Raw genomic sequence first — 144,179 nt, 5'->3', positions numbered from 1 at the left:
TGCCCATCCATGTACCTGTCCAAATATATCTTAAAAGACGCTAACATGTCTGCGTCTACCACCTCCGCTGGCAACACATTCCAGGCACCCACAACCCTCTGTATAAAGAACTTTCCACGCATATCTCCCTTAAACTTTCCTCCTCTCACTTTGAACTCATGACCCCTAGTAATTGAGTCTCCCACTCTGGGAAAAAGCTTTTTGCTATCCACCCTGTCTATACCCCTCATGATTTTGTAGACCTCAATCAGGTCCCCCCTCAAATTCCGTCTTTCTAATGTAAATAATCCTAATCTAGCCAACCTCTCTTCATAGCTAGCACCCTCCATACCAGGCAACATCCTGGTGAACCTCCTCTGCACCATCTCCAAAGCATCCACATCCTTTTGATAATGTGGCGACCAGAGCTGTACACAGTACTCCAAATGTGGCCGAACCAAAGTCCTATACAACTGCAACATGACCTGCCAACTCCTGTACTCAATACCCCGTCCAATGAAGGAAAGCATGCCATATGCCTTCTTGACCACCCTATTGACCTGCGTTGTCACCTTCAAGGAACAATGGACCTGAACACCCAGATCTCTCTGTTCATCAATTTTCCCTAGGACTTTTCCATTTACTGTATAGTTCGCCATTGATTTTGATCATCCAAAATGCATCACCTTGCATTTGTCTCGTACTGGGGTCATGAGTTATGCCATTGCGGGATATTCTTTGGCATCCACTATCCAGCCTTGGAATTGATGCAAGAGAAAGAACATTTGAGAGTCTGGGAAGTGAGCAAAATGTAACTCTTAACATAACTAGGTATGGAAGGCTTGAGTTAATTTTTAAACAAGGCTGGATAGACCAGGACTTTTTACACTGGAGCCTAGGAGATTGAGCGGAGACCTTATAGAAGTTAATAAAATATTGAAGGTATATATAGTGAGGGTATATAATAGTGTAGGTTAGATGGGCTTCAGATCAGTATGACAGGTCGGCACAACATCGAGGGCCGAAGGGCCTGTACTGTGCTGTAATGTTCTATGTTCTATGTTCTATAACTCTGGGTGCATCTACAGGTTGCAGCAATTCAAGACAGCAGCTCACTGCCGCCTTCTCAAGGGAAACTAGGGATGGGCAATAATTGATAGCCTAGCCTGCATAAACAGATTCAAAGAAAAGATAAATGGACAACATATAAATTGCATGAATGATGTCGAAACAAATCAGGAAGAGATTCAGGACAAAGCAGTGAAGTGGCTGTATACACACCTCATTTTGTCATTTCAGGCAGAATAGTGGGGAAATTCCAGACATTAGCTCTTTTAGTTTTGAAAAGGCATAATTGAAAGGTAGGTTTATAAATTTCAGTAGAATATATACAAAGAGATTTTTACTTCAAACCAAATTACAAACATGAGACAAGGATGTACATGTTTAAGATAATAAAAGCACAGAAACACAAGAGTTGGTCCAATGCCAGAGAAGGCCATTTGACCTGTGATGTCTGCACTTGTTTTCTGTCGGATTATTTACCTACTGCTATTTCCCCGCCTTCTATTTTCGGCCCTGCACATTTTTGCTTTTCAGATTTTTTTCACATATTTGATGAACTACGGATCATTCGGGAGGCAGAGGGGGTAATTGAGAGGAGTTATCGGGAGTTGGTCACTCCTAAGGCTCAGGACGAGGATAGATGGGTTACAGTTAGGGGGAGGAAAGGGGACAGACAGACAGTGCAGAGATCCCCTGTGGGCATTCCCCTCAGCAATAAGTATACCGTTTTGGATACTGCTGGGGGGGTTGACCTACCAGAGGAAAGCCATAGTAGTCAGTTCTCTGGCACTGAGCCTGACACTGTGGCAAAGAAGGGAAGGGGGCAGAATAGAAAAGTACTCGTGGTAGGGGACTCGATAGTTAGGGGAATCGACAGGAGATTTTGTGGGCAAGATCGGGATTCCCGGAAGGTATGTTGCCTCCCTGGTGCCAGGGTCCGGGACGTCTCCGATCGGGTGTATAAAGTTCTGAAAGGGGAGGGTGAACAGCCAGAAATCGTGTTACATATTGGCACAAATGATATAGCCAGAAATAGGTTTGAGGATATAAAAAGTGATTTCAGGGAGTTAGGATGGAAGCTGCAGAGCAGGACGAACAGAGTAGTGTTCTCTGGTTTACTACCGGTGCCACGAGATAGCGAGGTGAGGAACAGGGAGCGGGCGCAGCTGAACACGTGGCTACGCAGCTGGTGTAGGAGGGAGGGTTTCAGATATGTTGATAATTGGGATGCCTTCTGGGGAAGGTGGGACCTGTACAAGAAGGATGGGTTGCATCTGAACTGGAAGGGGACCAATGTCCTGGGTGGAAGGTTTGCTCGAGTAGTTCGAGAGGGTTTAAACTAGTATGGCAGGGGGGTGGGAACCTGAGCTGTATACCAGAGGTGAGCGTTGATGCAGGTGAGGCAGTAGCAAGAGGTAGACCAGCTAGTGAGAAGGATTTTCCTGGGAAGGAACCAAGGGATCGGTTAAAGTGTGTTTGCTTTAATGCAAGGAGTATCAGGAATAAAAGTGATGAACTTAGAGCATGGATCAGTACCTGGTGCTATGATGTTGTGGCCATAACAGAGACATGGGTTTCTCATGGGCTGGAATGGTTGCTGGATATTCCAGGGTTTAGACCATTTAAAAAGAATAGGGAGGGGGGAAAAAGAGGAGGGGGTGTAGCACTACTAATCAGAGAGGGTATCACAGCTACAGAAGCTTCCATTGTCGAGGAAGATCTGCCTACTGAGTCAGTATGGGTGGAAATTAGGAACAGCAAGGGAGTAGTCACCTCGTTAGGGGTTTACTACAGGCCCCCCAATAGCAGCAGGGAGATTGTAGAAAGCATAGGTCGACAGATTTTGGAAAAGTGTGGACGCAGTAGGGTTGTTGTAATGGGTGACTTTAACTTTCCTAATATTGATTGGAACCTCCTTCGAGCAGAAGATTTGAATGGAGCTGTTTTTGTAAGGTGTGTTCAGGAGGGTTTCCTAACGCAGTACGTTGACAGGCCGACGAGGGGAGAGGCCATTCTAGACTTGGTGCTCGGAAACGAGCCGGGGCAGGTATCAGATCTTGTGGTGGGAGAGCATTTTGGTGATAGTGACCATAACACTCTCTCATTCTACATAGCTATGGAGAAGGAGAGGATTAGGCAGAATGGGAGGATATTTAATTGGGGAAGAGGAAACTATGATGCGATTAGACACGAGTTAGGAAGCATGGACTGGGAGCAGTTGTTCCATGGTAAGGGAACTATAGACATGTGGAGATGGTTTAAGGAACAGTTGTTGGGAGTGATGAGTAAATATGTCCCTCTGAGACAGGCAAGACGGGGTAAGATAAAGGAACCTTGGATGACGAGAGCGGTGGAGCTTCTAGTGAAAAGGAAGAAGGTAGCTTACATAAGGTGGAGGAAGCTAGGGTCAAGTTCAGCTAGAGAGGATTACATGCAGGCAAGGAAGGAGCTCAAAAATGGTCTGAGGAGAGCCAGGAGGGGGCACGAGAAAGGCTTGGCAGAAGGAATCCGGGAAAACACAAAGGCATTTTACACTTACGTGAGGAATAAGAGAATGGTCAAAGAAAGAGTAGGGCCGATCAGGGATAGCATAGGGAACTTGTGTGTGGAGCCTGAGGAGGTAGGGGAAGCCCTAAATGAGTTTTTTGCTTCTGTCTTTACGAAAGAAACGACCTGTGTAGTGAATGAAACCTTTGAAGAGCAGGTGTGCATGCTGGAATGGATAGAGATAGAGGAAGCTGATGTACTGAAAATTTTGTCAAACATTAAGATTGACAAGTCGCCAGGCCCGGATCAGATTTGTCCTCGGCTGCTTTGGGAAGCGAGAAATGCAATTGCTTCGCCACTTGCGAAGATCTTTGCATCCTCGCTCTCCACTGGAGTCGTACCTGAGGACTGGAGAGAGGCAAATGTAATTCCTCTCTTCAAGAAAGGAAATAGGGAAATCCCCGGCAATTATAGACCGGTAAGTCTCACGTCTGTCGTCTGCAAGGTGTTAGAAAGGATTCTGAGGGATAAGATTTATGACCATCTGGAAGAGCATGGCTTGATCAAATACAGTCAACACGGCTTTGTGAGGGGTAGGTCATGCCTTACAAACCTTATCGAGTTTTTTGAGGATGTGACTAGTAAGGTTGATGAGGGTCAAGCTGTGGATGTGGTGTATATGGACTTCAGTAAGGCATTTGATAAGGTTCCCCATGGAAGGCTCATTCAGAAGGTCAGGAGGAATGGGATACAGGGGAACTTAGCTGCTTGGATACAGAATTGGCTGGCCAACAGAAGACAGCGAGTGGTAGTAGAAGGAAAATATTCTGCCTGGAAGTCAGTGGTGAGTGGGGTTCCACAGGGCTCTGTCCTTGGGCCTCTACTGTTTGTAATTTTTATTAATGACTTGGACGAGGGAATTGAAGGATGGGTCAGCAAGTTTGCAGACGACACAAAGGTCGGAGGTGTCGTTGACAGTGTAGAGGGCTGTTGTAGGCTGCAGCGGGACATTGACAGGATGCAGAGATGGGCTGAGAGGTGGCAGATGGAGTTCAACCTGGATAAATGCGAGGTGATGCATTTTGGAAGGTCGAATTTGAAAGCTGAGTACAGGATTAAGGATAGGATTCTTGGCAGCGTGGAGGAACAGAGGGATCTTGGTGTGCAGATACATAGATCCCTTAAAATGGCCACCCAAGTGGACAGGGTTGTTAAGAAAGCATATGGTGTTTTGGCTTTCATTAACAGGGGGATTGAGTTTAAGAGTCGTGAGATCTTGTTGCAGCTCTATAAAACTTTGGTTAGACCGCACTTGGAATACTGCGTCCAGTTCTGGGCGCCCTATTATAGGAAAGATGTGGATGCTTTGGAGAGGGTTCAGAGGAGGTTTACCAGGATGCTGCCTGGACTGGAGGGCTTATCTTATGAAGAGAGGTTGACTGAGCTCGGTCTGTTTTCATTGGAGAAAAGGAGGAGGAGAGGGGACCTAATTGAGGTATACAAGATAATGAGAGGCATAGATAGAGTCGATAGCCAGAGACTATTTCCCAGGGCAGAAATGGCTAGCACGAGGGGTCATAGTTTTAAGCTGGTTGGTGGAAAGTATAGAGGGGATGTCAGAGGCAGGTTCTTTACGCAGAGAGTTGTGAGAACATGGAATGCGTTGCCAGCAGCAGTTGTGGAAGCAAGGTCATTGGGGTCATTTAAGAGACTGCTGGACATGCATATGGTCACAGAAATTTGAGGGTGCATCCATGAGGATCAATGGTCGGCACAACATTGTGGGCTGAAGGGCCTGTTCTGTGCTGTACTGTTCTATGTTCTATGTTCTATGTTCTATGTTCTATGTTCTATATTGAAGAATAAATGTATGGAAGAAAGCTGGTCTGCATTTCTTCAAGATGGCTACTGAAGGGGTCACAATTTGCTGTAAAAGATACTTTGTGAGCAGGAAGAAACCACAGCAATGGAGCACTAAGCCAGGGAGAGGGCTCCTAAGGTCTTAGACACAGCACTGAAAGGCAAAGTTCAGGAGAGAGGAGGAGGGAAAGAGCTTGTCTTTCCACATTGATCCTGAGTATCCTCCAGAAGGCAGTCAAATAGTTAGCCACGAAAGTTGATGCCGGGTATTTGATAATATTCAATTCAAAACATTAGCCCTGCTTCTCTCTCTGCAGTTGCTGCCTGACATCCTGAGCAATTCTGTACTCTGTTTTTATTCCATCTTACCTTGACAAACTTAGCCACTGCAACAACCTGCCAACTACATTTCATAACTTTCACATACATCCAGGTATTCAGCTATGAAAGACATGTCACCCAAACATGCTGCTACACTTTCACTGACACTCTTCCCTCCCTCTGGCAGTACATAATTTATCACATAATGTGTTTTGGTGAATGGAAGAAACCTCTGTGGACAGGGAGTTTGTACTGCTAGCTTTCTCCCGGGCAGTGAAGTCATTGCTTCATGATAATCTGTTCCATGATAATTTAAAGTTGCAGTGTGGCTGTCACTGTTGGACTACTGTCTATCCATAGACCATGAGACCATAAGAAAGTGGTTCAGAATTAAGCCATTCAGCCCATTATGTCTGCGCTTTCGTTTTATCATGGCTGATATATTTCTCAACCCCATTCTCCTACCTTCACCCCACAACCCTTGATCCACTTATGAACCAACATACATAGGTCAGAGTCTTCTTTGCTAGGTAGTTGCCTCAAGCAAGCAATGAAAGCTCTAAATACCTGTGTTCACTCTTAAGGGCCTGCTACATCTTTAGCCCATCCAGGCACCTATGTGGTCACCTTGAACTTTGCTCTCAAATGAGAACAGTGGGTCATGACATTTTGCCCACATGCAGCTGCCAGCCAATAAAAGGCACTCAGTAGTACCACAGAAGAGACAGTGACTGCTGTCCGTATTTCCACACAGGTATACCAACTGGGTAGGACTCTGTTAGTTGTTCTGCATGAACTGGGAAAGATGCAGCCAGGCAGGAATAGTCTCCAAGTAGCCTTAAGTGTTGTTTATTGCCCACTTAAGAGATATGGTGGAAGTAGAGTAGGATAGGTGTTCTTAATTGATCTGGATCTTAATTGAGAGGAGGCTAGAGATTGTCAGGTATTGGTCTTGATGGCAGCCCACCAATTTTTCCAAACTTCCCACCTCCTTTCTCACTTCCACTGGGTCCTGAAGAGTCCTCCCATCATTGGGTGGTTGAGGGAAATCATCAGAAATGTTTACCATAGCCAATCCTTGACATTGAAAAGAAAATGATGAGACTTGGAAGCTCAAAGGTCGTTGGAAAGGCTGGCTAGCACAAAGTGAATGCATTGTAAAAGTTACATTTGCTGAAATCATGAGGGGCATAGATAAGCTAAATAGCCAAGATCTTCTCCCCGGCATAGGGTATAGAATGAGCTGCTAGAGGAAGTGGTAGAGGCAGGTACAGTTACAACATTTAAACCACATTTGGACAGGTATGTGAATAAGAAAGGCATAGGAAGATATGAGCCAAATACAAGCAAATGGGACTAGTTCAGTTTAGGACACCTGATCTGCCTGGATCAGTTGGGCCACAGGATTCTGTGGTGTACACTCTTTGACTCTAATAAGTGTAGATTGTGCAAAGTATATTTAATGAATTATAGAAAATAAATGAACAAATAAGGATTTTTGAGCTATTCATCCAATAATCCTTGTGGCTTAAATTTAATTTTCAGTAAACAACAGATCCTGTTGTCCATCCTCCATTAAAACCTTATAGAAGAAATTATTTACTTGTGGGAGAAGAGTATTATTTATTGTCAGGAAATTAACTTGGAGTCATTGAGCTGTACAGCATAGAAGCAGCCCCTTCAGTCCAACTCTTCCATGCTAACCAGATCTCCTAAATTAATCTAGTCCCATTTGCCTGCATTTGGCCCATTTCCTTCTAAACACTTCCTAATCATATACCCATCCAGATGCCTTTTAAATGTTGTAATTGTACCAGCCTCCACCAGCTCATTCCATATACGCACCACCCACTGTGAAAAAGTTGCCCCTCAGGTTCCTTTTAAAGATCTCCTCTCTTACTTTAAACCTAGCTGTCTAGTTTTGGACTCCCCCATTCCCAGGAAAAAGACCTTGGCAATTCAACCTATCTACGCCCCTCAAGATTTTATAAACTTCTATACGGACAACACCTCAGCCTCTTAATGCTTGAGAGAAAATTACCCCAGCCTACATGGCTTCTCCCTATAACTCAAACCCTCCAACCCAGGTAACATTCTTGTAAATCTTTTTTGAACTCTTTCAAGTTTAACAACATCCTTCCTATAACAGGGAGTGCAAAATTGAATGTAGAATTCCAAAAGTGACCTATCCAATGTCCAGTACAATCGCAACATGACCTCCCAACTCTGACTCAGTGCAATGACAAATAAAGGCAAGCATACCAAATACCTTCTTCACTATCCCATCTACCTGTGGCTCCACTTACAAGGAACTATGAACCTGCCCTCCAAGGTTTCTTTGTTCAGCAGTAGTTTCCAGGACTTTACCATTAAGTGCATAAATCCTGCGCTGATTTGCCTTTCCAAAATGCAGCACCTCACACTTATCTAAATAAAACTCCATCTGCCTGTCCTCAGCCCATTGGCCCATCTGATCAAAGTCCCATTGTATTTTGAGATGACCTTCTTCGTTGTCCACTACACCTCCAATTTTGGTATCATCTGCAAACCTACTGATCTTACCGCTTACTTTCACACCAAAATCATTTACATAAATGATAAAAGGCGGTGGATCCAGCACCAATCCTTCTGGTACACTGCTGTTACAGGCTCCATTCTGAAAAGCAACTCTCTACCACCAGTCTCTGTCTCCTACCTTCGATTCAGTTCTGTATCCAAATGTCTAGTTCTCCTTGTATTCCATGTGATCTAATGTTGCTAACCAGATTACTATTTGGAACCTTAGCTTTACTGAAGTCTATATAGACCATGCCCACCACTCTGCATTCACTAATCCTCTTTGTTACTTCTTCAAAAAGCTCAGTTAAGTTAGTGAAACATGATTCCCATGCACAAAGCTATGTTGACTATCCCTAATCAGTCCTTGCCTTTCCAAATACTTGTAAATCCTGTTCCTCTAGATTCCCTCCAACAATTTGCCCACCACTGATGTCAGACTCCCCAGCTTACAGTTCCCAGGCTTTTCCTTACTACCTTTCTTAAATAATCAGCCAGCCTCCAGTCTTCCGGCTCCTCACCTATGGCTATTGATGATACAAATATCTATGTAAGGGGCCCAGCAATCACTTCTCTAGCTTTCCATAGAGTTCTATGGCACATCTGATCAGATCCTGTGGATTTATCTACCTTTATCCATTTTAAGACATTCAGCACCTCCTCCTCTGTAATTTGGGCATTTTTCAAGATGTCATTATTTATTTTTCCAAGTTCTCCAGCTTCCATATCCTTCTCCATTCCAATCACTGATGCATAATACCCATTTGGTATCTCCCCAGTCTCCTGTAGTTCCACACATTGGTGGCCTTGCTGATCTTTAAGGGGCCCTATTCCTCTCCCTAGTTACCCTTTTGTCTTTAAAGTATTTGTAGAATTCCCTTTTTGTCCTCCTGACATCCTTCTTATGTATATGCCTATTGCATTTATGGTCTTCTAGGGATTCACTCAACTCCTGCTGTCTATACCTGACATATGCTTCTTTCTTTGACCAAAACCTCAATTTCTCTAGTCATCTAGCATTCTCTACACCTACCAGCCTTGCCTTTCACCCTAACAGAAACATACTGTGTCCGGACTCTCGTTATCTAATTTTTGAAGGCTTCCCTTCCAGCCATCCCTTTATCTTCCATTACCCACCCCCTATCAACTTTTGAAAGTTTGTATCTAATTCCTTCAAAACTGGTCTTCTTCCAATTTAGAACTTTAACTTTTAGGTCCAGTCTATCCTTTTCCATCACTATTTTAAAAACTAATAGAATTATGATCACTGGCCCTGAAGTACTCCCCCACTGACATTTCAGTCACCTGCCCAGCCTTATTTCCCAAGAATAGATCAAGCCTTGTTCTATATAATCTATTGGGTATGGAATTTCCCTGTAATTACCTGCAAATTATTCATCTCTAACCTTGTCATAATGGGGCCCCAAGACCCGGGCCATCCTTCATGGGCCAACTTAGGATCCTGCAGGTTTACAGCACATTAACACATCATTCAACATCAATCCCAGTCTTTCCTGTTCACTCACTAACCCTGTGTTTTCCTCTGTTTGTTTCTGTTGTACTGTTGGTTGTCATGCTACTATAGCCACAAAGACTATAAAAGGTTCTGACAGACTAAGAACAGCACAAAAATAATTATTTTCTACTAGGGTGACATTTGATTTAATAAAGTTAGGTGGCAATAGGTCTTAGGTCAGAACAGTTAGATAACTGTTCTGCTTTGCCGAGGGAGCTTTGCTAATTAGGGGACAGCACTTCATCTATAGGAAAGGGGGACAACAGGCAAATAAGCCGTATGTTGCACAAACTGCATAAGCACCAGGCTTTGGAACTTGAGCATCGACTGCAGGCACAGCAGTGCATCCGTGAGATCTAGATTTCTGTGGATAATATGTTTTTAGGCACCCTACTGCCTAAGGCAGTACAGTAGGGAAGTAATGGGTGACCATCAATCAGATTAAAGGTGGCAGGTATGATGTCAGGAAAGCCCCAGAATACATCTCACTCAAGAACAGATTTTGTGTGTTGGAAAATGTTGAGAGTGGCGGTTTCTTTAAGGGTGGTGGGAAGCGAAAAAGAGAGAGAACAATAGTCATCAGAGATTCTACAGTGAAATATGCAAACAGATACTTCTGTGGCTGCTTGGAATCAATGTTTTCAACTGAGAAAAGGCTGATTTTAATAAAATTAGATATCATAGAATCCCTACAGGATGGAAACAGGTCCTTCAGCCCAACAAGCCCACACTGAACCTCAGCACCCACCCAGACCCATTCCCCTATTATCCACCTAATCTACACCTCCCTGAACACGACAGGCAATTTAGCAAGGCTAATCCACCTAACCTGTACATGTTTGGACTGTGGTAGGAAACCAGAGCAAACCCACACAGACATGGGAAGAATGTGCAAACTTCACACAGACAGTCACCCAAGGCTGGAATCGAACCCAGGTCCCTGGTGCTGCGAGGCAGCAGTGCTAACCACGCTGCCACCGTGCCGCCCCCAATGATTTGGTTATAGTGAACTGGTAGCAAATATTTTCAGTTAAGTCTGTCTAAGAACAGTGGGAAGTATTCAAGAAGGAAATAATGGAGAGTACAAGTCTAACATGTTCCATTAAGTGTAAAGGTGAGACAACAAATGATGTGTTCCCTGGATATCAAGGGATATACAGCATTAGATTAAGAGAAAGCGGAGGGTTATGGCAGATCCCAAGGGCTAAAAGCAGCAGAAGCCTTGGAGGAGTATAGAATGTACAGTTAAAAGGGTAACAAGGGAAAGGTAGAGCCCATTGAGGACCACAATGCTGGAGGACAGCCAATATAGTACTGTTATTCAAGAAAGGAGCAAGGGATAAACCAGGAGACTATAGAATAGTCCATCTAACTTCAGAGGTGGGGAAACTATTGGAAGTTATTCTGAAGACATGATTAATCTGTATTTGAAGAGGCAGGGATTAGTCAAGGACAGTCAATGTGGTTTTGTCATGTCTGGCTAACTTGGCTGAATTTTTCGAAGAGGTGATCATAGTCTACTTAAACTTCAGCAAGGTTTTTGATAAGATCCCGTATGGGGAGATTGATAGCAAAGGTAAGAGCTTGTGGTACTCAAATAAATTTGGCAAATTGGATTCACAATTGACTGAATGGCAGGAAGCAGAGAGCATCGGGTGAGGGGCATTTTACTGAATGGATGTTTGTATCCAGTGAGTTCCCACCGGGGTCAATGTTGGGGTTTTAGCTGTTTGTGGTTTACATGAATGATTTACAGTTGAATGTAGGAGCAGAAATTTCACAGATGATACAAAAATTGGTTGGGTGGTGAATATTGAAAAGGATAACATAAGAGGATATAGATGGGCTGGTCAGACAAGCTGATCAGTGGCAAATTGAATTCAATCTAGGTAGAATGGATGGACAGGAAGGATGAGTAAATTGATCATGGCACCATGGTTCAGGAGGTCATTCAAGAGGGAGGAGCTAAAAAACAGATTGTAGTTGTAGACGATTCCATCATCAAGGGCATAGACAGTATCCTTCACAAGCAGGATAGAGAATCCTGCATGGTTTGTTGCCTGCCTGGTGCCAGGGTGCGAGATATCTCTGACCAGTTTGAGGGGATACTAGAGAGGGAGGGGGAGGATCCAGTTGTTGTGGTCCACGTAGGTACCAACAACATAGGCAGGACTAGGAAAAAAGACCTGTTTCAGTATTATGAAAAGCTAGGAACAAAATCAAAAAAACAGGTCTTCAAGGGTCATAATCTCTGATTGCTGCATGAGCCATGTGTAAATTAGCATAGGGAGGCGAGGATCAGAGAAGTAAACACGTGGCTAAAAGAGTAGAGTGGGAAAGAGGGTTTCCTTTTATGGAGCACTGGCACTAGTTCTGGGACAGGAGGGATCGATACCGCTGGGATGGACTCCACCTGAACAGGCTCTCTGATGAAGGGTGTAGGCCCGAAACATCAGCTTTTGTGCTCCTGAGATGCTGTTTGGCCTGCAGTGTTCATCCAGCTCCACACTTTGTTATCTTGGATTCTCCAGCATCTGCAGTTCCCATTATCACTCCACCTGAGTCGGGCCCAGTGTTCTCGTTAAAAAGGTAAATAGGGTGGTCAATAGAACTTTAAACTAGGAAGCGGGGGGGAGGAAGGAGTGAGCATACAGGGAGTACAACAATTAACAGAAGGCAAAGCAGCAGGTTAGCAGGTGACGAGGAAGCTTCAACTTCATTGAAAATTAGGAGAAGGAGAATCGAGAACTGTTAGTAATGGAGGTGATAGGACCCAAAAAGAAGGTGCAAAAATTGGCATAAGGGCATTTTATCTGAATGCTCTGAGCATTCAAGACAAGGTGGATGAGTTGACAGCACAAATCATGGCAAATGGGTATGATTTAGTGGCCATTACAGAGATATGGTTGCAGAATGGTCATGACTGGGAGTTAAATATCCAGGGTATCAAACTGTTTGGAAGGACAGACAAGAAGGTTAGGGAGGTGGCGTCGCTCTGATTTTTAAGGATAATATCAGCACGATAGTGAGAGATGGTATAAATTCTACTGAACAAAAGGTTGAATCCATTTAGGTAGAAATTAGCAATAGCAGGGAGAAGAAGTCACTGACAGGTGTGGTCTATAGGCAACCAAATAATGACATCTTCGTGGGGTGGACAATAAACGTGGAAATAGCTAATGCATGCAAAAATGATACAGGATAATCATATGGAATTTTAATCTACATATCGATTGGTCAAACCAAGTCGGTCATGGCAGCCTTGAGGAACAGCTCATAGAATGCATCCGTGATAATTTTCTTGAACAATACGTAATGGAACCTACGAGGGAGCAGGCTATCCTCGATCTAGTCCTGTGTAAAGAGACAGGAATAATAAATGATCTCACAGTTAGGGATCCTCTCGGAAGGAGCGATCACAGTATGGTCAAATTTAAAATATACAGATTGAGTGTGAGAAGGTTAAATCCAGTACCAATGTCCTGTGCTTAAGCAAAGGAGACTACGATGGGATGAGGGAAGAGTTAGCTAAGGTAAAATGGGAGGAAAAACTTTATGGTGGGTCAATTGAGGAACAGTGGGGGAATTTCAAAACGATTTTTCACAGTGCTCAGCAGAAGTATATTCCAATGATGAGGAAGAACTGTAGGAAAAGAAATAATCAGCCATGGATGTCTAAGGAAATAAAGGAAAGTATCAAATTAATAAAAACACATCCAAAAGCAAAGATTAGTGGGAAACTAGTTGACTGGGAAATCTGTAAAGGCCAACAGAAAGCCACAAAAAAAGTTAAAAAGAAAAGTAAGCTAGATTATGAGAGTAAGCTAGCTCAAAATATAAAAACAGGCAGCAACAGTTTCTATAAATATGCAAATTGTAAAAGTGTGGCGAAGGTAAGCATTGGTCCTTTAGAGGATAAGGAGGCCAATTTAATAACTGGGAATGAGGAAATAGCTGAGACATTAAACAGTTATGTTGTGTCAGTCTTCACAGTGGAGAACACAAATAATATTCTGCAGACTGATGGCAAGAAGGTTTTCTGAAGAAGAATCGAGGCCTGAAATGTCGGCCTTCCTGCTCCTGTGATGCTGCTTGGCCTGCTGAGTTCATCCAGCTCTACACCCTATTATCTCTGGCAAGAAGGTTATAGCAGGTGAGGACCTAGAAGCTATCATTATCACTAAGGAGGCAGTGCTGGGCAAGCTAATGGGGGCTAAAGGTAGACAATTCTCCTGATCCTGATGAAATGCATCCCAGGGTACAAAACAAGATGATGGAGGAAATAGCAAACACATTAGTAATTACCTATCAAAATTCACTGGACTCTGGGGTGGTTCCCGCAGATTGGAAAAAAGCCAATGTGATGCCACTGTTTAAAAAAGGAAGTAGACAAAAAGCAGGTAACTACAGGCCAGTTAGCTTAACTTTGGTAGTGGGGAAACTGCTTGAATCTATTATTAAGGAAGAATTAGCAAGACATCTGGATTTAAATTCTCCTATTGGGAATACCCAGCATGGGTTCATGAAGGGTTGGTCATGTTTAACTAATTTGGTGGAATTCTTTGAGGACATTACTTGCATGGTGGACAATGGGGAACCTGTGGACGTAGTGTATCTGCATTTCCAAAAGGCATTTGACAAGGTGCCACACCAAAAGCTGCGACATAAGATAAAGCTGCACGGCATTACAAATGATGTAATGGCATGGATAGAGGATTGGTTGACTAGTAGAAAGCAAAGGATAGGGTAAATGGGTATTTTTCTGGTTGGTGGTCAGTGGCTAGTGGTGTGCCTCAGGGATCAGTGTTGGGACCTCAATTGTTTACAATTTACATAGGTGATTCGAAGTTGGGAACTAGGTGTGGTGTGTCAAAATTTGCAGATGACCCTAAGTTGAGTGGTAAAGCAAAGTGTGCAGAAGACACTGAAAGTCTGCAGAGGGATATAGATGGCCTAAGTGAGTAGGAGAATGTCTGGCAGGTGGAGTACAATGTTGATAAGTATGAGGTCATCCATTTTGGTTGGAATAACAGCAAAATGGACTATATTTTAAATTATAAAAAATTGCAGCATGCAATTGCAGAGGGATTTGGGTGTCCTTGGGCATGAATCGCCAAAAGTAGGATTGCAGGTGCAGCAGGTAATTAAAAAGGCAAACAGAATTTTGTCTGTCATTGCTGGAGGGATGGAGTTTAAAAAGAGGGACGCTATGCTGCAGCAGTACAGGATCCTGATGAGGCCACATCTGGAGTACTGTGTGCAGTTTTGTTCTCCTTACTTGAGAAGGGATATACTAGCACTGGAGGGGGTGCAGAGGAGATTCACTCAGTTGATTCCAGAGTTGAGAGTGTTGGAGTATGAGGAGAGACTGAGTAGGCTGGGATTATACTCATTGGAATTCAAAAGAATGAGGGAAGATCTTATAGAAACATACAAGATTATGAAGGAATAGATAAGGTGGAGGCAGGGAGGTTGTTTCCCCTAGCAGGTAGAGCTCGGACTCGGGGGCATAGCCTAAAAATAAAGAGAAGCAGATGTAGGACTGAGGTCAGGAGGAACTTCTTCACCCAAAGGTTTGTGAATCTGTGGAATTCCCTGCCCAGTGAAGCAGTTGAAGCTACCTTGCTGAATGTGTTTAAGGCAAGGCTGGATAAATTTTTGAACAGGAAAGGGATTAAGGGTTATGGTGTGCGTACAGGTAAGTGGAGCTGAATCTCAAAAAGATCAGCCATGATCTTAGCGAATGGCAGGGCAGGCTCGAGGGGCTAGATGGCCTACTCCTGCTTCTAGTTCTTATGTTCTTAATTGTGAGGTGACGTACTTGGGCAGGACAAACAAGACAAATGTACACACACTAAATAGTAGGACTCCAGAAAGCATCCAAGGAAAAGAGGGACCTTGGTGTGCACATATATCAGTCCCTTAATCTATCAGGACAGGTGGATAAAATGATTCAAAGGCATATGGTAAACTTCCCTTTATTATCAAGGCATAGAGTTTAAGAGCAGTGCAGGTTATGCTGGAACTGTATAAAACATTGGTTAGGGCACAGCTAGAGTTTTGTGTTGTTCAGGAATCTGATTATGGGAGGAAAATGATAGCAGAGGCATGAATGCAGAGAAGATTTACCAGGCTGTTGTCTGGGCTGGAGAGTTTTACTGAAGAGAGATTGTACAGATGGGGGTAGTTTTCCTTAGAGTAGAGAAGATTGACAGGGGTCATAGTTGAGATAGATATAATTATAGATAGGGTTGACAGGTCAATTACAAGGGGGCATAGATTTAAGGTAAGAAGCAGAAGGTTTAGAGGAGATGTGAAGAAAAGCTTTTTCACCCAGAGGGTGCTGAGAATTTGGAACTCTCTGCTTGTAGAGAGAAAAACTCTCAAAATTTCTAACAAGTATTTAGAAGTGCTTTTGCAATGCCAAGGCATACAAGGCTATGGACCAACTGCTGGTAAATTGGATTAGAATAATGAAGTGGTTGTTTTTGACTGGCACAGATATGATGGGCCAGAGGGTCTTTTGCTATGTTGTGGATCTCTAAAGCTCACAAAGGCAAAATGTGAACAGCTTAGAGGGTGTGGAATTCTTAAAATGTATCTAGGAGAACTTTTTACACCATCATGTGGAAAGTCTTACAAGGTATGGGACTGTACTGGGCTAATTTTGGGGAACAAAGCCAGGCTAGTGGTAGAAGTGTTAGTGCCAGAGTATTTTGGTGGTGGTGATCATAGCTCAATAAGATTGAAGGTTGTCATGGAAAAGGACTAAGATGGACCAGAACTAAATGGTTTGAATTGGCAGGGACTAATGCTAACGTAATAAGACAGGAGCTGATCAAAATAGATTGGGAGCAGCTACTTCAAGAAAAATTTGTATCAGACAATTGGGAGACATTCAAATGTCTAAATGTAAAAGTGCAGGGTCAACATTTCCTGAGAAGGTGAAGGCTGGGCTCAGGAAATAAAAATCTCTGATAGATACCATGAACTCAGATTACTGGAAGCTCTGGAGGTGTAAAGTAAGTACAGGATGTTACTTAGAAAATAGTTTAGGAAAGCAAAGATGGAGCATGAATAAACACTGACAGGTAAACTAAAGGAAAATTCAAAGGCATGTTTGAAGTATATTAGGGACAAGATACTAACCAGGAAAAGAGTGGGGTCCATGAGAGACCTAAGTCACAAACTATACCTAGGTAACATTGGAATTATTATTGGAGTTATTGGAAAAAATTCTGAGGGACAGAATGAATTGCTGCTTGGAGATTCAAGGATTAATCAAGATTCTCCAGCATGGCTTTGCAAGGGAGATATCATGTCCAATAGGTATGATTGAGTCTTTCAAAAAGGATGAATCTGTAGATGAAGAAAGTGCAGTGGATGTGGTCAACATGGACTTCAGCAAGGCTTTTCACAAGGTCTCACTTGGGAGACTAGTCAAGAAGTTAGGATCAAAGTCAGAAGTCACATGACACCAGGTTATAGTCCAACAGGTTTATTTGAAATTACAAGCTTTTGGAGTGTTGCTCCTTTGTCTGGTGAAGTGCCTGATGAAGGAGCAGTGATATGAAAGCTTGTGAGTTCAAGTAAACTGTTGGACTTAAACCTGGTGTTGTGAGAGCTCTGACTTAATTTACACCAGCCCAACACCAGCACTGTCACATCAAGAAGTTAGGAGCACTTCAGATCCAGAGCAATTTGCCAAGTGGGATCAAAAATCAGCTGACTGGTAGGAAGCAGAGGGTAATGAGAAAAGGGTATTTTTGTGACTGGAAGTCTGTGTCCAGTGGTGTACCACAGGGTTCAGTGCCAGGTTGCATTCGGTTTTTAGTGTACATTAATGATCAAGCCACGAATGAAGGAGGTTCGATTAGTAAGTTTGCACAGATATGAAAATTGTTGATGTAGTAAATAGTGAGGAAGAAAGCCTTAGACTTAGTATAGATGGGTTGGACAGATTGGTTCAACAGTGGAAATTTAATCCTGAAACATGTGAAGTAATGAATTTTGGGGAGATTCATAAGACAAGGGAGCAGATGGTGAATGATCAGACCCTAGTATGTGGAATCAGAAAGAAACAAGAGAATCAGACAGGGATCCAGGTGTGCATGCCCATTGATCATTGAAGGTTACAGGACAAGTGGATAAGTTGGTTAAGGCAGCTTATAAAATACTTGCCTTTATTAGTCAAAGCATCGCATACAAGAGCTGGGAGGTTATGTGGAAACTGTATATAACATTAGGCCACAGCTGGTTGTGAAACTACAGCAAGGATGTGATTACAGCAGTGAAGTTGCAATGGAGAGTCATAAGGAGGGTGCCTGGGCAGTAGTAATTCAGCTATAAAGACTGACTAGATAAGCTGAGAGCAAATTATTGCAGATGCTAGAATCCATACTGAAAACAGAAAACACTGGAGATCACAGTGGGTCAGGCAGCACCCATGGAGAGAAAACAAGGCCACATTTCAAGTGCGCCCACCCCCTTCCCAAAAATTACTTTAATGTTGCCCCCTCCACACTTCACTTCAGGTCTGAAAAAGAGGCATCTAGACTATAATGTTAGCTTGCTTTCTCTCCATAGATGGTGCCTGTCTCCTAGATAAGTTGGGGTTGTTTTCCTTTGAGCAGAGAAGGCTGAAGGGGGGGACCTAAGGGACATCTATAAAAATAACAGTAATAGATAGGATAGATAGGAAGGACGTTTTCCTGTTATGGAAGTAATTAATAACCAGGGGGAGTAGATTTAAGGTAAAGGGCAGTAGGTTTAGAGGGGATTTAAGGAAGAATTTTTTTTCATCTAGACGGTAGTGGCAATCTGGAAATAACTGACTGAAAGGGTGGTGGAGGCAGGAATCATCATTTAACATTTAAGAAGTATTTAGAATAATCACCATTGTGTACAAGGCCCAGGCCAAATGCCCAAAAAATGAGATTGGAATAGCTGGCTGCTTGTTGATTGGTGCAGTTACAATGAGCTGAAGGTCCTCTTTCTGTGCTGAAAACCCTTTTACTCTATGATTCTAAGTCACTCCAGTTGTATTTATCCCTGCCTTTATAGCTGGAGTCTGAGCAACAATGTAGAAGCCTGGAGTTCATTGCTTGCCTGTTAAAATACAATATTAATTAAATGGAGCCAATAAATAGTAATCCCATTAATTAAAACTGGCGCTAGTACAATAGCACTAATCGGATTAAGATGAGATTAATTTTGCTCTGAAAACCAAAGTGCAAATTTGGTTTGATTAGAGCTAAGGAATAGAAAATGTAAGGAGTCACCTGTGGGAATAAATTATAGGCCTCCTAACAGTAGTCACACTGTGGGAAAGAATACACAGGAAGAAATGTTTCAGGCATGTAAGAAAGATGCTAAAGATGCATAGGTGATTTAAACTTCGGATAGATTGGGAGAATCACATTGGCAAAAATAAATTGGAAGACGAGTTCATAGGGTATTTTCAGTACAGTTTTGTTTCTGGAGAAATGTGTTCTAGTGCCAATGAGGGAGTTGGCTATTTCAGACTTCGCAATGTCATGAGGCTGGATTAATTAATTATCAAATAGTACTTCATAGCAATAGTATCTCAGTCAAGAATGATCGTAATGTGATGGAATTTCACGTGCCATTTGGGTGAGAAGTATGGATCTAATATTAAACTTAACAAAAGGCAATTATAAGATTATGAGGATGGAGTTGGCTAAACTTAAAAATAGATTAAAAGGTGGGGCGGTAGAAAAACAGTGATAGACATTTGAGGAGAAATTTCATAACTCACAGCCAGGATGTATTCCACTGAAGAAGATTCTGAAAAGGATTCATAACCTGTGGCTAATAATGAAGTTAAAAATAATATCAAATCGAAAGAGAAAGTAAATAGTACTGTGATGATTAATGCTTGGAATTTTAGGAAGATTTTATAAATTAGCAAAGATTGACTGAAAACTAATGAGGAAAAATTAGAGAATGAAGGAAAGCCAACTAGAAATATAATAACAAACAATAATGGATTCAACTCCTTTTAAAAGGAAAAAAAGTAACTAAGGATTTGTCCCTTAGAGGGTGAGACTCGCAATTTAATAATATGAAGTAAGGAAATGGTGGTAGCATGAATTCAATACTTTGTGTATACCTTCACGTAGAATGCACGAAAAGCATTGCAAGAGTTGGAGAACAAGGAGTGTAAGAAATCAAGAACTTAAAACAATCCAAAAAACTGTGGGAAAACTTCTGGAAAAACTATTATAGCAAAATGATGACAAGTTCATCTGGCCAGATGATTTGCATCCTGAGGTTTTCCAGATTGTAACTGCAGAAATAGGAGATATATTGCTTGTGGTCTTACAAAAGACCCTAAACTCTGAAAAAGTCCTAGACTGGAAAATTGCTAATGTTATATCTTTATTCAAGACAGGCATCAGTTACCTCAATTGGCTAGATGTTTTGCAGTTCAGACTGGATTCAGTTCCTGCACCAGCTGAAGTTGCTATGAAGGAGCCCTTCTTAACATGTACCCTCATTTTGCCGAAAGGACAGATTTAAAATGTGGCTGCTGGAATCATTTCCTGATCTCATCTGTTTAACCTGTAGGTAGGTGTGAATACTTCCGAGTAGATGTTTAGCAGGGTATCGTCTGCTATAGTATAGTTTGGACTATCAAAGGCAAGCACATTTGAGTCAGAGCTGTCTCATCTGCACATCACATATATGTTAGTCTGAAAATGAGGAAAGTGATCTCCTGAGGAGAAGAGGTGGAGTAGGATAATGAGAAGAAGAGAAATGTAGTGCAGCAACCACCAACAAAGATAAATTTCAGTCCAAATACACAGGGTGAAGGAGCAGAAGCAAGTTGGTAGCCCCTCAGAGTTGTGCTAGTTGGCATTACGCAGTTCACCAAATTTACAGGTCAAAGTTACCTACTTATAAATATCTAAGGCGCTGTACCATTGGAGATTGAGGCTACCCACATCCACAGTAACATATCTTTGTAATATGCTGCCTGGGAAAGTAAAATAAAACCAAGAACTGTGAATGCTAGAAATGCGGGAGAAAAAGCAGAGTTAACATTTCAACTCTAAATAATGATTCTGCTTTCTCTCCATAGATGCCACCAGGCCTACTGAGTTTCTCCAGCAATTTCTGTTTGTTTGTAGCTAGAAAACTAGCCTCCAACTAAATAAAGGGACAGCCAGTGACAAATACCCAATGCCAACTCTAAAGGTGATTTTGACCTTAAATTTCCATATAAGTGTATCTTATCAGCAAAACTCTTAATGGCTTAGTGATAGCCTCTGTTGTGTCATGGGTGTCATTGTACTGTTGCTCATTTGTCTTCTAAGATACTCTAACAAGTGTTAAGGTCTTCCCTGGAGCAATGTTCCAGTGGTCTGTGCAATTTATCGCGTCACAACAGACTGCAACAGCAAGTCCATAAGAACCAAAAGTCTCACTTTAGTGACTTTACAAGGTTTCAGGGTGTCATTGACTGTACTGAATGTCATCAAGGCACCAGCAGTCCAGCCCTGCATTGTAATCAACACGAAGGATTTTCACTCTATAAATCTCCAATCATATACAATCACCAATTAATATTATTAGTATATCCAGGCAGCATCCATAGCTCATAGATATTGAGGAATTCTCAGGTACCAGACTTATTCAATTGACTTGAAAGCGTGGAAGAATGGCTGCTGGGGGACAAGGCCTATAAGTCAAAAAGTGGCTCTTGATACACGTTGGGTATTTTAGATGTCAAATGAGTAAAGAAAAAATGATAGCCTTGACAAATCAAATGCTATAACTGAGAAATCTATAAGTCGGCTGAAGATGAGATTTAGATGCCTGGACAGATCAGGAGGAACTCTGCAGTGCACTCCAGCCAAAGTGTCCCTGATGATAGTTGTGCAGTGTGCTCCATAATCCGGCGTGGCAGAATTCTTACCTTGGAGGAACAGCAGACATCAGAGATGAAGATCTCCCTGAGGATGTGGACAGACTACCATGTGAATAAATGCAGGACCCTACCACCTTGATGGCCATGAGGTAGTAAGCTGGCAAAGATTTCAGTAATATATACAATGCACCACTTCAATCAACCTAGCAGGGAATCTGTATTCCCACCAGGCCACCATCCCATGACAATATTTCCTATTACTATGCAGCACAGTGCCCAAATCAATGTCCATTAACCATCTGTCGTCAACGTTGACATCATAATTGAACTGTGCCCAATAAACCTCATGGACTTAATAAGTTTGCTCTTTTTCCAAATGTAAATAAAGCACTGAACATAAACATGATGGGAATGCAACATTTACTTTATGTTGCTCCCTTAACATGTTGGGAACGCCAAAGAAAACAGTAAACACACCAAAGTGAATACATCTGCTCATCATTGGATTAATCCCGAAGAAAATCATAACATTATCTGACGGAGTAAGCATGGTTTGTTCAAGGGAAATAATGTTTGACTAATTTATTAGACATATTTGAGGAAGTAATAGGCAAGATGGATAAAAGGGAACCTACAAAATGTGGTGTACTTGGATTTCTAAAAGGCATTACAAATGAGACACATCAAAGGTTATTCCTTAAAAGCTCCTGTTGTAGAGGGTGACATTTTAGTATGGATAGAGTATGTTAAGATTAGCTAATGGAAGCAGATAACAGGATTAAATGGACACTTTTAAGGTATTAAAGTGTTAACAGTGGTGTACCACAAGGATCAATGCTGGAGTTTCAACTAATTAATGACAATATTAATCAATATCAATGACAAAAACAAAGTTGCTGGAAAAGCTCAGCAGATCTGGCAGCATCTGTGAAAGAAACAACAGAGTTAATGTTTCAGGTCTGGTGACCCTTCCTCAGAACATTGACTCTGTTGTTTCCTTCACAGATGCTGCCAGACCTACTGAGCTTTTCCAGAAATTTCGTTTTTGTTCCTGATTTACAGCGTTCGCAATTCTTTCAGTTTTTAATCAATATCAATGACTTAGATTAAGACACTGAATGCATGGTTGCTCAATCTGTTGATGATACAAAGCTAGGTAGGAGAGTACGTTTGTCAAGAGAACACACAGAGCCTACAAAGGGATTTAGAAAGTTGAAGTGAGTGAACTAAAATTTCACTAAATTCAAGAGTTGAAACAGTATTTCCAAAAGTGGTCTAACCAAAGTCCTGTACAGCTGCAATATGATCTCCCAACTCCTACACTCAATATACTGACCAGTAAAGACAAGCACACCAAATGCCTTCTTCACTTCCCTGTCTACCTGTGATTTCATTTGCAAGGAACTATGAAACTGCTCTCCAAGGTCTCTTTTAAAGCAACACATCCCAGGATCTTACCATTACTTCCTTCACTGGCTTGCCCTACCAAAACGTAGTACCTCACATTTATCTAAATTAAACTCCATCTGCCACTTCTTGGCTCGTTGGCCAAGGTAACCTTTCTCGCTGTTCACTACACCACCAACTTTGGTGTCCTCTGCAAACTTACTAACCATACCATGACAGGATGCAGAGATGGGCTGAGAGGTGGCAGATGGAGTTCAACCTGGATAAATGCGAGGTGATGCATTTTGGAAGGTCAAATTTGAAAGCTGAGTACAGGATTAAGGATAGGATTCTTGGCAGCGTGGAGGAACAGAGGGATCTTGGTGTGCAGATACATAGATCCCTTAAAATGGCCACCCAAGTGGACAGGGTTGTTAAGAAAGCATATGGTGTTTTGGCTTTCATTAACAGGGGGATTGAGTTTAAGAGTCGTGAGATCTTGTTGCAGCTCTATAAAACTTTGGTTAGACCGCACTTGGAATACTGCGTCCAGTTCTGGGTGCCCTATTATAGGAAAGATGTGGATGCTTTGGAGAGGGTTCAGAGGAGGTTTACCAGGATGCTGCCTGGACTGGAGGGCTTATCTTATGAAGAGAGGTTGACTGAGCTCGGTCTCTTTTCATTGGAGAAAAGGAGGAGGAGAGGGGACCTAATTGAGGTATACAAGATAATGAGAGGCATAGATAGAGTTGATAGCCAGAGACTATTTCCCAGGACAGAAATGGCTAGCACGAGGGGTCATAGTTTTAAGCTGGTTGGTGGAAAGTATAGAGGGGATGTCAGAGGCAGGTTCTTTACGCAGAGAGTTGTGAGAGCATGGAATGCGTTGCCAGCAGCAGTTGTGGAAGCAAGGTCATTGGGGTCATTAGACTGCTGGACATGTATATGGTCACAGAAATTTGAGGGTGCATACATGAGGATCAATGGTCGGCACAACGTAGTGGGCTGAAGGGCCTGTTCTGTGCTGTGCTGTTCTATGTTCTATGTTCTATACCTCCTATATTCACATCCAAATCATTTATATAAATGACAAAAAGCAGCGAACACAGCACCAATCCTTATGGCACACGACTGGTCACAGTGCTCCAGTCTGAAAAGCCACCGTCCACCACCAACCTTAATCTCCTACCTTCGAGCCAATTTTGTATCCAGGAGACAATAAGGATTGCAGATTCTGAAACTCAGAATCTATAGGTGTGAGGTTGGAAAAGCACAGCAGGTCAGACAGCATCAAAGGAGCAGGAAAGTCAACATTTCAGGCCAAAATCCTTCACCACATCTGGGGAATGGTAGGGGAGCCCAGAAATAAATAGACAGAGCGGGGTAGGCCTGGCGAAGGGTAGGAGAAATGGTGATAGGTGGATGCAAGTAGGAGATTATTATGATTGGTCCATGGGAAGGTGGAGTAGATAGGTGAGTAGGAAGATGGACACGCCAGGAGGGTGAAGAGCTGCGTACCACCAATCTCCAGATCCAACGCATCATCTTCCAATATTTCGACCACTGACAATCAAACCCCACCACCAAAAAGATATTTCCCTCCCCATCCCTGTCTGCTTTCCACAGGGACTATTCATTTCATGACTCCCTTGTCAGCTCTACTTTCCCCACCAATTCCTCCACCATACTGGGTACCTTTCCCTGAAACCGCAAGAGGTGTAACACATGCCTCCACATTTCCCTTCTCACGTCCATCCAAGGACTCATCCAATCCATCCAGATTCAGCAGAGATTCACCTGCACTTCATCCAACTTTATCTGTTGCATCCATTGCTCCCGATGTGGTCTCCTGTATATCAGAGAGACCAAACGCAGACTTGGGGTCTGGTTTGTGAAGCATCTGCGCTCTGCACACATCAACCAAACCAGTCTTCCAGTTGCAATCCATTTTAATTCACCCTCCCACTCCCCTGACGACATGTCCATCCATAGCCTCCTCCACTGTCAGAGTGAGGCCAAACATAAATTGGAGGAATAGCAGTTGATATTTCGCCTTGGAAGCTTACTGCCCAATGACTTTAACATTGACTCCACCAGCTACAAAATGCCTCCAATCCCAGCCTTATTACATGTCCAGACCTCCCCCTCCTGATCTGACCTAACCCGTCCATCTTCCTACTTATCTATCTGCTCTACCATTCCCCATGGACAAATCACAATAACCTGCATCCATCTATCACCATTTCTCCTACCCTTTCCCCAGGCCCCCACCCTCCCTCTATTTATTTATGGGCTCCCCTGCTCCTCCCCAGTCCTGACAAAGGGTTTAGGCTCAAAAATTAACTTTCCTGCTCCTGTGATACGTCTGACCTGCTGTGCTTTCCAGCCTCACACCTATAGACTCTCAATTGTATATGCAGGTGGCTAGTTCTCCCTGTATTCCATGTGATCTAACCTTGTTAACCAGTCTACCATGCAGAACCTTACCAAACGCCTGACTGAAGTCCCTATAGGCAACATCCACCACTCTACCTTCATCAATCCTGTTTGTCACTTCTTCAAAGAAGTTAATGAAGTCAGTGCCTTTATTCTATTGGCCTTCCCTAATTCCCCTGGAGAAGGTTGCGTTAAGTTGCTCTATTGATCTGCTACAATCCTTGGGCTATAGGGATATCCACTGTGCTGTTTCCTGACAATAGTGTCTAATTCTATTTCTAATTCAGTTAGGAACAAAGTTCAAGGATATTGACCCAGTGACAGTGAAGGAAAACTGAGAAAGTTGCAAGTCAGGATGGTGTGTAACTGAGAGGAGAATTAGCAGGTGGCAGTGTTCCCATGTATTTGTTGTCCTTTTCCTTCTAGTTGGTAGTTCCCATGTATTTGTTGTCCTTGTCCTTCTAGATGGTAGTGGTCATTGGTTTGGAGAGTGTTGTTGAAGGAGCACTGCATGTTATTGCAATGCATCTTATAGTTGGCACACATGGTTACCACTGTGTGCCAGTGATGGAGGAGTTGGATGCTGGAATTGTTTGATGATGTGCCAATGAAGCAAGATGTTCTGTGCAGGATGATGTCAGGCTTATTGGAGTTGCACCTATCCAGGCAAATAGAGAGTATATGGTCACATTCCTGACTTTTGATGGTGGGCTTGCAATGGGGAGACAGGAGGTAAGATAATTGCTACAGAATTCCTAGCCTCTGTAGTCACAGTTCTGTTCTTGAAGTCACAGTATGTATATTGTGTCCAATACAGTTTCTGGTCAAGGGTAACCACCAGGATATTGATCATGGGGGATTCAGCAATGATAATGCCTTTGAGTATCAAGGGACAGGGGTTCAATTTTATCATGCTGAAAATACTCACTGCTGAGTGCTCATGTAACATGTATGATTTTGCTAGTTACTCATTCATGCCTGGATACAGACCAGGTCTTGCTGCTTATGATTGCAAAAAGCTTAAGTATCTGCGAAGTCATGAATGGGGTTAAACTTCATGCAATCACCAGTGAACATTCTATTTTTGATTAAAAATGGCACAAACAACAATGAATGCTGAAGATCTGAAACAGACAAAAACAGAAAAATCTGGATAAACTGAGGTGACCTGGCAGTAGCACAGTGGCCCCTCTTCAGAACAGATAGCAGCTAGGAAAAGACAATATTTATGCTGGTCTCTAAGCCAAAGGAAAGATGTTGTTAAATTTGAAAGGGCTCAGAAAAGATTTACAAGGATGTTGCTGGGTTAGAGGGTTTGGACTATGGGAGAGTCTGAATAGGCTGGGGCTATTTTCCCTGGAGCATCAGATGTTGCAGGGAGACTTCATAGCGATTTATAAAATCATGAAGGATAGCCAATCTTCTTCCCATGAGAGGGGAAAGATATAAAAGGGACCTAAAGGGCAGCTTTTCTATGCAGAGGAAGGTGCATGTATGGAATGAGCTGCCAGATGCTGGTACATTATAACATTTAAAAGACATTTGGATAGATATGTGCGTAAGAATGTTTCAGAGGATATGGGCTGAATACTGGCACATAGGACTAGATTAATTTAGGATATCTGGTTAGCATGGACAAGTTAGACTGAAGGGTCTGTTTCCATAATGGAAACACGACTCTATCACTCTATGCCAATGACAGAGGGTTTGAGGGTGGGCGTTAAAGGAAGTGAGCGGATAGATGGAGTGGAAGCCCAGAGAGAGAGAAAGAGAGCCAGAAAGGAATGGGCAGACAAAGGGATTGTTGCTAGTAAGCCAGAGAAGAAGAAAAGCTAGATATGTGATAATGGGGTCTGTGAGTAGTTGAAAATGGATTAGTTGTTCTGAAAGCAACTTGTTTCATGAAAGGACCTGAGGCTGTGAGAGTTTGGTCACGGTCAAAAATTGTTAAATTATATATTGTGACCTGTAAATAAGACTCTGACATGGAAAATGAGGTGTTGTTCTTCCAGCTTGAATTGAATTTCACTGGAGCACTGCTGTAGGCCTGAGACAGAAATTTTGGCATAGGATCAAGGAGGTCTTGAAGTGGCAGGCAACTGGATGTTTGAGAGAACTTTTATTATAGGTATTCTGCAAAACTGTCATCCAGTCTGAGTTTTGTTTCTCTAATGCAGTCTCCTCTATATTCTTCAGCAAACATAACTGGAAAAAGATTATCACAGAAGTCTTACAGCACAGACAGAGGCATTTGTGCCTGCATTGGCTCTTCCAACAAGCATCATTACCTGCTGCTGATCTCCTGCTTTTTCTCTATACATTTGTACGTTATTTTTATTTAAATAATTGTCTAATGCCCCCTTGAATTGCCTCAGTTGTACCTGGCTCCACCACATTTTCAGACATACTAGACCATACCCGAACTATTCATATCTTCCTTTGCTTCTTTTGCAGGTTACTTAAAATTTATGCCCTGTTACTCTTGTTCTTTCATAAACAGGAACAGTTTCAGCTTACTTACTCTTATCCAGCTGTCATGACTTTGTAAACCACTACCAGATCTCAGCTTAGCCTTCTTCTGTACAAGAACATTCCTCATAAATTGTTGATTGAGTGGGCAAATGCATGGCTGATGCAGTATAATTTAGATAAATGTGATGAATCCACAATGATAGCAATAACAGGAAGTCATAATATTATCTGAATAACTGCAAATTGAGAGACTGGAAAAGTAAAATGTGTAATGTGACCTCATCCTGTTCAGACCAACTGGCGAAGGTATTCACTGACATCTTCAACTTGACCTTCCTACAAGCCGAAGTGCCCACTTGCTTCAAAAAGACCGCCATCATCTCCGTACCTAAGAAAGTGCATGCAATGTGCTTTAATGACTACTGCCTGGTGGCTTTGACATCAATGATCATGAAGTGCTTCGAAAGGCTGGTCATGGCCCACATTAACTCCAGTCTCCCAGCCTGCCTTGATCCACCACAATTTGCCTACTGACATAACTGGTCCACAGATGATGCCATATCCCTAGCCCTGCACTCATCCCCAGAACATTTGGACATCAAAGACACCCAACTCAGACTGCTACTCATTGACTACAGCTCCACCTTCAATGCCACTATCCCCTCCAGACTGATCACAAAGCTCCATGACATTGATATCAGCTCTGCCCTCTGCAACTGGATCCTCAGCTTTCTGACTCACAGCCCACAATCAGTGAAGATAGGAAACTGCACCACCTCCGCAATAACACTCAACACTGGAGCCCTCCAAGGATGCATCGTCAGACCCCTACTGTACTCCCTTTTTACCTATGACTGTGTTGCTAAATTCCAAATGAATGCCATCTATAAGTTCGCTGACAACATCACCGTAGTGGGATGGGTATCGAAAACACGAAAACAATGAGACAAACTACAGAAAGGAGATAGAAAGCTTGATGACGCGATGCAATGAAAAAAAATCAGTCTCTCAATGTTGGCTAAACTAAAGAACTGATCATTGATTTCAGGAAGAATGGAGAACACACCCCATATACATCAATGAAACTAAAGATGAGAGGGTGAAGAGCATTAAGTTCCTTGGAGTTACGATAGCCAACGCCCTGTCCTGTACTTGCTACATAGATGCAACAGTCAAGAAGGCACAACAATGCCTTGTCTGCCTCAGGCAGTTCAGGAAATTTGGCATGTCCATATGCTCCCTCACCAACTTCTACAGATGCAACATTGAAAGCTTACTGTCCGGGTGCATGAAGGGCTGGTATGGCAACTGTTCTACCCAGGGCCGTAAGAAACTACAGAAGGTGCTGTGCACAGCCCAGACCATCACAAAAGCCAACCTTCCATCCATGGACTCTATTTACATGGCTCGCAGCAGCGGAAAGGCTGCTAACATCATCAAAGACCCATTGCACCTCAGTAATGATTTCCATGAACTCTTCAGTCAGGCAGAAGATACTGAAGCCTAAATTCACGCACGAGCAGGTTCAGGAACAGCCTCTTCCCCACCATTTTCAGACTGGTGAATGGACTGTCTAGCCACAAATAATGTTGATCTTGCTAATGTTGATCTCACCTAGTGCACGCTCTGTGCAATGTAACCTGCATGCCTCTGTCTAAGTCTTTTTGATCTGTGCATCCTTTGTTTACTATGATCTGCCTGTACCACTTGAAAACAAAGCTTTCTATTGTATTTTCGTACCAATGACAATCAATCAATCAATCAATCGTACAATAGTTGCTGAGTTAAGGATGTGGACACGGCAGCCAGTAAAGACAGCAAATGGTATGCTGTGCTTCATAGTGAAAGGAGTTCATGTGTAGGACCAAGGTTGTCTTGCTGCAATTATACAGGGCCTTAGCGAGACCACACTGGAATATTATGTGCAGTTTTTGTTCCCCTATCTGATGAAAGATGTTTTTACTAGTGAGTGCAGCCAAGTTTTACTTGACTGGTTCTTGAGATGCTGGGACTGATGCATGAAGAAAGGTTGAATAGGTTAGGATTATACTCGCTAGTGTTCAGAAAAATGAGGGGTGATCCACAGAAACTTTAAAAATTCTAACAAGACTAGACAAGGTGGTTGCAGCAAAGATGATTTTGATGGCTGGGGAGTCCAGAACCAGTGTCACATTCTAAGGATACAGGATAAACCATTTAGGACTGAGATGAGGATAAATTTCTTCACAGAAAGAGTGGTGAGACTATGGAATTTGCTAGCACAGAAAGCAGTCGAGGGAAAACATTGTATGATTTCAAGAAAATATAGTACTTGGGGCTAAAAGATGTGGGGTTAAAGCAGGAACAGTTTATTGAGTTGGACGATCAGCCATGATCAGAATGAATGGCAAAGCTGGCTCGCAGGGCCAATTGGCCTACTCCTGCTCCTATTTTCTATATTTCTTTGTAGGCCACTTCTACACTCTCTCCAATGAGTTCACATTCTTGTTATAGCATGTCTCTCAGAACTGTACACAATATTCCAACTGAGATCTAAGAAGAGTCTTATACAAGTCCAACCTCACCTCCTGGCTCTTCTACTTTATGCCTCTGTTAATAAAGCTGAGAATACTTCATGCTTTATTAACTGCTTTCTTGCCACCTTCAATAATCTGCACGCATGTACACCCAGGATCTTCTGCTCCTACACACCATGTAGACATGATCCCCCCTCTTTTAGATCTTCTTCCTGCTAAAATACATCATACTTCTTAACATTGAAACTCATCTGTCACCTCCCTCCCTCTCAACCCTGCCTCCTTGACCTGACACAACCTGTCCAATCGTCTCTCCCACCTCACTGACCTATCCCCACCACTGCCTACCTGCACTCACCAATCACCATTCCGCCTACCTCTCCCAGCCTCACCCCTCCTCCCTCTGTTTATTTCAGCTCCCTTCCTCTTTCTCCATTTGAGAAGAAGGGTGCTGACCGGAAACGTCAGCTTTCCTCTTCCTGTGATAGTGCCTGGCTTGCTGTGCTCCTCCAGCTCCACGCTGTGTTATCTCTGACTCCAGCACTGGCAGTTCTTACTATTTCTAAAGTAAATGGTAGTTATCTTTTCCCTAGGATGGGGTATTTCAAGCCTGGGGACATATTTTTACGGTGAGAGGAGAGAGTTTTGGAAAAAGACGAGGCAAAGTTTTTACACAGAGGGTGGTTCGTGTGCAGAATGAATGTCCCGAGGAAGTAGTGGATGCGAGTACAATTAAAGCACTTAAAAGACATGAGGATAGATACATGAATAGAAAGGGTTTGGAGGGAAATGGGCCAGGAACAGGCAGGCGGGACCAGTTTAGTGTTTGGGTTGGACTGAAGGGTCTGTTTCCTCGCTGTATAACTACGATCATCAATGGTATTACCACTATAGAACCTTTCTGCTACTTCTTCAAAAAAACTCCAGAATGAAGATTATTTCCCCTTTCAAAATCCATGCTGACCCTTGTTAATCAATCCACCTTTTTTGTTAATATTAATTCTATCCCGAATAAGTATTCATCTGATTGTAATTGTTCACCATGGAATTTTACTATGTGCGACTGTATTTAGCTGCTTAAGGTGCAGATCAAAAGCAATCCATTGTATAGCACGTTTGTTCTGAGGCTGTAAACCAATGCCACAGATATGTAAATTCTTTCTTTTCCATGCTTCTCTTTTAATCTTTACCAAACATTCTTTTGTTATTTACAATCCTGATTTTTTTTGGCTTTTATTCCTAAGAACTGCATGAGGATTTCAACGGTGAGACGCAACATATTTCTTCAGCTTTAAAAATGCAAATAAGTTAAATGAAATTGTAGATAAATTACTGACGAAACAACAATTGCATTACAAATCAAATTTGTTTCGAGGTTTTTTAATGCAAGATAACTCGGGGAATCATTTTCATTGGAGTCTGTAGAAATGCTTACATCACTGGTTCAAACTGGGACTGATTTGCTTTAATAATGCTTTTCATACTTATAAGTTACAGGATCTTAACGTGAATTAGAACAGATCTGCTTTTAAAGTTCAGAATGGAAGGGACTCTAGTAATGATTAAAAAAAACTCGAAAGAACTGCGGATGCTGGAAATCAAAAACAAGCACAAATTGCTGTCAAGAGAAAGCCGAGTTAACGTTTCGGGTCCAGCGACCTTCAGTACGAGTCTTCTGATAATATTTGTATATACAATGAAGATTCAATTCTTCGAGAAATGAAGAGAAAATTAAATGAAAATAGATCAAATGAAATCGCGATACTCAAAAAAGTAAAATAAGGAGCCGGTATAAATGATTACTTAATAAACTTAAAACAAACATGAATAAGACTAGAGGAAGAAAACAATGCGTTGTTTGAATGAAAGCTGCCTAGTGCGTTTAAGAGTTGAACAGCTTCGCTCTTGTTGGAAGTAGTTGGGAAAGTAGTGCGGCTGGTCGGCGAGTTAATCCATAGCGCGGTGAGCAGTCGCAGTCTGCCTGACGCCGGAGCTTTGACTGTGTTGCGGTTGCTGGAAGTGCTGCCGATGGAGCGTGAAGGAGAGGGAGGCTATTTGGTTGGCGTTCAGGTAAGACAGTACCACAAGTTATTCTTAATTGTTTAATTCCTCTTCGTTGTTCGTACACTTTGCAGCAGTATGGAGCAGATGCACTTTTAAAGGAGGGGAAGTTATTGCCTTTATTCCCACACCTCCCCTTAGAAGTACTTTTAGCACAACATGGCGTCACCGGGAAAACGGGGAGAAAGTGGAGCCGGTCCGTTCGGACCCCGACAGTAACGTACATTAACGACCGGGAAAGTTTGCTCAAGTTTTTGTTGTGGGAGCCTCCATTCTGAGCTGTAAACTCGACTCGGCGAGTCTTTCTTCTGAGGGACGGGGTTGACTTAAACTGCAGCGCCGTGTGATCCGCTGCGAAAGATTTCTCTTTTTATAAATGGAATTTAATCGAGAGGATGCGACTGATCTTTCTTTCCTTCGCAGCCTCGTCCGGTGATGGAATAACGTTCCTCACTCCAGTTTCCACCGAGGGGAAGATGTTTTAATAACCTTTCTGAGCGTACACCCCAGACGCTGTTGGGTTCACGAATCTTTAAGAATCTTGGACCAATGCTTACGTTTTATTTTTCTGTGTTGTCATAGTTGATTAAGAGTTTGTGGAAGTGATTTATTTTTATCTGAGTCTTGTGTAAATCTTTTGAAACTAGCTCCTCCATCTTCCCGGCTCCTCGATTTCCATTTCATGGATCATCACTGGGTGAACTGAGGAAGGTCTCAAATGTGCCACGTTTTTTCCCGTATTAAAATAAGAATTTTGACCGTAGCCTCTTTGCAAAAAAAGAGAAACGCTGAAATTAAAGTTGTACGAATACTTGCATTGAAAAAGGAAGTTTCAGTATAAATTATTATGCCATATAGGAAGTGTTTGATATTTAAGTACTTTGGTTTGTCAAAATACTAGTTCAGAAAATATCTGAAGTAACTGCTTTTTGCCGTTCTATAGAAGAATCGTTAATATTTGCTTTGGTATAAAGAAGATATCTTCTGAAGTTAGCTTGCCAAGAGCTTTTGCCCTGAATCAGTTTCATCTGTCCTGTTTATTAATCTGTTGTAGATGGATGCCACAGGTACTTTTATACATGACTGAAATGCCCTGTGTGGATCAGCATATTTTGATTGTGTGATCTTTGTGCAGTATATTTCTTTTATCTGTGCTTGAGATTTTCTTTCTTCTCTGTGCTGATGCATTATCTGCCATGCATCCTTCTTGGCATTTTGACAAGAATCAGTTCAAGGCAGGGATTGAGTTACTGAAAGGATAAAAAATTTGTCCTTGTGTGGATTTTTAAAAAACTTCAGTCACTTTTCATCACCTTCGCAAACTTTTCAGCAAACTTCTTAGTTTTCATGCTGCGACCAAGCTTTTGGGAATGCCCTGAACCTTTGATTTTAATGTTAATTTTAAAAAAAATTAGAACTTTTTTTTCAGTTATGTCAGGCCTTTGATCTGTATCTGAAACTAGATTTAATGTGGCAGTTGGTTATTATTTGTTCAAAAAAACCAAGATCCAAATTCAGAACAGAAATCAGAGTTTTCACTTTGCAGAATATATTAATATGTTCTGCATTTACTTTTTAATTTCAAAATCAGCATTTGTTTTTCAAGAATATTTGAGATTTAAATGTGAACTGAAATTGCCTTTTCAATAGCTAATACAGGGAAAACAAGAAAAACTCAGCATTGCAAGCATTATTCACCTTATGCATATCATACAACTTTGTAAATTATTTCTAAAGGTGTTTTCCAAGCCTGAGGCCTCAGTTACAAGGAAGAATTAAGTTCTGTTCCCTTTATGCTAAATGCAAATATCATTACACATTCTGACTGCCCTTGTGTCTCCATTTTTGTGTTGTATATCACACAGCTGGAAATAGTACAAGTTAGTCTGTAGCTTTTGTAGAACAAAGGAACCAGATAGTCTAGGTGGGAAATTGAAAGAAATTACTCAAATAAGGCAATTACTATTATATCTTTTTCCTTATCTATATGATGCTACTTAAATGTTGGAAAAGCTCTCTCAGGGAGCCCAGGTTCAAGTCCCACTTCCCCTGAAGTGTGTATAATATCGCTGAACAGGTTGATCTAAAAAAAAGTTGGGAAACTTTCACCAAGACAAACTGAGCCAAATGTTCACCAGTTACATTACCTGCATGATTAAATGAACAGAATAGAATAGCCTTTTTTTGTCACGTATAAACTTTTCACCATACTCATTGACTATACGTTACCTATGACAGTGCCAGCTTAGGTACAAAAGAACCTTGGCACGATTCCTTTAGTTACAAGATTTACACATACAGAAATAAAAGTTCAGTACAGCAAACCATGCTGGCACCTAGCTTCCAGTCCACATTGAACACCGGCTCCGCATTATGCCAGCAAAATACCATGCTGACAGGTTGCTGCGCCAGGGTGGGAGGCCAGGGTTCATTGCTGGAGGATAAGAGTTGAAGAGGGGAATAAAGAGCAGAAAAGCTTGGAGTAAGAAAAGAAGAACAGGCAGAGTGGACAAGCTCCTGCTGGAGCATCCTACTCCGTCACCATCTTGCACAAGGAAGTTGATTTAAATTTTAACAAACTTATTTTACTTCTCATCATCATTACTTGAAATGAAAGCATCCTCCAGTTCTGTACCATGTATGCTCCAACCTGTCATGTACAATGCTGTTGTATTTTTAAATTTCTGAATTACAGTTTCTGGAGGAAACACTGCTGTCCTTTTAAGCATAATTGTCAGCAAGATTTTAGTATGATTTGGAAGTTGAGTAAGATTGAAAATGTTGAATCAAGAATCCAGTCTTAATTCATCAGTGGTTAATAGGCAGTTTCCCTTGCTGAACAGTATGGTCAGCTTAGTCTTTATAACTGTGATACTGATGACCTATCAGTGTAGAAGTGGCAGTAACAACAATGAAATTTAGAATCAGGAGTGACAATTGAAATCTTATTTCTATCAGATCTTAGTTATTAGATAATGCAATGCTGGCTGTAGTACACCGCTATACACATTGACTATAATAGCTTATTGACAACATTTGTTCTAGCTATGCCTAGACTAGAAAGAATAAGTTCCATTTTCAAACAAAATGGAATCAACTCAGCTTTGGTGATCTCAAGTGCTGGTCTGCTGGTGTCTTTGTACAAAAACAAAGTTGCTGGAAAAGCTCAGCAGGTCTGGCAGCATCTGTGAAGAGAAAATTGGAATTGATGTTTCGGGTTTGCTGTCCCCTCCCTCAGAACTGTTCATGAAGAATAGCCCTTAAAGAGTGGGTGGTAAATTGGTTTCTAATACATGGAGTATTAGATACTACTTAGTGTCGAAGACTTTAAATTTTATATGTGTATCCTTGTTGCACCTCATTGCTGTTATGAGGAAAAGTGCATTTGATAAAACTGAAATAACTGGGGATGCTGTAAATTGGGAATGAAAACAGAAGTTGCTGGAAAGGTCTGACTACGTGTGAAGAAAAAATCAGAGTTAATGTTTCTGATCCAATGACCTTGCTCCATCACTTGTAGTCTGTTTATTGCACTGTGCATGGGTACTCTTCTTTCTCACTTGCCGCCGCGCCCCCCCCTTACAGTTCTATGGTCAGTTAATAAGCCTAGTGGTAACTTATCTTCCTCCTCTTTGCGCTCTTTTCCTGCATGGCCTAGCAGCAAAGGTAAAAACTTTCATCGTTGTGCTGATTTTGGAAGAGAGTGAAATTGTTGGGAGCTATTGCTGCATAAAACGATTTCTTTTCCTCTATAATCCCTTTCACGATCTCAACATTTTGCAACCAATAAGGTTCTTTAAGTGTAGTTACTGAAAAGTCTAGGCAGTTTCTGCATCGCACGCACCCACATATATCAATGTGATAAAGACCAGATAATTGTTTTGTGTTTTGATACTTAAATGTTTGAAATATGGTAGTACCATTGGATGTGTTTCTACATTTTGCTTGAGAGTTCTTGGTTTAACACCTCATCCAAAAGTTGCAGACTCCTTCAAAACTGTACTAGCGTCAACCTAAATTTTGACCTCCTAGTTCTTAGGGTGGAACTTGAACCCTCAACCTTCTGAGTTGTGCAAGACTTCTCTACTGAACCATACCTGAAATGTATTGGGTATCTTGGTCTGTTTGGAATATAGGAATAGACTATTCGTCCCTGGTCTAGCATTCTCAATCATAGCTGATCATTTACTTAAACATAATTTTCCTGCAGTATGTCCCTTGATATCATTAGTGTCTGGAAACCTTTCAATCTGCCTTGAACATACTTAATTACTGAGCTTCCATTACCCTCTGGGGCAGAGAATTCAAAAGTTTTACTAACTTCTGGATGAAGAAATAAGGGACAAACCTTGAGACTGAAATGAACAAATTCTTCTTCATCCCCAGTGAGGTGGAAGACTGAAGGTTGGCTAAATGAGCCTGACAAATGTGTTACAGGTATTTAAGAACAGTGACAAGGAAAAGCCAGGGTACTGCAGATTGGTGGAGGGCAAGTTGGAGGGAATTCTGAGGGTCAGGATTTGCATGTATTTGGAAAGGCAAGGACTGATCAGGAATAGTCAGTATGGCTTTGTGCATGGGAAATTGTCTTGCAAACTTGATGGAGAATATTGAAGAAGTAACAAAGAGGATTGATGAGGGCAGAGCAGTGGATGTGATCTGTGTGGACATCACTAAGGTGTTCAACAGGTTTCCTCATGATAGACTGGTTAGCCAGATCAGAACTCATGGAATAGAGGAAGAAGTAGATATTTGGAAACGGAATTGGCTTGAAGGTAGAAGACAGAGTGGTGGTGGAGGATTGCTGCTCACACTGAAGGTTTGTGACCAGGGGTGTGTCACAAGGTTTGGCGCTGGGTCCACTGCTTTTCATGATTTATATAAAATGTTTAGGGTGTGAACATAGGAGATATGGTTTGTAAGTTTGCAGGTGACACCAAAATTGGAGGTGTAGTGGACAGTAAAGAAGGTTACCTTAGAATATGATGGGATCTTGATCAGATGGGCCAATGGACTGAGGACTGGCAGATTGTTTAATTTAGACACGTGAGGTGCTGCATGTTGGAAAGGCAAATCAGGGCAGGACTTATACACTTAATGGTAAGGTCCTGGGAAATGTTGCTGAACAAAGAAACCTTGGAGTGCCGCTTCATAGTTCCTTGAAAGTGTGGTTGCAGGTAGGTAGAATAATGAAGAAGCTGTTTGGTATGCTTGTGTTTATTGGTTAGTACATTGAGTATAAGAGTTGGGAGGTCATATTGCAGCTGTACGGGTTGTTGGTTAGGGCACTATTGGAATACTATGTGCAATTCTGGCCTCCCTGCCATAGGATGGAGGTTGTGAAACTTGAAAGGGCTCAGAAAAGATTTTGAGAATATTGCCAGGGTTGGCGGGATGGAGCTACAAGGAGCAACTGAATACACTGGGGCTGTTTTCCCTGGAGGTGGAGGGGTGACCTTATAGAGACTTTTAAAATCATGAGGGGCATGGATAGGGTAAATGGGCAAGGTCTTTTTCTTGGGCTAGAGATGTCCAAAACTAGAGGCCATAGGTTTAAGGTGTGAGGGGAAAGAGTTAAAAGGGACTTAAGGGGCAACATTTTTATGCGGAGGGTGGAATGTGAATGGAATGAGCTGCCGGAAGAAGAGGAGGCTGTTATAACTTATAACATTTAAAAGGCATTGGGATGGAGATATGAATAGGAAGGGTTTAGAGAGATATGGCCCAAATGCAGGCAAATGTGACCAGACTTATTATAGGATATCTGGTTGGCGTGGATAAATTGGACCAAAGGATCTGTTTCTTTGCTGTACATCTCTATGACTCTTCCAGTCCCAAGGTTTGTCCCTCATTCTGAGACCATGGAACGTATCTCTAGCAGTGTAGTAGGAGGTTCGGTAACACATGGTGTGAAACTAAGCCATGCAAATGAGGAAGGTTTCAACTTCCATCTTTCAGGTGATCACCACTATTTATGAGACATTAATGATAGGTTAAAATTGTATCAGAGATAATAGGAACTGCAGATGCTGGAGAACCCGAGACAACAAAGTGTAGAGCTGGATGAATACATTGATAGGTTGTAGTGTTTGTGTTAAGGGAAGAATCAGCCATGTGCAACTTATGATTGCTGTTCTTTGAGCTTTGCATGCAACTGGGTGTGGTTATTTACACTATGATTCTCCAGTTTAAAGATTGCTTACATTCTCTGGCAACTTGTGTAAGGGAGAAATATTAAAAGATTGTGAGCATCTGAGAAGCTATACCTCTTACGATTCAAATTTATTTTGTATTCCCATCTGTTTTGTTTTGTAATGTGTTGTCTGTTTTTATTTTACCCTGTTTTACTATGTCTAATGAAATAGCTCCTGTTTTATACGTAGCAAGGCTGGAACGTCATTCTGGCTTAGTCTTATAAATGATTACATTTGAGCCACAAGTCTGGGAATAACCATCTCCCCATAGAGAATCTAACTATCAACCTTTGAAGTTCAGTGGTGTTGATATTGATGAATTTTCCACTGTTATTACCTTTTTGGGGGTTTTCATTTACCAGAAACTGAACTGTAACAAGCCATGTAAATACAGTGACTACAAGAGCGGGTCAGAGTCTGGGAATTTTGTGGCGACTGACTTCCTGCTGTCTCCCCATTCGTGACCACCATCTTCAATGCTCAGGTCAGGAGTATTCACAATTGTCTGGCTGAATAAAGCTCCAAAAACGCTTGAAGCACTGTACAGGACAAAACAGTCTGCTTGGTTGGAATCCAATCCATCTCTTTTAACATTTGCTCACTTCACTGTGATGCACAATAGTACACTGTGATGCACAATAGTACCACTTAACACCATCTACAAGATTCACTGCAGTAACTCAACAGAGCTGCTTAGATTGTACCTCCAAACTCCTAACCTCTACAATCTGGAAGGACAAGGGCAGTAGATTCAGAGGAACACCATCTGCAAATTTTCTTCCACATCACTCACCAATCTGGCTGGGCCTTTTTATTACCACTCCTTTGTGATTGCCAGTTTAAATCCTGGAACTTCCTTCCTATTAACAATTAGAAGTCTACACTACAGTGCTTCAAGGTGGCAGCTCATCACCATCTTCGGAGTAACTACGATAGACAGTAAATGCTAATCTGGCCAGCAGAGTCCTCAATCTTGGTATTTTTAGAAAGGGAAAAATACCTGCATCTAGAATCATCTGTAGCAGAACACAATGTTTTAGCCACCAGGGCTGCTACTTTTTATTTGTGTGGTCAAATTCTGATTTGAATATTGTTGCAATTTGTGCGCTAGCTAGCAATATGAATCTGTTTAAAACGAAGAGGATGTTGTGTTGGCAGATTCAAAAGTCACATCTCTTTTGACTATTTTCAATCTAACAGATTTAAGATCGATTAACTGTTGCTTGTAGACTTGCTTCATTTGAGTAGCGTAATTTTCAAAAATGCTGGTATAATTCAAAATCATACATTAGAAACAATTAATTTTCAGCAGTTGCTACAGTTTGTCCTCATTTTGATTCAGCGTTCTGTGCTAAATACTCAAGCTTCATGTTCACCTAGACAATAAAGGATGTTTTGTAAGCTCCTGAAGTAACAGTTTTAATCTGTAAGTGGGGAACATGCCCTCGAATACTGTGTATCTGCTCCCTGTCAGGAAGGTTTTGACTTCTGAAAATTATAAATTGTTTTTGGAATAAAAGTTTAAGATAGATGCTGGTAATCAAGCTGAGCTTGGACTGTTTATCATGAATGTGGACTAAGTGTCTGTCTTTGTGAAATATTGATAACATCTTTAGTTTTTATTCTGTGACAAATCCATTTGATTGTACAAATCACTTTCTAAATGACCTTTCTTGTAGCTCTGCTACTTTGTGGATTCTTGGCACGATTGTATTTTTCTTGATATTTTGGTTGGCCCCTTTGTCGGAAGATGGCGTGTATGAGCCCTGTTAATGGATTTAAAAATAGCCATAATCCATTATAATGCAGGAATGGTGGTATGCTGTGTTGTTAGGGGACCCTTTCTTTGCATGAAACAGCACTATGTCTGCCTGTTTAAATACATTATTTTAATATTCAGAGTGAAAGTTTCTAGCTGCCATTAGGAGTATAAGGTAAATGGTACTTATTGTTGGTGCTGTTTTGAAAGAAAATTAGAGTTCAGCACAGACCACTTGAATTCTATTGTAGAAGCTCTTGTTTATTGAGCTAAAGAGCTTTCATGGATACACCAGCTAGCCTTTATAATTAATGTACATTCTTTGTAAAACAGAATCCCAAGAGACTACACAGAAAGCATCATTATCAGACTCTTCAACCTTCCTTGAAATCCTCAATTGATTTACAACTGAGAAATTGTGCAAAATGATACTTCAGTCTACATGAGGTCAGTTCGTGAAATTCAGGATGTGAGCCCATTATCCCAGATGTAGCAACTACCCCATTCGATTGAACATAAAATCAAACTGCTCTGTGTAGTCTTCGTCTTCTGAGTGTTGAGTAGATGGTAGATTTTATTATGTATATATTTTATTAAGTATCCAGGATTATACCATCTTAATGATCTGACAAATAAAAGATTCCTTGACCTGTAAAAATTGACTTGGATTCCTTGACTAAAGTGATGATAATTGAGTTCTTAGTGTTTCCCAGGGTTACACCATTGACTTTCCTTTGCAGGAGATATCACTTAGTGACCTGTTCCAGTTCAGTTAAACTTGGGGGCATATGGTACATTAATACCATTGTGCAGCGTATCTATGTTCTTTGTAGCGTAACAAATGTCTGGTGGTCAGTTACAAAGCTATAATTCAGTTGAACTATTCTGATGATGCAAGTTGAGTGAACATCACATCTGTAAGATTGAATTACTTAAACTCACTGCAAGTTTTATTGGGCGGCTGGAATGCAGTAGTGTCATTGCAAAAAATGAGGAAGCCTACCTGCTTTGCTCTGGAATCATATGGGTTCCTGATTCTAGACTTAGACAGTATAGAATTGGTACGAAGTAAAATTATTTTGGGCTGATCTTCACTTGCTCGCCAGCCTTAGAATATAGGTTATACCAATATTGGAACTTCTCGGTTTTTCACAACAAAGAATTGGAACACGTTAATTCAGATTGGAATGCCTTAATTTGCTGAATAAGGAAGACCAAATGATATGATTTGCCAAGCAGTTTAAGGTAATTGTCAGGTTGCTGCTGATAAAAGTTCAGTTGTCACACATTGGATTGAATAACTCCTTTCTTTTGTGTATCCACTGCTTCCCTGCATCATAAGCTCTTTAAAATGAGAAGATCGAACAAAAAAAATGTCAGTCTTTGGACAATGCTGGTTTTTGTGTAGTCTTATTTGAATGACTGTACCTGTAGTGGTCTATAGTTATGTTGACTGTTATGCCATATTTACATTAGCTTTCCTTGATATGATTATGAAAAAAGTTGACTGTGATTTCTAGTTATTCTGCTTATATAAATTCCCAGTGTTACTCTTGTGTGAGATTTAAAAGTTTTGCTTAGTATTTTGGTTTGAACGAGGTTTTCTCTGACTTTATGATAACTTCAGTTTATCCATCCAAGAGAACATTGCCATCCCTCCTATTGTATCATTCACTAACCTCTAAGTTTTCTTTGTGTTCTGTTGTTCTATATGTTGACCAGTCTTCTGAAGAGGTTCTTTTCTTCACGCTGTCTTAAATTTGCCATTTCATAATTTGAACCTATGTCCTTGAGTCCTACTCTTGCAGTTCGCTTTGGCCTATTCTTGCTCCAGATTTGTATGTAAAAAAAAATTGGATATTTTGGGCATTCTGTCAGTTGCTCCAAGTATACCAATTGTGTGATCATCGCAATAATGGGAATGTGTATGATTTACAAGGCTAAGGCAGATGCTATATTTTCAGGCGTTATCCTTTTGATATTCCTGTTGGTTTGACCTCTTCATCACTATCTCCAGTGTCTGAACTCTCTTGTGGATGGGTGATAGGAATTTAGAGTAATTTGTAGTTCTCATGCACGGTATAACTAAGTTATTTAAAGAATGTGAGTATGTTTTATCTACAGCATCCCACCAAGTTGAGGCTGTCATGGGAACTGCCTTGACCTATCAGCAACAGAAACGGTCGTTATATTGGCATGGGATTATGAGATGGTGAAGATAACTTGAAGGTTAAAAATAATGTAAATTAGTTTCCTAACTAATATACTCACATTGCCAAGACAGTCAGAATCATAAGGTATGCCATTAGAAAATTTTCAAATAGTTAAATAACTTTGCCTCTGTACACAAACTCTTTTGATACTCGGTGCCTTCCTGTAAAGCCTAGATCATGATCAGTAAAATATATGACAGTGGAGCAATAAGGTAAATCCTTATCTGCAGCATTACCATGCTTCACTTATCAGTTCAGTGTTAGTGAATTTTAGTCAGTGTCAGACCACATGGAAGCAGGCCCTTCAGCCTTGCAACCTGTTAATTTAGAAATGATGTGTAGTTTGACGAACAGATTTTTAGAGTTATCTTGTTGCAAATGTATAGACCTCTGTACTGTCCTTCTGAATAGGTAAAATTGGGATTCTTCAGATATCAGAGATAATGGGAACTGCAGATGCTGGAGAATCCAAGACAACAAAATGTGAGACTGGATGAACACAGCAGGCCAAGCAGCATCTCAGGAGCACAAAAGCTGACGTTTCGGGCCTAGACCCTTCATCAGAGAGGGGGATGGGGTGAGGGTTCTGGAATATATAGGGAGAGAGGTGGAGGCGGACCGAACCTGCAGTGCCACAATGATGCCACCCGAAGGTTGCAGGAACAGCAACTCATATTCCGCCTGGGAACCCTGCAGCCTAATGGTATCAATGTGGACTTCACCAGTTTCAAAATCTCCCCTTCCCCAACTGCATCCTTAAACCAGCCCAGTTCGTCCCCTCCCCCCACCGCACCACACAACCAGCCCAGCTCCTCCACTCCACCCACTGCATCCCAAAACCAGTCCAACCTGTCTCCGCCTCCCTAACCTGTTCTTCCTCTCACCCATCCCTTCCTCCCACCCCAAGCCGCACCCCCATCTACCTACTAACCACCTCCCACCTCCTTGACCTGTCCGTCTTCCCTGGACTGACCTATCCCCTCCCTACCTCCCCACCTATACTCTCTCCACCTATCTTCTTTACTCTCCATCTTCGGTCGCCTCCCCCTCTCTCCCTATATATTCCAGAACCCTCACCCCATCCCCCTCTCTGATGAAGGGTCTAGGCCCGAAACGTCAGCTTTTGTGCTCCTGAGATGCTGCTTGGCCTGCTGTGTTCATCCAGCCTCACATTTTGTTGTCTTCTTCAGATATACATCACTCTCTAAATGTACCTACCCTGTTTCTTTTGCATACAATTAAGTGGCCTGAATCTTCCTGGGCATTCTTTGTTATGGAAAACATCTGGATAGCATATGGCCAGATATAGCCAAAGTGCTTTTGTATTTATCTGTTTCAGCAACTTAAAATTTCATTTGACCAATTTAGTAAGTTTATTTATGTTAATGCATTATTTTGAAATAGTGATTGGAAAATAAAACTAAGGAATAAGAATTAAAAAGAGTGAATGTTTTTTAATTGGATTTTTTGATCTTTTACTTGATCTGTATACCCTTGTTTCTTTTAAGTGTTTAGGTTCTTTCTGTTAGAAACTTATGTTCGATTAACTGGGGGACAAAAATGCTATTATAGCAAGAATGGGGACTTGGAAGTACTGCATATAGTTGCAATGCTACATTTATATATAATCATCACTGAATTGATTTTTTTTCTATCTCCCCTTTTTCCATTGTTGATTAAATATGGCAACCTTTACTTCTATGAAGTTCTTGCAGGAACATATGGGTCATTGGAGATGATCAGTGATTTTGTTTTAGGTTTGTAAAGGATGCAGGGTGCTTACTCCAATTGGCAAAAAGGATCCTACTCTTGCAGGATATTGCCGTCAGTGTAATTTGTGGGATTTGGCTCTGCAGTTCACCTTCAGCTGCATTGCTGCTAATCAAAAGACTAATATTAATTTTGCAAGTTTGAAAGCTGGTAGTTGAGTGGTTGGATGATGTTTGAACATTGTGGCAGGTTTACTCTCACCCCTTGAAATTGGGTATTGTTGGTTTACAAACAGAATGTTTGCACTTCAGGACTGCAAATTATATCTTTATGCAGAGCAGATTAGTGAGTATTTTAGTTTTTGATAACACGTAAAAACCAAAAGAACTGTGGATGCTGTAAATCAGGAACGAAAAAACAGAAGTTGCTGGAAAAGTTCAGTTCTGGCAGCATCTGTGAAGAAAAATATCAGAGATAACACTTCAGGTCCGGTGACCCTTTCTCAGAACTGATGGTAGATGGAAAATGTTAGTTTATGTGGAATTCATTGCCACGGAGTGCAGTGGAGGCCAGGACGTTGGCTGCCTTCAAGGCAGAGATCGACAAATTCTTGATCGCAGAAGGAATCAAGGGCTACGGGGAGAGTGCAGGGAAGAGGAGTTGAAATGCCCATCAGCCAAGATTTAAATGGCGGAGTGGACTTGATGGGCCGAATGGCCTTACTTCCACTCCTATGTCTTATGGTCTATGTGCAGAAGACAGGGCAGGGGTGAGAGTAGGGAGTGGATGATAAGACGAAGGATAGAGCTCAAAGAGAAAGAAGAGCAGTGAGATAGACTAAGGAGTTGGAAACGATCTAGTTAGGAGGGTGAACATCTGTTAATGTGGGTAGTTAGTGACTAACAACAGGGGTTGTGTGCTGGCAGGCTATGTGATAACAAAGCCTGGTGTGTGGGATAGGGGGCTAGGACATGGGAGAACTTACGCCCTAAAATTATTGAACTCAGTATTGAGTCCAGAGGGCTGTGGGCCCCTCAAGCGGAAAATCAGGTGGTGTTTTTCCACGTTCCACTGAGTTTTGCATGACATCAGGTCATGCATCAACTATGGTAACTGACCTGATTTCATCAGGTGATCTCTTTCCCAACTGCCTCCAAGCTGATAGTACCCCAGCCCCACACAGCTCATTTCTACCTTCTTCCAAAAATCCACAAACAGGACTGTTTGGGCAGACCTATTGTTTTACCCTGCTCCTGCCCCACAGAACTCATCTGTTCTTCCCATGACTTAGTCTTCTCTCCCTGGTCCAGTCCCTGCTCACATACATCCATGATTCCTCTGACTCTTTATGCCACTTTCCACATTTCCAGTTTGCAGGCTCCAGCCATTTCCTGTTTAGCATGGACTTGCAATCTCTTTACACATCCATCCCCTGCCAGGATGGTTGTAGGGCTGTCTGCTTCTATGTGGAGCCTGTACTGTCCCTACCCAGCCTCCTCTCCTTGGCAGAGCTGGAGCTCATCCTTACCCTCAACTCTTTTTCTTTTGAAGATAACAAGAACTGCAGATCCTGGGGTCAGAGTTGATGCACTGTGGAGCTGGAGGAACACAGTTCAGGCAGCATCAGAGAAGTAAGAGAGTCGATGTTTTAGGCCTAGACCTTTCATCAGGATTGGGGAGGGGAAGGGAGTTGGGAAATAAATAGAAGGAAGAGAGGTGGGGCTGGAAGAAGGTAGGTGGGTGTGGCTAGGGGTAGTTGGGATTGGTCAGTGGAAAGGGTGAGGCACGTAGGTGGGGAAGGAGATGGAGAGGTAGTATCAGGTCATTGAGGCAGGATTAGAGGGAGGGTTGGATGTGCGATTAGGCAGGTGGGTGAGGAGGTTTTGAAACTGGTGAATCCCATGTTTAGGCCATTGGGTTGTAGGCTCCAAAGGTGGAATATGAGGTGGTGTTCCTCCAATTTGTGTATTGGCATCGTTGTGGCACTGGAGGAAGGCCAGGATGCATATTAACCCAGGTTTGCAATTGGAAGATGGTGTTGATTATAGTGTATGGAGCGCATTTGCTCCACACATCTGTCACCAAGTCTACGTTTGGTCTCCCCACTGTTGAGTGGGCCTCATCCGGAGAAACGGATACAGAAGATCAGGTTGGAGGATGTATAGGTGAATACTTGGCTGATATGGAAAGTTTGTCATGGGCCTCAGATGGAGGGGAGAGTGCAGGGAAAGGTGCTGAGTGTGGTGAGTTTGGTATGAAGCGGATGGAGCTGTGGAGTGAGCAGGCCCTCCAAAAGGCAGGTGGAGTAGGAAGGAAAATGTCTCTGGTGGTGCGGTTGGATTGTAGATGGTAGAAATGGCAGAGGATGATGTACTGGAAATGGAGGTTGGTGGGGTGGTATGTGACGACCAGGAAGACTCTGTTGGGGGGGAGGGAGTTTGAGGGCAGAAATGCAAGAGATGCAGTTGAGGGCATTTTCAATCAGCAGAAGGGAGACGTTGAGGTCCTAGAAATAGGAAGACATCTGGGATGTCTGGAGCAGAATGCTCCATCTTGGGAGCAGATGCGGTGGAGCTAGAGGAATTGGGAGTAAGAGATTGCATTCTTGGGGGTGGGTGGGTAAGACGAGGTGTAGTCAAGTAGTTGTGGAAATTGGTGGGTATGAAGTAGTTGTTGGTGCTGAGATGGTTACCGGATATGGAGGTGGTGAGGGCCATATCTGAGATGGTCCAGGTGAATTTGAGGTCGGGGTGAAAGATGTTAGTAAAGTTGATAAACTATTCAAGTTCCTCATGGGAGCACGAGTCAGCGCCAGTACAGTCATCGATGTAGCGGAGGAAGATGTGAAAGATGGTGCTGGTGTAACAGTGGAAGAGGGACTGTTCCACATACCCTACAAGGAGACAGGCATAGCTTGGCCCCATATGGATACCCATTGCTGCCCCTTTGGTTTGTAGGAATTGGGAGGAGTTAAAGGAAAAGTTTAAGGACAAGTTCCAATAAGTGAATGAGGGTGTTAGTGGAGGGGTTTGGTTGGGCCTGTGGGAGAAGAGGAGGAGGAGGGCTTTTAGGCTGTCAGTGTAGGGTATACAGGTGTACAGAGGCTGGATGTCCATGGTGAAGGTAAGGTTTTGGGGGCTGGGGAATTAAATGTCTTGGAGGTGGAGGGTATGGGTAGTGTCCCAAATGTAGGTGGGGAGTTCTTGGACCGGGGGGGGCAAAAAGAATCAAAGTATGTGCGTATGAGTTCAGTGGCGCAGGTGCACCCAGAGACAATTGAGTCAACCAGGGCATTTAGGTTTGTGGAGTTTGGGAAAGAGAGAGAACAGGGTGCTGTGGGATTGGGGAAGGAGGAGCTTGGAGGCTGTGGGTGAGATGATAAGGTTATGGATGCGGGGCCATAAGGAAGGAAAAGGTGTCGGAGAGTTGCTGACTTGCCTCTACGATGTCAAGGTCAGTGTGCCATACCACTCCAGCGCCTGCAAACCACCACCACAACACCCCCCCCACCCCAATTCAAGGGTTTCATTTCTGGGAATAGACTAGCCACTATAAACCCAATGACTCCCAAAGCTACCTGGACTATACCTCCATTCTCTGTCGCAAATGTTCAGAAGAGGCTGACTTAACAAGGGAGCCTCTGAAATGCCCACCTTCTTTCTCAGCCAAGGATTCCCAAGCGCCATTATCGACAAGGCCCTCAACAGGCTCTGACCCATCTCCTACACTTTTGCCCTCCTCCTTCTCTTCCCTCCCACAACAGTGATAGGATTCCCCTCGTCCTTACCTACCGTCCTACCAGCATCAACATCCAGATGCCATTTACGCCACCACCAGACACACATTTCCCGCCCCTCCCTTGTGTGCCTTGTGTCTTCCTTCAATTCCAACACCGTGCACAGCTACTAGCGAAGGTGTAACATCTGCCTGTTGACCACCTCCCTTCCAGTTATCCAAGGCCTCAAACATAACCTTCCATGTGAAGCAACACGTCACCTGCACTTTGCAGAATCCAATCTACTGCATTCACCGCTCACAATGTGGTCTCCTCTACATGGGGAAGCAAAGCATAGACAGGGTTACCGTTCTGCTTGCAAGAAAGACCCTAAGCTTCTAGCTGTTTGCACTTTAACACACCACCCTCTTCCCTGACTGACATCTGTCTTTGGTTTGCTGAGTTCCAGTAAAGCTTAGCACAAGCTGGAAGAACAGTATCTCATTTTACAGTTGGGGACCCCGTAGCCCTCCAGACTCAAGATCAAGTTCAATACTTCTAGGGCCTAAATTCTCCTATGTCCTGGATCCCTATCTGACAAACCAGGCTGTGGTATCACATAGCCTGCCGTTACACAGCATCTATTGTTAGTCACAAACAGTTCCCATTAACAACTATTCACCCTCCTAGTCAGGTTGTTATTGACCCTTTGCCTATCCAACTGCAGTTCTCTCTCTTTAGGTTCAATCCTATCGTTTACCTCCGACCCCATCCCTCTCCCTATCTTCTGCATATAAGCCAACGTTTTCCTAGCTATCATCAGTCCTGAGGATGGGTCACCGTACCGGAAATGTTAACTGATTTTATTTTTCTTCATCACAGATGCTGCCAGACCAGCTGCCCTTCTGATAGCATGTATTTTGGTGCTGAGTCACTTTAATCTTCTGAGGAAAGGGTCATCAGACCTGAAATATTAACTCTGATTTCTCTCCACAGGTGCTTCCAGACATGCTGAGCTTTTCCATCAACAGCTTCTCCTGTTTTTGTTTCTGATTTATAGCATCCACGGTTCTTTTGGTTTTTAATCATTTATATATTTACTTTTTCTTTCTTCCTTTTAAAGGTTCCAGTGAACTTTCAGAACTAATCTGTTAGACAACACTGTTTGAATTTCTGAAATTTGTCTGAAAGCATGGCATTGCTTGTAATTTGTATTAATAATTTTACATATATTGACTGTTGGCCCTGTCCACAAAGGTACTCATGTTCCCAATGGAACGAAGAAACTTAGTAAGTTTTCAGTGATTTTTTTTGCCTGTTTGTGACCATAGAACCCTTCTAAATTATTTTTTTTTCTGTTAAAAGTGCGCGTAAACACATTTAAAAAGTGTTTAAATATTACTGTGCACTTTTGAAGCTAATAGTGTGTGTGTGCAATGTATTTTTTTGTATTTACAAACTTTGTTTTAACTGGTGCTTTTGATAAACCACTAAAATCATAGATCTCAAATACTGCAAAGTTTGCTGTAATGTTCTGTCCAATTATAATAGCTTTTTAATTCATTTACCTCAGTGTAAATATATTCATTCAATGGAATGGTCACACAAAATATCAACAGTTGATTTAGTTTCTCCTCAAATACTGCAGTCTGCTATGATGCCCAAGTTGTCAGTTGAGAGTGACAGTGAGAAGGCTGTCTGCCGCTATGTCTTATATAAGGCAAAGTTGCATTAGTATTTAAATAATTTGTGGTTTAATTATCCCAAATCCCCTAGCCAAGCTGGTCCAGTACAGTTACGACACTGGTATCTGCCCAAGTATGTCCTGTACGGAAAAAGCAGGACAAATCAAACCTGGTTAGTTACCGCCCCATTAGCTTACTCTCAATCCATCAATAAAGCAATGGAAGGTGTCATCAACAGTGCTAGCAAGCAGCAGCTGCTCAGCAGCGCCCAGTTTGGGTTCCACCAGTGCCACTCAGCTTCTGACTGCAGTATAGCCTTGGTTCAAATATGGACAAAAGAGCTGAATTCCAGAAGTGAGGTAGAGTGACAGCCCTTGGATACCAAGGCTGCATGCACCCAAGTGTGGCATGAAAGAGCCCTAGCAAAACTGGAATCAATGGGTTTTGAGGGCAAACTCTCCGGTGGTTGGAGTCATACCTGACACATAAGATGGTCGTGGTTGTCGGAGGTCAGTCATCTCAGCTCCAGGACATCTCTGCAGAAGTTCCTCAGGGTAGTGCCCCTGGCTCAACCATCTTCAGCTGCTTCATTAATGACCTTCCCTCTATCATAAGGTCAGAAATGGCGATGTTTGCTGATGATTGCATGCATAATGTTCAGCACCATTTGTGACTCCTTAGATACTGAAGCAGTCCACGTTCAAATGCAACAGGATCTGGGCAATATCCAGGCTTGGGCTGACAATTGACATTTGCGCCCCACAAATGGCAGGCTACGACCATCACCAATTAGACACAATCTGATCATCACCCCTTGACATTCAACAGTGTTACCATCACTGAATCCCCCCTACCAGCATCCTTGGGGTTACCATTGACCAGAAACTCAACCAGGCTCCCACATAAACACAGTAGCTACCAGAACAGGCCAGAAGCTAGGAATACAGCAGTTTGTAACTCACCTGCTAACTCCTCAAAGCCTGTCCATGTCTACAAGGCACAAGTCATGAGTGTGATGTAACATCCAGGACAAAGCAGCCCACTTGATTGGCACTGCACCCACAAGTATCCACTCCCTCCACCACTAATGCTTAGTAGCAACATTGTGTACACAATCTGCAAGATGCACTGCAGAAATTCACCAAAGATCCTCAGACAGCACCTTCCAAACCCACGATCACTTCCTTCTATAAGGTCAAGGGCATCAGACATATGGGAACACCATCACCTCCAAGGTCCCCTCCAAGCCACTCACCGTTGTGACTTGGAAATATGCCGCAGTCTCTTCACTGTCACTGGGTCAAAACCCTGGAATTCCCTCCCTAATGGCATTGTGGGTCAACCCACAGCAGGTGAACTGTAGCAGTTCAAGAAGGCAGCTCAACAGCAGCTTCTCAAGGGCAAGAAATGCTGGCCAGCCAGCGATGCCCACATCCTACAAATTAATAGCGAAAAAAGCATGTTTGATCAACTGTGTTACAACCAATGAGATTAATGATTATCAGCTGCTTTCAAAGCAATATTTGAGAAAGGTAGAAATATGATAGTCCTTCAGTATCTTTTTAACCCATTTTAAAAATGAAACATCTCTGCATATTTAAGTGCAAACTAGTAGTTTTAGCTCAGTTGTTGCATGGATCAGTTACAAACCATTTCCCCCCCACCCCCCCAATTGGCAAAGAAACTTTATTCACAAAAAGCGGGCAAGAGTTTTATTACATTTGTTTCTTTTCCTGCTTGGTAGCACTTTTTTTCGCATCAGTTTTGAAATCCTTGTTCTCCTTCAGCATCTCTAGCCAACAGCAGCAGGATGAACAGAGTAGTGTTCTCTAGTTTACTACCGGTGCCACGAGATAGCGAGGCAAGGAACAGGGAGCGGGTGCAGCTTAACATGTGGCTGCGCAGCTGGTGTAAGAGGGAGGGCTTCAGGTATGTAGATAATTGGGATGCCTTCTGGGGAAGGTGGGACCTGTACGAGAAGGACGGGTTGCATCTGAACTGAAAGGGGACCAATGTCCTGGGTGGAAGGTTTGTTCAAGTAGTTCGAGAGGGTTTAAACTAGTATGGCAGGGAGGTGGGAACCTGAGCTGTATGCCGGAGGTGAGAGTTGATGCAGGTGAGGCAATAGCAAGAGGTAGACCAGCTAGTGGGAAGGATTCTCCTGGGAAGGAACCAAGAGATCAGTTAAAGTGTGTTTGCTTTAATGCAAGGAGTATCAGGAATAAAAGTGACGAACTTAGAGCATGGATCAGTACCTGGTGCTATGATGTTGTGGCCATAACAGAGACATGGGTTTCTCAGGGGCAGGAATGGTTACTGGATGTTCCAGGGTTCAGAGCATTTAAAAAGAATAGGGAGGGGGGAAAAAGAGGAGGGGGTGTAGCACTACTAATCAGAGAGGGTATCACAGCTACAGAAGCTTTCATTGTCGAGGAAGATCTGCCTACTGAGTCAGTTTGGGTGGAAATTAGGAACAGCAAGGGAGTAGTCACCTTGTTAGGGGTTTACTACAGGCCCTCCAATAGCAGCAGGGAGATTGAAGAAAGCACAGGTCGGCAGATTTTGGTAAAGTGTGGACGTAATAGGGTTGTTGTAATGGGTGACTTTAACTTTCCCAATATTGATTGGAACGTCCTTCGAGCAGAATATTTGAATGGAGCTGTTTTTGTAAGGTGTGTTCAGGAGGGTTTCCTAACTCAGTACGTGGAGAGGCCATTCTAGACTTGGTGCTCGGAAACGAGCCGGGACAGGTATCAGATCTTGTGGTGGGAGAGCATTTTGGTGATAGTGACCATAACTGCATAGCTATGGAGAAGGAGAGGATTAGGCAAAATGGGAGGATATTTAATTGGGGAAGAGGAAACTATGATGCGATTAGACATGAGTTAGGAAGCATGGACTGGGAGCAATTGTTCCATGGTAAAGGCACTATAGACATGTGGAGACTGTTTAAAGAACAGTTGTTGCGAGTGATGAATAAATATATCCCTCTGAGACAGGCAAGAAGGGGTAAGATAAAGGAACCTTGGATGACGAGAGCGGTGGAGCTTCTCGTCAAAAGGAAGAAGGTAGCTTACATAAGGTGGAGGAAGCTAGGGTCAAGCTCAGCTCTAGAGGATTACAGGCAGGTGAGGAAGGAGCTCAAAAATGGTCTGAGGAGAGCCAGGAGGGGGCACGAGAAAGGCTTGGCAGAACGGATTAGGGAGAACACGAAGGCATTTTACACTTACGTGAGGAATAAGAGAATGGTCAAAGAAAGAGTAGGGCCAATCAGGGATAGCATAGGGAACTTGTGTGTGGAGTCTGAGGAGGTAGGGGAAGCCCTAAATGAGTTTTTTGCTTCTGTCTTTACGAAAGAAATGAACTTTGTAGTGAATGAAACCTTTGAAGAGCCGGTGTGCATGCTGGAATGGATAGAGATAGAGGAAGCTGATGTGCTGAAAATTTTGTCAAAGATTAAGATTGACAAATCGCGAGGCCCGGACCAGATTTGTCCTCGGCTGCTTTGGGAAACGAGAAATGCAATTGCTTTGCCACTCGCGAAGATCTTTGCATCCTCGCTCTCCACTGGAGTCGTACCTGAGGACTGGAGAGAGGCAAATGTAATTCCTCTCTTCAAGAAAGGAAATAGGGAAATCCCTGGCAATTACAGACCAGTAAGTCTCACGTCTGTCGTCTGCAAGGTGTTAGAAAGGATTCTGAGGGATAGGATTTATGACCATCTGGAAGAGCATGGCTTGATTAAATGCAGTCATCACGGCTTTGTGAGGGGCACGTCATGCCTCACAAACCTTATCGAGTTCTTTGAGGATGTGACTAGAAAAGTTGATGAGGGTCGAGCTGTGGATGTGGTGTATATGGATTTCAGTAAGGCATTTGATAAGGTTCCCCATTCAGAAGGTCAGGAGGAATGGGATACAGGGGAACTTAGCTGTTGGGATACAGAATTGGCTAGCCAACAGAAGACAGTGAGTGGTAGTAGAAGGAAAATATTCTGCCTGGAAGTCAGTGGTGAGTGGTGTTCCACAGGGCTCTGTCCTTGGGCCTCTACTGTTTGTAATTTTTTTTAATGACTTGGATGAGGGGATTGAAGGATGAGTCAGCAAGTTTGCAGACGACACAAAGGTTGGAGGTGTCGTTGACAGTATAGAGGGCTGTTGTAGGATGCAAAGATGGGCTGAGAGGTGGCAGATGGAGTTCAACCTGGATAAATGCGAGGTGATGCATTTTGGAAGGTCGAATTTGAAAGCTGAGTACAGGATTAAGGATAGGATTCTTGGCAGTGTGGAGGAAACAGAGGGATCTTGTTGTGCAGATACATAGATCCCTTAAAATGGCCACCCAAGTGGACAGGGTTGTTAAGAAAGCATATGGCGTTTTGGCTTTCATTAGCAGGGGGATTGAGTTTGAGTCGTGAGATCTTGTTGCAGCTCTATAAAACTTTGGTTAGACTGCACTTGGAATACTGCGTCCAGTTCTGGTCGCCCTGTTATAGGAAAGATGTGGATGCTTTGGAGAGGGTTCAGAGGAGGTTTACCAGGATGCTGCCTGGACTGGAAGGCTTATCTTATGAAGAGAGGTTGACTGAGCTCGGACTCTTTTCATTGGAGAAAAGGAGGAGGAGAGGGGACCTAATTGAGGTATACAGGATAATGAGAGGCACAGATAGAGTTGATAGCCAGAGACTATTTCCCAGGGCAGAAAAGGCTAACATGAGGGGTCACAGTTTTAAGCTGGTTGGAGGAAAGTACAGAGGGGATGTCAGAGGCGGGTTCTTTACACAGAGAGTTGTGAGAGCATGGAATGCATTGCCAGCAGCAGTTGTGGAAGCAAGGTCATTGGGGACATTTAAGAGACTGCTGGGCATGCATATGGTCACAGAAATTTGAGGGTGCATACATGAGGATCAATGGTCGGCACAACATCGTGGGCTGAAGGGCCTGCACTGTTCTATGTTCTATGTTCTATTTGTTATATATGTGAAAGTATCCTGTCGGGTAAGGCCTCATTAGCGAGGTTCGGAAAGCTTTCGTTTACAAAGTGAAAACTTCAACTTCCTAAATATATGATTAGGCAAGGCTGGAGTTTGAACATTGAATTTATAAAGCTGTGCAGATATTGCACTTATAGTTTAACAAGGAGAGGTCATTGAGCTTTGTGTATGAAGAAGGTGCTTAAAGATAATCTGGAAATGGGAGAGAAGTTGCTGTCTCTCACTCTTTCTTGCGCTTAGGTGCACCCCGGCGCCCTGATTGATTTTATTGTCAGATGTACCAAAATACTGTTAAAAGCTTTGTTTATGAGCAGTACAGGCAGATTATGGTAAACAAAGGACATACAGATCAAAAAGATTGGAAGCATACAGGTTACATTGCACAGGGTGTGCGCTAGGCGAGATCAGTATGAGCAAGATCAGCATTGCATGTGGTTAGACAGTCCATTCATCAGTCTGCTTGCTTGTGCATGTGTTCAGGCTTCATTATCTTCTGCCTGATAGACGAGGTTGTAGGAGATCATTACTGGGGTGTGATGGGTCTTTGGCAGTCTTTCTGAGGCTGCAAGCTGTGTAAATGGTGTCCATGGATGGAAGGTTGGTTTCCATGATTGTCAAGGCTGTGCATAGCACCTTTTCTAATTTCTTATGGTCTTGGGCCGAGCAGTTGCCATATCAGACTGTTAGATACCTGGACAGTGTGCTTTCATTGGCAAATCTATAGACGTTGGTAAGGGACCTTATGGACATGCCAGATTTCCTGAGCTGCTTGAAGAAGTCCAGCCATTGTACCTTTTTGACTGTCGTATGTTTGTGGGAAGTCCAGGACAGGTCATTGGTTATTATCAATCCGAGGAACTTGATGCTGTTCACCCTCTTAACTTCAGTTCGATTGATGTAGATAGGGCATTTTCTCCTCCTTTCAGAAGTCAATGATCAGTTCTTTAGTTTTGCCAATGTTGAGAGACTGATTGCATTGCACCACGTCACCAAGCCCTGTAACTTCTTTCTGTAGTTTGACTTGTTAGCTATCGATCCCACTACGATGATGTTGTCAGTGAACTTGTAGATGGCATTCGCTTGGAATTTGGCGATAAAGGGAGTACAGCAGGCGGCTGAGGGTGCATCCTTGGTGGTTGATGTCCAGATGTTCCAGAGACGAGTGCAGGACAAGGGACATTGTATCCTCTGTGGATCTGTTATGTTGGTAGACAAATTGTGGTGGATCAGGGTGGGCTGGGAGACGAGTTGATGTGGGCCATGACCAGCCATTTGAAGCACTTCATGATTATTGATGTCAGAGCCACTTGTCAGTAGTCATTAAAACAAATTGTATGTGCTTTGGTAGGTATGAGAATGATGGTAGTCTTGAAGCAGGTGGGTATTCTCCTTCTGGCCTGCATTCCCGCTCAAACCACTGCTCCCTCTGGCCACCACTTCTGCGCCCCCATGTGCTCGAGCTCTGTGGTGCTTCCTTCCTCTGCCAGCACCACCAAAAAAAAATGAGCTTGCAATAGTGAGACTTATCAGCTGTTCAATTAATGACATCACCTGTGAGGCTAGAGTTGTGTGTGGTTTGTATTCACAAAAGGTTTCTGTTGAGTTATGTCTTCATTGAAAATGAGGACTGATGGATCATGTTTTGGTATGGCCAGAATTAGCTAAGCTGCTTGTCAGTTAAGTATGCTCAGGAGTGCTCTTAAGATTTGACAAAGTTTAGAGTGGGGTGGGGGGTATTGAAGATAGAGGGACCAAGTAGAATGGGAGCTTTTGTTGGAGATGGGAGTACTTGAAGTGGAAGTGAGGGAGTAATTGGATTTTCACTGATAACCTAAAAGCTGTGAACCAAATACCTTTTTTTTTAGTGACAACCCATGGAGGTTAGACCTCTTCTACTCTGCCAAAGTTTTTTCTCTTTGCCTTAAGTCCATTTTGGAACTTGGTGCTAGATCTTGTATGTAAACGTTCAGAAGTGAAGGAGAACTGCTTGTAGAATCTCTACTGAAATTTTGCCCTAAAAGCATGAGGAATGGTAAATTTTTCTTTAACCTTCTACAGTTGGGACGGTATCAATTAGGACTTCATTTGATAAGGAGGAAAAACATCGCTTGTATCTTGTATTGATGTATTTTTGTATTCAAAATACATTATGCTGTAGTACTTGGGAGTACATGCCAAAATCTCCTTGGCCGTCTATTCATGGTGAAGTCCACTTAAATCTTGGCTGCGTCATCCAATAACACATTATCAATAGACCAGTTCTGTTACAGAAATGCCTGAAGCAAACACTGCAGTATCAAACAGGAAGCTTATGCCCCATTCATCTTTCAAGAGGAGTTAGAGTTTCTTTTATCCGTCTTTGAAAAGATTTGACAGAATATCCATCTTTAAATTTCTAGCTTGAAAGCCTTCCAGAAAAGTTTCTCTTGAACCTGTTTAATGTTTTTCGAAACTGCAGCATTATATTTTACAGTTTGTCTCAAGTACTATTTGAACTCAATTGCTAGATGATTCTCATCTTTGCTAGGGTTTTGCAGAAGACGAGGTGTGATCACCTAAAATTAAATTTTCATCACCTCCAAGACAAGGTCGTGGTTCTTCCTCCAGTAACATGACCGTTTGCTGATGTTTCTCTTCCCCGCATTCAAAATCTCGGCTGAAGCAGGTTTTAGGATTTTGAAATGAACACTTCACGCTTGCTGCCTTATGACTGAAGTTGTTTTGGAACAGATAACCTTTTTAACTAGTCAGTATCAACTGATGGTACACTTGATTGGTACATTGGGGAAATTTTGTACAAAATACCTCCCCTTGGTTACCAGATAACAAAGTGTGAAGCTGGATGAACCCAGCAGGCTAAGCAGCATCTCAGTAGCACAAAAGCTGATGTTTTGGGCGTAGACCCTTCATCAAAGAGGGGGTTGGGGGAGAGGGTTCTGGAATAAATAGGGAGAGAGGGGGAAGCGGACCGAAGATGGAGATAGAAGATAGGTGGGGAGGTAGGGAGGGGATAGGTCAGTCCAGGGAAGACGGACAGGTCAAGGAGGCGGGATGAGATTAGTAGGTAGGGAATGGAGGCGCGGCTTGAGGTGGGAGGAGGGGATAGGTGAGAGGAAGAACAGGTTAGGCAGGCAGGGACAAGCTGGGCTGGTTTTGGGATGCAGTGGGGGGGAGGGGACGAACTGGGCTGGTTTTGGGATGCAGTGGCGGAGGGGGAGATTTTGAAGCTTGTGAAGTCCACATTGATACCATTGGGCTGCAGGGTTCCCAAGCGGAATATGAGTTGCTGTTCCTGCAACTTTCAGGTGGCATCATTGTGGCACTGCAGGAGGCCCATGATGGACATATCGTCTGAGGAATGGGAGGGGGAATTAAAATGGTTCGTTTCTGGGAGGTGCAGTTGTTTATTGCGAACCGAATGGAGGTGTTGTGCTAAGCGGTCCCCAAGCCTCCGCTTGGTTTCCCCAATGTAGAGGAAACCACACCGGGTACAGTGGATACAGTATACCACATTGGCAGAATGTGCAGGTGAACATCTCTTAATGTGGAAAGTCCTCTTGGGGCCTGGGATGGGGGTGAGGGAGGAGGTGTGGGAGCAAGTGTGGCACTTCCTGCGGTTGCAGGGGAAGTTGCCGGGTGTGGTGGGGTTGGAGGGGAGTGTGGAGCGGACAAGGGAGTCAAGGAGAGAGTGGTCTCTGCGGAAGGCAGACAAGGGTGAGGATGGAAAAATGTCTTGGGTGGTGGGGTCGCATTGTAGATGGCAGAAGTGTCGGAGGATGGTGAGGTGATATGTGAGAATGAGGGGGATCCTGTTGTGGCGGGGGGCGGGGTTTGAGGGATGTGTTGCGGGAAATGCAGGAAACGTGGTCAAGGGTGTTCTTGACTACTGTGGGGGGACAGTTGCGGTCTTTGAAGAACGTGGACATCTGGGATGTGTGGGAGTGGAATGGCTCATCCTAGGGGCAGAGGCGGAGGAATTGGGAATAGGGGATGGAATTTTTGCAGGAGGGTGGGTGGGAGGAGGTGTATTCTAGGTAGCTGTGGGAGTCGTTGGCCTTGAAATGGACATCAGTTTCTAGCTGGTTACCTGAGATGGAGACTGAGAAGTCCAGGAAGGTGAGGGATGTGTTGGAGATGGCCCAGGTGAACTGAAGGTTGGGATGGAAGGTGTTGGTGAAGTGGATGAACTGTTCGAGCTCCTCTGGGGAGCAAGAGGCGGCATCAATACAGTCATCAGTGTAACGGAGGAAGAGGTGGGGTTTTGGGCCTGTGTAGGTGTGGAAGAGGGACTGTTCCACGTAACCTTCAAAGAGGCAGGCATAGCTTGGGCCCATGTGGGTACCCATGGCCACGCACTTTGTCCGTAGGAAGTGGGAGGAATTGAAAGTGAAGTTGTTGAGGGTGAGGGCGAGTTTGGCTAGGCGGATGAGGGTGTCGGTGGAGGGGGACTGGTCGGGCCTGCGGGACAGGAAGAAGCGGAGGGCCTTGAGGCCATGTTAGCCTGATACTTTCAAATTCGAACTTAAAGCACAGTGCTATTTTTTTGAGCACTTAATCTAGCCTGGAAGCATGCTGAGTTGTTCAGTGGTACGTGAGACATTAAACTATTTGGGTCATCTTTTAAAGAAAACAACATTACAGTTTTGAAGAGTGTATAGAGCAGACCATTCAGCCCCTCAAGCCTCTTTTGTCATTCTGAGAGACCTTGGCTGATCTGTGGCCGAACTCCATATGATGCATTTGACCCATACTTCTCAAGACCTTCCACTTGACGACAACTTATTTCAGATTTTAAAAATTACCAACTGTCATCCAAAAGTAGTCTGTCTTGCTATAAAAACAAAGAACTATGGATGCTGGAAATAGAGATAATGGGAACTGCAGATGCTCGAGAATCCGAGATAACAAAGTGTGGAGCTGGATGAACACAGCAGGCCAGGCAGCATCTTAGGAGCACAAAAGCTGATGTTTCGGGCCTAGACCCTTCATCAGAAAAAGCTTTTTCTGATGAAGGGTCTAGGTCTGAAACGTCAAAATTAATGCTCATGTCCAGTGACCCTTTGTCAGAACTGTTAAGAAGATGTTTAAGGATGGATTTTAAGTTGAATGTGGGCAGGGGAGAATGGGTATAATAGGAAAGAGTGAATACTGTACAAGGAGACTGCTCAGAGAGAACGGAAGGCATATGCAATTGAGAAGATTGGTGCTGATAAGCTGGGAGAGCGAGAAATGCTGGCAAGAGTGCTAATAAGAAGGACAAATGTTGTCCTCTGTATTGATTCTGTCAGACCTGCTGAATTTCTCCAGTACTTTTGTGATGTTGTTTTCTCCTGTGTTTTCTTTCTTCGCTGTTCAAATCAAACCATCACTTCTTCACCAATGCCCGCCCCACCAGCACCCATTTGTGCCCCCTTTCTCCCATTTCCCAACACTTCTTAGCTTTTGGGGTTTGTGTTCGTTCTGTAAAATGACATTTGAAATCTCAGCCATGCATCAAGAGCAGAACTGTGATGTATTCCTTTTTAAGTATCATTTGCAAACTATAGGTTTTCTTTCGTGGTTTGAGGTTCCCTGGCCTGAAATGTAGAATTGAGATCTTCATGAGAAATGAGATTTGTGGTACATTGTAACCTGTCCAGTGCAGTGTGTTTGGGACCAAGCCTTTTCTGGATTTAGAATAACATTAGAATGTAAAACCACAAGTGTGTGGATAGGATTAAAATATGGAATTACCTGACGTGCACACTCCAGATTTTTATTGAATTCAGATTCCTCTATTTGCCCTGGCGGGATTTGAATCCGGCTTCCCAGAACATTACCCGGGTCTCTGTCACGGGATTATTAATCCAACGTGTAGGATTTTGAGAAGTGGTGGATTCTTGAATGTTGAGCTGAAGTCTGCAGTAGCTGCTTAACATATGAAACTAGCTTAAAATGCATAAGTCATTAGGGAATGATTCTTGATACTAAAAATGGGTGACTGGATTTTAAAAGAACTAGTTGGCTAAATTCCATTGCATCTGGATGTTTGCCTGAAGGCTATATGTAGAGTTAGAAGGTTTCTCATAATTTTTAAAATAAGCTTGCCAAAAGTAATTACGAAACTTTGATATTGTAGTGCATCTGCACGATCACCAAGGTCTCACCTGCAGGCAGTTAATACATCATCCAAAATGTGTTATGACTTGTAAAGAATTTACCAAAACCTTATTAGAACATTTGATTTGATGAAGCCTCTGATCCAATTAGAGGAGTGATTTGTATCTGTATAAAGTTGGTATTTTGAAGAGTTTTACGTTTGATTCCAGGCTTCTAAAACTAAGTGAGGATATAAAATTGAAGTGAATTTTTCTTTTTGGAGGACACCAAAGTTGTAGGTTTTGCACTTAACAGAGTTTTAAGTGACAGAACTGTTGTCGCTATTATCTGTTATTTGAAAAGATGATGTGTTGGGGGAGCCCTTTAAATAAGTTCGTAGTTCTGGTGGAGACTCCAGAACAATCTCTGCTTTTTGTACTTTATAGAATTTCCAAATTCTTCATTTTTTTAACCACAGATCAACATCCAGCATTTATTTTTACATAACTACTTGATCATGAAACCAACAAAGCATTTTCTTTCTGGTTGTCGTCATGAGATGAGCTTGGTTTGTCTATATAATTGAATGGAGAACATTTGTACTACCTGAGCAATGTGCAAGTTAGACCAGAAAGATAGATGAATGTTTGAAAGATTGGTGTAGGAGAAATGAGTTCCAAATGATGGAGCATTGACACCATTCCTGGGGAAAGAGAGACAGGACTTCTATTAGAATGGGCTTTATTTGAATCATGCTGGAACCAGTGTCATGGCAAGTTGTTCAAGTAGAGTCGTAGATAGGGCTTGAAACTAATTTGTTGGCTTGAGGCTCAAATAAAAGCAAGTTTCAAAAAAAAACAATTCCTGTCCAGTCACTTTTTGCACTTGTTAAGGATATTCCCTTTCACTTTAGTCAATTGTTATCTTGTAGCTAATTCAAAATAACAATATAACTTTATGGTTTAATTTGTATAACAAAAACCTTTTAAGTAGTTCAAAGTAACAATGCATTTTGTAGAAGTGTTATCTAACAGAATGTGTTATGGAGCCATTGGCTCCATATTACAGGTAATCAAAGCTTTGCCAAAGATAGGATTTAAAGGACATACTTAAAGGAGAAGGGAAAAGTACAGTTTATGGATATAAGTCCAGATCTGAGCACAAGCATTTGAAGGTGCAGTGTTAATGGTGGAGTGATTCAAATTGTTAAAGTGTACAGAAATGGTTTGATGACAAGTTACGGAGGAATATGAGTACAAAAATGACCATTTTAAAATCAGTGCTTTTGCTGGACTGGGAGTCATGCAAGTCAGCAAAGTACTGGCGTAGATTGAACCGGACTTTGTCCCAGTTAGATTATGGGCTGCAGTGTTTTGAAAGGTGAAGTGAGAATAAGTCCAGTCTGGAAGTAACCTAGGCTGAAGGAACTTGTGCAACTCTGGAGCTGAAATTAAGTGATGTAGATGGTGGAGAGGATACGGGGTTAGATGTCATCTCCAGGTCACATTGGGCACCAAGATTGCAAGCAGTCTGCTTTACTTTGGCTTCTGTAGAAATCCATGAAGTTGGTGGGTAGGGAATAGTCAGGCAATACATAGGTGGGATTTTGCTCTTTTGAATTTTTAACTGCAGGAAGTTTCTGTTTCCCTTGTATGAACAATTTGAATATTTTGGAATTGCAAATGGTGGTGGTGAGCAAGGATGAGATGTTACTAACATAAATGTGGAATGAAACGTAATTTTGGACATCCCAGATGGGGCAATAAGGTGCCTAAGGATAGATCCTTGCAGGTGGGAGTTCATAGTGTCAAATCACAAAATAAAGCTATTGTATAATATTTGATTATGATACGTGTTCTTTCCAAGTTTTCCTTCTATAACTAACTAACTGACAATTTTTAGAGAATTTTTTTTGTCCGGAAAGAACAGACTCTGTGTGAGGTTCATGGTTTAGTCAGTGCCACCCCTCCCCCTTAAACAAAACTGGGAATCGACCTTGGAGACAGGAGGAGTTAGCAAGGATCAGGATTGTCTGCTGGTCTGTTACTCCCACTGTGCAAGAAGCCAACCAAAGCTTAGGCAGCATTTATTACCTATCCATAAGGTATTTAAGAAGGTGGTAATTGAGCCATCATCTTGAACTCCTGCAATTCCTGCGTGGTTGTACCCACAATCTGTTAGGGAGACATTTTCAAGAATTTGACTTGGTGACAAGTAATGGACTGATATAATTTTGAGTCTGGCTGCTGCTGTGGGAGTGGCCCCTTTCTGGGGGATCAGCGGTGACCAGTTCCTTTGCTGAAATGGCAGTCCCAAGTGACACCAGCAACAGAAACATAAGCTAGAACAAGGCACTGGTTGTTTTGGTGTGGTTGGCCCAGTGTTAAGTTTGGGACCTGGCAGCTTCAGTGGCAGCTGCATTGCCGAGTTTGGACCATGGCGGCGACAGTGTTGGAGGAGGCAAGATGGTGCCGAAGAATCGTGACATAGTTCCAGCGGCAGTGGGTGGCCCGAGTGTCTGATGGCAGAAGCGATGGCTTTCTGGCTGCAGCAGTGTGTAGAGACCTGGGCACCCAAGTGTTTGCAGATTGAGGGGATGGACTTTGAGTTTGATTTTCTGACAGCGAGGAATCATGGCATCAGCAGGGGAGTGACTGAATTTTTTTCTTCTGTTGTGGCTGCTATCTTTTATTTCTGCTTCTGTTTTTAGTCCTGTCTTATACTACTATGGTGCCAGAGAATGGTGACTTTGTAGCTTCCTACTATACTTGAATAATGTGACAATAAAGTCTTAATCTAAAGCTAAGAGGGAGTTCAATCCAATGACCTTACAACAGGTATGAAAGCGACCAGTTTACAAAAAAAGTTAGAATTTTGATGGCGAAATGAGGGGCCAGAGTTGTAAAGCCAATCCTGAAGCTCTGTGTGAGGAATTGATAGCTAGACCTTGAGCCATGAGGTTGGAGAAAGAATGGCTGTTTGGGAGGGGCAACACAGTGACTGCCCACTTGGTAGGGAACCACAGGAAGACTGCTTAAAGCCAAGATCAGATATTTGTGACTAGAGCAGTAAAAGTCAACTGGAGGACCATTTTCAGTGAGGAGCTGCATCGTGAGTGTTCGAATGGTAGGATGCCATGCGAGACTGCCCAGAAGAAGGAACCAACCCAACTCTGTCATAGTTTGGTGACGAAATAGCTGAAGCCTGTTGTCTGGCTGCTCAGAGGGGTTTTGCACATTTGCAGTCAGAACTGCTAGCCTGAGATTCAAATACTGAGTCCACATACATGGCTAATCACCATGATTTTTAATCGAGCATCTAACCTCCACTACTAACCACTTAGTGTCTGCCAGGTTTAAGTGTTGACTTGGGGGTGGGTGGGGGGGGAAGGAGGTGGGGCTAATAGTCCAGATAGTTAGTGGTTTTAAAAGTTTGTATCATTGTCATTGCTAGAATTTTGTGAAGTACTTTTTGTTAGTAATAAATAGTTATTTGTGCTTTGCATAAAACAAACGGTCTGCGTCTTTTTGATAAGTATAGCTTTGAGGCAGAAATTCGAGGGATGGGTCAGTTGGGAGGAGTTATTGCAAGAACTTTTTACAATTTCCATCAGTTGCCCACTTGATCTTGCTACAGAGCCTTTGGGGGAGAGTGATGTCAGAAATACCACATAGGTGGTGGAGGATAGTGACCATTGCCACAGTTCCATAGGGAATGGCTTGATTTTAATTAGGGCCTTGTAATCATTGGAGCTTGAAACCTTATGCGAGGCATGCAGACTGGAATTATGGATGAGATCGCAGTGATAATATTTCAAGGACTTTAGAGGAAAGGGAGTAGATGTTCAGTAGTTTGTAAGAGCAGGAGTTGATGTTGTTTTGCGGAGAGGGGTGACACTAGAAGAGAAAAATCCTGTTTCTGTCAGTTTCGGTTCCTTTGTCTGTCATTACCTCTGCTGTCAACTGTGTCTGTTTGCCCCTTCTGCAAATGCTGCAGCTTTCCACCTATGCTTTGATTGAAATTTAATCATTAGATTTTGAACTGTATAATGAGATTTAAATTGGTAATCTTGAAATTCTACTGTTGATGGGGAAGGGGTAAGAATGATAAACTTAAAAAAAGTGGATTTTTTTGTTTGAGGCTTATCCAGTAATTGAAAAATGGAACACAGCAATACATAATTTCAATGTTATTTTCTATTAATCCAATTACTTTGTTAACAATGAAAGTAGAAATTGATGTACATTTTAGAAAGTTCTTCTTGGATGATTAGCTCGTAGGCTTTGAAACATTGTATTTCCTTCACGGATCATAGTTTCCAACTTTACTGTGAAAAGGAGCCCTCTTGTGGCACAGTTGAAGTGTCCCTTCTCCCGGACCAACAGGCTCCCGGGTTCATGTCCCACTTGTGCAATCGGGTAGTAATTACATCTGAACAGGGTGATTTTGAAAAATAGGTAAAAAAGTGATTACCTTTTTAATGTAGATAAGGTTGTTATCATTTGTGTTTTAATTATCTATTGTAATTCTGTGGGATGAGGCTTGTTTTGATAATCAGAGTTAATGCTTAAGTTTGCAATAATTTCAAACATTCATTGTAAAGCTAATAAACCATTGAAGAAAAGAAAAACTGTTTACCTTGATGTGATGCTGCATTGATTTTTCAATGGGGAAGAAAAACAAGTAATTAGAAAAAACTCTTTACATTTTCAATTTAAGAAATACTATACTCGGGGCCATGTTGTGACTTCACAAAGTTATCTTCTGGTTAACTGACATCCATGTACTAGGAAAGTCCCTGGGTTGATAGCAGGTAACAGCTTCATTTGACCTTTTATGTTGTAGATGTCCCAGATCTTACAAATTTTTATACTTGCCCTCTTTAAGTCTTATTGAGAAACATTTATTTCTGTGATTACTGCTGGTTTCCTTTTCCTCTGATCAGTCTTCTTCCTGCCTTCCTAGCATTATCTAATTTAGAAGCACCATGTAAAGCATCTCAAAGCTGCCTAGTACTGATATCAGGAAAAATATGTTCTACATATGGAATATCAGAAAAGTGAACAAAATGAAGAGGTAAATTTTAACTGCCACAGACTTAAATTGTTGTACCACTAATTGAGACCTTTAGTTCGTTTAGATTCATCAGATGCAATTATGCTTCTTTCAACCCGTTCACAAAGAAGTGTAGTATTAACCAAAGTCATAAGTTAAATATTAAGCTTCATTACATTGAGCATATGGACATGGAATAGTGTAGGTTAGATGGGCTTGAGATCGGTATGACAGGTCGGCACAACATCGAGGGCCGAAGGGCCTGTACTGTGCTGTTGTGTTCTATGTTATATATCACATCTGAAACCTCTTTATGGCTGAGAGTTACCAACATTTCCTTTTTGTATTTAAGATAAATGAGGTTGAAAAAAACAAGCTGCTGAAATGTACTCTGGCAGTTCTTGTTATTTATTTCAATATAATAGATCATAATTGAGGAATTTTCAGCTGGAATGTTTGATTTGTGGGTTACAGTAATGGAGGCCACTCATACATGCAGGAACTGTCCCAAGCCCTGCTGAGTACTCACTCCCCCCCCTCCCCCCACGACCTCCCCTCACTGCGGACAAATGGTCAGTCCTCAGTGAAGGACTGTAAAGGACACCTTCGTTCTCCTGTGCACACATCACTCAATTCCATTAACATTTGGACGTTGAACACTTTTTGTGCCACCTCTATCTCTGTCTGTATTTCTTTACACTGACCTACTCTCCAAAGACCCCTTACCCCTCCTCCAACCCACCGCATCCTCCTGGACACCACCCCAAGGCCTGCTACCCTCCCTCAACCTCTTCATTTCCAACTTCTGTCACAACATCGATTGCCTCAACCTCTCCACCCTCTCACTCTCTCCAACCTGACCCCCACAGAAGGTGCAGCCCTCTGCTCCAATTCTAACCTCGCCGTCAAACCCGCAGATAAGGGAGATACAGTGGTGGTATGGCCCACTGACGTTTTATGTAACCAAGGCCAGGCACCAACTCCCTGACGCCTTCTCCTACCACCCCCTCAGTCATGACCTCACCCCGTCAACCGAAACATCATCTCTCGAACCATTCACGACCACATCATCTCAGATGACCTTCCAATCACTGCTTCCGACCTCATCGTTCTCAATCCCGCTTTGCCTATTTCTATCTCCTTGCCAAAATCCACAAACTGCAGCACCCGGAGGAAACCCACGCAGACACGTGGAGAATGTGCATCTCTGGGATCTTCTGTTCTGTTCTTTGTACTTTAGTACTGCTTATCATGTCGGTGCAAAAATAAATGTGTCTGACAGATGTAGCCTGTCATACGTGTGTGAAAAACGTAACTCAGTAAATAAAAGATTTTTACTGTTTCTAGCTCCCAGCACTGCCTATGTAATTTGGATGCTGTTATACACTCTTTCTATTAATTCTGAAGTAATTCCTTCCTGTGAGATTTTCCCATCTTTCTGGCTGCTGATTGAGCTTCAGTGTATGTCTGCCATTTCTTGTTTGGATTTCTATTCCTTGAATTTGACTCCAAGCAGCTTCCATCTCTTCCACCTTAACATCAGCAAGTGGCGCTTTCTATGTCTGCCCGCCAGTAAATTTTAGCTTGAAGGGTCTGGGTTTTGAATTTCTGATAGTGAGATATATTTCCAACAATTATGCCTGAAACTTCTAATATTGTGTGCTGTTAGGGGAAACCATAATGAAGTGGATTAAAGAAGTCTGGATAATCCTTTAGTCCGTAACAAAACACATTGTCATTTCTTTCAGATTAGCCATGCAACTCCTTAATTGGTTCCTAAAGAGAAGCATAATATAAATTGCCAATGCAATGGAGCATCCTGATTTTCTCATTCAGGATAGTGGTTCATCTTCACAAGTGGTCCATGCAGTGGAGAGTAGTTTGGATTTGATCCAAATACAATTGAATTTGACCATAAGCGAAATCATTGATTCGCACGATTAGCATTTTGAGTTTGGAAATTTATCAAGAGGAACATCAATCACAGTGCAGTCATATTCATTTTGGGAGAATCAAAGTAAAAAACCAACTATCGTCTGTTTTTACAAAAATTTTTCTTTTGCATTTCTTTACCAATTTTGATTGCAGCCATTTTAACGTTAGAAGCCCTGATGAACACAGTGCTCCTGACGGCACTTCACTGTCCCTGAGTTCATTTGTTGATGCAGACATGCAGTATGCTCCATAAACAACTTCTGTAATAAATATGCGCAATCTGTGCTCAACACTAGTTGCTGTATGGACTGAACTTCAATTGTGTGTGTTGCAGTAGACAAGGGTGGTGTCCAAGAGCTATGGGGTTGCTTGAGGTTCTTTATGCTGCTGAAGTGGTGCTCGAAGGTTAAGTCAGCCTATGATGCCCCCTCTTAAAAATCTTTAGCTGTCTCAAATTATTGATGAGAGGATCTTCCTCCTGGAGAGAATTTTTTTTTAGAAATCAACTTGTCCTGGGCCACTGGACTCCACTTAATAGACTTTTACTATATTGATTTAAGTCTAGCATAATAGCATTTGGTGATCTACTTTTTAAAGTCTGCAGCCTCATGTTGCCTTGGATTTATTTCACTCTAAGACCTTGAAATCACTGCAGGTAGAAGTCTAAAGTGCTGTGTTTTAGAATCTTAAGGGGAAGAAAGCATCGTGTTTTTCCAAGGACACTCCAGTTGCTTACAGTTAAATGGCTGCACTGAAGAGTACATAATTGTTATATAGGAAGTCTTGGAGTCAGTAATAATACATAATTATTGCTACCTAAAGTACTTGACATTTTACTCTCGACCACTGCAGTAATGTTAGGAAAGGACTGGTTAGTACAACAAATGACATTTTTTTAAGTCCCCTGGTTCTTTGTTTTGAGAGAGGTGGAACTGCAGATACTGGAGAATCTGAGATAAGGTGTAAAGTTGGATGAACACCACAGGCTAAGCAGCACCATAGGAGCAGGAAAGCTTGACATTTTGGGCCTAGACCCTCCTTCAGAAATTTGATGGAAATAATAATTTTAGCAAACTCTTACTGACTGAGGCTATTCTAGTTTGAACTTTTGTAATTGGTAATTTTCTTGTCTTGGAATATAATTAGTTAACTGAGGGAGATGAGTTATTTGTCAAAATTAATTTGCAGACCATTGCATTTTTTTTAAGAGGGCAAGTTGATTTTTTTGATAGTGTTAATTTAGCAGTAAATGACTTTAGTTGCATACCCTCTTGCTTGATGGATGGTATTAAGTGGAAATTGGAGGAAAGTAAGAAAGTAAGCATTGATTCACACTGGACAAATGTCATCACTGCTTTTCAGCCAAGGTCAAAATATTCTACTCTTTTTGTGAAAAACTTCTGGGAATAGATCTGATTCCTCATGCCACTGTCACATTGGACTGTAAAAGTAATCTTTCCTGAAATCTGTATACTTTCTCATCTTGAACATTTTTCATATTTTGGTAAAAATATTGCAAACTTAAGATGCTATTTGTATTTCATTCAGAAGCAAACATAAGAGGTTGACAAACTACTGTTTATGAAATTGGTTTGAATCTGCATGGAACCATTAGATATGATTAGTTTGACCAGCCATTTTGACTTTGAAACGCTTACACGTTTTATATAAAACTATGATTAAATAAAACTATGAATCAACCTACAGAATTCATTTGTGAAATCAAAATGGAATTTGAAACTGGTTAACTTATGCAAGTTGAATCTTGCAGTTCTTATCTCTAAACTGTTAACTGCAGTTGTAGCTTGTTAGCAAAAATATTTTGAGTCGTTGAGTACCAGACCCCCTCCCCTTCTTTTTTGCAAACTACCTTCAGAATGTGTTGAGGTTTGGAGTGTTAGATAGTTAAAATTATTGTTTTAACTAAAAATCAAATAATTAACATTGAACAAGATTTTCTTAGACTAACTTTACAATCTCTTGTTTTCTCTTTAGATAAAGAAGAAAGATATCTGAACACATTCCACCACACAACTAAGATTCTCTGCCTTTTGGATTTTTTTTCAAAGCAGTACTTTGGGACATTCCAGATAAAAGTGCACAGAGTTTCATAATCTCCAGTGGATTTGATGCTTAAAACAGTACTCTTCGAAACCACCCGATTAGAATTTCTGTTCATTTCTTATACGCAGTAGCATCCTTGCTATTGGGTTCAAAAACTGGTCAAGATGACAATGGCAAGCTTGTTCTCATTTACCAGCCCAGCTGTGAAACGCCTACTGGGCTGGAAACAAGGAGATGAGGAAGAAAAGTGGGCAGAAAAAGCAGTTGATGCACTAGTGAAAAAACTTAAGAAGAAAAAGGGAGCTATGGAAGAGTTGGAGAAGGCACTGAGCAGTCCAGGTCAGCCTAGTAATTGTGTCACTATTCCCCGCTCTCTAGATGGTCGACTTCAGGTATCGCATCGTAAAGGTCTGCCACATGTAATTTACTGTCGTGTTTGGCGATGGCCGGATCTTCAAAGTCATCATGAGCTGAAACCACTGGAGTGTTGTGAATTTCCATTTGGCTCGAAACAAAAAGAGGTCTGCATTAATCCATACCACTACAAGCGAGTAGAAAGCCCTGGTAGGTCACTCAGTCAATTTATATGTATGATGGAATATTAATTACGGAAAGTACATGACAAAGACAAAATGTCCAGTGGCGAACTGAATTTTCTTAGTGATGACGAGTAGCTGAGCTGAAATCTGCACCCGTGTCTTTGTTGCTTTTTGTCAGACTTCTGTATTTTAATATTTAATAGAGCTAATTCTTGGATATTTCATTGCAGTCTAATAGAGTCGATTTATGGTTTGCAACTCTTAATGTGAACTTGGCTTCAAATATCACTTCACCTCACTTTGATAGTATTAAGTTTGTAGAGAGTGTAGAGTTTCCACAGGGAACTTGCATTTGTTTAACTTTATAGGAAACCCTCTGCCAGATGTAAAATAAAGACTTGCCGGATATTTATGCACGGTTTCCATGGCACAGCTGCCTGAGTGTACTACGTCCAGTTTTAATCTCCTTATTTAAGTAGGCATATTCATGTATTTGAGGCAGATTAGAGAGGGTTCATTTGTTGGTGATCTTATTGAAACAAATAAAGATTTTGAGAGGGTTTCTTGTGTGGCATTCATAATAAGTGGTCACCCATTTAGGATGGGGATGAGGAAAAGAAAATTCTCTTTATTTGTTTAATCTTGGGAATTTCTATATCTCAGAGCACAGTCTAGGCTATGCTATTGAATATTGGTTAGACAGATTTTTAATTGACGTAAATCTATGGGGGACGGGGAGAAAAGTGAACTTAAGGTAATTATTGATCCAGTTGTGACTTTATTGGATGGTGGAACAGGCCTAAGGAACCACATAGCCTACAGGTCTTATGGCACAACAGTAGTGTTCTGCGTTTCAATCAGAAAACCTGGTGTTGATTGCTCTCTTTCCCAGTCAGATAACATACCTGAACAGGTTGGTTGAAAACATCTAGTCTTCCTAAACATGAGTTGTTGGAAGCTCAGCAGGCCTAGCAGCATCTGTGAAGAAAAAAATCTGTGTTAACGTTTTCAGATACGGTGATGTTTACTCTGATTTTTATCTTCACAAATGTTGCCAGATCCGCTGAGCCTGCGGCACCTTCTGTTTTTTGTTTCTGATTTACAGCAACCACAGTTCTTTCTGTTTTTGTCTACGCTTGATACTTTGATTTCTTAAAAGTTTAGGTCTTTGGAAGAATGCTGGCTATTATGATGCAAAATAAAGTAAACAAACCACCATGGTTTTGCAAATTTCAAATTATAATTTCTATTTAAAATTAACATTGCATTATTTATTAGCTAGGATTTATTACAGTTTGGATCCCCCCTGCTTGTGCTCACCATAAAAGATAGGTTTCATTGACACGTTGATTTCTCAGATTCTTAGATTTCCTACAGTGTGGAAACAGGCCCTTCGGACCAACAAGTCCACACCACCCCTTGAAGCATCCCACCCGGACCCATCCCCCTGTAACCCACACACCCCTGAAAACTACGGGCAATTTAGCATGGCCAATCCACCTAACCTGCACATCTTTGGACTGTGGGAGGAAACCGGAGCACCCAGAGGAAACCCTCACAGACAGGGGGAGAATTTGCAAACTCCACACAGGCAGTCGCCCGAGGTGAGAATTGAACCTGGGTCCCTGGCACTGTGAGGCTACAGTGCTAACCACTGAGCCACCGTGCTGCCCAATGAGCTTCCTATAAACTAAGATTTTAATTTTGTGTGAATGCTTTGCAACATATCTGAGGACCAACAGTTTATCCACTGTTTGTGCTGGAAATTTTATGGGAGAAATTTTAAAGTAATTAATGTGATATGGAGCTAGTTAGTATTCAAGGAACAAGAACTAACATAAGTGGTGCAGGCAAAGATGCACAAAGGGTGACAAAAAAGATGTTAAGAATTACAGAGAAGTAAGAAAAGAAATAGCAAGGAATATCAAACTGACATAATTTACAAACATTATTAGTAATAAGGATCAGCCAGGAGTGATGTCAGTTCCTTAGAAACTGACTACAGTAGTTTAAAATGAAAATAATGCACGATTACTTTGCTTCACTGTTACAGTATTCTGAGGAATGATCACCAGACCTGAAATGTTAACTCTGATTTCTCTTCACAGATGCAGCCAGACCTGCTGAGCTTTTCGAACAACTTATGTTTTTGTTTCATTTGGTTTTAATACTTGGGGAAAGGTTGTTTCCACCCCAGGGTTTTAAAGCAAGTAAGCAGAAACTTGGCATTTAATGTTTTAAAGTGTGCTCTCGACTTGGATGGGTTTTTAAACTTAGAAAATTGAATATGTCACACAGTATTCAAAAAGGAAGAGTGGAAATCAGGACAAGTTATTCTCCAGAAAAGACTGGCTTCCTCCATTCTGCTACATCAAGGGACCTCTCCTTTATTCATTTGTAGAATTGATGGTGGACCTACTATGGTTCTCGATCTCCCTTACGTGAGCCATTTTGTTATGCAACAAGAGTGGTGTCTGCCCTGGTTGAGACACCAAGAAACAGTAAATGTGGGAAAGAGATGCGAACTGCCGAGAATAGAGATTCTCAGTTGAACTAAAGTAGAATGTGCGAATGGAAGTAGGAGCTTCATGAATGTATGTTGGCCACGCTTAGAGAAAAGAGGGGGTGGGAAGGCTTATGCTGGGGGTGTCCTGCTGGTGTAGAGCTGTGTAGTATATTTAAACATTAGAAGTCTTATTGTAGCATCTCTGACCAAATTACTGAAGTTCTTTCCACAGGTTTGCTGCAATGTTTGTGGTATGAGAATCTAAACAATCAAATACCCAGCTACTTGTCCACTTTCTAGGTTCTTTAAGGAAGAAATCGTCTTCCTCCTGGCCACCACTTCCACTGGAAATGCAGGTATCAATTAAAACATGTAGTTCAGTAATTCATTCATCAAAGACCCCAACCTCTTTTTAAGAGATGTAGGTCACCTTTAAATTGTGAGTACTGCTAGCATCTTATCCACCTGTGAGCACGGTAACTGATATAAACGCAAGTTGTGCCGACAGCTCACTTGAGCCATGGAAATAAGACATCTATTTCAAAGTGGTACTTGCTACATCACGTTCTGGCAGGCATAGATGACACCTCATAATTTTATGCAGAAGTTGGTAATTTATAGATCAAAGATATATTAGCTCAGCATATATTTGATGCTAAGAAAGTAAATATAAGCAGAAGGCCTTCAAAGGGAAGATGATTTGCGTGAGAAATTTGGCAGTAGAGCAGACTTAAAAGGCTTTGAATCTTAATGCACAAAGCATTTGGAATAAGGTAGATGAACTAATGGCACAAATTAAGGTAAATGAATATGATCTGAACCATGTTTCTATAATGACTACAAGGAGATCAAAATTGGGAACTTAATATTTAGGGATATTTGACCATTTTAGCGAGGAGCGCGCTTAATAAGAAATGAAATGAGAACAGTTGAGAGAAGGTCTAAACTGAGATGTAGAGTCCATTTGGGTGGAGTTTTTAAAATAGCAGAAGAAAGAAGGCATTTATAGGAGTTGTGTACAGTCGTCCAAACAGTAACCATTATATGGGAAAGGCCATTAATCAACATGTAAAAGGAGTATGGAAAAAGAATAGAACAACAACTATGGCTGACTTGATTTGATTGGGTTAATCAAATTGGTAAAGGGTGCCAAGACAACAAATACGCTGAGTGCATTAGGGAAAGTTTCTTGGAGCACTATATCATGGAGCCAACCAGAAAGCAGGCTATTCTGGATCTGGTTGTAGGAAATGAGTCTGGTTTAATGACCTTGAAGTAAAAGATCCCCTTGAAGTAGTGATCATAACGTAATAAAATTTAATGTGCAGTTCGAGAGTGAAAACCTGGATGGAAATAAATGTGTTTAACTTATAGTGAATTGCAATGAAATTTGAGGATAGAGTTAGCTAAAATGAACTGGTTGGATAGATGAGCAACAATGACAACAAGCAAACAGTGGCAGACATTTTAGGCTAATTCATGACTCCCAGTACAAACACATGCCAATGGCGGGGAAAGATGTTAAGAGAAGGACAGACTAACCAAGGAAGTTAAGGAGAGTATTAAGTTGAAAGAAAAAGTATATAAGGAAGCCAAAGTTAATGATAACCACAAAGACTGGGATAAATTCAGAATCCAGCAAAGGAGAACTTTCAAGATAATAAGGGAAGACAGAGGTCAAAATAGCCAAAGGCCCCCTAGAAAATGAATCTTGGAGATAGTTTTAGGAAGTAAGAAAACGGCATTGGTGTTGAAAAGATATTTTGCATCAGTCTTTACGGTGGAACGTACTTTGAACATCCCATTAGTACTAAAGAATACTGGGGAGGGACTAAATACCATCACCATCACCTAAATAAGTAGTGTTAAACGAACTAATGGAGTGAATGGCAGATTGGTCTCCCTGCCCTGATGGCTTGCATTCTAAGGAGGTAGCAAAAAGCACAGTGGGTATATTGGTTATTTTCCAAAAATTGTTAGATTCTAGAGAAGTACTAGAAGACTGGAAAACTGCTGATGTGACACCTGTATTTAGAAAAGGAAGTACGCCAAAAGTAGGTAATTGTAGGTCAGTTAGCCTAGTACCTGTTGTAGGAAAAGTATGGGACTCGATTATTAAGGAAGTAATAGCAGAACATTTGGCAGGTCATTTTCTAATCAGCATGAGTTCACAAAATGAGATTAGTGGCTGACTGATTTAGTAGATTTTTTTTGAGAAAGTTATAACCAGAACAGTTAGGGAAGAAACAGTAGACCTGTTGTATTTGGACCTCGAGAAGGTGTTCAGCAAGGTACCTCACAAATGGTTAAGTTATAAGACAACCCACAGTATTAGTGATAATGGGAACTGCAGATGCTGGAGAATCCAAGATAATAAAGTGTGAAGCTGGATGAACATAGCAGGCCCAGCAGCATCTCAGGAGCACAAAAGCTGACGTTTTGGGCCTAGACCCTTCATCAGAGCTCTGATGAAGGGTCTAGGCCTGAAACGTAAGCTTTTGTGCTCCTGAGATGCTGCTGGGCCTGCTGTGTTCATCCAGCTTCACACTTTATTATCTTGAACGAACCCACAGTATTAGAGACTGTTTCCTAATATACATAAGTAGTTATTAAGTGGTTCTTCCTCAGTTTGGTGATTCGTGACCAATGTGATTCCACAGGGCACAGTGCTGGTACTGCAACTGTTTATAATATGGATTAATAATTTGGAGAAAGGAAGTGTTGTAGTCCCATTTTCAGACATCACTGAAATAGACAGCAAGGCAGGTTGTGACAGGAGTGTAAAAAGTTGGCATAGTGGTATTGATAGGTTAAGTGGGCAAAACGCTGGCAACTAGAGTACAATGTGAAGTTCAATTCGGAAAACAGAATAAAAGAACAGTACTGTCTTAATGAAGAGACACTACAGAAAACTGGAACACAAAGGAACTTGGGGTTACTTGTGCAAGCAACATAAAGCAAGCACACAGGTGCAGCAGGTAATTGTGAAGGCAAATGGAATGTTGGCCCTTATTTCAAGGTTGGAATATAAGAGCAGGGAAGCCTTACTATAACTGTACAAGGTGCTGGTGAGACCAAATCTTGAGTATTGAGTGCTGTTCTGGTCCCTTATACCTGTGATTTGATATGATATAATTGGCAAGAATTCAGAGAACGTTCACAAGGATGATTGATCCATGATATGGAGGAACTGTATTAGGAGTAAACATTAAACAGTTTGGACAGCTGCTCACTGGAGTTTAGAAGAATGAGAGATGACCTCAGTGAAAAACGTACAGAATTCCTTAAGCAACTTGACAGGGTAAAGACTGAGAGGATGTTTCTCCTCCTAGAGTCAGTTTAGGAACAGAGGGCATAGCTTTAGAATATGTGGTGCCAATTTAAGACTGAGATGAGTAGTAATCTCTTTTCTGAGGCTTGTGATTCTTTGGAATTCCTTGCTGCAAAGTCTTTGTGCCTATTTAAGGCTGACATAGATCCTTGATCTGAATAGAGGGCTACAGGAACTGGCGGGAAAGTGGATGCGAGAAATGTTGGATTAGCCATGATCCAGTCGAATGGTAGAGCAGGCTTGAGGGTCCGAATAGCCTTTCCTGTTCCTGTTTCTTATATGGTGTGCTCAGTGGCCTCAGCTGGAGTTTCCTGGATGACTACAGAAATTAAAATAAGAGCTGAAAATCTAGTGGAATAGAGTACAAAAAAGACCTGAAAGAATAATCGAAGTGCAAAGTGAGAAGAGACAAGTGAGAAGGTATCTTCATGTCCTTTGTGAACATAAATAGAAAACGAGAAATGTAGCGCTGATTGGGTCCAAAAAGATATTTCATGGGATATGAGTATTGCTAGCAACACCAGTATTTGCATATCCCTAACTGTCTTTGAGATGGTGATGTTTGCACCTCGAGTGTTGGGAAGAGGCTTCAAGAAGGTTGACTTAACAGCAGTGAGTCAGTGATGATATCAGTGCAAGTTGAGATGGTGTTCGGCTTGGAGGGGATCAGCAAGGGTTGGTGTTCACATTTATGTGTTAGCTGTCCATTTCCTGAGTAATAGAGATAATGAGTTAAGAAGTTTTTTTTAAAGAAAGTCCATCTTATATATGATACAGTATGCTGCCACTGCGTCTGATTCCTGCAATTTCCATTTAACAATTTTCTTGCAAGAAATGTTAGGCTAACTGACATGTAATTTCCTGCTTTCTATCTCACACTTTTCTTGAACGGTCTCTTTTCTAGAATAATGCTGATGCATGAGCAATTTTGCAAAACATTGGAACCCTTCCAAAGAATCCTAAAGAATTTTGGACGATTATAACTGATGGCTCTGCTATGTCTGCAACCATTTTAAGATACTAGGATGGATGTCATTTGGCCCTGAAACTTGTCAAATTTTGCATTTAAACATTTCCCCAACAACTGTTCCTTAGTGATGGTGATTTGTTTAAAGTTACCACCTCCTGTTTCCTCTTAAATTTCAAGTGTCTGAGGGAAACTTTGAGTTCTGAGGTGAGGGCAGACATACAATATCTTTTTAGAGTCCCCACCATTTCTTGATTTTTTTTTCATGATTTATTTCCTCCAACTCTTTCTAATTCCATACTGGTTTTGGTTGTCCCTTCACATTTCAGTACTTATGAAAAAATCTATAAGCGCAAAGCTAGGCTCTTCAACCTATTGTGTCTGCTCTGCTGTTCAGTGAGATCATGGCTTATTTGATAGTTCTCAATTTCACTTTGCTGTCTTTTCTTCATAATCCTACATTCCCTTACTGATTTAAAAATCTCAGCTACTCTCTTTCCATCTTGTATGCCCATTTCACCTTTTTCCCCCTTCTATTTGCTAATACCTTGGCCATTTCCTCGAATAGCCTCTTACACTGATTCCTTTAACTCCATAGGATACACACTTGATCGTATGAGGCCTACGGCTAGTTTAACTAGGTATCATCAAATTTGACTGGGACATCAGACCCTGTCAGTCTCCACATCCTCTGCCATAACATTATTGTCGAAAAATCTCTTTCCCTCCAATGTCTGAAGTGTTAAATCCCTTTTCCTTGTCTACTTACTCACCCCCTAACATGTGCTACTCATTTTTGAGATCACCCAGTTAGTTGCCTCCCTTGGCAAGCCGATTGTTTTGCAAGGTTTCACCTACCGCAGCATCTTTTTATAGTCCAGAGCTTTCCAAGTTACGGATTGCGAACCTGTTTGGCACGATTGCACCCTCCTGTGAAGCCCTGATGGTTCCCAGCCTAGGCTGTCTTTGTTACTCCTTAAGGCGTGACATTAAGGAAAATTAACAAACGTGGCAGGTGAGCAGGAAGATTTTATAAATGAGTACATTGCAAATCCTTCAAAGCTGCTGGTCACGTAATTGCAGCATGTTTTCTCCTGATTGGCCTGGATTACCACCTGCTGTCTTTACCGGAGGGGGCCACTATATTATGGCATATGCATAATAATCCTGGGCCAAGAATCGGATGGAATGGACCTTTAACAAGCCTTCACTCATTGGAGAACATGGAGTGCTTGATTGAAACATCTGTAAATACATGAAATAACTGCTTTACAAAGATTCAAATACAGATTTCATTTGCATGTGATGTATTATGTGATAATCTATCGTGCAGATCAAGTCACTGAATATTACTGTGCAACTTTATTGCAATTTTGATTTTGACGACATCTCAGGTCACGCACAACTTAAAATAGTGTAGGAAACGTTGTTCAGGTTCCTGACCCATATTTACACGTGCCCTTTGTGAGCTCATGTTACCTGCGATCTCTTGCCTTGATTTCATGCACGTTAAATTGTCACTCATTCATTTTTCTGAGCTGATTCTCATGTTAAAGAGCTTTCCCTTTTTGCGCACTTGCCCCTCAAAACTGCCATGATGAGCCATTTTAAACCCAAGCTTGATTCCTCTGTCCTTGAAAATGCTCACCAAATCCAGTCTGTCTCCTCGCCTTTCAGAACATGGTTCGTCCTGAATCATTGCTTATCTATCTTGTTCCTTAGATTAGGAATCAGAGTATCTGCTGTGTAAATTGTTTAGCAACTGACTTCATATCTGCCTGAGTCATAGCAAGTATCATTGTTCATCACTGCCATCTAACAAAATTCCTGGCTACTCTAACCATCCTGGAAAATAAAGATTAGATAACAAGGTGTAGAGCTGGATGAACACAGCAGGCCAACCAGCGTCAGAGGAGCAGGAACGCTGACGTTTCAGGCCTAGACCCTTCCTGAAGAACTGTCTAGGCCCAAAATGTCAGCTTTCCTGCTCCTCTGATGCAGCTTGCCCTGTTGTGTTCATCCAGCTCTATACCTTGTTACCTCAGATTCTCCAGATTCGGCAGTTCCTACTGTCTCTGAAATGAAGATTAGTACTGGATTTCAAATCTGTTTGGCTCATTCCTCTGCAATGGTACAGAATCAGCCCCAGTCAAAGATGTATCATTCTGTATGCCCAGTACACCCAATTCTGTCTGTCTTTGAACTTTCTTTCATGTTTTTCTCACCTCATCATACTTCATTCAAAGTGTCATCCTAGACAATTTCTCATCTGTTCCCTGGATCATTCAAAATTCTGCTGGCCCCATCCTATCTTGGTTCAAGTCTTACACGCCTATTGCTCCTGCACTTGCTGTACTGTATTGTCTCTTGTACCTCATGTTTGAATTCCTTTATTATTGATTTCCCCTTCCAAATATATCCATTCCAGCCTTAACATCCCTCTAAGAATACTGTATTTGACTTTTGCTTTTTATTCATCTGTCCTCCCTTTGTCTTTTAATTGGTGACCATACCTTTCAGGCCTTTTGATCTCTAATTATATCCTTAAACTTTCTCCATCTTCCCCCTTTTCCTTTTCTAGACCCTTCTTTAAAATTACTTCTTTGACTAACTTTTCAATTACTTATATCACCTGGCTTGACATCCTTTTATATCTGATTACGTTTCCGTCAAACACCTTGGAATGTGTTTTTACATTAAAAGTGTTAAATCCGCTCAGTTTTTATGGCTTATTAAATTGCTCCTTTTGGGCAAGAAAGCCAATTTTGGAATGATCGTATTAGCAGTGTATTAGTGTTCTTTGTTTCCTAAAGGGTTGTCAGATTGGGTGGATGACATAACAAGTTAGTGAGTTTTTCAACTAAACTGTTAGGTTTTGGTTTTGTTTTTGCAAATGGGAGTCCCTTTTGCTATTAACTGATTTGTGTAATTTGCATGACCAGTAATATTTTGTTTGGATCCTGTGGTCCTGCATATTTTTAAAAAATTCTGAAATGGGTCTTGTAATCATCCTTGGTGTATGCTCTCTTCCACTTTTATACTTCTGTCCATGTAACATTATTCTCAGCTGTGTTCCAGAGTAACTTCTGTATTTTGGTATCTCTATTACTAATGCAAAAATCCAAAACACTGATAAATCAGCTTATACTAGCCCATTCCTTCCTAAAATATTTTCTACTGTGACCCCTATTTTAACACTTGCAAATTGATGTGATCATCAAAAACCGACACAAAAGAAGCAGTATAGTAACACTATTTAATTTATCCGTCTGCATGTCCTAAATCAACATGCATCATATAAAGAGCTGTATTTTTATTATATTTTGTAAAAGTTTTATTATTTCTTATTTAGGCTTATTTACTGTTTAGACTTCAGACAAGCTCTCCATTGACAGACAACTAAGTAATGGTCCTTATTCGCCAGATTTTTGGCTCAAGACTGCTGCGTATGAGCTTGTACAATAGGAACAGAAGTACATCATTTGAATATTCAAGTCTACCATTTAATAAGATCTTGGCTGATTTCCTTGTGTTTTCAGTTCTACATTCGCTGATTCTACATTCTACAAAACCCTGATCATTCTAGCTTTCCCTTGCCCATCAAGAATCTATTTACCTCTATCTTAAAAGTATTCAAGACCCTGCCTCCATTGCCTTCCTAGACAAAAGTATGTTTACAAAATTTTGCAACCGCCAGACAAGAAATTTCTCCGTCTCTTCTGCCTAGAAAGGGTGACCCCACCTTAGGACAAGCCCACAATAGAATATATCCTCTCCACTTACAGTTTATCAAAACCTTTTGAGGATTTTAAACTTCTATCTGGTCACCCTCGCTCCAGTGAAAACAAGCCCAGTCTGTTTAACCTATTCTCGTAAGATAACCTGCTCATTCTAGGTATTCATCTGGTAAACTTCCTATGAACTGCCTTCAATATGTCTTCATCCATGCTCAAGTAAGGACACCAAAAGTGCACACACTATTCACGATTGATCTCACCAGTGTTCGTTGAAGAGAAGGGTGACATGCTTACTTTTATATTTGCTTCGTCTTATCATAAAGAAAAGCATTTCATTAGCTGCCATTTGTGAATCCTGCACCAGATTACGTAAATCTCTGTGCACCTCTAAATTATGTTTGTTCCCTGGTAAAGTAACACCCTGCTTTTTATTGTTCCAGCTAAAGTGAACAATTTCACATTTCCCACATTGTACTCCACCTGCTACATTTTTGCCAACTCACTCAAAATAGGTATATTAGTCTTCAAGATAATAAAATGTGAGGCTGGATGAACACAGCAGGCCAAGCAGCATCTCAGGAGCACAAAAGCTGACGTTTCGGGCCTAGACCCTTCATCAGAGAGGGTGATGGGGAGAGGGAACTGGAATAAATAGGGAGAGAGGGGGAGGCGGACCGAAGATGGAGAGTAAAGAAGATAGGTGGAGAGAGTATAGGTGGGGAGGCAGGGAGGGGATAGGCCAGTCCAGGGAAGATGGACAGGTCAAGGAGGTGGGATGAGGTTACCAGGTAGATGGGGGTGCAGCTTGGGGTGGGAGGAAGGGATGGGTGAGAGGAAGAACAGGTTAGGGAGGCAGAGACAGGTTGGACTGGTTTTGGGATGCAGTGGGTGGGGGGGAAGAGCTGGGCTGGTTGTGTGGTGCAGTGGGGGGAGGGGACGAACTGGGCTGGTTTAGGGATGCAGTTGGGGAAGGGGAGATTTTGAAACTGGTGAAGTCCACATTGATACCATTAGGCTGCAGGGTTCCCAGGCGGAATATGAGTTGCTGTTCCTGCAACCTTCGGGTGGCATCATTGTGGCACTGCAGGAGGCCCATGATGGACATGCCATCTAAAGAATGGGAGGGGGAGTGGAAATGGTTTGCGACTGGGAGGTGCAGTTGTTTGTTGCGAACCGAGCGGAGGTGTTCTGCAAAGCGGTCCCCAAGCCTCCGCTTGGTTTCCCCAATGTAGAGGAAGCCACACCGGGTACAGTGGATGCAGTAGACCACATTGGCAGATGTGCAGGTGAACCTCTGCTTAATGTGGAATGTCATCTTGGGGCCTGGGATAGGGGTGAGGGAGGAGGTGTGGGGGCAAGTGTAGCATTTCCTGCGGTTGCAGGGGAAGGTGCCGGGTGTGGTGGGGTTGGAGGGCAGTGTGGAGCGAACAAGGGAGTCACGGAGAGAGTGGTCTCTCCGGAAAGCAGACAGGGGTGGGGATGGAAAAATGTCTTGGGTGGTGGGGTCGGATTGTAAATGGCGGAAGTGTCGGAGGATGATGTGTTGTATCCGGAGGTTGGTAGGGTGGTGTGTGAGAACGAGGGGGATCCTCTTTGGGCGGTTGTGGCGGGGGCGGGGTGTGAGGGATGTGTTGCGGGAAATACGGGAGATGCGGTCAAGGGCGTTCTCGATCACTGTGGGGGGAAAGTTGCGGTCCTTGAAGAACTTGGACATCTGGGATGTGCGGGAGTGGAATGTCTTGTGGGAGCAGATGCGGCGGAGGCGGAGGAATTGGGAATAGGGGATGGAATTTTTGCAGGAGGGTGGGTGGGAGGAGGTGTATTCTAGGTAGCTGTGGGAGTTGGTGGGCTTGAAATGGACATCGGTTACAAGCTGGTTTCCTGAGATGGAGACTGAGAGGTCCAGGAAGGTGAGGGATGTGCTGGAGATGGCCCAGGTGAACTGAAGGTTGGGGTGGAAGGTGTGGTGAAGTGGATGAACTGTTCGAGCTCCTCTGGGGAGCAAGAGGCGGCGCCGATACAGTCATCAATGTACCGGAGGAAGAGGTGGGGTTTTGGGCCTCTGTAGGTGCAGAAGAGGGACTATTCCACGTAACCTACAAAGAGGCAGGCATAGCTGGGGCCCATGTGGGTGCCCATGGCCACCCCCTTAGTCTGTAGGAAGTGGGAGGAGTCAAAAGAGAAGTTGTTGAGGGTGAGGACGAGTTCAGCTAGGCGGATGAGGGTGTCGGTGGAGGGGGACTGGTCGGGCCTGCGGGACAGGAAGAAGCGGAGGGCCTTGAGGCCATCTGCATGCGGAATGCAGGTGTATAGGGACTGGACGTCCATGATGATGATGAGGTGTTGGGGGCCAGGGAATTGGAAGTCCTGGTGGAGGGCGTGGGTGGTGTCACGGACGTAGGTGGGGAGTTTCTGGACCAAAGGGGAGAAAATGGAGTCCAGATAGGTGGAGATGAGTTCGATGGGGCAGGAGCAGGCTGAGACGATGGGTCGACCAGGGCAGGCAGGCTTGTGGATTTTGGGAAGGAGATAGAAATGGGCTGTGCGGGGTTGGGGAACAGTGAGGTTGGAGGCTGTGGGTGGGAGGTCCCCTGAGGTGATGAGGTCATGAATGGTGTTGGAGATGATGGTTTGGTGCTCGGGTGTGGGGTCATGATCGAGGGGGTGGTAGGAGGTGGTGTCGGAGAGTTGGCGTGTGGCCTCGGCGATGTAGAGGTCAGTGCGCCATACTACCACTGCGCCACCCTTGTCTGCCGGTTTGATGGTGAGGTTGGGGTTGGAGCGGAGGGCTGCCCGTTCTGCGGGGGAGAGGTTGGAGTGGGTGAGAGGGGTGGAGAGGTTGAGGCGGTTAATGTCTCGACGGCAGTTGGAGATGAAGAGGTCGAGGGAGGGTAGGAGGCCTGGGGGTGGTGTCCAGGAGGAGGACTTGTGTTGGAAGCGGGTGAAGGGGTCAGTGGAGAGAGGGTTAGGCTCCCGGTTGAAGAAGTAGGCATGGAGGTGAAGACGGCGGAAAAACTGTTCTATGTCCAATCGTGACTGGTATTCGTTGATGTGTGGTTGTAGGGGGACAAAGGTGAGCCCCTTACTGAGGACTGACCGTTCGTCCTCAGTCAGTGGGAGGTCTGGGGGGGATGGTGAAGATGCGGCAGGGTTCAGTGTGGCTGTCTTCTCTGGGGTTGCTGGCTGTGGGCGGAACGTTGTGGGTGGAACGTTGTGGGTGTCGGCTGTGGGCGGGGTTCCGTCGGTGTCGGCTGTGGGCGGGGTTCCGTCGGTGTCGGCTGTGGGCGGGGTTCCGTCGGCGGTTGGAGTATCGGGGTGGGCGGCAGCGGCTGCGGTGAGGGTGGTATGTGAGGTGTTGTACCTGGAAGTGGAGGTGGTGACTGCAGCAGCAGTTGCGGAAGTTCTGTGGCCGGTGGAGGCGGATGTGACGTCATTGGTGGGGTCTCCAGCCGTGTCCTCATGGTCAATGGCGGCGGGTGCATGGTGGGGGAGGGGCAGGGACAGACTCGGGATTTGGGAGGCGCAGTAATCCTCTTGTGGGTGGCAGAGGCCAGTGAGTTGGTTGTACTTACAATTTTTGGTGTCCAGCAAAGCTGAGTGAAACTGGGTGTTCAATCTGTGGATCCTGCGGAGGATAAAAAACAGCAGGGGTCCTTTGCAGGTCTGGGAGAGGGAGGCTCTGAGCTGGGGCAGGCTGGATTGCAGTGTGTGGAGGTGCCGGCGCATGGCTGTGAGTGTCTGTTTCAGGACTCGCAGGGAGAAACGCTTCTGAAGGGTCTGAATATTCTGGGTGTAGAGGTGGTCACGCTTGGGGCCAAATTGGGAAGGCTGAAATGTAGACTGTAGTCCCTTGGGGATGATCTGGTTCCATAGGCAGGTGCTGAGGAAGGTGATGTGGCTGTGGTACCTGGTTTGCTTCAGGACATGGTCGAGCAGTTTCAAGGCCGAAGAGATTACAAGAGAGTTGTAATGGGAGAGAGATTCCCTGAGGTTGGTCCGGAGGGAGGAGGGTAACTTCTTCAGGTTAGGCATCCCTGGAAGAGGCTTCGCAGTGAGGTTAAAATAGTATCAGAGATAATGGGAATTGCAGATGCTGGAGAATTCCAAGATAATGAAATGTGAGGCTGGATGAACACAGCAGGCCAAGCAGCATCTCAGGAGCACAAAAGCTGACGTTTCGGGCCTAGACCCTTCATCAGAGAGGGGGATGGGGAGATTAGTCTTCACCTCCTTTATGTTGTCTTCAAGATACTTAACTATCTATCTTGTGCAAATTTAACCACCATGCCTTTGATCCCTTTGTTAAAGACATTGATTTAAATTGTAAGCCATTCAGGTCCCGGCACAGATACCTGAAGGACTCCACTAGTCGTCCTGCCAGTCAGACAAGGATCCGTTTATGCATGCTGTCTTTTTTCTGTAATCCTGCCAATCATACTCCTTCCTGGGAATACCTTAACTCTGAGGTCATTAGTTAATCATGTCCTTTTTTAAAAAATTTTGTTACTAATTCTAATGTAAACTGCTGTCTGGTCAGTTGCAATATGTGCTGCAATGAGAAACTATCTTTAAAAGCATTCTTTAAGCTAGGGAACTTGTTGACAAGCTAAGTAACTCCAGGTTACTTCTCCACAAACTGCAAAAATCAGATTGGTAGATTAAACTTGTCAACAAATATTGCCGTTCCTTTATCACAAGAACCCAGTATTTGTTGGTGTTACTTTGTCGAGCATTGTGTCCACCTCAACTGATTTTAACCTTTGCAACTCCTGAACCAAGGTCATGTTTCGTTATTGAACCAAGGCCATCCTAGATTAACAGTGCTACCTCTCAGCCTTTTTTATTCATTCTCCTATTTTTTTTCTTGAATGTCTCATACCCTTCCGTATTCAGAACCCAGTCCTTGAAGCCCTGTTCCTGTAATGGCTTTCAGCTGGTAGTTATTTACCCCATGGTATGCTATCAGTTCATTTACTTTATGAATGCTCTGAGCATTCAGATTTAGAGCCTTTTAGTTTTGTCGTCTTGTTGTCTTTCTCGCATCTTGTCTTGATTATTAGTGTGCTCCCCTAGGTTTTGCTGTGGCCTTTCTTGCCATTCTCTATTTGTTATTTTCTTTTATTACTACTATTTCTGTGTCTTATCTGCTCTTTGATCTGCAAGACCTTTCCACTTCTGATCTTTTGGCCCCCCAGGCTGCACACTGCCTCCTATAAAGATGGTGGCTAGTTCCTTGAGCCTATCACCAGGGGAAAACTTGCAATAACCGTTCCATTGAATACAATTATGGGATCTGTAATTTCTTATTCAGGTCTTTTGGTAAGATGTTTACTAAATCGCCCTGTTTATCCAACAGGTCACATACTGTCTTTTGCTATGCTTTTGGGAGAGACTGAGTAGAGGGTAAGGTTAGCTGGATGCTGCCTGAGACTCGGTACAGTGTCGAGCTTGTGATTCCACCTGTTTTGATGAACCTATGGAGGTTGTGTAGTGTGTGGAGTGCTATCCTAGGGTATTAAAAAGCTGTAGCTCATGAAATAAAGGTGGATTGGTTTTTATCTTTCAGAATTGCTTCAAATTCAGAGGTGAGGAATTTAGCAGCAAGTAACTTGCCTCCTGTCTCCTCAGTATTTGCTCACTACGTAAAGGGAAGTCAGAGCCGCGATCTAATACACTCGTTATGCCTGGATGCTGCTGGATCCAATATGACATGAGATATTCAGATATCCAAGACTGCTGGACTTGCACCCCCTCCACTATCTTGCATGGTCGCTCCCTTCAGTTCAGTGCACAGTGGCAGTATTGTGTACTACCTACAAGATGCACGGCAGCAATTCTCAAAGGGCCCCTTTAACAGCACCTTCCAAACCCCTGACCTCTATGATCTAGAAGAATCAAAGCATCTGATCTGAGAACATGACCTGCAAATTCTCTTCCAAATCACACGCCGTCAAATTGGAATCATACTGTCCAGTCTTTACTGTGTTCCTCCATCCCAAGGACTGCATTGGTTCAAAGAAAAGTTCACCTCAGTCTGTTCAAGGGTAATTAGGGGTGAGCAATGAGCCCACGTCTTTAAATTTTAAACAAAAGCCACTGAAGTCTACAATTTAAAATGGAGGGGAATGTGGAACTGTTGACCATTTGGCAGGGATGTGCCAGAATTCGTTTTTAGGGAGGTAGTAACAGGGCAATCTGCTTCAACATACTTTGATTTTCCAAGTCAATACTGATTTATTAATATTAAAATTAAAATGTGTTCAACATGATAGCTTACTAAGCTTGTAGCTAAAGGGGAATGTTGTACATTTTGTGTGTTGGGTTCTGAGAGAATTTGGTGGGATGTCCCAAGAAATTTGAGGCTGATGGTACTGAACATGAATTGATTATCTGTTGATTTAAGTGAGCATAGAACATTGAACAGCACAGCACATGGACAAGCCTTTTGCCCTACCATGTCTGTGCCAGCCATGATGTTGTTTTTAAACTAATACAGTCTGCCTGTACATGGTCCGTATCCTCTTTCCTATCTGTTCACATGTCGGTCAAAATGCCTCTTAAACACTGCTATCATATCTGCTACTATTGCATTCCCTGGCACTGTGTTCTAGGCTTCTGCCAACCTGTTTTTTTTGAAAACACCTTGCCTCAAACATCTCCTTTAAATTATCCCACTTTCACCTTTAAACCAACGCCCCCTCATATTTAACATTTCAGCCCAGAGGAGAAAATTCCAGCAATCCACCCTATGCGTGCCTCTTAAATTTTATATGCTTCCATCATGTCAGTTCCCTCAGCCTCTGAAACTTTAGTGAAAACAATCCAACTATTTTTCACTAGCGCATAGGCGTTTGTGAGGTGACCCTTTATTGAGGTTTATAAATTCAAAAGTGGCATAGATCGGGTTAATGGTAGGTGTATTTTCCCTTTGGATGGGGAATTTCAAGATTGTGGGTATATCAAGATGAGAGGAGAGGGTGGGTCACTTATGGTATGAACTTCCTGAAGAAGTGGTGGATGCAGGCACAAGTATAATGTTTAAAAGACATGTGGACAAGTACATGAATTGGAAAGGTTAGGAGGGATATGGGCCAAGAGCAGGCAGATGGGATTAGTTTCATTTGGGTTTATGTTCAGCATGGACTGGTTGGACTGAAAGTTCTGTTTTTGTGCTGTATGACTCTGATTATGGGTCTGTGTCCACCCTCTGGTAAATCGCTTTTAGACCATAAGACACGGGCGTGGAAGTAAGGCCATTCGGCCCATCAAGTCCACTCTGCCATTTAAATCATGTCTGATGGGCATTTCAACACCACTTCCCTGCACTCTCCCCGTAGCCCTTGATTCCTTCTGAGATCAAGAATTTGTTGATCTCTTCCTTGAAGGCATCCAACGTCCCGGCCTCCAATGCGCTCTACGGCAATGAATTCCACAAGCCCACCACTCTCTGGCTGAAGAAATGTCGTCTCATTTCAGTTTTAAATTTACCCCCTCTAATTTTTAAGGCTGTGCCCACGGGTCCTAGTCTCCCCGCCTAACGGAAACAACTTCCTAGTGTCCACCCCTTCTAAACCATGCATTATCTTGTAAGTTTCTATTAGATCTCCCCTCAACCTTCTAAACTCTCATGAGTACAATTCCAGGATCCTTAGCCATTCATCATACGTTAAACCTACCATTCCAGGGATCGTCCGTGTGAATCTCCGCTGGACACACTCCAGGGCTAGTATGTCCTTCCTGAGGTGTGGGGCCCAAAATTGGACACAGTATTCTAAATGGGGCCTAGCTAGAGCTTTATAAAGCCTCAGAAGCACATCATTACTTTTATATTCCAACCCTCTTGAGATAAACGACAACATTATATTCGCTTTCTTAATTACAGACTGGACCTGCAAGTTAACCTTTAGAGAATCCTGGACCAACACTCCCAGATCCCTTTGCACTTCTGATTTGTGAATTTTCTCACCGTTTAGAAAATAGTCCATGCCTGTATTCTTTCATCCAAAGTACAAAACCTCATTTTACTCGCGCTGAATTTCATCAGCCATTTCCTGGACCACTATCCTAAATATATAAGGTGAACAGCTGTGGCCCCAACACTGAACCCTGCGGGACACCACTCGTCACTGGTTGCATTCCGAAAAAGAGCCTTTTATCCCAACTCTCTGCCTTCTGTCAGACAACCGATCCTCAATCCAAGCCAGTAGCTGACCTCGAACACCATGGGCCCTCACCTTGCTTAGCAGCCTCCCGTGAGGCACTGTATCAAAGGCCTTTTGGAAGTCTAGATAGATAACATCTACTGGGTTTCCCGGGTCTAACATACTTGTTATTTCTTCAAAGAATTCTAACAGGTTTGTCAGGCACGACCTCCCCTTAGTTAAAACCATGCTGACTTGTTTTAATCTGACCCTGCACTTCCAGGAATTTAGAAATCTCGCCCTTGACAATGGATTCTAGAATTTTACCAACTACCGAGGTTAAGCTAATCGGCCTATAATTTTCCAACTTTTGCCTTGATCCTTTCTTAAACAAGGGAGTTACAACAGCAATTTTCCAATCATCTGGGACTTTCCCTGACTCCAGTGACTTTTGAAAGATCACGACCAAAGCCTCCACTATTTCCTCAGCCACCTCCCTCAGAACGCTAGGATGTAGCCCATCAGGGCCCAGAGATTTATCAATTTTTAGACCCTTTAGCTTTTCTAGCACTTCCTCTTTTGTAATGCCTACCATACTCAGCTCTGCCCCCTGACTCTCCCTAATTGTTGGCATATTACTCGTCTTCCACTATGAAGACTGACGCAAAATACTTAAGTTCTTCAGCTATTACCTTATCTCCCATCACTAGCCTTCCAGCATCAATTTGGAGCAGCCAATATCTACTTTTGCCTCTCGTTTGATTCTTACGTATTGAAAGAAGCTTTTGCTATCATTTCTAATATTACTAGCTAGTCTACCTTCATATTTGATCTTCTCCTTCCTTATTGCTCTCTTTGTTATCCTCTGACTGTTTTTGTAGCCTTCCCAATCTTCTGGTTTCCCAGTGCTCTTGACCACTTTATAGGCTGTCTCTTTTTCCTTTGATGTATTTCCTGACTTCCTTTGTCAGCCATGGCTGTCTAATCCCACCCCGGATAATCTTTCTTTTCTTTGGGATGAACCTCTGTACTGTGTCCTCAATTACACCCAGAAACTCCTGCCATTGTTGGCCTACTGTCTTCCCCGCTAGGCTCTTCTTCCAGTCGATTTTCGTCAATTCCTCTCTCATGCCCCTGTAATTACCTTTACTTAACTGTAACACCATTACATCCGATTTTGCCTTCTCTCTTTCAAACTGCAGACTGAACTCTACCATATTATGATCGCTGCCTCCTAAGTGTTCCCTTACTTTAAGGTCTTTTGTGAAGTCTGGCTCATTACATGGCACTAAGTCCAGAATAGCCTGCTCCATTGTAGGCTCCATCACAAGCTGTTCCAAAAAGCCATCCTGCAAACATTCCTTGAATTCTCTTTCTTTGGATCCACCAGCAACATTATTCACCCAGTCCACCTGCATATTGAAGTCCCCCATGATCCCCATGACCTTGCCTTTCTGACATGCCCTATCTATTTCTCGGTGCATCTTGTGCCCCTGGTCCTGATCACTGTTAGGAGGTCTGTACATAACTCCCATTATAGTTTTTTTGCCTTTGTGGTTCCCCAGTTCCACCCACACAGACTCCACATCTTATGACCCGATGTCATTCAGTGCCGTAGATTTAATTCCATTCTTAACTAACAAGGCAACCCCACCCCCTCTGCCCACCTCCCTGACTTTTCGATATGTTGTGAATCCTTGGATGTTTAACTACCAGTCCTGAGCTCCCTGCAATGACGTCTGTGCTTTTGCACCCTCCAAAGCCTCCACATCCTTCCTATAGTCTCGCAGCCTGAGCTGCACTCAATACTCCAAAACATTGCCCAACTGTAGTAAAAGACATATCATTGAGATTGGCAGGTTATAACTAAACAGAGTACTACATGGATTGGTACTTGGACCTCAGCAATTTTCGTATTGTATCAATGAATTAGATAAGGGGACTGTGTAATGAATTCAGGTTTGCTGGTGATGCGTACAATGTTAAGTGGGAAAGTTTGATTTGAGGGTGATGTGACAACGTTGTGGAAAGCTAAAGATAAATGAACAGGTAAGAGCTTAGTAAATAAGTAGGGAATTGTGAAATTATTTATTTTTTATTTACGAATTATTTACGCAGTATGCTGTTATTGAATAGCGAAGCAGACTTAAAGGATGACATGGTGTAAACTTCTGTTAGTTTAATGTTTGCCAAGTACTAGATTGTGATGAACTGGTTGAAATTAGCAGAGTGTGAAAATTCGAACTCACTGGTGGGAAATGTTACAGTGGCAGAGACAAAGTCGGCGGGGTAGGCCCAGTGGTGAAAGTTGTGTGCCTGAGGAGTGGCAGCTCAACATTGATTAGGCCTGGTGATGGTAGTGGCAAAGCAGTGGGAGAAGAGTTGTGAACTTCCTTTAAGCGAAATAACATTTAGAATTTCTGCAGCATGAAAGCAGACCATTCAGCCTATCGAGTCCATACCGACCGTCCAAAGAGCAACCCATGCAGCGCCCCCCTTCTCCCAGTCCATCCCTGCAACATTTACTTCCCATGGCTAATTCACCTAGCCTACGCATCCCTGAACACTATGGGCAATTTAGCATGGTCAATCCACCTAACCTTCACATCTTTAGCCCGTGGGAGGAAACCCACACAGATACTGGGAGAACATGCAAACTCTCCACAGTGCCCGAGGCTGGAATAGAACCAGGGTTCTTGGTGCTGTGAGGCAGCAGTTCTAATCGCTGAACCACCGTCCTGTCCCTTTATTTTTATTCTTTTTTGTTTTTAAAATTATTCTTAAACTATTCAAAATGGCAATAATGGAAGCTTTTCACTGTATATTACTTTGTTTCATGTAAAATACATGTGGCAGTGAAGTCATTCATTCAATTTGAGGGACAGTATAATATAAATAGTCTTGCCCTAAAGAGTGTAGGTAGGCTGAGACACCTTGGTTGCATGACCCATTGATTGGGTAATCAAAAATGCATGGTTACAAAAACAGAAATTGCTGGAGTAGCTCTGCAGGTCCAGTAGCATCTTTGGAGAGAAACTGAGTTTGACATTTCTGATTCCAATGACTGTCCTTTAGGAGTACTAGTAACAATCCTCGTGTAGGCAATAGTTTCCTCTACCACAGATGCTGTTCAAAGTTATTAGTTGAACATACTGAACAAGCCTCTCATTCAGTTCACAAAGTTGGTTTTATGAATTTTAATTTGGTAGAAGGTATATAAGAGGAATTATCCATATTGTAAGACCTTGGTATAATACCACATTTAGACTGTACTTTGTACGGTATTAGCATTTAATTCATAGGAAGAATGTGAAGCTGAGATAAAAAGAGATTGTGGTTTTGTTGGAATGCTGCCTTGCATGAGGCAGTTCACCTGTAGCAAGAGGTTTTGAAAAATATAGGTGGCTGAATATCTATCAAATAATTTTGTTGGAAGAGATTGAGTGATGGTTATTTAACATTATTAAAAGATGGGGCAAGGTCAAATAGCTTGTTTCAATTAATTCAGGAGTGAAGATACTGAAACAAGCTATTCAGGACAGAACAGGAGAATGTTATGAAGCTGTAGTGCGCAGTACATATTGGTTGGTGATTCAAAATAGAAGTCATATTAGTACAGCAAACTTTGTTTTAACTGGCACCTTACGAATGGGTAGTCTTAATAAAACAAAAATTGAATATCTCCAATACAGCAAAGTTTACTGTATTGTGTCCAATTAGTATTGCTTTTTAAATTTATTTGCTTCAATATAAATATATTTGATCAAATGAATGGCCACATTAAATATCATCAATTATTCCCTTGAGACAATTTCTCCTCCTATACTGTGATCTACCAGGATGTCCGAGTAATCAGTTGAGGGTGTGAATGAGAAGGCTCTCTCCCAGGTAAGTCTTATTTAAAGTGAAGTTGCATTATTATTTAAGTGATTATGCTGTAATTAAAATAGAGCAGTAGTGTGTATATCCCCTGTATCACATTTCCATTACTTAGTATGTGTTTTTGTGTGGACTTCTTGATTGTCTGGAATAATTAATCAACTGGTCCCAGAGGGACCAGTTCATAAAAAGTTTGCTGGATTTAAGAATAGTATACACAGGTGATTGAAGGAGAAACTCAATATGGAAACGTGAAGGGTCCATGAGATTAGAGCTGTTATTTACGTAAAAGATGAATAACAGTGGATTGGCTGGAATGGTTTGTGTTCAATTTTTAAGTAGTTGGAAAGATAAGGAAATTAAAGTGCAGTGTGCTCATTGCTAACAAAATGTATAGCATAATTTTTTAAAGGATCTTTCAAGCTGTATGTTAATTCAGTCAATTCTGTGCTTCCTTTTTGAAAAATGAATATACTTGACAATTCATTTAGTTCATGATAAAGATATTAGGCATGTGTGTGTTAGAGTATTGGTGTTTCTGTCTGATTTGAAAATAAATGAAATCTGTTCAGTTCTTCCACTTACACATTTGTAGTTCACTTTATGAAGTGTGTTTAATGTTTACCGAGTCAGTAATGACTCTTCATAACTTTCTCAAAAAGGGTTTACTAATTCAAAGTTTTGGCAAAGATCTGGGTTGTGGGTGAAATTGTTGACTTGCTCACCAAGCTGGCTTGTTCTCATTCAAATGTTTAGTCACTGTGCTAGGTGACCTAGTCAGTGGAACCTTTGATGAAGCGGCATTATTCTACTCCGCTTGGAATTTATACTCTCTGGCCTGTTATGGTGAGTAGTGTCATTTCCAGTTCTGATCTGTATAGGTTTATATATGGGGTCCAATTCTGTGTTTGTTGATTGCATTATGGGTGGAGAACAGATATCTCTGTAACTTTGTCTGCAGATGCCTACTAAACAGACAACAGGAAGACGCAGTACACCCTAACACACTGGCCTCACTGCCATATGTACTTTGGAACTGACAACAAGACTCCTAAGACCACTAGGAATCATGCTAGCCCACAGCCACTCTACGACAAATACTTACAAGGAGTAAAAATCCCATTCCCAAAACATGCAGAACGAATGCAGTTTATAAAATACTATGCAACAACTGCCACAAACATTAAATCGGACAGGTAGGAAGGAAACTAGTCATCAGAATACATGAACATCAACTAGCACCAAAATGGAATGACAAATTCCCCTTAATATTGGTACACTTGGACAATGAAGGTCATCGGTTCAACTGGGTCAAGGTAACCGTAGTAGCCCAAGCCAAATATAGATAAGCACAGGAATTCCTGGAGGCATGGTTCTCCACCTGTAACGCAATCATCAAACACACAGAATTGAATATCATATGCAAAACCATATAGATCAAAACCGGAAATGACAGTACTCACCGTAATAGACCAGACAATATAAATTCCAAGCGGAGTAGAATAACGCCTCTTCATCAGAGGCTCCACTGATGATGTCACCAAGCATGGCGATCAAATGTCTGAACGAGAACAAACCAGCATGGTGAGTAAATCAACCTGAAGTTTACTACTTATTTTCTGGAAGTGTTAGATTTCTTTCATAGCCTTGTTGCTATAGTTATTCAGTTCTGAAATTCTCAACCTCTTTGTACTGTTGTTCAATGTGGCTTTTTTCACAAAAATAATATTACTTTGGCAGATCAGAAGGTCATCTGACTTGACGGGAACAGCTGGATCTCTTGAATAGGCAGGAAATTGCAGATTAAGATTCAAGGTTTTGTTTTGAGCACACTGGTAAGGTGTAATTGACATGTGGCATTTTAAGGAAGGCAGGCACAGGAAGTGACTCATCCAGAATCTTGTGCACAATTGCAGGAAAAGCAAACAGAGTGACTTAGTTAACTTCAGCATTGGCATTATCACCTTAAGTCTTTAGTTGTTTGTCAGCCTGTTTAAATTTATATTGACAGAAAACAGTAATATGTTTATCATAAACTGTTTTAAATATTTTTAATTTATTCATTTTTGTGGGATCTATGCAATGCTGGCTGGCCAGCATTTATTGCTCGATTCTAGTTGCCCTTGAAGGTGGTTGTGAGCTGCCTCCTTAAATTGCTGGATCTGCCTACAATGAGTTGACTCTCAATGCCATTAGGGAGGGAATTTCAGGATTTTGACCTAGCAACAGCGCAGGATTAGTGATATATTTCCAAGTCAGGATGGTGAGTGACTTGGGGAGGGAGCTTGAAATTGGTGTTTCCGTTTATCTGCTGCCTTTGGCCTTCTAGAAGGAAGTGATCATGGGTTTGGAGGGTGCTGTCTAAGGATCTTTGAATTTCTGCAGTGCCTCTTGTAGATAGTACACACTGCTGCTACTGAGTGTCAGTGGTAGAGAGAGTGGATATAATGCCAATCAAGTGGGCTGCTTTGGTGTCAAGCTTCTTGCATGAAATTGGGGCTGCTGTCATCCAGGCCAGTGGGGAGTATTCCGTCACACTCCTGACTTGTGCTTTGTAGATGTGGGCAAGCTTGGGGGAGTCAGGAGATGAGTTATTCGCAGCAGTATTCCTGCCTCTCACCAGCTCTTGTAGCCACTGCATTTATGTAGTGAGTCCAGTTGAGTTTCTGATCAATGATAATTCCCAGGGTGTTGATTGTGGGGGATTCAGTGATGGTAACCTTTGAATGTCAAGGGCTTGTGGTTAGGTTGTCTTTTATTGGTGATGGTCATAGCCCGGCATTTGTATGGCGCAAGCGTGGACGTTGACCAGATCTTGCTGCATTTGGACACTGACTCTTTCGGTGCCTGAGGAGTTGCAAATGGTGCTGAACATTGTAAACCATTGGTGAACATCCCCACTTCTGACCTTATGATGGAGGGAAGGCCGTTGAAGCAGCTGAAGATGGTTGGGCCTAGGACTCATACAGTGATGTCTTGGAACTGAGGTGACTGACTTCCAGCAACCATGACCATCTTCCTATGTATCAAGTATGACTGTAACCAACGGAGAGTTTTCCTGATGCCCATTCAATCCAGCTTTGCTAGGATTTTGTGATGCCACAGTCTGTCGAATGCAGCCTTAATGTCAAGAGCTGTCACCCTCTCCTCGCTTTGCCTCTAGAATTCAGCTCTTTTCACCATGTTTGAGCCAAAGCTGTAATGAGATCAGGAGCTGAGTGGCCATGGTAGAACTCAAACTGATGCCGCTGAGCAGGTGCTGCTTGATAGCATTGTTGATAACACCTTCCATCACCTTTACTATTGAGAGGACACTGTTGTGGCGGTAATTTTTTTGGTTTTGATTTGTCCTGCTTTTTATCTGCAAGACATACTTGGACAATTTTCCACATTTAGGTGGATGCCAGTGTTGTAACTGTACTGGAACAGGTTGGCTAGGGGAGGGGCAAATTCTGAAGCACGAGTCTTCAGTACTACCACCGAGATGTTGTCAGGGCCAGTAGCATTTGCAGTATCCATTGTATCCAACTGTTTCTCCAACTTGGCTCTGGTTAGTAAGATTGTGGGAAGAGGAAAAATTGTTGTTTGTTACATTAAAAATATTTTCCTGAAGTACTTGGAGGTGGAATAAAAACGTCATGAGTTTTTTGAAGATGATAAAGCTGTAGATGCCTGTAAGAACTTCAAGGATTGCAACAAGGTTTTGCAATGTAGACTGGTTAGCAAGGTTAGATTGCATGGAACTGAGGACAACCTAGCCAATTGGGTGCAAAATTGGCTTGAAGATAGAGAGTAGTGGTAGAGGGTTGTTTTTCAAGCCACAGGCCTGTGATCAGCAGTTTACCACAAGGATTGGTGCTGTGTCCTCTACTTTTTAATCATTTATGTAAATGATTTAGATGTGAATGCAAGAAGTATGGTTAGTAAGTTGCAGATGGCGTAGTGAATGGTGAAGAAGGCTAGCTCGGAGTACGACAGAACCATGATTAAATGGACAAACGGGCCAAGGACTGGTAAATGGAGTTCAGTTTAGATAAAGATGAGCCGTTGGATTTTGGTAAGGCAAATAAGGGCAGGACTTATAAACTTACTGGTTAAGGTCCTGGACACCCTTGCTAAACAAAGAGACCAAGGCACACTTGCCTTTATTGGTCAGAACGTTGAGTGTAGTAGTTAGGATGTCATGTTGCGGTTGTACAGGACGTTGGTGCGGCCACTTTTAGAATAGTGTGTACAATTCTAGTCACACTTGTACAGAAACTATATTGGTAAACTTGAAAGGATGCAGAAAAGATCACAAGGATATTGCTGGGACTGGAGGGTTTGAGCTATAGGGAGGGGCTGAATAGGCTGCGGCTTTTTTAATATATAAAAACAATTGTATACGTTGAATAAATATCGAAACATAAAATTGTTATGGATAGTATTTCTAAGCATATAAGATAAACGCCTTGAGACATCAAGGTATGCAGCATGGAAACAGACCCTTTGGCCCAACTTGTCAAAGCTAAGCAGATATCCTAGATAAGTTGAGCTCCATTTGCCAGCATTTGGCCCATAACCCTCTAAACCTTTCCTATTCACACACCCGTCCAGATGTCTTTTAAATGTTGTAATTGTACCAGGCTCCACCACTTCCTCTGGTCGCTCATTCCACACCCACACCCACACCACCATCTGTGTGAAAAAATTGCCCCTTCAGTCCCTTTTTAAATCTTTCCGTTGTCAGCTTAAATCTGTGCTCTCTAGTTTTGGACTCCCCACCCTGGGGAAAAGTCCATTACTATTGACCCTAACCATGCCTGTTATGATTCTACAAACCTCTATAACATCATCCCTCAGTCTCTGATGCTCCAGGGAAAGTAACCCCAGCCTATTCAGCCGCTCCTTATAGTTCAAATCCTCCAACCTTGGCAACATCCTTGTAAATCTTCTCTGAACCCTTGTAAGTTTCACAACATCCTTCCTAAAGCAGAGAGCTCAGAATTACACACAATATTCCAGAAGTGGCCAAGTAGTAATAGTGAAATAGCAGGAATATTAGAGTTATTTTGACTCCATTTCCCTGATGAAAATAATTGAAGTGGACATGTCATGAAAAGAAAACATGGGAAAGAAGGTGGAAAGACTAGACAAGTCTTTATTAGGTTAGATTTTCACAGGACTGGCAGAGAGTTAATAATCTTCTATTCAAAAGGAGAGGATGAACAAATCCAGAGAACTGTATATTGGCTGTATTAATGTTGGTACTATGGAAGTTTTCAAAGATATGAGAAGAAACAATTTATTAATTGAAAATATAACTAATAGAGAATAGTGAGCTACAATTTGAAAAAGGCAGGTTTTGCACCTTTTTGTATTATTTGAAGAATTAGACAAAGGTAATACAATGAATATAACATTTTTGGACTTTGAGAAGTCATGTAGGAGATTCGTGCCTAAGATTAGAACATGTGGAATCAGGAGACAAGTATTAAACTGGATAGCAAACTGCCTGCAAACGGAAAGTAGTATTGGATTTAAGAGTAATTACTCAAAAAAAGGTGGAAGATGAGAGGAGTTTTTCCATATCAATCAGTTCACAATTTCACTGTTTTTCCATGAATGATTTGACTCTAGAATTGGAATTACATCAAATTTTGCATATTATACCAAATTTTAAATCTAACACAGGGAAGGGCATGACAAAATTTAAGACCTCAGTAACCCAAATTGCATGACCAACACGTGCGTGGTGATTACCAGTCGTTAGATTACAACTGTCTGAGATTTTTAGTGAGTTTTATATGGCAGCTTGTCATTGTCAGGAATCCACATTTAAGATTCTACCTCAATGTTCTGGACTTCCAGCTGAAAATATGATTGACTGTGAAAATCTAAAATCTTTTGATCTTAATACCTGAAATATATCTTTCCCCTTTTAGGTGAATGTAAGCTTTGAGGTGAAATGTACAGAGCGAGTATATTACACCACTTGTGGACACAACCTAAAAAGCATTCTACTTAATTTAGAAACTGATATACAGTTGCATTGCCAGAATCAGTGAAACATCAGTTTTGTGTTAGATTAAGTCTGATAAATTAGAAAATTAATTTGCTGTTCAGTTTCCTATGGTTTATTATTCAGCAGATGTAAAGTCACCCAACTTCTACGGTAGCTGTAGGTGAATTTCCTATCAATTTGAGATTTATAATGTCAGCTCAAAGTGCAAAGATCTGTGTTAAATCACTGGTTGATTTCAATAACCACTGATAGGACATGCATGATATATCACACATTAAAACTATCGGTTCAACATGCATTACCATTGAATGAAGGAAGGGAGGAATGTTGATTTGCAGTCTGATAGTCTATTGCTGGTTGGCGTGCAGAGCAGTAATATTAATCAGCATTACTCATCCCTTCTCATACTAATTTCTGCATTGGTATTTTATTATGTTGGCTGGTGGTCTTTGTATAGACTCCATATTGATTTTTCTGACTGCCTGTGGTAGAGAAATGACAGACTGATTGCAGTAGGTGAGATGACCATCAGCTTGATTAGCTAATATCAAGATTCCATTGCAGGCTTGTATGCAAAGGATGATACAGATTAACTGAGTAGTGCAGTCATGGCTAATTTGTAATCCTGTACTGTCAAGCAGAGGATAGAGGACATTTGTAATTGTGAACAGTCAGCTGTTTTGATGCATTCAAAGATTAAAATGCATCCTGTTATTGTACAAGGACACATCATGACATCAACTTTTTTAATGCTCAAGTACTTCATTTTCTACGCATGTATCTTGAAAAACAGATGATTGAATAAAAATTTTTTTATTAATGTTGAATTCTAGTTTTTTTAATGTTTACTAAGGATTTGGAAAAGGATGGGGAGATGAGCTTTTAGGTTACTTTCCTTTTTCCTGGTTTTTATTTTTCCAGTATGGAATGTTTATAATCAATCTACCTGCCCTGTCAGCTAATTATGCTGCATGGCAGAAAAGGATTCTATGAAAACCAGGAAATGCTGTTGATGAAATTTTCTCTATAAAAGCAAAGTTTGACTAATGTGCTCAGAGCACCATCTGCAATGTGCAGTACAAAGGTTCACTTGCTGTGTAAAATGTAATTTTCAAAATGGGGGATTTAAAAAGCTCTCCCCAAAAAATGAAATCCAAGAATTGCCATTCATGCCTTGTGTAATTTACCAACAGGTGTTCCATATTGGATTCGGGCCCAAAGGGAACAATTGCCTATTTGGATTTCCCCATGAGCCCGTCTGAGACAGGGAATAACAATCGACCACTAATTGCCCTGACCGTGCCTGTGTGATAGTTTGAAATTTGGTATTCTTGCATTCACCCTGATGACTGTAAGATGAAGTTTTGGGCAACATCTCTCTTTTCAGCAACACAATATAAATTCAGTGTGGAACAAACAGAATGCTGAAGAAACTCAGCAGATTAGGCAGCATTTGTTAAAAGAAATGAAACAGTTAATGCTTCAAGTCAGAAATGACTGGTTCTGCAGAACCAATGTCGTACTGAACTCAAAACATTAACTCTGCTTCTCTTCACAGATACTGCCAGACCAGCTGAGTTTCCCCAGGATTCTGTTTGTTTCAGATTTCCCACAGTACTTTTTTTATGATTTTGACTGTTGTTTGTGTCATTTAAAAACAATAAATATCCACCAGTTATGGAGTAGTGGAAAAGGAGATCACAGTAGATTTTAAAATAAATACACATACCAGGAGAGATACAGTTTCTTTATCCTCTGCACTTTATTTGCAAACCAACTGCAGTTTGGAAAGTCTTTTTGTAGAATATTTTATAATTTTTTAACCTTCTCTTTTGTTCCAGTTCTTCCTCCAGTGCTGGTTCCAAGACACAGTGAATTTAACCCACAACATAGTCTACTTGCACAGTTTCGTAATTTGGGCCATAATGATCCTCCTATGCCACAAAACGCTGCCTTCCCAGTTTCCTTTCAACAGCCAAACACCCACCCATTCCCCAGCTCTCCCAACAGAAGTTATCCCAGCTCCCCAGGAAGTAGTACGTATCCTCATTCTCCAGCCAGCTCTGGACCAAGCAGTCCATTTCAGATGCCAGGTAGGAGTCATATTGTGTTTTATGATAATATTCCTTAGCCGCCTTTGTTATTGCCTTCATTCTTGTATTAATTACCTAAACTAGGTCCAAACGCAGTGGTTTAATTTTACATGCAATTCTTGCCATCATATTTGAACAGAATTGGTGCCTTTGACATTGCCATTGTGTGCCCACAGCGCAATGGAATTGGACCCTTTGTTATTGTCTATATCTTTGCTCGCCATGCCTTGCCCACTCTTGCTGCTGGTTGCCTCATCACCTGCTGAGAGTGGAGCAACAAGTGAGCGTGTGCATGAGATACTAACGACTCTTCTTAAGTAGTTTTCTAATTTTATTTTAGGGACACCAGGCTTCTGCACGAAATAAACTTGAAATATGAAAAGATTGTAAAAGCCAACTGTTAGTAATGTTGAAGGGGCTACAACTGCAACTGGCTGTGAGGGCACACTCAGCAGTTGTAGTGACAACAAAAATAGCTTAAATTTATTGCAGAAATGCTCACTGGAAATTAGTTCTTACCTTCTTTCTAGGCTAAAGCAGTCTGTCTTTGGGGATGACAAATAACAAGGTGTAGAGCTGGATGAATACAGCAGCCCAAGCAGCACCAGAGGAAGGTAGGTCTAGACACGAAACGTCAGCTTGCCTGCTCCTCTGGTGCTGCTTGACCTGCTGTGTTCATCCAGCTTTGCACCTTGTTATCTCTTTCTTTAGGGATTTTTAGTTTTCAGCTCAACATCTGTGAAGAAGTATGAAAGGAATTGGGGTAGTGGGAAGTATGGAAAATAATCTGTTTGACTCCTGTGGACATCAAAATGAGTTATGACTGTCTCTTTAGAACAGTCAATGGATGCTTGAAATTCACTGCCATGGACAGATCTATAGTAGTATAATCACATTCTAAGATAAGCCTGTCTGTTCTAATAAATGAAACATAGCATCTGATTGTTACCCTAAGCTTGTCAGGTACAATTGATGGGATGCTTCCTCTTGTGAAAAGAAAACAGACTGATTTGATCAAGACTGCAGTCATAATGGTTTTCTCCACTGAAATTGATTCTTGGAGGGAAGGCCTGTTGTTTATAACTCAAGAGTAAGATAAAGGCAGTGGTTATTCAGGTGAACGATTACTGTTGATTGTTTAATTTTGAAACAAATAATTGCAGAAAATTTTAGATTAACTTGTTTAAATTTTCAATAATTAATATATTTTTGGCACCATGAGTCTGGAGCTCTAAACTCAATTGCTGAAAGTTGCCATCCTAACTTCACTGAAGAAACTAATACTTGACTGACTAATCGTGAACTATTAAAAGAATAGAAAAGCTAGGAGTCACTCTGAAATGAATTTTGATGGGCAGCCTTCTAGTAAACTGTATGTTAACGTGAAAACTGCTAGTTTAAAATCTGATACAGAGATAGTAGGAACTGCCAATGCTGCAGAATCCTAGATAACATGGTGTGAAACTGGATGAACACAGCAAGCCAAGCAGCATCAGAGGAGCAGGAAAGTTGACATTTCGGGTCGCGACCCTTCAGAAATGGGGGCGGGGAAGGGGATTCTGAAATAAATAGGGAGAAAGGGGGAGGTGGATAGAAGATGGATAAAGGAGAAGATAGAGTGAGAGGAGACAGACAGGTTAAAGAGGCAGAGTTAGAGCTACTGAAGGTGAATGTAGGTGGGGAGTTAGGCGATAGGTCAGTCCAGGGAGGACGGACAGGTCAAGGACGCGGGATGAGGTTAGTGGGTCGGAGATGGGGGTGGGAGGCATGGTCAGGGAAGTGGGCACTAGCTGATCTGGTTTTGGGATGCAGTCGGGGGAGGGGAGATTTTGAAGCTGGTGAAGTCCGCATTGATACCCTTGGGCTGCAGGGTTCCCAAGCGAAATATGAGATGCTGTTCCTGCATCTTTTGGGTGGCGTCATTGTGGCAATGCAGGAGGCCCAGGATGTTCATGTTGTTCAAGGAGTTGGTTGGGGGTGGGTGTAGTTAGAGTTAGGGAGTGAAAATTAGATGTTGGGGCCAGGAGAATTGTAAGTTCTGGAGGAGGTGGAGAGCATGGGTGGTGTCACGGGCGTAGCTAGGGAGTTACTGGACTAAGGAGTTCAGGTAGGTGGAGATAAGTTCGATAGGGCAGTAGCAGGCAGAGACAATGGGTCGACCAAGGCAGTCATGTTTGTGGATTTTGGGAAGGTGATAGAAGTGGGCAGTGCGTGGTTGGGGAATGATGAGGTTAGAGGTTATGGGCAGGAGATCACCTGAGATGATGTTTTGGTGCTTGGGGGTGGGGGCCATGATCAAGGGGGCAATAGGAGCCGGGATCAGAGAGCTGGCATCTGGCCTCAGCGATGTAGAGGTCAGTGCGCCATACTACTACTGTGCCTCTATTGTCTGCGGGTTTTATGGTGAGGTCGAGATTGGGGCGGAGGGCTGCACATTTCTGTGGGGGAGGTTGGAGTGGGTGAGAGGGGTGGAGTGTTTGCGGCGATCGATGTCTCGACGACAATTCGAGATGAGGTCAAGGGAGGGTAGAAGGCCTTGGGGTGGTGTCTAGGAGGAGGGGGTGTGATGGAGGAGGGAGAAGGGGTCAGAAGAGGGAAGATTAGACTCACGGTTAAAGAAATCTGCATTGGGAAGTTGTATTTAAATTTTGGGTTTTTTTAATATTCCTTTTTCACTGAGTTAAATTGTTTATCTCTAGTTAATAGGATAGATGCATACAAGCACTTTTGACCTTTTTTAGTTTGTCTGCTCATAAAAATACCAAACTTCTGTCCAGCTTCCAGTTATCAGATAATTCTCTTGTTTTTCTCACTATTTAACGAGTAAGTTCAGTTCACATGTGAAGAACAATTTTCTATTAGTCCCCAGTTTCCTTTGCATTTGATCTCTTCCTTGTCTTGATCTACTGTTGTGAATTAAATTAGTGCTGAATTTGCTTATCCCAAGTCTCCTATCTGTTGGCCCTGTTTGAGACTGAACAGTCATACATTTCCACTCATTTCTCAAAACGTGACACTTTATCACCAGAGATTAGCTTTCACATAAGTCACTTGGACTAGTTAGTCTGTTTCTGCACTCTGGGTTGAATATCATTGTTTATATAATTGCATTGCCTCCAATTTTACAATGATTTGATTTCCACCGTGCTTCATATCCCGCTACTTGCATCTCCCTAATGTCCACCTGCATCCTATAATGTTGGTGCCGTCTGTTGCAATGTTTCCATGTGGCAGTGTGTTCTGCATTTTTGCTGTTCTCTATGCACAGATTCTCCTGAATTTTTTGATGTGTTAGTCTTTTTCTTTACATATATGCTGACGAGTGCAGAACATTCTTTTAATTCTCACTATCAAACTTGCTCATTTTAAAGACTTCCATCAGGTTCCGATCTCGTGTTCCTGAGAAAAGAGCCTCCACTTTCTCCATTTTTCCTGATAGTTACAGTCTTGATTCTGACTTGTATGGCTTAACATTCTGTTTATTTTGTTCGCTGCATTTCACCTGTTAAGCCCCAAGTCTAATAATGAATAGAAAATTTTCAATTCCAAATGTGCCAGTTTCATTCATATTTGTCATATGTGACAACTCTCCCCCATTTATACTTTAGTATATAATTTGAAAGGACATTGTTGCAGTCATTTATGTCCCATGTTTTATTTGATTCCTGGCTACTTCAGAATCAATTACTCCACTACCCAAATATTCTCTCATTTTGTCTACTAAAGTTCTGAATACAAATTGTAGTATATTAGACCTACTGCTAGACTTGAGTCCACACACTCCATTCAATAGTGTTTCCTTGTCCTGTCCACACAACCTCACTCTTCCCATGTATTCAGTGCTGTTTAACCTTTAACCAATTTACCTTTCTTCAGCTTTATCTAGAACTTTCACTACCTTGAGTTTAGCTTTCAGGTTTTAAAGTTGATATTTCCTGAGTTAAGTCCTTAAATTCTTGCATTTTTGTAGTGACATACTTGCATTGATTTGGAGCCACTTAGGATTCACTGTACCTAGTTGTAATTTTGTTATCTATCTACAGCAGATACACCCCCTCCTGCCTATATGCCTCCAGATGATCAAATGACGCAAGATAGTTCGCAGCCCATGGATACGTCAAATGTTCTTGTACCTACAATACCACCACATCTGACCAACAGAGCAGGTGAAGAATGGAAATTGGAAACAAAACATGAAAACACAGATCTTGTAATTTTTGTTTCATCAAAATGAAGTGTTTATTGGAATATTTGAGGTGGCTATGGATACTAGTGTTTGCTGATTATTTTGGCTGTATGTATTGTGATATGATTCAGTTTGGAACTGTATTTTCTACTGAAGATCCTTCATTAACAGGTCTAAAGTAGCTGCTTCATTAATTTTATTTAGTTTTCTTTATATGCCTGTTTAATGAACATGATGTGATGTAAGAACTTTGTTTCTTCAAGAGGTACCATATCAGTGCATTTTTTCTGACGTCTGCAATTTGACTTGGACATTTTTAGTAGTTGTTAGTTGATCTGAGCTCAGGCAGGTTTTTTTGAGGTCGCTTCAGTTGATTACCATCTTCGTGACCTAGAATGAGGGAAAGAATCAAGCCGTAGGTCCACTGTTCATCCAGTGACATCCATTTGAAAATGTGCAGGAAAGAGAACAAAGCTGAGTTGATATTTCACTGTCCATCGTTGGACTGATGCTCCATCTTTAGAGTTGCACATGAAAAATGGGTATTTGGAGACTTGCCCAAGATCATATGAACATACAGGTTGGGAGCAAGAATGGACCACTTGATCTTGAGCTGTGTTGCCATTTAATAAGGTCATGCTTATCTGTTTGTGGTCTCAACCCATTTCTTGTCTATTCCATGGTAAGTCAAGAATCTTGAAAAATATTTTAATATAGTTCTATGTGTTCAATGACTACCTCAGCTGCTCCCTGGGGAAGAGAGCAACCCTTAATTGCCTCCCCTCTCTATCCCCTTATTTTAATCTGTTTACTAATTCTAGTCTGTCCTATGAAGAGGAATTCTTTCAACATCCAACCTATTGAGCTCCTTCAGGATCTGGTATGTTTTAATAAGATTATCGTTCATTCTTCTAAATTCCAACCTGTTCAATTATTCCATGTAACATACCCCTCATTCCAAGGTATGTGTTAAGGTTTACAAAATGAGCTTAGGGTTGTCTGTGTCGTGTTTGTTATTTGCTGAGCTAGAAAATTCAGTGGTCTGATTACTGCTCGTCCCCAGTTATATTTTTAAATGTTGAATATGGGTAGACCTGTAGAACTGTTGCCCTAAGATGGTGCTAGAATATCAGCTCCTTGAACTGATGTAGTCCTGTGGGGCTAATATGCCTATAGTGAAGTGTGGAATTTTGTGTTATTAAACCAGCAATGGCAAGGTGTAATATATCCAGCCCAGTATAATAAGGAGCCTGGAGTGTCTGTTTCCATGACATTGCACCTCTTTGTTCTTTTTTGCTATCAAGGACACAGGAGAGAAGCTGCTGTTGAATTAAATGTAGCTGGTTGTGCCTCATCCTATAAATAACGTATGCCACAAATAACAAAGTGTGTAGCTGGATGAACACAGCAAGCCAAGCAGCATCTCAGGGGCACAAAAGCTGACGTTTTGAGCCTAGACCCTTCTTCGGAGAGGGAACTGGAATAAATAAGGAGAGAGGGGGAGGCGGACCGAAGATGGAGAGAAAAGAAGATAGGTAGAGAGGAGGAGTATAGGTGAGGTCGTCGGGAGGGGATAGGTCAGTCCAGGGAAGACTGACAGGTCAAGGAGGCGGGATGAGGTGGTAGGTAGGAAATGGAGGTGCGGCTTGAGGTGGGAGGAAGGGATGGGTGAGAGGAATAACAGGTTAGGGAAGCGGAGACAGGCTGGGCTGGTTTTGGGATGCAGTGAGGGGGGAGGGGGTGAGATGGGCTGCTTTTGTGATGCACTGGGGGGGAGGCTGCATCACAAAACCAGCCCATCTTGTCCCCTCCCCCCTCACTGCATCCCAAAACCAGCCCAGCCTGTCTCTGCCTCCCTAACCTGTTATTCCTCTCACCCATCCCTTCCTCCCACCCCAAGCCGCACCCCCATCTACCTACTAACCTCATCCCACCTCCTTGACCTGTCCGTCTTCCCTGGACTGACCTATCCCCTCCCTACCTCCCCACCTATACTCTCTCCACCTATCTTCTTTACTCTCCATCTTCGGTCTGCCTCCCCCTTTCTCCCTATTTATTCCAGTTCCCTCTCCCCATCCCCCTCTCTGATGAAGGGTCTCGGCCCGAAACGTCAACTTTTGTGCTTCTGAGATGCTGCTTGGCTTGCTGTGTTCATCCAGCTACACACTTTGTTATCTTGGATTCTCCAGCATCTGCAGTTCCCATTATCACTATGCCACAAATAATGTGTGAATGACGCAGTGAATGGATTTTGAGCTGGTTGGTAAGAACTACAAATGTACTCAAGTCAGGAGTGAGAGAGAATACTCACCACCAACACAAATGGGTGTGGCTGTAACAACAGATGAGAGGCCATGATCCAGACTGGAGTCTTTTGAAGGTGAAAAGTTTTGATGAACTCATTATGCATTTAGAGTTCCCAGTCTCTAGTTTACTTTTGTTGCCCCAAGTTAGAATAGTTGGTCTTGTTCAGCTTCTAGCTCGCATTAACACTCAAAGATTGGAAGTTTGAAGTCACTTCAGATAAAAGTGCTGAAGAATCAGGAAATAGCTGGTCTTAACTGCAGAGATTGATGTTGGTGTTATGTCTTTTGTTATCCAAAGATAGATGTTTAGCGCACATATTTAAGGTGTATCATGCTGGATTATGAAGGAATTGTGAATAGAGCTATATACTGAAATCCTTAGTAAACAAACCTCTCTTTGTGACGACAGCTTGGTCTTTGAAAATAGTCAAACTACAGATGTTTTCCTGCAAAATATCTGTCTGTTTGTGTCGAAAGGCTACAGTGAATATCCATTGAGAAGTATGACCATGATCTTGGGTTAAATGGTTTCAGCCACTGCAGTGTTTTTCTTTGACTCCCGTTAAGATGAGTTGTTTTAGGCTGGTTGGTGTCTTTACTTAAATGTCATATATTTGGGGACGAGTACTCTTGCCTGTCCTCCTAGCTTTCACTTCTGTCCATGACAGATGCTTGGAGATGAGTGGTTCTGATAGTGTCCAGATTGATTCTTAATCAAGAATTATTTAATTGCAGTATTGACCAATTTCAGTGAAGTATTGGAAGGAGTTGATCGGTAAGCAGTTTGTAAAGCAGTAATTAGCTTCTAGATTTTAGTTGTCTCTATTAGATTTTAACTGTGGAAACAACACTACCTTCCATACGGTCAAAAAATGCCATTGGTTTAGCAATATTTTATTGAATGTGGCTAGCTTTCAAGTCCATCTGTATAGTAGTGGAAATGCGATTATGTTGAAACCTATACCTATTTTGTTCTTATACCCTCATTAACTTTGGTCACATGGAGTGAACTGAACTGGCTAGTCACAAGCATCAGAGGTAGCAAAGACCTCTGGCTGCATTGAGCCAGAAATGGTCAGGCTAGATAGAATGTATCCTGGAGAGATCAGGAATATTGGGTGAAGCTTGAGATTCTGTAAATATACTCAAGCTAATTTATTACTTGATTAGATTGTGGGACAGCTGTCCAACTTGTGCACTCTGATTCATTTTTTTAGAAATTCATTTTGGGATGTGAGCGTCACAACACTGTTGCAAACATCAAACATCTCCAGTTCAGACCTTATGATGGAGGGAAACTCATTGAAGTAACAGAATAGTTGGATCTAGGGATATTACCTTGTGAACCTGCGAAGGGCTCTTGTGGTTCAGTGGTACTGTCTCTACCCGAGTCAAGATGCCCAGGTTCAAGTCCTACCTCCTCCAGAGAAATGTGATATAATCTCTAAACAGGTTAATTATCATATCTATCTTGAAGAACTCTTGCACAGATGTCCTGTCACTGAGATGACTGACATCTGACGACCACAACCATTTTCCTTTATATCAGGCATGACTTTAACCGGCAGAGAGTTTCCCATCTAACTTCCACTCACTCCAGTTTAGCTAGGGCTACTTTATGCTCCACTTGGTCAAGTATGGCCTCTACTTTAAGGGAAGTGACTGTTGCCTTATCTCTTAAATTTCCAGCTGATTTGTTTGTGTTTGAAGTAAGGCCATAATGGGTTCAGGAGTTAAGTGTCCTGGGTGGAACCTAAACTGAGCATCAGTGAGTAGGTTATTAAGTCTGTGATGTTTGGTAGCAACAATGACAAAACCCACATCCCTTTACTGATTGAGTGTAGACTGAAGGGGTGGTTGGATTTGAACGGCTTTTCATATACTGGGCATGCCTGGACAATTTTCCACATTCAGTAGATACCTATGTTGTGGATGTCATGAATCAGCTTGATTAGGCAGCCCAGCAAGTTCTAGAGCACAATGCTGCAGTGTTATTGCTAGAATGTTGTTAAAGCCCATAGCCGGTATAGTGTTCAATGCCTCCAGCATGTGGAATAAATTGAATTTGCTGAAGAGTAGCATCTTTGATGCTAGTGACACCTGGAGGAGGTGAAGATGGATCAAACAATCGGCAGTCCTGGCTGAGGATTGTCACAAATGTTTCAACTTTATCCTTTGCACTGGAGTCCAGGTCTTCCCCCATTATTGAGGGATATGTATGGAACAACCACCTCCAGTAGTTGTTTAACTGTCCTCCACCATTGGTGGCTTAACTGCAGGGTTTAGATATGATCTGTTGGTTGGCAAATCGCTTAGCTCTGACTCTCTCACTTGCTACTTAGTCTGGCGCGAAAGTCGTGTTTTGCAGCTTTGTCGGTTTGACCCCTCAACTTTAGATATGCCTGGTGTTGTTCCTGGCATGCCACCTTCCGTGCCTCATTGAACCAGGGTTAATGATAGCGCCGGTAGGGTGAAGGAAATGTCATGCCATAAGGTAATAGATTGTGTTGGGGTACAATTCTGCTGATGGCCCCAGTGTGACAAGACGTTGGCTTTGAGGGGAGCATCTTGACTTGGATTTTTTTTGAAGAGTGGTTTTGAGCCAGAGGTGACAAGTTATCTCCTCCAAACCAGTAACGTGAACAGCTTGTGAGGCCCTGAATTTTCTTAAGTTAGAACAATGGAAGAAGCATGAATGAGTGGTGTCTGGCATAGAACCAGGGATTTAATTTAGCTTTCAGTAATTGTTGGGGTTTTGAAGTTGGCTGTGGAAGCTGTTATACATCTCTGTCAGCCACAGAAAAAAGATGGAGTTTATTCTCTCTTTACCAGAATTTTCTCTTGGCATTCGTTTCCCCTATCTAGCGGGGAGAGAGCTCAGGAATAAATAGAGAAGAGGGGTAGGGCTGGACAAGATATGTGGGATGGTGACAGATGAGTGCAGGTAGGAAATGCTGGGGATTGGTCAAAGAGGTTGGAGGAGTGGATAGTTGGGGGAGAAGATGACGGACAGCTTTGTCAGGTTGAAGAGGCGGGGATGGAGGAAGGGTTGGTCATGGGATGAGGCCAGGAGTGGGTTGATTCCGACACTGGAGGTGTCAGAGCAGGAGCAGCACCTCCAGTTGCAGGGAGAGGTACTGGGGACAGTGGAGCTAGTCGGGAGTGCAGAGTGGACGAAGGAGCCGTGGAGAGAGCGGTTCCTATGAACGGCGGATAGGGGTGGGGAGGGAAATATTTCTTTGATTGTGGGGTTGGATTGGAAGTGGCGGAGAATGATATGTTGCATGCAGAGGTTGGTAGGGTGATATGTGAGAAATAGGAGTATTCTGTCTTTGTTTTTGTTGGGGAGAGCATTTGAGGGCAGAGGTGCGGGAAAAGCGAGAGATGCGGTTGAGAGCATTTTCGACCACTGAAAGTGAGAAAGTTGCGGCTCTTGAAATAAGAGGACATCTGGGATGTTTGGGAGTGGAGTGCCCCATCTTAGGAGAAGATGCGGCAGAGGAGGAGGAATTGGGAGTAGTACTCTATCAGGATGGTGGGTGAGAAGAGGTGTGGCCTAGGTAGCAGTGGAAGTGAGTGGGCTTGAAATTGATACCGGTTTCAAGGCGGTCACCAGAGATGGAGACAGAGGGGTCCAGGAAGGAGAGGGTGGTATCGGAAATAGTCCAGCTGAACTTGAGGTTGGGATGAAAGGTGTTAGTAAAGTTGATGAACTGTTCAGGCTCCTCATGGAAGCATGAGGCAGTGCCGATACAGTCGTTGAAGTAGCGGAGGAAGAGGTTGGGGCTAGTGCCAGTGTAGCAGCAGAAGAGGGACTGTTTCCTGTATCCTTTGAAGAGGCAGGCATAGCCTGGGCCCATGCAGGTTCCCATGACCACCCCCTTAGTCTGGAGGAAGTGGGCGGAGTTAAAAGGAGAAGTTAAGGGGAAGGACGAGTTTGGTTAAGAGGATGAGGGTGTCACTGGTATTGTTTTATTGTGTAATGTATGTTTTGCTTAAAATTGAATGGTGTGACCACTTGACCTACATCTGGAACACTGCATCTTAGAATTGCCTATAAATAAGATAAAAGTTAGGGTCTCGGCTATCTCCTTCAAGTATACAAAGGCGGTTTGGTCTGGTCCCTAATATTCAGCACCCAAAAAATGCCTCAAAGTGGGAAGCAATACATGGTAATGATCAGTGAAGTTTCCTGGCCTGTGTTAGACCTGAAGCAAGACTCTTCATGGGGTCTGGAGTCTGTTTGGGACTACAAAGGCAACTGTGTAATGACTGTGCTGCAGTTTTGATGCATCTGCCCTTCACTTGAGTGGGTGGTGGTGTTGGTGGTGCAGGACCAGGTAAGGATGGCAGTTTCCTTCCCTGAAGGTAGTTATTGAAGCTGATGGATTTATATGATGACCAATAATGGTTTCATGGTCCTCGTTAGACTTTTAATTCAATACTGTTTTCATATTCTACCATCTGTTGTGATGGGATTTGAATCGAGGGTATCAGAACATTACCTGCATTTGTGGATTACTACACCAGTGACATTGCCGCTTTGTTATTTCATTCCCGTAATCTCATATTTCATTCCCGTAATCTCAAACTCTTTGTAGATCATTCAGTAATAGTAACAAGTCTGCCATATTTCTTTAATTTAACCAATAGAGAGAGAGGTATTGTGAAAGAAAACTTGCTTGAGCTAAAGTGGGTAATTAGTTAATGCAAGGTTTAAAATGTATAAATGTGTCTAACTACCCCTTGAAAACTAACACACATCTACATAACACCACCACCCTTGGAGGAAATTGAGCTTCATAGAACTGAATGCATCTATACATGGATAACAAATTCTCAAAATAAATTTCTAATATCGCTCATTACATATTGTGCAGGAAATATTTTTATTTTTACACTTGCATGTGGCATGATAGCAAACTAATGAAAGTTTAACACAAACAAAAGCAAATACAAAACAAAAAGGATTAGCAGGATATTAATGCAACATGTAGCAGCTTTATTTCTAATCCCTTCCTTTTAACTCTGCAAAGAATGTTTCACTTAAACCACCAGTCCAATTGCTCTATTTTTTGTCAGCTGCAAAGTGCTTCCATCTTTAAATTTGAACTTTAAATCTGAACTCAAAATGTGATTAGTGCTCGGTTTTAAACAGCTGAGTGAAACTGGGTTCTTTGTATGCCAACAACTAATTTATTTTCCAATCAAAGTCCCTTTTGGCTGTTTTGAGAAATATATTGAGACATTTTTTAAGTTCAAACAAAGTGCGGTATTCCTCTTGACATTGATCAGTGAGAAGTTTAGAGATATTTTCTCTGATATTTTAAATATACTTAATTCTTTGCGCGATACTGACAGTTTCCTTATTCTGGACTTTCATTTTCCATGCCAAGATTATTAGTTTCACACAGTTCTCAAATCATGTACTTCTAGCCTCGTTAGGGTATTTTAATAATCTTTGTGAACTGCTCATTTGCCTGGATTTCTGCTACTTTTATAGTCTGGATTTGTTCTTCCATACTGTGAATCTCATCTTTTGCTCTCCAAAAATAGTACAGCTGCAAAATAATCAGTGTCTTTTTGTAGCTCCAGGGCATCTCTGTGGAGATCCTCAGAGTAGTGTCCTGTGACCTTCCCTCTATTGTAAGGTCATGGGGCTGCACGATGGCTTAGTAGTTAGTACTGCTGCCTGTCAGTGCCAGGGACCCTGGTTCAATTCTATCCTTGGGTGACTGTTTATATGGAGTCTGCACGTTATCCCCATGTCTGCATGGGTTTCCTTGCACAGTCCACAAATGTGCAGGTTAGGTGGATTGGCTGTGCTAAATTTCCCGTTGTGTTCAGGGATGTGTACATTAGGTGCGTTAGGTTTTAGGTGGCGGATGGGTCTGGGTGGGCTACAGTGAGGGTCAGTGTAGACTTGTTGGATCGAAGGGCCTGTTACCACACTGTGGGGATTCTATAATTCTAATCAAATGGGGATGTACGCTGATGATTGATTGCACAGCGTTCAGCACCATTTCTAACCTCAGATACTGAAGCAGTCCATATTCAAATACGACAAGATCTGAACAATATTCACTCTTGGGCTGACGAGTGGCAAGGAACATTCGCATCATGTAAGTGCCAGGCTATGCCCATCAATAAATGTCAAGTTTGTCCAAAAGCTCTAACCAAGAGAAACCACTTTGTATTCTTGTCAGGTCAGCTGCAGTGTTAACAAAGTGGGAGGGTAATAGGAAGGAGTAGCAAGGGGTAAGAGTCGATAGTTAGGAACACAGAGGTTCTGCACGTCGCCTTTTGACATTCAATGGTGGTACCATCACTGAATCCCCCATGATCAATATCTTAGGATTTATCATTGACCAGAAACTCAACTGGACTCAACACATAAACCCTGGCTCTAAGAGCAGGTCAGAGGCTAGGAATACTGCTGCAAATAATGCACGACCTATCTCCCCAAAGCCTGTACACCATCTGCAAAGTGCAAGTCAGGAGTGTGATGGAGTACTCTCCACTTGCCTGGATGAGAGCTTCCCCAAGTTCATTCAAGACAACTTCATACACCATCCAAGACACAGCACTCTGCTCAATTGGCGTTGTATCCACAAGCTGTCTACTACTGTCGCTCAGTAGCATAGTGTGTACTACCTACAAGATGCTCTGCAGAAATTCACCAAAGATCCTCAGGAAGCACCTCACAAACCTACAATCACTTTCATCTGGAAAGATTAGGGCAGCAGATATATGGGAACACCACTAATTTCAAGATCCACTGCAGGCCACTCACCACCCTGACCTGGAAATACATCATTGCCCTTTAGTGTCATTGGGTCAAAATCCTGGAACTCACTCCTTGCCCGGGTCTACCTATCGCACATGGACTGTAATGGTTCAAAAAGGCAGCTCACCATCGTCTTCTCAAGGGCAACTAGGGACAGACAATAAATGTTGGCCAAAGAGTGATGCCCACATCCCACAAATGGATAAATGTAAAAAGGGAAGTTCTAACGATTCAAAAGCTGTCGTTTCCTCTTCTGTTTAAAGTGTTTTTCCTACTTCCTGTTGGCTGATACTTTTAAGTTCTCCAAGTTGTAATTGAAGATCTGTCTTACTGAATTTGCTTCTACAAATTTATCATTTAGCTGTTGCCAGTGCTTCTTCAATTATCTTAATTTATTGACAGATGTTCAAGTATTCACAACCATTTGTGATTTTCGTTTTTCACTACCTTTCTGCCTTTTTCACTTAAATATTTTCTTTCTTTGTTCATTATTGGTAGTAAGCTTCTTGCGTTTAGACACAGTCATTTTAGGGAGTTTGTCAAGAGCAACATCACAAAGCAACAACTGCAACATGGTAGTCAGCATGGTGCCATCTACACCAGCCAAATCATTATCTGTTATAAAATTTACCATTTCAGTAAAGTCCGAATAATTCCCATGGACTTAATGCCACTTACTAGACAACTTTGTAACAACATTTTGTATAAGGAAACAGTTTCATCAATTCTACGAATATCCACTTTTTTTCCATCAAACTACCTAGAACGCAAATCATTATCAGCTACTATCAATGACTGAACTGCCCCAATATGTCTTTAAACATTAAATTGTTCTGTTGGAGGAACATATCTCACATTCTCTATTTAAGTAGGTTCTGAGGGAATACGTTTACCAATGCCACTGCTATAACACCCGTTTCTTTCTGTGGTGCAGCCTTTCCTGTAGCGACTTTAAAGATCTTTATTATTAGCATCAGCCTACAGTTTGGTTTAAAGCATTCAGTTCAAGAATGTTCTGTCTTCTGGCAATGGAAGCACATTGCTGAGAGTAGGAGTGATGCCCAAAAGCCATTTTGGCTTGGGGTGGATCCCTTCTGTTCCCAGCTATCAGCTCTTGCCTCTCACTACTCCTTCCTGTTACCCTCCCACTTTGTTAACACTGCAGCAGACCTGACAAGAATACAAGGTGGTTTGGTGTTTGAGCTTATGGACAAACTTGTAATCATCAGCCATTTGCGCTGCTTTTCAAGGTTTTGAAGCCTTTAGGTTCTTTATGTATGTACTTGCAGAGGTTGAGAATTTTTAAATTCTTCAAGAAATACTATTCTTTTGAGGCTTTCATCGGCGAGCTTTAAGTGCCTCAGCGCAGTAGTTGAAAGCAAGTTGCTTGACCCTCTGAAACTCGGCAAATCTGCTGAGGCTATTAATGGAGGTTTTGAAATTTCTGCCTGTAAATTTTTAGCACTAACTTGACCACTGAGAATAGGCATTTTGGCCATCTCATGATTGATGAAATCTCCTCAAAGTCTGACAAACCTTCATGGGCTTTGCTTGTTAACCTGTTGTACTAAAAATTCCATCCACTGACACTGTCAGACTTTCATCATACAGATCCCTTTGTCAACTGTTAAGTTTCTGTATCCACACTGATTGCAGACCATGGGTCCGGTAGCAGAGGGAGATTAAATATGCAGTGGCAGAGAGAAGATTGTGGCACTTAAACTTGACTAGGTGCAGTCCTTAAAGCTCAAGCATTCCTAGTTCTTAGTCAGGAGCTTAATTTATGAAACTTAATCTTATTTGTGGCATCCACCTAGAAGTATTGAATTATATTATATATTTATATGTTAATTTTGCTACCAATGGCTAGTATTGCTTTGAAGACAACTCATTTTGATTGTGAATGTTGTTACAATCCAGACCCATGAGCAGGTTCTGAATTCATTCTAGTTGCAGATTGGATATTGAAACTGCAAGTTTCCTAGCTGAAGAGGGACAATGTAGCTCCCCTTTAGGCACCCACACCCTTTGTCGTCGTAGCAAGGTTAATTTTAAAAAATGGATTGTTTATTTTGAGGGACATCTTTCTCTCCAATCCAAATTAACTTGAGTTTTAAAAGGAACCAATTTATCCAAACTTGCTTGAATTAACAAAAAGGCAGTTTATTATTACTAAATGCAAGAAGAATTAGCAACGCAGCAATTACAAAGGGTAACAAAGTGTGTAGCTGGATGAACACAGCAGACCAAGCAGCATCTCAGGAGCACAAAAGGTGACATTTCGGGCCTAGACCATTCATCAGATGAATGGTCTCATCAGCTCTCTGATGAAGGGTCTGGGCCCGAAACGTCAGCTTTTGTGCTCCTGAGATGCTGCTTGGCCGGCTGTATTCATCCAGCTCCACACTTTGTTATCTTGGATTCTCTATCATCTGCAGTTCCCATTATCTCTGATCACAATGACAAAGGGTCGATGTGGGAAGTGAATTGAAAAGATAAAAGTTTAAAAAGAGAGATACAGAGATAATGGGAATGAACTGCAGATGCTGGAGAATCCAAGATAACAAAGTCTGAAGCTGGATGAACACAGCAGGCCAAGCAGCATCTCAGGAGCACAAAGGCTGACATGTTGGGCCTAGACCCTTCATCAGAGAGTTAAGAGAGATACAGATCAGTTTCTGAATAATTTGTGAGGAGCTGATGACTGAGTTTCGTGGCCTTTACTGGTGACATCGTGTTCCTACCTGATCTGTCGAATTCATGATTCTTGATTTTGTAGGCTGATTGAAAGTCCTGTGTCCTGAGTTGCTTTCTTCAATGGTTTGCAGTAGTTAGAGTGAGAGAGTTCTTCCTTTTTGCTATCTAGCTTTCTTGCTTGCTGACTTTTCTAGCACTTGGGGAGAGAGAATCTCATCTGCAGCACAAGGTTGACTGGGGGTAGTTCTTAAACTGTGACCTTCACAGTATGTTACAGCTTGCAAGTTCAGTTCTATAGCATTCTGCAGTAAAGTCAAAGATAACTAGGCTCAAAACGTCAGCTTTTGTGCTCCTAAGATGCTGCTTGGCCTGCTGTGTTCATCCAGCTCCACACTTTGTTATCTTGGATTCTTCAGCATCTGCAGTTCCCATTATCTCTGCAGTAAAGTTGAAATTGCCTTTTTAAATCCTATCATTGTGACTTTCCCCTTGAATAATGTATAATGTATCTGCAGTTTGGGACATAATTCACAGGGGACCGGCTTGCTGTTGAGCAGGGCATCATTAGCACCTCATTGTCTTTGTAGTGACAAAAGGTCACTGTGCGGTCTGTTTGAAATTTATACAATGATAGAATCATGCAATTTGGCAGTACAGAAGGAGGCCATTCGACATTCTTTTTGTATCAGCTCCCGAAACAGCAACCCAGCTAGTTCCATTCTCTAGCTCAATCTTCATAGTCCAGTAAATTTTCTTTGGCGTTTTCCATCAGTCTTCCTCTCTAGACATCTGTATGGTTTAAATCATGAGCTGATTTTGGCTGTGTCAGCTAACTTTTTTATAAGAAAAGAAATGTTTTGAAATTGCAATTTTGAAAATGTCCATAGTAGCTTGGGGTGCTGATCTGTCATTGAAACAATATTGAGAATTAAAAGTTTTGTGCTGGATATTTTCTTGATAGTATTGGTTTTGTGAACTGCATCTGTCCCCCTGCTGCTGCAAACGTCTGACCTAAAAGCCTAAGACACTGTGTACAAGTACAAAATTTTGAGCATTTAATTGCATCAGACAGAATATAGCGTTTGCATATTGGAATTAGTCTTGCAGTATGCACTTTTATGGACAATGCCCCCAATGTATTTTGCTGCATTGTCAAATGTGTCCTATCTCTCAAAAGTGGATGATTCTTTCATTTTGGTCACGGTACTGGTTTCAGTTTTGTTCCATATGCAGTTGTACATGCAGAAATTTCAGAATTGTCATGTAGTATTTGACTTAGGTGATGTTCATTCATTGATTTTAAAATAACTTAAGGACATTGAAGACCTGACCTTACATAGTTGTCCTGAAAGAGTGCTGATGTCTTGTGTGCTTGTTAAGGCCAAAGTTGTCATTATATTGTGTGTATACTATATAGTTTAAATGGTTTGTTTTTTTTGAAATGGATATCAGTTTCTTCATGGTAGAAAGTACCAGTTTGAAGTGATTAGAAATACTGTTATTCTTGGGACTGTAGTTCAGTCACGAAAAACTCATTTAACAAGCTGTAATCTGTCGTGTTGCCAAGCATTTACAGCATTAGCATGATTTGGAAACTACAAGACAAAACATCTTTCCTTCATGATTTTGGGACAAATGTAAGGAAGTCGTCTTAGGGATGTGAAGGAAATCCTATTGTTTTTCAGCAAAACCGACTGTTGGAGTGCTTTGGTAATCTCTATCCAAGTTTGGTTCCTTATTCTTAACAATGAAGCAAGTTTCATGTATTTGAACTCCTTTTGAAATTTTATTTGTTTTCCAAGAAGTAGTATATCTGTGGTTGACCTTCTATGAAAATTGGAAAAGTTCCATGCTGCTTTTCACAATGACACTTAATAAATTATTTTAATCATCCCTATCACATATGTAAACATTTAGTAATTGGTCGGGCTTTAAAATAAAGGAAATGTTAATCCTTGTGTGTTAAACTAGTTTTTGCATCATAAATTATTATTGGTAAATTATACGATGCTGCTATTCCTGTACTGATGCAGTGAAGTTTGGACTTGGCTATTCCTCTAGAGTGTCGATGTAAGCAAAGTGGTTCTTTCTTTCTGTAAGATTGATTACCATTCTAACTCCATTATAGCTACTAGTGGCTGACTAATGACCACTAGCAGTGAAACAAGTTCTCTACCTGCCTGCTCTTGATTTTGTAGACTGTCAAAAATATGCAGTAAGACCTTCTTTTGGCACAGTGGCGGTGTCTTTGCCCCTGAACCAGGAGGCCCAAGTTCAAGTCCCGCATCCTCCAGAGCATTGATAAAAATAGATTTAAAAACATTAAATTGTCTTAACCTATTAAAGAACCACCTAAAGTTGTCTGGTTAAGTAATCACGAGCTAAATATACAGACTGCTTTTGATCACAAGTCTTTGTTAGAAAGCTATAATGACCTTAATACTCCTGGATTAAGGAGGGCAAAATTGGTAAATGTTATTGTGTGTAATTCCTAACTAGTGATCCTGCTTCAGGTAGAATTCAGATCTATCCCACTGCCATGCCCCATTCTGTAGGACATAAGATCAAAGTTCTGGCTTAGATTAAATGGCCAGTGAGGTGTCATTGTATCCTTGTTATCTACAAAATTGTACCCCAATTAATATTTAATTTATTCCATGGCATTGTTGAACATAAAATATTTTGGGTAGTCTTTGCTTTTGGGAAAAATTGATAAGTTGTTGACTATGACTTCAATCATAATACAATCTCTCCAGAATAAATGCACTAATTATTAAGGTATGTTTTCTCTGAAGCTGTCTTGTTTGCAACAGGAGCAGCTGTTAGTTTCGAAATATTAATGGTAAGCTTTTCTCTGCAGATGTTCAACCAGTTGCTTATGAGGAACCAAAACACTGGTGCTCTATTGTTTATTATGAGCTGAATAACCGTGTGGGAGAAGCTTTCCAGGCCTCCTCCACTAGTGTCTTGGTGGATGGATTTACTGATCCTTCAAACAACAAGAATCGATTCTGCCTTGGGCTTCTGTCCAATGTAAATCGTAATTCAACTATTGAAAACACTAGGAGACACATTGGCAAAGGTAATCTCTCAATTTTTAAGCTCCATGGGAAATATTGCATAAATAGGAGCTCCAGTTCTCGGAGCCTTCTCCTGTAATTAATTGTTATCTTCAGCTCGAATTCACTTTCTTCCTCTACCCATTCTTTAAATACCTGAGGGGACCAAATATCTGTATATTTCATCCTTGAATAAATCTGGAAGAATTACAACCTGTGGGCTGCATTTAGCCAGCAGAGCCTTTGGCCTGAGGGCTACTTCTGTGTAATTAAATTTTTTAGGGACAGGACAAATAAATGTTTAAGAAATGAAACAGCTGTCCTAACTCATTGCTTCAGGATTTCATCTGGCTAGTGACCTCAGCCTAAACTCTTCAGCTGCTTGTTGATGACCTTCTCAGTATCACAGGGTTAAAAGTTGGGACATTTGCTGATAATTGCACTATTGCAACTTTACTTGGGTTCTTGGGAGTAAAATGGCCTATGTCCTATGTAACATTGTTTTAGCATAGTGGTTGCATTTTCCAATAGATGCCTGCCTGTAAGCTCTGATCATTGGCAAACTCTAACCCACTTAGAAATGCTTCCATTGGACTAAAAGCTCTTTTCCTTTAAGGTTGCCAGGATCTGTGTTTCTGTCACTTCTGAAGCTGCTCAACCAGGAGTAGTGGGTCAGATTGCCTTTTGTTTGCTGGTGCATGTTGCATGTGTGTGCATCCAGCCAGATGATAAGCCTCTGTGGATAATTTTTCCATGATACGTTGCTGCAAGGTACCTCCTTCATCAACAGGAATTGCTGGAAAAGCTCGGCAGAGTTAACGGTTTGGGTCCGGTGACCTTTCCTCAGCACTGAAGGGTTCTGAGAAAGGGTCACCGGACCCGAAACATTAATTGTGATTTCGCTTCATAGACGCTGTCAAAATTGCTGAGCTTTTCCAACAATTCGTGTTTTTGTTTGATTTATCAGTATCTGTAGTTCTTTTGGCTCCTTCGTCAATGCCTCCTGCACCTAGACGCTCTATCAACTGAAACAGCAGGAAGTGATTGAGAATGTCGTCACTGCCAGGTTTCCTTTCCAAGGCATTCTTCATCCTGATTTAGTAATACTTTGTCATTACACAGTTCCCTACCTAATTCTATTTTTAGAGTAGTTTTGCGCAGATTGCAGTGATTCAAGAAGGTCTGCTTGCTCCCTGGAGGTGAAACTACAGATTGACAATAAATAGCAACATCGCCTCTTTCCCCATGTCACATTTGTTTCTAAACTTTGTACTGTGGGCAAGGAAGTAATACTAAAATTGGAGAAAACATATTAAAGGTATCAATGCTGGACTGCTGAAGATAAGCCAGAAGTAGGATCTAACCATTGTCTTTCAAAAATTCTTGTACTTAAAAGCTACATCAGGGGATTTGGAGGATTGTTTGAGGTAATTAACTATAGACTATATCAGTTGCTGCCACAACTCTGACTATTTTCACCAATTCCATCTGGATGAAGACTTGTCTGATGAGAAATAGTTATTGTTAGCACTCTTCCTCCAGCATCTTGGAGGTGTACAAAAGATCATAGTATCGCGAAATAATTTGCATTTATGTTCATAATATAAATGTTTATCTCTGTAATGTTGTTTAAATATTTTAAAGACATTTGAGTTATGTTTCTTTAAATTTCTTTCACGGAATATGGTTGTCATTGGCATGAAGCATTTGCTGCCCTAATTACCCTTGACTGAGTGATTTGCTGGCCCATTTCAAAGGACAGTTAAGAGTCAATTGCCCCTACACATGGTAAATAACTCTCTATTTTTACGGTGCTCTATTCATATGTTCAAGTATCTGCAAATACTTTATCATCAACAAATTCTTTTTGAATTGAAGTTCTTATTGAGATAAATGGAAGTAGTAGCTTGAAATGTATGGACTGCAAACCTGTGCCTGTTGATTTTGTAGGTGTTCATCTTTATTATGTTGGAGGAGAGGTGTATGCTGAATGCCTGAGTGACAGTAGTATTTTTGTACAAAGTCGGAACTGCAATTATCATCATGGCTTCCATCCAACAACTGTTTGCAAGATTCCCAGTGGATGCAGTTTGAAGATCTTCAACAATCAGGAGTTTGCCCAGCTTCTGGCCCAGTCGGTAAACCATGGCTTTGAAGCAGTTTATGAGCTTACCAAGATGTGCACCATACGCATGAGTTTTGTAAAGGTAACAAAATATCCATAAAAATTCTGAAATAAAACTATAGACTCATTTCTTGGGGTTTCATTTAGTTTTATGGGAAACTTGAAAAAGTCTACTAGAAGAAAACAGTTGAAGTATATGGTAATGGAGTAAGTCAAGTAAATGGTTGGGGTGGAGGAAGAAATATAATGATTCATCTTACATTTTGAAATTCCTTTCTAGATTCTATTGAATGACCTGTTCTATACAGTAAAATTCTTTCTGTTTGATCTTTTCTTGTACAAGACACCTTTTCATTTCCTAGAATTGCTACCTTTCTCAGCTTCCCGTTGATCCAGCTCTGGTTCTTCCCTTTCTTCAGCCCCCCATCATTGGAAAGTTCTTTCAAGTTGTCCTTGGTTTCTTTCAAAATTCTATAAACATCTATCAGATCATGTTTGTTCTACCTTATTTGAAATCATGAAGTTATCTCCTCAATTGTTCTTGTTAATATCCTGGTAAATCTGACCTTCAGTCCTCTAACGCTATACGTCCTTGTTAAGGTACAGTGCCCAGAATTGTAAGCAGTATACTGGATGCGGTATAGCCATGGCTTTGTACAGCCATAGCAAATTATCCAGCCCGTATGTTCTAGCTGTCGAGTTAATGGCTAATAATTCCAATGGCTTTCCTCATTATTTTATATAGCTTAGCTTTATTTTTGTGATTTTTAATTGAATCCCTGGGTATCTTGGAACCTCTACTGTTTCTAACTTCTTATTTAAATTACGTTTGCTGTTAACGTTTATTCATCCAAAATGGATGACTTCATGGGAGCAGGAAAGTTGACGTTTCAGGTTTACATCCTTCATTGGTCTTGATGAAGGGTGTAAACTCAAAGTCAACTGTCCTGCCCTCCTCTGATGCAGCCTGACCTGCTCTGTTCTTCCAGTTCCACGCTGTGTTAAACCAGCCTTGAGTTTTCTGTAAACACCCCTCCCATCTGTGCACTGAATCTTTCTACCACTTTGCTGGTGTCAAAGTCCCTGCAACCAAATCCCATTGCATTATCCAATCCAATTTATTCCTCAGATCTAACAGTGTGCCTGTGCTGATTGTTTTCTTACTAGTGTTGTAAAAATATATTTAATTAATAAGCTACACTTCTTCCACTTGCAGTTTAACCAGAAATATTTTCTGGCTAGTTGTGACCAGTTTGCAGCTATCTCCCTGGCCACATTTTGTATCTGCGTAGATGTATTTGATATTATGATTCAGTTAATTTTAATTATTATATGCTGTGTGTTAATATATTAAAGTTAGACTCTAACCTGTCATTCAGCCCTGATGCTGGTTATTCTCATACCCATATTTGCTTTGCTAGGAAGTTAGTTAACTCAGTTGGCTGGATTGCCGGTTTGCAAAGCAGTGTAATGCCAACAGTCTGAATTCAATTCCAGCCTCATTGAGTTCACGGATCTGGTGTTTGGTGGGGTGGTACGTGAGGAGGAAGGGTTGTTCTGTTTTGGTTGTTGTTGTGGTGAGGAATGAGTTGCTGGAAATGCGAGAGACACAGTCATGGGTGTTTTCAACCACATTGGAGCGGAAGTTGTGGCCCTTGAAAAACGAAGACATCTGGATGTCCAGGAGTGGAATGCCTCATCTTGGGAGCAGATGCAGCGGCGGCAGAGGCGAAGGAATTGGGAATAGGGGATGGCATTTTTGCAGGAAGGTGGGTGACAGGAGCTGTATCCTAGGTAGCTGTGGGAGTCGGTAGGTTTGAAATGGATATCGGTTTCCAGGTGGTTGCCTGAGATGGGAACAGAGGTACAGGAAGGAGAGAGAGGTATTGGAGATGGCCCAGGTGAACTTGAAGTTGGGGTGGAAAGTATTAGTGAAGTGGATGAACTGCTCGAACTCCTCGTGGGTGCCGATACAGTCATCGATGTAACGGAGGAAGAGGTGGGGCGTAGGGCCAGTGTAGCTTAGGAAGAGGGATTGTTCTACAAAGAGGCAGGCATAGTTTGGGCCCATGCAGGTACCCATGGCCACCCTCTTTGTCTGTAGGAAGTGGGAGGAATTGAAGGAGGGTGAGGACGAGTTCACCTAAGCGGATGAGGGTGTCGGGCCTCCGGACAGAAGGAGGCGGAGGCCTTTAGGTCATCTGCATGAGAATGCAAGTGTAAAGGGACTGGACGTCCATGGTAAAGATGAAGTGTTGGGGACCAGGGAATTGGAAGTTTTGGAGGAGGTGGAGTGTGTGGGTGGTGTCACAGATGTAGGTGGGGAGTTCCTGGACCAAGGGAGAGAGAATGGAGTCCAGATAGGTGGAAATAAGTTCAGTGGGGCAGTAGCAGGCAAAGACCAGGGGTCGACCAGGGCAGCCAGGTTTTTGGGTTTTGGGAAGGAGATAGAAGCGGGCGGTGCGGTGTTGGGGAATGATGAGGTTAGAGGCTGTGGGTGGAAGATCACCTGAGGTGATGAGATTGTGGATGGCTTGGGAGATGATGTTTTGGTGCGTGGGGGTGGGGACATGATCAAGGGGATGGTAGGTGGAAGTGTCAGAGAGCTGGCGCCCGGCCTCGCCAACGTAGAGGTCAGCGCGCCATTCTGCAGCTGCGCCTCCCTTGTCTGCGGGCTTAATGGTGTGGTTGGGGATGGAGCAGAGGGTTGCACTCTCTGTGGGGAGAGGTTGGAGTGGGTGGAGAGATTGAGGCAATTGATGTCTTGATGGCAGTTGGAGATGAAGAGGTAGAGGTAAGGTAGAAGGCCTTGCAGTGGTGCCCAGGAGGAGGGGGTGTGTTGGAGGTGGGAGAAGTGTTAGTAAAGGGAGAGTTAGACTCACAATTAAAGAAGTAAGCGCAGAGGCAGCCAAAAAACTGTTCAGCGTCAAGCGTGAACGGTATTCATTGATGTTCGGGTGGAGTGGGGTAAAGGTGAGTCCTTTATTGAGGACTGACCATTCGTCCTCCGTGAGGGGGAGGTCTAGGGGGATGGTGAAGACCCGGCAGGGCTGGGTGCTGTTGCAGGAGCCGCACCTCATGTTTTGCTTGGGACCCCTGCAGCCCAATGGTATCAATGTGGTCTTCACAAGCTTCAAAATCTCCCCTCCCCAGACTGCATCCCAAAACCAGCCCAGCTTGTCCCCGTCTCCCTAATCTGTCCGTCCTTCTTCCAACCCATCCACTCCTCCCACTTCCAGTCCCATCCTCACCTCCCAGCTACCAGCCTCGTCCTGTCCCCTTGACCTGTCCATCCTCCCTGAACTGACCTATCCCCACCTACACTTAACTTTACTGGCTCCATCCCCACATCTTTGACCTGTCTGTCTCCTCTCCACCTATCTTCTCCTTTATCCTTTTTCCATGTGCCCCTCCCCCTCTCCCTATTTATTTCAGAATCCCCTTCTCCATTTCTGGAAAAGGGTCCAGACCTGAAATGTCAGCTTTCCTGCTCCTCTGATGCTCCACTATCTCTGAATTAGTTTGACTGCGACTCAGTTATACAATATGATCAGTAAAATGAATAAATCACAGCTGAGCCTTTTAATCATGGAATTTGTATGGCACAGAAGGACGGCATTGGCCACTGTATCTGCGCCAGTCAACAAAATGCTATCCTGCCTAATCCCATTGTCTAGCTCTTGGTCTGTACCCTGAAGATATGGCGTTTCAAATATCCAGTAACTTTTAATTGCAAGAAGAGTTTCTACTCTCACCAATCTTTCAGGCAACAAGTTGCAAATCCTCGCTACCTTCTAGATGAAACTATTTCAACTCCAGTCTTTCTATTAAATAACTTTGCCCACTAGTTTGATATGTCTACTTATAAAAATAAATGCTTCCTAAGTGTTCCATCTAGGATGTCATAACTTCTAAAAACATCAATTAACTAGTCCCTGAATCTCATTTCATCTAAAGACCAGCTTACCCAGTTTTTCTCCAGTGCTGGCAACATATTGTAAATTAAACCCTCTCTAGTGCGATGGCATCCTTTTTGTTATGTTGTGATCCGAATTGGGGATAGTAGTCTAGCTAATGTTTTATACAGTTTTACCGTTAACTTATAGTTGAATTCAGTGCGTTGCTAAAAGAAGGAACCATCCTATATACTGCCCGAAGCTCATCGAATCACCATGCTGATTTCAAGGATGCTTTTCTTTCAGACAGAGTTATGGTAATGAAAGTGCTTAACTCTTAATCGGAGGTAATGTTTGGTAGAGTTGCCTAGTGTAAAATATATTCACCAATACAGTTTGAAAAATAAGTGGCCTTGTCCACTTGTGTCTTGTGGATTTGTATGTTTATTTCATCCCAGACTAGGAAAGAACCTGGAGACGAAAAGCCCAGAATGTTTGTTTATAACAAGTGCTCGCAGCCTTAAGGGAGAGGATTGAAGCCAACTAGGGATCAGACGGATGATGGTTTGAATAATGTGCTGCAGATGGTTATTATTTCGGACTTGTGTGATAGGCATGTTATATGTCTGAACCGGAGTCCTTGGACCCATGTTGTGCATAGCCTGCATCAACATCTGAAGAGTTGTGTGTTTAAAATGTGTACAGTCATTGCTGAACATCCCCACTTGTAACCTTATGAACAGCTGATGATGGTTTGTAGCATTGACCTGGGGCTGGGATGATTGATCTCCACCAGTGACAGCCTTCTACTTGGTGTGATTCCAACCAGTGGAGATTTTACTCCTTCATCCCCATTGCTCCAGTTTTGTTAATGCTTCTGGATGCTGCACAAATGTCAAAAGCTACATGCTGCTAAATCACAAATCATGTTCAAATAATGTGATAAAGGTAATTTATCCCTTGATCTTCCTATCAGTCTGTAGTTTGGTAATGTATGTTGATGGAATTGGATTATCTCAATCTCCATTAGTGATTTTATTATGTCAGGAGATGTTGAGGATATGTCTAAGGCAGTGCATTTTAGAACCTGCTCAACCACTTTTTTTTAAACTTGGTTTTGTTGTCCTGTGCTACTCCAAAGACACAGGCTTTGTTGACTGGCTGTTCAGTGTGCTATTGTTCCACACACTGTCCATCGCCTTGGATCTGAAAACAGCACCTATTACAGTGTAAGTGCGGATTTCAGCATTAAGTGATGGTGGCTGTGGAGCCTGAATATGTGAAGTTATCAATAACCTCTAGTGTCACATTGTCAAATGATAATTTATAGTGATGTGGCAACATTTTTTACAGATATGTTATTGATGTTCTTCAGTATAGAATGGTAGTGCAGATTATTGACCTGAACAACACTCTTATTGAGGATTTGGCATACATTTATCTTGGATCTTGATTGGGAAGGCTTCCTGTCAGTTTTGGTATGTAAGTAGTACCTGCGGTAGATGACCTGAGGCATGTTACAAGAAAAGAAGATACGTCACTGGGGGCAGAATTCAACCGTATTTGACTCCACTGTGCAGCTCCAAGGAGTTCTGATGTTGCCCTGCCATAATTGATGTTGCCCGTTATGCTATCATGGAGAGTAAATCGCATAGAGCAGCTTGGCAGAAAGCCAGTGTTCTTCAAAATAAATAGGCTGTCTCTGCTTCTCTGGTCAAACCCTTAGATAAGATTGATCTTTTAAAAGTAAGGTTAGAGGAATGCACTATTTCTAGTCTCAATAATCCACTAGTTACAACATAAATTAAATGGTTTACCCAGTTAACAAACAGGTCCATCATACATACTTTATCTACAGTGAGATCTGAATATGATTGATCAATCAGGCTTCGTTAATAAAGAGCAAACTCTTTGATTTATTTTGAAAACAAGACTAGTTCAACAAATGTAAGACTAATCAAGGCTGTTTGAAATATGAATGTTAAAATATTTATTCTTCTAAACAACTGATACACACATCATTTAGTGCATGTTTGATTAGAACAGTTAGGTTGTTTTTGACCAGCATGGATGTGAAGGGCCATTGTATTTTATTTTGTGCTGTACATCTATATGACTGTATAAAAATAAATCCACATTGGGGGTTGGAATTGAAATTGGGCAAATATTGGTTGATTATCAGAGAATAAAAGGAATTTAAAAAATGAATGTGCAAGGTGCATTTTAGAGTGGTATTATATATACAGATGGTTGTCATTAGTCACATGCAGTTACTGCTAGGATCTTTTTACAAGTCGTATGTTCAGAAGATATCAAAAGCAAATTCTGTAGTGGACTACATCTGTTTTATGTTTTCAACTCTGACAGTGGAACCTCAAGAGATTTCTCAGAAAGCTGGTAAAGACTGAATTTAGGATTTTATCTCTTCACAGGCTGCAACCCGAATGAACTCCAATATCAAAATAGCCACAACTTTTAACAGCTGTAAACTCAACTCATGTACAGTTTTGGTTTCCTCACTTAGGAAAGGATGTCGACATGTTGGAGGTGGTTTAGGAGAGGTTTACGAGATATGATAGCTGGAATGACCAAGAGGTGGTGGAGGTAGATTCTTACTAAGCGAGACAGTAAAAGGTTATTGAAAGCAATTGCAAGTCGTAAATTTACCACTTAAACATATCAACCATGATCATGATGAATGGTGCAGCAGGTTTGAAGAGCTGAATAGCCTACTTCTGCTCCTAATTCGTATGTTTGTACGTAACTCTGACAGGGAAATTCCAGTAAACCCTAGCAATTCCATTGCTTGCAAACCTTGTCTGTTTACTGAGAGTCATTGAGATATCCACACAGAAGCAGATCCTTCGGACCAATTCACCCATGCCACCCAGATATGCTAAATAAATCTAGTCCCATTTGCCAGTATTTGCCGCATATCCCTTTAAACCTTTCCTCATCATTTACCCATCCAGATGCCTTTTAAGTGTTGTAATTGTATCAGTTTCCACCACTACTTCTGGTAGCTCACTGCATACGCACACTACCTGCATGGAAAATGTTCCCCCTTAGACCCCTTTAAATCTTTCTTCTCTCACCTTTAAACCTATGATGTCTGATTTTGGACCCCCACCCCGGGAAAAGACTTTGTCGGTTTACTTATCTATGCCCCTCGTGATTCTATAATCCTCTATAAAGTTACCCCATAGTCACTGATGCTCCAGGGAAAATAGCTCCAGTTTATTCAGCCTCTCTCTATAGCTCAAACCCTCCAACCCCAGGAACATCCTTGTAAATCTTTTCTGAACCTTTTCAAGTTTCACAACTTCCTTCCTATAGCAGGGAGACCAGAATTGGATGCAGTATTCCAAAGGTGACCTAATTATTGGCCTGTACAGCTGCGGCATTACCTCCCAACTCCTGTACTCAGTGCACTGGCTATTCAAGGCAAGCATACCAAACACTGCCTTCACTAACCTACCTACTTGCGACTCCACTTTCAAGGATGTATGAACCTGCTCCAAGGTCTCTTTGTTTAGCAACACTCCCCTGGATCCTTACCATTTAAGTTTATAAGTCATACTCGGATTTGCTGTTTGAAAATTCAACACCTTGCATTTATCTGAATTAAACTCCATCTGCCACTCCTCAGCCCAATGGCCCATCTGCACCAGATCCCATTGTACTCTGAGGTAACCATCTGCACTGTCCATTGCACCTCCAATTTTGATGTCATCTGCAGATTTACTAACCGTACCTCCAATATTCATACCCAAATCATTTATATAAAAATGATGAAAAGCAATGGACCCAGCACGGATCCTTGTGGCATACCGCTGGTCACAGGCCTTCAGTCTGACAAGCAACCCTTCCCACCATCCTTCTGTCTTCACGGTAGCTGTATTTCCATATAGCAAGCTCTCCTTCTATTCGTTTAACTTTGTTAACTAGTCAATCATGAGGAACCTTATCAAATACGTTACTGAAAACCATATTGATCATGTTCACCTCTCTGCTCTCAATCATCTTTGTTGCTTAGCTTTAAACATGTGACTTCTAGTAAGTAGAGAGCCTTTCAAACAGTAAAGATCCAGAACTTCAAATGAACCAGTTTTCGAAATGCTTTCGACAAGAGCCCCCCCAAAGAAAAACTAACAATGGAAGCACCTACGTAACACGTGACAGTAGTATTCTCCTTCAGTCATTGTATTTCTCTTACAGCTTAAAGGACTGAAAAAATCATTTTGATTCTGGTTTTGTCATCTGAAACCACATTGGCATTCAGGGTAGGGTAGATACATTTACCCAAGATCTATCTTATATATGGATACCGCTGGCTAGTCCAGCGTTTAATGCCATCCCTGATTGCCTACAGCTTGTTTGACAAGGCAATTGAGAGTCAACCGTGTTGTCGTAGCTCTGTAGATTCCTGTAGCTAGAACTGGATGAGGTTGGCATATTTCCCTGAAGCTCATTAGTTACGGAGATGAGTAGGTTAATGTTCTGGGTTACTGGCACAGTGACATTGCTGAAACATCACTACCTTAACTACTATGCCACTGCCTCCCCAATATGACATGCATTGAACATACTTTACACAAATGATTTCCAAACACCATCAAGTAGCTTGACATTTTCAGTACAAATATGAAAGTGGACAAAATAGGCAATGAGCCTTGACTCTGTCTTAATGCTTGTAGGCGTGTCCCGAAGTAAGGGACTTCTAATTACAAAAGTCATAACATGGACTAATACTGTTAGTGCTCAGCAAGAAGATAACTTGATAGCTGTTACAGATTTTCTACATTCACATATTCCTATATGGCACTGCAGTTTTTGGATTCACATCCTGAGGCATGCTCCCTCCTCCCTCCAGCAGTGACAAATAAGTTAACATAGGTGCTGTTAGAGTGCATGTATCCTTGTTTGACTTCAGGATGTATAGTTTTATTCAATGAGCATTGAATTGACTCAACAAAATCTTGGACCCCTCAGCAGGGGTGCACTAACCAACATTGGTTTTGCACAGCTCTCCTTTTATAGATTGATATTCACATGTTCTGTAACAGGCTTTATATGGTGTCTAGACCATCTTCTGTAACAACACAACTCGGTAATGTTTCATCCATTTCACCAGGTATTTATTGCAGATGATGATCTCCACTGCCTTTGCATTGGCCTTAGAGTTGTTTTCTTTCCTAATGCTTTTGTTGCCTTTCAGATTTCGTCATACATACCCCTGTATCAATGGACATATGGATAGTCTGGCAAAGTTAAACTTCGATTGCTACAGTTTCTACCATTAAAACTTGATTGAATGTTTTATGGAATTTACCTCTAGTTCTATGTTATACCAGTTTGGCTTATTAAATTGCACATTATAAATCTGTGTGCTCAACCAAATACTTGAAAATTTGTTGATCATAAAAATGACTGATGTATGGAGTACGGCTCTAACACTGTAAGACATTGACGTTGGTCAAGCTAATTATTGGTGCATTTAGGTGGGAAATATTGCTTTGCATTGAACCTAAACTTGTTGCTATCTTAGAAGATATGGATTTCCTGCCCTATTTTTATTTTGAAAACTAACAACCAGTTTCCTTTTTTTTTTCATTTTTAGGGTTGGGGAGCTGAATATCATCGACAGGATGTAACAAGTACCCCTTGCTGGATAGAAATCCATCTGCATGGTCCTCTGCAGTGGCTGGATAAAGTTCTCACCCAGATGGGTTCCCCACATAATCCTATCTCTTCTGTGTCGTAACAGTGCTTTAGTGCTGCTTCATAGTGCTCATAAATCCTTGAGTGTTAAATTTAAGAGTTTGTTATCTCATTTGAAGAACAAACAGAATGGATACACTCTGGACTGTCGTGAATGGGAATTGGAATATACTTGATTCTTTGTGACCAATTGTTGGAGAAAGATGATTAGTCTTTTTTAGTATACTGCTGTACTTGTGAAAGTGTTCAGTTTACACTGGTATTCCATTTCTACCCAGTCTGAAAGAACTTATATAATTATGGTTTTAGAATACAGAGATGAAAGGTGACCAAGCATAGATTTGAATGTTTGCAAATGCTGTGTTTTAAGTACTAGTTTGTGGTCAAAATATAGATGTGAAGTCATTTTTCCAAGAGAGCACAATTGCTGTACAGTTGTATGCTGAAGTTGAATATATTTTGCACAAATGATGACTTAAAAACCTTCTAAACATTAGATCACTTGACATCTGTAGGTAAAAGAAAATGTGGAAGTGTACAGAATGAGCCCTGTGTGCAGCTCTGTCTTAACTTCACTGCTGACATTGTTTTTATAATACTGTCAAATTACAACTCCATTCTTGGTGGTTTTCTATAGTTTTATATGTATGTTGAGGTTTAAAATATTACTTGTGTCCTCATTTTCAATTAGGTAGGGAATTTCAATCTGACACTAGAAGGAAGTAGGTAAAAGGGCAATGTGTTCTCCACAGTGCATTTGGTAAATTAGTATTTTTTAACTATTACGTTGAAAATGTACTATCTTCAGTGTAAGAAGCTACTGTCCTCTTACTTGTAGCTATACATCAGATCTGAAATAGTTAATTCAACATTTTAAAAAACACATTGCAAGCAAAATTTGCTGAAAGCATTTGCTGCACCAGATGTCCTGCCTGTGTTACTTTGTGCTAATTTGTCAGCTTAAAAAGAGTTGTTTTGAAATGATTTCTATAAATCCTGTGAGCAACTGATTAGTTAGTGGCTACCAACAGGTTGGACATTTGTAGGTTGGTAGAACTAGATTCTTGTGCAGTTACTTCCAGCTTGATTAGTTCCAATTGGCTGGAATCTTGCAACACATTACAAATTCTAGCTACCTGAGTGGCTAAATCAGCTTTGTTTATATTTTTATTTGTTTTTGATAGTGCTAATTTCTACTGTTATATATGCACTTTTACACAAGACTTTGCCGTTGTGCTGAGGAATTTGGAGAAACATTTATTCCAAAGATCGTGAGTCTTCATTCAAAAACATCAATCTGTTTTGGCATGATGTTTAAAATACTTTTCTTCTTTGACATTTTGGTAACAAATTTTGTGAATTGCACCACTGCAAAGTCTATATAGTAAAATCTCCCTAAAAATTTTATCTTTAGAGACTTTTAAAAAAATTTGTTCGACTAACCCTGATTATAACTCATTTGATCCATTTGTTTAAACATTTTATCCAGTTGGATCTTGTGTTTTCTGTTTACTTTTGGTATGAGGATAAAAACCTGAAGATTTCCTATTCCAAGGTTAAAGATTACCACCCTGTGCCCAGGCTTGATCAAAATGCTCTTAACTAGACATAGGACAATTGAGAGACCAGAGGGGAGGGAATGCCAAGACTTTCTTTAAAAAAAAGAGGCAGTGAAATTAGTACAAATGTCACCAGTGCCTGCAAAACTAGTTCATTACAATACCTTCAGAGATAATGGGAACTGCAGATGCTGGAGAATTCCAACATAATAAAATGTGAGGCTGGATGAACACAGCAGGCCAAGCAGCATCTCAGGAGCACAAAAGCTGACGTTTCGGGCCTAGACCCTTCATCAGAAGGGTCTAGGCCCGAAACGTCAGCTTTTGTGCTCCTGAGATGCTGCTTGGCCTGCTGTGTTCATCCAGCCTCACATTTTATTATCATTACAATACCTTATCAACTTTAACTCTATCGTAATACAAATTACTTCAATTAGATATCATTTAACATCAATGTAAACATGATATATGATGGCTTTTCTACTTATGATGCTCCTTTTTCCTTCCTCTATTCCATAATGGACCAGTCTGTACAATCGAGCAATCTTTTAGACTTGAGGAAGAAAACAAAATAAATATTTTACAGAATTGATGTGTACAAAATAAACCTTTTTACTCAACAGAAAACGTGGGATATTCTTGAGTACTGTGTAGTGCTGTGATCAAATTGCGTGAAATGTTTCAGTAAAATTCTAAATTATCCAAAGCCATTTTATCATGTAACATTTTGATTGAGGCAGTAAACATTATAGTGACATGAATTGCCCTCCCATACTGTTCATGGGAAAGAAGAAAAATTAAAAGATTTTTGTTCTGTTTTTGCACTTGCTTTTGTCTTCCATACCCTTTGTTTCCTACCTTTTGTATAATTCTCAGACACCAACAGTAGACCATTCTTGAACCGAAATTTTCTACATTCATATTGGCAGTGAAATACGAAATTAAACATTATGCGATTGCAGCTTTCCAACTTCCACTGGCAGTAGGTGGTCAAAATTATTACCAAGTTCACTCCAAATATACACATTAATATTTTGTTAGGGTTTACACGACTATATAAATACTTCTTTCAATGCCACATTTTGTATCGTCCTTTTGATCTCAACATGATATCAAAACTGAGACTGCCTCTTTAGCGTTTAAAATGGTATAATCCTTATCTAGTGCCAAACTAAGATTATTAGAAGTACTTTCAGATGAAATCTTGTCTCATCCTGGCCAATATTTATCACTCAATGAACAGTGAAAACAAGTTATCTGGTAATTTTAACTTGTTTGTGGAGTTTTGCTGTGTACAGATCAGCTGTAAAATTTGACTGAATCCAAATTCCATTGAGTGAATTATCAAAAATTTCTGATGGGCTGGCATCATGATTCATGGGAATGTAGCAAAGTTTGCATACTTCAACTGGTGGAGGTGAAGGAATTAAGTGGACAACCATCTCCTTTAACATACTGTCCTCTTAAGTTTATTGAGGATTGTATTTGAAATTGATTTGGTCTTTGAGCTAAAATTTTTAAGTTCAAGTTTTAAGATTTGTCTGTAAATAAGTGATTGTTGAACACAACTACATGCACCGTTGTATGCTTGGCTTTGATATGGTCTGTTGATTTGCCCATTGTGATGCTTGCAAAGTTAAACAAAATAGTAAATCCAACTGAGATCTTGTTGACAATGCTCATGTAATCAAATAGCACAATTTGCTAAACACTAGCCCTCTTATACAGTGTATAATCAGATGCCGTTCTCAAGTAAAAGAAGTTTCCTCCAGTTTCTCAATTTCTGCTTCACTGTCAATGTCTTTTGATATGAAAACAAAATAATACAAGTTCCGTACCGATCCATGGTCCATCTGATCACAAGCAGAAAATTATATTTTGGATCGGAACAAAGTTCGCTCATGTAGGATGAGTATCGAGAATCAAAAATTTGATGAAAAGAAAATCAAGACCATGAGAGTTTCCAAATTACTGAAGTTATATATATTTTTTGAAATTAGTATTAACCTTGCTGCGCAAATCCAATTAATCATTCATGCTCCTCATAAAAGACTCCTAATCTACACTACTATACACTATGTTATGAAAGATTGAACCTGACAGCGTCCTCTGAAAAATAAATCAAAATGTATGACTTTTGGAACTGGCAGTTTTAAGTAGCAGCCATCCATCCATTTGGTGACAGTGACAAATTTGGATAGAGAATGGCTTTGGATGTCCAGATTGTTTGGAAAATGGGAACATTTTTAACTCTTTAAAACTTGGTTTAATCTATATTTATGGCTTTAAAGTGAAAGTGCAAATTTTATTAATTTCCACACTGGTAAAACAAAAGCATGTGGAGTAAAATCTGTTTCCAGAATTGAACTCTGTCTTCACTGGAACAACATTGAAATGAGCAACAGGTGATCAGACAATATTTTCGGAAAACCCAATTCAAATCTTGTATAGGTTTAAAAGCTTCCTTCAATTTCCTGCACCTTTTACCTGAAAATATTGATTTGGAAGTATCAGTCCTAGTGGTAAGAGCACTGGAATGTACCTGTGTTTCACCAAATAACTTCTTAAGGCTACTGACTGCAAGGCTATCTCAACATGCTCCTGTACTTGACCAATGTCAATATTGCTGAAAGTGGGGAGAACAAAACAATGTAGTTTCTTTTCCATGTTTCTTAGTATGTCCTTTTTTAAACAGTTGCAAAACAAATTTAATGTGTGTGTGTCTATATAATATATATCCTGCAATCATATCATTAAGCTGTCGTCTTTTCCCCACGTCGTCTTCCCATTCCGTTAGCTAGCTTGTGTCATCTGTACAAGTACCCACAAGTCCTTTTGTGTTGCAGCTTTCTGCTGTTTTTCTCCATTTTAAATAATATTCTTTTATTTAGTCTTTCAAAACTGATGACAACTTCATGTTTCCCATATTATACTCGCTTTGCCAAGTTTCTGTCTACTTATTTATCTATCTCTCTGAAACTTTGCAACTCTTTTGCAACCTCTTTTTCCATCTATTTGTGTTTGCAAATTTGGCTACAGTATGCTTCCTTCAAGTAAACAGTTGCTTATATAAGTGTAAACATATTTAGTGAACATTCTCTGCTTGTTTCCAATAACATCGCTGATCTGTATTACTGTATTTTTCCTTCGTGCTCCCATCCCCATGCTTGACTTCTTTTGAATTTATTCAATGACTCAACCTCATATGTAAAAGAATTCCACAGATTAGCCACCTCTGAGGAAAACAAATACCCATGTTTCAGTTTAAAAATAAGACTGTCTTGAAAGCAAAGTCTCCTGGTTCTAGTCCCTTACAAAGAAGGGGACATATTCTGTTAGAATTTGACTTGTTTACTTCCCCTTTGTGCCCTGTTCCAAGTCATATTTCACATTTTCCTCTGGACGTCTAGAATTGTCCTGATCAGTTTATTTTCTACACTTTGATTTGTGAGATTTGGAAGAACTGAAAATTGTCTTAGATGGATGACGATGGACCTTAGTCATCTGATTAGGAACATCACACTTCAATTGTCTTGTCTACTTAATCACATTGTAGCTCTTTCAATTTAATTGTTAATGCAACTGCCTCACAAGTCAAGGTAGCAGATAGCTGATGGTGCAAAACAGTTTGTGGAGCTTGCAAGCTATAGTATTTTCTAATAACTTATTTGCATTTCAGGACATGAATTCCAAGTTAAGAAGCTGCAGTTTAAAGAAACATTTGCGTGCAAACTGATTTGCTTGCTTTTTAAACAACACAGACCCCAGTGTAAAATGAAGACACACTGAAAAGTAAAAACTGAAAGTACCGTGAATGCTGAAAATCTGAAACAAAAGTAGAAGTTTCTGGAAAAAGCTTAGCAGGTCGGGTAGCAGTTGTGGCAAGAGATTGATATTAGAGTTCAATACCTTTAAATTGTGAACCAACTCCCATTTCTACCCTTTTCACTTGTTACATTCTCTGTCACCATGTCCTCTCTTCCCTGCGTGCCTCCCCCCCCAAAAAAAACCCTAGGCTACTGTCTACCCTTTCTAGTCTGGCAGTTAGACACACACCATTGTTCGGTCATTCTCACAACCCAATCGCTTAATCTGGACTGTCAACAGCATCACCCCCACCTATAGCATAAAGGCTGTCCCCTGTGCACTTCATTTCAGCTCTGATGAAGAGTCATTTAGATGTGAAACAGCCTGCTTTCTCTCCATGGATGCCATCTGACCCCCTATGATCTCCAGCGCTTGTTTTCAGTACAGATTCCAGCATCTACAGTAATTTACTTATCTGAATTAACATTTCAGATCCTCTGACTCAGAACTAGAAACAGAAGAAATCTTAAACGTTCCTTCGTCTACAAAGCTGAACAGGGTCTGCTTCCTGTAGAAATGAAATCCTGGTTCCTCCACGTGTTTTGATCTGATAAAATCAACGTGAGAGAAAATTGGGTGAAACCTTCCTGCATTTACAAACTGAACAGAAATTGAGGGCTTTTCTAGGTTCTCCCCAACTCTGTTAGGCTGACTGCCTGTTCTGTTTACTGCTGAGAAAGAAACCATCTGCCTGAGTGTCTGTGAAGAGAACTGCAGTTTCAAAGGGACAGCAGGCCCGTTGCAGGAGATTGGAAGAGGTCCCAGGTTGGCGGTCTCAGTCTAAATGGTTCTTTGAAAATGTTAGTGCTCAAGAGGCCAAAGTCAGTGATCACGACAGGCGGCTCCAGATCTCTGCTCAGCTCTCACCTCATTAATTAGTCTGTGTCCTGAAGAGGGTCACTGGACTTGAAACATTAATTCTGCTTCTCTCCACAGATGCTGCTAAATATCCAGCAATTTCTATTTTTGTTACTAATCAATGCATACTATGTTTTTCGTCAGCCAGCCAATATTTTATCACTGTTAATATCAACCCTCTGCCTGCCACAAGATTTACTTTCCACAATATACGTTGATGGGGCACCGTAACAAATGTGTCCTGGATATCTGAATACATTACCATCTATAGGTTCCCTTTGTCTTTTTGTTTTTCTCTCTGCATCCGTTATCCTTCGCTAACCCTCATTCCCCTCATTACGATTTATCACTCTTGCCTTGTGTCAGCCCTTTAAATCTACTATGTCTTTCTGTATTTGATCACTAGACTCCACTAATTAGTACAAAGCCATCTGTACTTCCCTAGTTACACAGGGCAGAGGAGCACAGCATTTCTGGTGTAGACTGGCCCAACAGTACAGCTCCACTTTCCCAAGTATCCATGAACTACTTTCCTCACACTAATGTTTAAACCATTTACTCATCACTATATTTTGTATTTCTTTCCATTGGCATGAGCACATCAATCCAGAAAATTATTATCTGGATGTGAGTTTGCTTGCTGAGCTGGAAGGTTAGTTTTCAGACGTTTCATCACCATTCTAGGTAACATCATCAGCGAGCCTCTGATGAAGCGCTGGTGTTATCTCCCGCTTTCTATTTATCTGTTTAGGGTTCCTTGGGTTGGTGATGTCATTTCCTGTTCTTTGGCTCCAAATCAATCTACCATCCTGTGAGAAAATGTGTTTGTTGATGGAGTTCCGGTTGGAATGCCATGCTTCTAGGAATTCTCGTGGGTGTCTCTGTTTGGCTTGTCCTAGGATGGATGTGTTGTCCCAATCAGAGTGGTGTCCTTCCTCATCTGTATGTAAGGATATTAGTGAAAGTGGGTCATGTCGTTTTGTGCTTAGTTGATGTTCATGTATCCTGGTGGCTAGCTTTCTGCCCGTTTGTCCAATGTAGTGTTTGTCACAGTTCTTGCAAGGTATTTTGTAGATGAATCTTCTCAAAACTTGCGAAATTATTATCTTTTTAATACATGGCTTCCTTTTCTTCATGAAGAAACAACGAATTTTGTTTCGTTGATACCTCTATGGATCACAACAACGGGATCCTTCCAGTAACAAATTTATCTCCAGTTTTAAGTAATGGCAAGCATTTGGACTCATTCTTGCCTGCACTGAACAGAGTCAATGCCCCTCACTGTATTATCTCTTACTACATTGTTGCTTTCCCCACTTGAACAGCTTTCTGTACCAGAATACCATGTTTAGTTTGCTCATCCAGTCTGCAGACCCACACTCATCTGGAAAAGCTAAGATAACCTCAAATCTGTTGGACAGTTGAAGAGAATGAGACTCCTGCCCTCTGGGGCCCTTATGTGCCTCATTCTACAGTCATATTCTCCTGTTCCTAACCACTGACTGAATCAGAATATTCTGTCCTAAGCATAGCATGCCATTGGCCAACAAATGAGCAGCGTACAGGGTAAACCTTGCTAAGTACAGTACAGGGCAATGCTTCATGAACTATCGCATTCAATCAACACAAGCAGAAATCAGTGTGCTCCTACCTCTTAGCAAACAATGCAATCTCCTCACCCCAAACTGAGAAGCAATAAGGGCAGTGCTCTATCACTATCATAGAATGATTAATGTAATTGGGGGCTACCTGCCCAGTCATGTTCATACAGACTCTGCAAGGACAATTCAGCCAACCCTACCTACACCCTTACCTGGTCCCTGTAGTCCTGCTGCTTGTTTGTTTTCCCTTCAGAAGCTTATCCAATTCTTTCTTTGAAAACCACAGTCAATATATTCTCCCAACACACTCAGGCAGTACCTTCTAGATCCTCACCGTGCACTATGTAAATTGGGTTTTGCTCATGTCACCTTTTGCTATTTTGTCAAATACCTTAAATCAGTGTTCTCTGATTCTTGACTCCAATGACCTCAACGTGAACTCTCTCTCTACTGCCTGTACACCTTATGATTTTGAACACTTCAAACAAATCTCTCCTAATTCTTCTGCAATGGGAACAATGCAAACTCTCTGGTTTGTCTACATAATTAAATGCCTCACTGCAATTATTCTCAGATCTGTGCATCATAATTTCCTTGCCTTGTGCTCTATGTTTCTATTTATAAAGCATGCCATATGCCTTTTTAAACAATTCCTTGATCTGCCCTGTTCCTTCATAATTTCAAGTCATACTGCACAAACTGAAACATTGGTCCATGTTGACTAGATATCCTAAGGTGAACTAATCCCATTTGCCTGTGTTGGGCCCACATTCCTCTAAACATTTTCTGTTCATTTACCTGTCCAAATGTCTTTTAAATTTTGTAATTGTACCCACATCTACCACTTCTTTCAGGCAGCTCATTGTATATACACACCACCCTATGTGGAAAAAGCTGCCCCTCAGGTCTCTTTTGAATCTTCCCCTCTCAACTTAAACCTATGCCCTCTAGTTTTGGACTCCCCTACCCTTGGCTATTCACCTCATCTATAACCCTTGTGATTTTATGAAGCTCTATAAGATCACGGTCAGCCTCTGACAGTCCAGAAAAGAATGTCCCAGCCTATCCAGCCTCTCCTTAACTCAAATCTTCAAATCCCAGCAACATCTTTGTAATTTTTTTTCTGTACCTCTTCTAGTTTTACAACATCCTTTCTATAGCAAGGCAACCAGAATTGTATGCAGTATTATAAAAATGGCATCACCAGTGTCTTGTACAGCTGCAACATGACACCATGACTCCTATACTCAGTGCTCTAACCAACGAAGACAAGCATGTCAAATCCTACTTTCACTGTGTTACCTACCTTCGACTCCACTTTCAAGGAATGATGAAGCTGCACACCTAAGTGCCGCTATCCAACAACACTCCCCAGGGATCTACTATTAACTGCAAATCCTGCCTGGTTTGCCTTACCAAAATGTAATGCAACCCATTTACTCCATGTACCCTCATTCCTACACCCCCTTTAGAATTGTACCATTCGTATTCTTCATATAGTTCCTAACAAACTTGATAATTTTACATTTCTCTACTGAATTTTATCTGCAATGTTTCTGCACATTCCACTAACCCATTGTCTATGTCCTCTTGAATGCTGTAACTATCTTGCTCACAGTTCACAATACTTGCAAAGTTTCATATCATCCACATATTTTGAAATTGTGCTCTATACACCCAAGTCTCAAAAAATATAAAAATAAAATATTCCTGGAGAACTGAATATATTCCTTCAATCTGAGGAATAAGTTAATCAATACTTTCTGTTTCCTGTCAATTTTGTATCTATACCATATAAGTTCTTGGATTTCAACTTTACTGACGAGCCTATTGTGTGTCACTTTATCAAATGTCAGTGAAGTCCATGTACACCATTCTCTTCAGTAATGTTAATCATAGTCATACAGCATGGAAACAGATCCCTTGGTCCAATCAGTCCATGTCAAACATAATCCCAAACTAAACTAGTCCCACCTGACTGTTCATGGCCATATCCCCCCAAACCTTTCCTATTCATGTACTTTTCCAAAGATCTTTTAAATGTTGTAATTTTATCCACATCCATCACTTCCTCAGGAAGTTCATTCAACATGCAAACCACCCACTGTGCAAAACATTTGCCCCACGTCTTTATTTAAATCTTTCTCCTCTCATCTGAAAAAAAATTCCCCTTAGTCTTGAAATACCCCAATTTAAGGAAAAGACAACTACCATTAGCTCTACAAATACCCCTCATTATTTCATAAATTTCTATAAGGTAGCCTCTCAATCTCCTACACCCCAGTGGGGGAAAAAAATCCTAGCCTTTTGATTATAACTCAAATTTTCCACACCTGGCAACATCCTGGTAAATCTGTTCTGAACGCTTTCCAATTTAATAATGTCCTTACTATAACCAGACTGGACATAGTATTCCAGAAGAGGCCTCACCAACATCCCGTACAACCTCAGCATGATTTCTGAACTCCTATGCTCGACAATTTGTCTTTAACAAAACTCACACTGGTTTTCCTTAAGACCATTAGACAAAGGAGCATAACTAGATCATTCAACCCATCAAGACTGCTCCATTCAGTAAGATTATAATAATCCTGAGCTCCACTTTTGTGCCTTTTCCCTATAACCCTTGATTCTCTTACTGATTAAAACCTATCTCAGCACTGAAAATATTTAACATCAACAGCTTTCTGTGGTAAAGAATTCCACAGATTCACCACCATCTGAGAAGAAACTCATTTTCATCACTCTCATAAACATGTGACTCCTTTTTTTCCTGAGATTATGCCCTCTGTTCCTTGACGTTCCCACAAGGGATATCAATTTCCCTAAGAAATTATGTATTTCAATAAAGTCCCCTCTCATTCTTCTAAATTCCAATGATAAGATGCCTAACCTTCTCAGCCTATTCATAAAACAGTTTGTCCATATCTTGTATCAGGCTCTGAATTGCCTCCAATGTTAGTATGTCTTTCCTTAGAGAAAATACACAAAACTGTTCACAGCAATCCAGCTGAGGTCTGACTGGTGTCTTTTGGTAGCATTTTGTGATTCATGGTCAGGGACTTCCAAATCCCTACGTCCCATAGCTTTCTGCAGTCTTTCTCCATTTAAGTAATGTTCAGTTCCACCATTCTTCCTGACAAAATGCTTAACCTCACCTTTTCTTACGTTATATTCCATCTGTTAAGTTTATGCCCACTCATGTCGCTTGTCTATATCCTCTACAGATGCTTTGTGTCATAGAGATATACAGCACAGAAACAGATCCTTTGGTCCAACTTGTCTATGCTGACCAGATATTCCAGATAAATCTAGTCCCAATTGTCAGCATTTGGCCCATATTCACCTAAACGCTTTCTATACACATACCCATCCAGATTCCTTTTAAATGTTGTAATTGTATCAGCTTCCACCAATTCCTCTGGCAGCTCATTCCATACATGCACCACCCTCTGCATGTCATCCTCACCAATTGCCTTCCAACCTGTTTTTGTGCTATTCGCAAACTTGGCTATAGTATGTTCACTTTTCGCATCCAAGCCAAAGATATATAGAGTAAATAATTGTATCCCCAGCAATGTCCTCTGCTAGTTACAAGTTACCATCCTGAAAATATCCCCCTTATCTCAACTCTGCCTTCTATAAATAAGCCAATTGTCTATCCATGCCAATACTACCCCAACACTATGGGCTCTTATTTTATTAAGTAGCTTAATGGGTGGCATTTTATCAATGCCATCTGAATATCCAAATTTATTAGATCTACTGTTTCTCCTTTATCTATCCTGTTTCTTACCACCTCAAAAGAATTCTAGTAAATTTGTCAGGTCATGATTTCTCTTTATGATGACAATGCTAACTCTGGTTAATCTTATATATTTTTAATTGCTCTGCTATTACATACTTTATTATAAAGTCTCATTTTCTCAATAGCAGAGTTTAGGATAACTGGCTGACTGTTTTTCTAGTTGTCTTCCTTTTTTTTAAAATAAAGGTGTTACATTGGCAGTTTTCCAACCCCCTCAAACTCTTCCAGCATCTAAGGATTCCTGAGACCAGAGCATCCACTATCTCTGCAGCCACTTCCTTTAATATTCCAGGATGAATCATTTTAGGTCCAGATGACTTATTGATCTTTAGCCCCATTAATTTCCCAACTGCCATGATGGGATTCAAACCCAGGTCCCCAGAACATTACCTGAGTTTCTGGATTAATAGTTTGGTGATAATACCACAAGACCGTTGCCTCCTCATTGATTTCTCTTCCTTTCCATAGATTTAAACTTGTTTTTTTTAACAAAACTACTTGCAAGTTTACTGTCAAAGTTTATTTTCTCCCTCTAATTCCTCTTGAATTGTGACTAAATTTTG

General features: G+C 41.7%; 1 protein-coding gene across 4 annotated transcripts; it reads left to right on the top strand.

Annotated features, from left to right (window-relative positions):
* The first annotated feature begins 32,456 nt into the window (after positions 1-32,456).
* Positions 32,457-133,718, top strand: smad1 (SMAD family member 1). Of its 4 annotated transcripts, none has more exons than XM_048528342.1 (8): positions 32,457-32,557; positions 69,881-70,513; positions 72,597-72,698; positions 100,895-101,146; positions 105,193-105,312; positions 119,983-120,204; positions 122,132-122,388; positions 131,823-133,718. In XM_048528342.1, the coding sequence occupies exons 2-8, from the start codon at positions 70,114-70,116 to the stop codon at positions 131,964-131,966; spliced, it is 1,497 nt and encodes a 498-aa protein (XP_048384299.1). In that variant the 5' UTR covers positions 32,457-32,557; positions 69,881-70,113; the 3' UTR covers positions 131,967-133,718. The 4 variants fall into 4 exon arrangements, with proteins under 4 accessions (XP_048384299.1, XP_048384289.1, XP_048384317.1 ...); XM_048528332.1 differs by having other exon boundaries at positions 105,190-105,312; XM_048528360.1 differs by lacking the exon at positions 72,597-72,698.
* The last annotated feature ends 10,461 nt before the right edge of the window (positions 133,719-144,179 follow it).

The sequence above is a fragment of the Stegostoma tigrinum genome, chromosome 1 (genome assembly GCF_030684315.1).
Source record: "Stegostoma tigrinum isolate sSteTig4 chromosome 1, sSteTig4.hap1, whole genome shotgun sequence".
Classification (NCBI taxonomy): Eukaryota; Metazoa; Chordata; class Chondrichthyes; order Orectolobiformes; family Stegostomatidae; genus Stegostoma; species Stegostoma tigrinum.
Note: the sequence above shows the minus strand (reverse complement) of the source record. Positions and strands in the feature narration are given on the sequence as shown.

What these genes read in the sequence shown, in the direction of transcription:
- smad1 (XM_048528332.1), top strand. Translation starts at nt 70,114, where the DNA reads ATGACAATGGCAAGCTTGTTCTCATTTACCAGCCCAGCTGTGAAACGC. An exon ending in ACATCTGACCAACAGAGCAG is followed by an intron (nt 105,313 to 119,982) that starts GTGAAGAATGGA and finishes TTTTCTCTGCAG; the next exon opens with ATGTTCAACCAGTTGCTTAT. An exon ending in TAGGAGACACATTGGCAAAG is followed by an intron (nt 120,205 to 122,131) that starts GTAATCTCTCAA and finishes TTGATTTTGTAG; the next exon opens with GTGTTCATCTTTATTATGTT.